At 40.0% G+C, this 144,179-nt stretch overlaps 1 protein-coding gene and 1 pseudogene across 1 annotated transcript; both read right to left on the bottom strand.

Annotated features, from left to right (window-relative positions):
* Positions 1-58: 58 nt before the first annotated feature.
* LOC127195165 (40S ribosomal protein S10-like) lies at positions 59-539 on the bottom strand (annotated as a pseudogene).
* A 55,864-nt stretch (positions 540-56,403) lies between these two features.
* Lmbrd1 (LMBR1 domain containing 1) lies at positions 56,404-143,975 on the bottom strand. Its single transcript, XM_051153000.1, has 16 exons — positions 143,869-143,975; positions 139,050-139,226; positions 129,951-130,011; positions 111,154-111,251; positions 110,071-110,138; positions 104,968-105,056; positions 101,593-101,666; positions 94,626-94,751; positions 91,371-91,523; positions 78,519-78,583; positions 78,095-78,197; positions 77,486-77,590; positions 75,669-75,818; positions 73,506-73,584; positions 57,625-57,716; positions 56,404-57,270 (listed from the first exon to the last, which is right to left on the bottom strand). Exons 1-16 carry the CDS (start codon positions 143,926-143,928, stop codon positions 57,157-57,159), a joined length of 1,614 nt encoding a protein of 537 aa, XP_051008957.1. The 5' UTR covers positions 143,929-143,975; the 3' UTR covers positions 56,404-57,156.
* Between the last annotated feature and the right edge of the window lie 204 nt (positions 143,976-144,179).

Genomic DNA, 144,179 nt, shown 5'->3' with positions numbered 1-144,179 from the left:
ATGATTATCGCTTTTTTTTTTTCTTTAAAGTTTATTCAACACAACGCAGTCGCCAACCTCACTGAGGTGGCTGACCACGTCCACAACCGAAGCAGCCTTTAAACTGGAATTCCATTGCTGAGCCAGCCCCAGCCTCAGCTCTCTTGTCAGCACCAGGTACACAGGTGCTCCTTCTGTAGGTGTCTCTGTCTGCCTCCCCTCTTGCGAATCTTGCAGGAAGATCATCCTCTGGACCTTTGGGCAGAAGCCTGCCAGTCTCAGGATGGCTGTGGCGCCCTGAGGTAGGTGGAGGTAATCTCAGAGTTACTGGATGCATTCATTCTTAAGGTACCAATAAAATGTCTCCAGGCAAACAGCCCCTTCACCGTGTAGCTTAGAGATTTGAGAGACTGCATGGCCTTCATTGTGTGAAGATTGGACACATTTTTGTCTGCAAGCTTGAGGTGTTAGGTCTTGTGGACATCTTTCTTGACAACCATCACTCTTTCCTTAAAAAGGAGTTTATAGATGGCAATCCGATTCTTCTTAGCCATCAACATGCAGTGGCCACAGGGTCCAGATTACAGCTTTAAAAACTTAACAGTACTAAATCTTGGTGCAAAGTGATAACATTGGTCTTGGGGATGTGTATTGGTAAAACTACTCTGTAAAACTATTTATTAAAATATGCTACTTATATTCTGAATGTGACAGCATTATTTCTAAGAGTCCCAAATCTAAATAACAATAATATAAATCCCACCAACAAAGAAAACAGATAATATGTTGTACTTGCACATAATGAAATATTAAACCTAATGAAGAGATAGTCAATTACCACATATAAACAATATAGGTGACTCTCAAAGAAATGAACAAGTGAGCCAGGCGTACAAGGGTCCTCCCACACAGGCAGAAAGCAGACCTGAGCTATGCAGCTGAGAGAAGGGAGTCCTGTAGACAGCTCGCAGCCCATTCCTTGTTTTTTTGTAGACTGCCAGTCTATTGTAAAACCTCAGCCCCAGCCCCAGCCCCAGCCCCAGCCTAGCCCCAGCCCCAGCCCCAGCCCCAGCCCCAGCCTAGCCCCAGCCCCAGCCTCAGCCCCAGCCCCAGCCTTCAGTGTAAGAATTTCCATTTTAAAAGTAAGCACATGTCTTAACTCCAAGACAATATTTCTTTAACTGATAACCACAGACTTTGGGCAGTCTTTAAAAGGAATGAGGTATTTATTAGATGTGAAGCAGCCAAGAAACATACAGCTATGTCTTGGTATCTGTGTCTCCAGATGGGCAAAATGCCCCTCTGCTGTTTAGCATCCTTCAGGCTGTAGATCGGCTGTTCTCATTACATTTTTTAAGCGAAGGCACCAGGGAATGTTCTCTCATGTGTGTACTAATGCATGGTCTATATCCTCAAAGAACCTCAGCTTCATTATAATATCATTTGCATTGTGGTTTGGAGTTCCCCTCCCACTCTCTGGGCTTTCCTAGAGGATCTTAGGAAGAAATGCTCTAAAACGGAGACCCTGACAGCCATAACTTAGGAGGGGAAAAAGAATCACTTTCCCTCATAAACATGCCCTTTACCTCATAAATATTTATAAAAGTATACCAATTCAAATCACCAAACTTTCAAAACACCATGAGGGAAATATGAGGCTTAGATATTTGATATTAAGAGCTATTGTTTATTTTTAATGCTAATTGTAGTGGCTACATTTTAACTGGCCAGCCTTTGTGTTTTATTTAACATAAAATGTTATTATCTAACTCGAATATTACACATATAATTCAATAGTCAAACTGAGGATGGTGGCAAATGCCCTGTAAACTTAGCAGAGGCAGGTGGCTCTCTGAGTTCAAGGCTAACCTGGTGGTCTACAGAGCGAGTTCGAGGACAGCCAGGACTATACAGAGAAACTCTGTCTCCCCCAAAAACAAACAAAACAGTCAGCCACCAAACTGATAGTAGGATCTATTTTATGTCCACCAAGTGGTGGGTGCAACCCTACTCATTACGTGTGCCATTAGTCATTCTTTTCCCTACTCTAGTCCTTTCTCTAGAACCTCTCTTCCTGCTTCCCTTAATTTCCAAGTAACCCCACCCACTGCTTTCATTGATGAAAACAGGAGAAAGAACCTGTGAGGCATTAGAACAGGGATCTCTAAGAAGCAGCTCTGCTTCTTGCCCTTGACAACTGGTTCTGTCTTCACCAGAACCAAGAAATTCCCTTGCTTCTATCAGCTGATGCAGAGCCATGGAGGGGTGCTGCTTACTGGCTTGCTCTGCCTGCTTTCTTCTAGCACCTGGAAACACCAGCCCAGGGATGGTAGCACCAACAATGGGCTGGGACTTCCCCATGAATTACCAATTAAGAAAATGCCCTATAACCAGGTCTTATGAAGGTATTTTTTTTTTCCAATGGAGGCTCCATTCTCTTTGATGACTCTAAGTTATGTCCAATTGGCAAACAAAACAAACAAAACAAAACAAAAAACAAACAGAAAACTAGCTAGTACACCTGGGAAGAAGGAACCTCTGTAATGAGAATTTTGTTTAAAAAATATAGAGAGAAATATTATATTACTATGTGTTTGTTTTAATCCCATATGTGGGCTATCGACTGATTCAGATTTTCCACATCAGCTAACTGATTTGTCGTGTGCTCTAAGGGGGGTGTGATTTTGCTAGCTGATGGTAATTTACATTTGGCATTCTGGGAACTCTTCAGAGAGTGTATAATGGCACAGCCCCAAGCGACACCACAGCTACTACTCCTCTTGCTATTGCTGCTCCTCCTGCTCCTGCTCCTGTTGCTGGTTGCTGTTTGTTGCTGGCTGCTGTATTGCTGGTTGCTAGTTGGAGACACCCTGATGAGGAAAATCAAACTCACCCGAAGGAACTCAATGCCCCTAATCAGCATGAAGCAATCTAGTGATATCGATGTTCCCTTTTGCCTCTAACCTTCTTACTCTCCTACCTAGTGTTGGGGGTTTGGAAGGGATAAGGGTGGTGTAGGTAGGTAGGAAAAAGAACCCAATAAAGTATCCAAAAGTCAGGCTACAAACCTCAACTGAGGTTGACTCTTCCTCATGGTCTCATGGTTCTCCCCACCACACACACACACACACACACACACACACACACACACGCACGCACGCATGCACACACACACACACAAATCTAGATTCTGCATGTTAGAAACAATAGGAGGCAATTATCATTCTGAATCTGGCTTATTTAACAATCTCCCAATCAGTCCATCTTTGTGAAAATGTCATATTTCATATTTCTTTACAGATGAAAAAATGTCCATGTCATATGTTCTTTATCCATTCATCTGTTATGTCACCTAGGGATGGTTTCACTTCTTGCCTGTGATGAGCACTGTAACAATAAACAATAAAAGTATGCATGTACCTCTGTGGCAAGTCAATTTAAAGCGCTTTGAGTACACTCCAGAGTGGAGTAGCTGAATCATGTAGTAGTTCTACTTCTAAGTTTTTGCAGATGGCTTCATTGGCTCCACCATCTTAAATTCTTACTACACTTATTGCTACTTATTTTCTTGATGATAGGCATTCTGACTTGGGCAAGTTGGACATAACGAAGTTCTAGTTTGCATTACTCTGAAGGCTAAGACTGTTAAACATTTTTTCAAATGTTCAGTGGCCATCTGGAAGTTCATTTGAAAATCTCACTTATTGATATTATATGATTGGAGAGTACATTTTGGTTTGTGTTTTTAATTTTATTTTTACAATTATTTATTTTATGTCTGGGTGGTTTTTTTTTTTTTTTTTTTTTTTCTGCCTGTATGTCTGTGCATCATGTTTGTGACTAGTTTCCAAAAAAAGCCGAAGGCCAGAATTAGATCCCCTAAACCTGAAGTTACAATTGGCTGTGACCACTTATGGGTCCTGGGAATCAAACCTGGCTCCTCTGTAAGACCAGACAGTACTCTTAACCACTGAGGCATCCCTGCAGCCCTGAGCATATAATGTTTCTGTTTCTTATATATTGTAGATTTTACACTCTATTTGTTGTATCTATGTCAATATTTTTTCCTTACTCTGTAAGCTACTATTTCATTTTGATGGTTGTGTCTTTTGCTTTGCAAATACTAATTCACTTGTCAGTTCTTGGGATATTACTGTTCTTTACAATCTTTTTCAGTCAGCTCTTGTTTATATATATATATATATATCTTTAAGTATTTTGACTATGGTTTCTTCTAAGAATTTCACAGTTTGACCTCTTATATTAAGGTGTTTGGTCCATTTGGAATTGATTTTTGAGCAGAGTAAAAAATATTGATCTAGTTTGTTTTACATATGAATTTCTATTTGTTGAGGCTTTTCTCCCAGGTATATTTTTAATGCTTTTGTCAAGAATTGGGTGGCTGTAACTTGGTGGGTTTATTTCCAAACTCACTAATTTATTCCATTGGTCTCTATATTTATTTTGTGTTAGCACCAATACCTTATACTTTGTGTTATTATAGCTCTGTAGTATAATTAAAGAACAGGTATTGCTCTTTCTGCTTAGGATTTCTTTGGCTATTCAAGGTATTTTGCATTTCTATACATATTTTGAGATTGTTTACATCTGTGAAGAATGTAATTGGAATTTTGATCAGAATTGTGTTGAATCTGTAATTTGCTTTCAGCAGGGCAACCAGTTTTACAGTGCTACTCAAAAGTAGCGTTTGTCTTTTAAGGTACATTCTGAGATAGAGGCAAATACCATGCTCAAGGTCTTAACAAAGTAATTCCACTCAAGTGTAGGATGTTAAGACAGAAAACAGACACGGACTACGGCTACAAGTAAATTTCTTACATGTTCTTCAATTTGTAATTTCTTGATGTTTATTAAACCAAATGGACTTTTAAAGTAGAAGCATAAACTCTTTCAATGAAAGGAGTGATGATGAAATAGAGAACAGGGAATAACTCTTGGGGAATTGCAGGCAGAAGTATACATTCCTGTCCAATATTCAACTCTATCATCTTCTACAGACAAAACTTCCCCACTTCTAGATGCTGCAAATTTCAAACAGTGAAATAAACCATTCTCTCTAACAATTTGCTTACAGCATTTAATTTTGCATATATCTTTAAAAAGCCTGCCAATGCAAGACACTACTGTGGTATAATTCACTTTACACTTGCCAAGGACCAGTGCATAGCCCAAGCCAGTCTAAATTCAGAGAAATAGTTCACCCAAGGAGTTAATTACCATCCAGTTTATTGCTTTTCATATCATCTTAGCTGCTGAAGCAACTAGTTACCTGAAAAATTATGTATTTTTGGAATACTTGTCAAATTTAATTTGGTTGAGTTCTAAGGCAGAATTAGCAAGCACTTTCCTGTTTCTTGTGCCTGGAGATCCACATGTAAATCTGCTGCAGCTGACTGTAATGCGCTAGAGTAACCCTTCTCTAGGCAGCTGTGCAGTCAAAGCCCTAAGAATTTAACATCTCAAAGGACATTCCTGTAGGAACTGCTGTTGAGTACAACAGCTGTCAACAGCTAATTGCCTGGTAGCATACCTAGTTTTCTTACATCACAGCAATCGATTTGAGATTCGGGCTGGTTTGATGTGTTATATCAAGGGCATATTCATTTTTAAGAAGTACACTTTTTTAATGCAAAAATCAATGACTCTTCCTTTTGCTTTCTTCACCAATTTGATAGGAATAAATTTGGCTGTCCTAACATTGAGAAAGTAATGTTAGAGGTCTCAGAAATTATACTTGTGTATTATGTCAAAATATGAATATGAAGGCTGGGAATCTATACAGTAGTAGATCAGTGGCCCGGCATCGGGGAAGATCTGGATTGGAGCCTCAACAAGGTAAAAAAAAAAAATTTCAACTCAAGTACTGTCTTCTGACTTCTCATTCATATCCATAATTTAAGCAAATAGCAAATAAACATATGATGGGCAGTACATTTGAATTTCAGATAAATAAGAATAATATTTTCAGTCTAAGTATGTCCTGTGGACATTTAGTATAGCTTATGCATATAAAGTATATATGCAACATTCATATATAAATGCTGAAGCATTTGTTTTTTACGATATTCAAATTTAATCGTGTAACCTGTATTTTGTTTGACAATCTTAACCCTTTATTACATCAATACTAGAAACAAAGTAATCTTACATAGGAATAAGAAGTTAAGACAGAAAACAAACAGGGTCTGTAGCTACAAGTTAATTTCTCACGTGGTTCTCCAGTTTTTAATTCCTTGATGTTTATTAAATGACAGGACTTCAAAATAGGAGTAAACTTTTTCAATGAAAGGAGTACCGCTGAGAAGGAGAGCAGGAAAGAGCTCTTGATGAATTCCAGGCAGAAGTGTACATTTCTGGCACTTACAAGTAGATGAGCCATTTTCCATCATCTTAGTTATTCCTGGCTTGCAGGGATAGTGTCTCAAGGGTACCAGGTTTAACAGCCAGCCAGCTATACACATTGTTTCAAAATGAATTGCTGGAACAAATCTTCACCTGAAAAGCACAATCATCAGAAGGGGCACCTCAGTCAGTTTGACAAATAGATTCACTTAGAGAGAGCTGTACTCATAGTTGGCGAACTTGACATTCTGCACAAAGTGTGTCAGTAACTTTCCTCTGTGACTTGGGGGCAACCACAACCTTGCTGAAGAAATCAAAGTAATCTTTACCAAAGAATTGCTTCTCAAACTTTAAACGCATGCAAATTACTTGGGATCTTGTTAAAATGCAGATTCTGCTTAGGGGGAATGAAGTCTGCATTTCAAACAAGGTTTCAGGTTACTGCTGGTCTGTACAGCACCCTAAGACACAAGAGACTAGAGTAAAGCAAATGTAAGTGATCCTGCACAAACTACCACACCAAGAAAGGCTGCTAGGTGGAGATGACTTGAGTCTCAAGGGTGCTCAGACTTACCTATGTTCAAAGGCAGGAAAATAGAATTCCATTAACTAATGTTTGGGAATTAATGGGAGCCACCCCTAACTGTATATGTCTGCTCCAGAAAATGGCTTAAAAACAGACCAACCCATAACTTTCTCTGATTCTGAACTGGGCTGCTGCCTTGAGACCCATATGCCTAACTGGCCCTCGGATAGATTTAGGGACAACACAAGAACCTTTTGACATCATACAAAATTGAATGCTAATGATGTAGTGCTGATAATTAAAGCAATTAATAAGCATATGGCTCAGGTACAATTCCAACTGGATCGTATGTCTGACCAGTCCAGAGATTGTCCAGCCTTTATCCCATTGTGGTGTGTCCCAGCTGAGCATCAGAGCCTACTATTTCCTAAGATGCTTTAACCTTCATTCAACTCTTGAAGAAATTGGTGATCCAGACAAAGGCCTGAACAGCAGCTGTCACTGGATTGTAGCACACTTCAGAAACCAAGCACACTGTGTGACTGATGAACAGTCTTATTACGTGGTTATCACCATGTATTTTTCAAAATTGCTTTCACAGAGTTAAATTGGAGTTAAATTGTCAGGTTTCACTGGGGATTAACAAGAAAGGGTCTCATGAAATTAGCTATTAAGAGTTTCTTAAAGCCCACACATGGTTTATTTCATTGTGTGGGCTACCCAACACAGTTCTAGATCAACTGACTGTAAGTCAATTCAACGGATGTCTAATTTGAAAGTTGGTTTTCAAAAAAGTCTATTGTTACCATTTGCTGGCTTGAAATTTGCTTTTATGATATGATTAAAAGAAATATTTTGGTCCCCTCCTCCAACTTTCAACTTTTCTACCTTTGAAAAGAACTCAGCTATGAGAGAGAGAGAGACAGACAGACAGACAGACAGACAGAGACAGAGAGAGAGAGAGAGAGACAGACAGACAGACAGACAGACAGACAGAGACAGAGACAGAGAGAGAGAGAGAGATGCTCAAGAGTGGAAGACTGAGTGACAAGGAGAGGGGATATGACAGTTCCTTTCCACAACTGTGAAAAGAGACAAATAAAAAACCTTACCCATCTTTTGAGAAGGAACCTAAGAGCCACCATAATGGTATATATACCTATAATTAATTGTGACTCTCCCTTGAGGGACCTGAACCACATACTAACTTTCTATGACTATGTGTTGGGAAAGCCCACACCTGTGCTCTCTGGTGTGTCTTACTTCCTTTGTCCAATGACTCTCTTTCTCTTGACCTTTATGCCTAAGCCTGTGTCATCTTCAATTCAATCAAAGTCAGGAATCCTGGTTAAGCCCGAATTGAGTCCCTAAAAGTTTGGAGAAATTCTTTTGGCTGCTGTGTGAGCATTCAGAGCTATGCCTCTGTCCCCTCACAATTGACAAACTGAATCTTGGCAGACGGTTCAGTCCAGGCTGAACTCTCCAAAAGAAGAAGTAGAGTACATACAACCATAAGAGCACAGCAAAGCGGGTCCCATCACTCCCAAGGCTCAGGTCCAGTCTACTCAAGGTGGTGCTTTCATTGTCCTCTATGGCCAAGGTTTGTCAATGCTATAATTCCCTTGTTTTTCTTTCCAGAAACTTCCAGGCCTCCTCCTCCTCCTCCTCCTCCTCCTCCTTCTTCTTCTTCTTCTTCTTTTTTTTTTTTAAATAAACCAATAAAAAGAACAAAACCAATGAAATAGACAAACAAAACACTCACCTCAGTGCTGCAGGGTAACCTAGTCAACCTTTAAATTAAAAAGCCTGCAGTTTCCAATAGTCTGCCTCTGAGTGTTCTGCATGCAGCCTGTCTCCCTGCTGATAGGAGCAATTCAGGAACTTTATCTTAAGAAAGAAGGGTCTGGAACAAAAAGCAGCAAGGGATACAGGCAAAACACAGCAGACCATGAAAAGAAACTGAGAGGAAGGGAGGAAGGCAGCTGCATCACCTAGGGGGGCGGGGGCAGCAGAAAAGCCAGCCTTGAGAAGAAGTGGCAGGTTTGGGGTGTTTGTCCATAAATAACAGACGGCAGCTTGACTGCGATTTTTCCCTAACAAGTTTTAGATGAGAGATGTTGTGTGTTTGATTAAAAAAGGACTGAAAATACATGGTAGGTGTTCAATGAATTATAAATGAAAGGCTATATAAAAACAAACTAGGGCAATTTTTTATAAACAAAAAAAATGGAAGATGATCACATTCAAAAATAGTCTTTAAATTCTGAGAAGAATGAGACTAATAATAGCCAATAATATCTTTTTATATAAAGAAATCTCATTAAGCCATAGTTGATACAGTCAAATTTATTTTAATACAATTTAGCACATAAATCAAAGATTGAACTGGTCTAGAAGGTGATTCGAAATTCATAATTAAAGCAAGCTGGTCAGTTACTATGTAGACAGAATAATCTTTCTTTCACTGTGTAGCTATAATAAAAATCCTTGGCCTGTTTCTCCAAGGAGCTTTGGAGCTATCACTGAGTCCTATTGTATCTTTTATTCTTTAGTCTTGCTATGCTTTTTAAAAAAAGATTTATCTTAATATTCTCATTTATGTGTATGTGTGCATGTGTGTGTGTGTATACACGTGAATGGCTGCCCCAGAATAGTAGAAGAGGATATCGGATGCCATAGAGCTAGAGTTCCTGGCAGTTGTAAGTCCCCTGAAGTGGAGATTAGGAGCCAAATCAGATCATCACAAACCACTGAACCATCTTCCAGCTCCTTGTTACAGGTTTTTGTTTGGGTTTACTTTGTTTGTTTGTCTGATTGTCATTTCTTGGAATGTAAAAGAAGTTAAATTCGAGAAGAAAATGAATGCATCTTAACCCAGACAGAGGATTCAAGATACAGAGCACAAAGTTCCTTTCAGTTCATACCAGTTCCATACAGTCCTAAAGCGACACTGCTAACAAAGGCATGCCTGAGTCAATCCAAAGAGACGGCTATAGAGGATATTTGTGATGGAAAGAAGGCAACACAAAACAACCCCTCAACCCTCCCCCCTCCTCAAATTACCCGATCACACACAGTGACCAGCATTTTCGTTATCTCTGCATTGTCAGCATCAGAAAAGACATGTGACAATTTTGTTGTTTTGTTAATGCTTTTTGTTTGGTTTTTGAGATGAGAGAGCTTTACTTCGAGATTTTATTTTTTCCCCCAAAATTCATTTTTATTGTATGTACATACTGTGCCCATGTGAATGCACATCATGGGTGTGCAAGTGCCCATAAGTCCAGAAGATGTGGCATCCCCTAGAGCCGGAGTTCCAGACTACTGTAGGCCAAACGATATGGAGAGTAGGAGTTGAACTGGGGTCTTCTAGATGAGGAAAAAAAACACTTTTAACTGCCAAGCCAATATATGAACCTCCCCCAAGAAATTGTCATTCTTGATCATTTTAAACTTCTTTTTAAATTTATTTGTTTCCATGAAACAACTTTTATTGTGATCTATATTCATGCCATTGTATATAAAACAGTATTTTGAGGAATTATTAAGGTCTTTCCATAAAACACAGTTTGGAGAAGCAAGGATAAAGATTTTTTAAAAAAGTGTGACCAAACATATAGGGGCAAATACTGGGCCCTGGTGGCCTTAACACAGTAACTTTAGTCACCCATCTTCAATACACCAATTAAAGAGACAAATTAATAGTGAAAGAAGAGAAAGGAGATTATTTTGATATGACCATGCTTAGGCACGTTGACCTCCAAGACCATCTTTGCTATAGAAACATAAGGCTTAGGCTTAAACAGAAGAAGCATGCCTCCCTGGTAAAGGAGGGCTCCCATCCATCACTGACTGTATCTGTTATGCAAATTATCAGAACTGTAGGAAATTTTTCCTAGGAGGCAAGTTACTCCTGTGGCTGGCATCTCAACTTTAGCCTTTTCCTTCTCCCAACATGTGATTCGGGGGAAATTTTTAATTCTCTGGACTCTACAGTTTCAACTGTCTGGTGACAAAACTGTACTATTTCAAAATATAGTACCATCTGCCAGGACAGTTGCAATGCCACTGAGAAATAGCACAAATGATACAGTGTCCTATTGACAGTTCATAGTTCCAATGATTAGAATACAAAAGATCCTGAAGATTCCATTATTCATGCAATTTGCAGTATGTGAGGCCCCTGCTAAACTCGTTTAATTATTTTACCTGATTCTCCAGAATACTTCAATGGTAGGACTATGTCCATTTTTTAGATCAGGAAATGAAGATTTAGGAAAGTCAAGCAAACGATTCATATGCTATAGTCATTAAATTAATGTGAAATTGCTTCTTCTTTTTTTAGCTGTTGTTTTTTCTTTTCTTGTTTTTGTTTTTTGAGGCAGGATTTCTCTTTGTCACCTTGCCAGAGCAGCTTTGTAGACTAGGCTGGCTTCTAACTCAGAGAGATCTATCTGCCTGCCTCTGCCTCTGCAAATGCTGAGATTCTTAAAGGTGTGTGCTATCATGGCCAGCTATTTTTTTCTTTGTGAATACAAATTGTGATGGCTAATATTGGTTGTCAAATTGACTACATCTGAAATTGACTAACACCAAGCTCCTGGGTGCTCCTCAGAAGGATTTCTTTAATCATCTTGTTCAAAGCAAGAAGAACCACTCTAAATCTGGGTCATACTTTCCAGATAAAAGGACCTGAGAGAAGAAAGTTTTGCTTTCTGCCTGCTTGTCCTCACTGACAGTGAGGCAAGTTCATCAGCCCTGAAAGAATGCTGAAACATCCATCACCGATATCAAAGCAAACATCTTTAGGATTCCAATACAGACTGAGTACCAGCAGTATTCAGGATTCCAGTGTTAGACTGGGACTGCCTCATGGACTGAGCCAGATTCTCAGTATGAGATAACTCTTGTTGAACTACTTAGACCAAGCCTCAACCTGTAAGCACACACTCGTGCCACACACGCACACAGAAATATGTAGTGCAAGAATATATATCAACAACACACACATTATTTGTGTTTCTATAGAGAACCCTGACTCACACACCAGTTAAAGGAAGGATCAAGTTGATTTTGATCCTGCCTAAGAAGGTTGTCTTAAAAAAAAATATATCCAAATCCACTCAAACCTGTTTCTGTGCTAACTCTTCATTCCAAGCAGGAGGTAGCAATATTAGTCAGATCTCGTCATGCGAAGAAAGCAACCTCCTCAAATCTTCAAATCTCTATTTAGAAAGGTCATAGAGATGTCGATTGGAAAGTTCTCCTCCGGTATCACTGTGTAGGTTTGACTACTTCCTACTAATTTTAGCAAGGCGCATCACTTGGATGCACCCTAGTTTAGCAATCAGAACAACAGGATGCATTAAATGGACCCATGCTTGCATTTTCCTAGGAAACAGAACACATAAAAATAAACACCCCCCACGACAAATGGCCAGGTTCTATGTGCAAAGAGGAAGAGTAGCGAATTCTTCTTTGATAGACAAAGGATAGAAAGTCCAAACAAGACGACCAAAATCCATTCTTTAATTTGCAGCCAAGTAATTAGGTGGCAGTGAAACGCATCCTTGTACAAAACCAAACAAACAGCCAGCAAGGGAATGAGCCTTCAATTATTTCAAGACAGTGGAAGTTTGGATAAATGCTAATGACACGATAGAAAATAAATCCCATATCAGAAGAATATCTAACAACGGAGAAAAGCGCAGAGCATTCCTGTTCTGTGATGAAAGAGATAGAAAAATGTAGTTTTTCTTAAAATTGTTGTTCTCTAAGTGCTCCTGCTCAGCAGGCAGGAAAGCCGAGGGATGGGGACTTTTCAGCTTTTAATCCCCACGTCCTTTCTTGTTCAGATCTGATCATAATACTTTGGTATTGTACAAATGTAGTTATTTGAGGCTTGAAAAATATTAAAACATGGGTGTCAAACATCTCATTAAACTGGACAGTTTTACTTGCTTCCAGACAAAAGAATAACTTAAAATTGGAACCTAATATTCTTATTATAAAACCATAGTCCTATATTTTAAATCTAAAGTAATAAATATGTGTGGTTTATGTTTTATGTATAAAAAATTTCTCTGAAAGTATTTTACACACTGTAATTATATAGAATTGCATGTACTTAATGTTTGTGTAATTGTAATTTTTTTTAAAAAAGTAAGAGTCAAATTGTAGGCTGACATTTTAAAATATGTATTATATACAAATTTCAAGTCAAGTAACATGCACTTTTGTATTTACCGAGCTGTGGTCTTTTTTACTGGAGAATGGAAATGTATTCCTCTGTCATTAAAGAAAGTCCCAAGCATGCTGTCAGTTCTTACTATAATGAATATGACACATATTTATACTAGCATTTCCTTTCTCTTTCTAGTTCTTGTTAAAAGTTCCTCTTCTATTCATCTGAAGATATGTTTAATTCCTTGAGTAAATTAACACTCAATTCTATTCTTTCAGAAACAAGGCACTTTGCCTTCTGGTGATTGCATTCATGGGTCACTAATTATCTCTGGGTTTTGTTCTAACTCTGCCTGCACAACTATGCTGGTCTTTTTCTTCCATCTGACCTTCTGCTTTAATTTCAGCCATCCCCATCAGATTAATAAGCACAAGATTGTTGGCTTCTGTTGTGTGGTCCTTTGTATGGCCCAGGGCAGACTCATGTATCTGCATGCTTAGTCTCCAGTTGATAAACTGTAGGGAAAGATTAGGAGGTGTGGCCTTGTAGAAGTAGGTGAGCCCTTGTGGGAGGAGGTGTGTTACTGCAGGTGGACTCTGACAAAAGCCCATGTCAGGCCCAATGTCTCTGTCTCTGTCTCTGTCTCTCTGTCTCTCTGTCTGTCTCTGTCTCTCTCTCTGTCTGTCTCTCTGTCTCTCTCTCTGTGTCTCTCTCTCTCTCTCTCTCTCTCTCTCTCTCTCTCTCTCTCTCTCTCTCTCTCTCTCTGCATACTGCCTGAAAATCAGGATGAAAAGCTCCCAGCTACAACTCTAGAGCCATGCCTGTCTGCTTCCTATCATGACTATCATGGACAAACCGTCTGAAACTATATTCAAGCCCCCAGTTAAATGCTTTCTTGTATAAGAGTTGCCTTGCTCATTTTGTCTCTTTCAGAGCAATAGAACAGTCTGTAAGACATGTTGTTTTAAACTGAAAGGAAAAAAAACATATGATCATCTCCTTAGATGCAGAAAAAGCATTTGACAAAATCCAACATCCATTCATGTTTAAAGTTTTGGAGAGATCAGGAATACAAGGCTCATACCTAAACATAATAAAGGCTATATAAAGCAAGCCAATAGCCAAACATGAAATTAAATGGTGAGATACTCAAGGAAATTCCTCTAAAATCGGGGACCAGACAAGGCTGCCCACTTTCTCCATATCTCTTCAATATAGTTCTTGAAGTTCTAGCCAGAGCAATAAGAAAACAAAAGGAGATCAAGGGGACCCAAATGGGAAAGGAGGAAATAAAATTATCCCTATTTGCAGAAGATATAATAGTATACGTAAGTGACCCCCAAAATTCCACCAGAGAACTCCTACAGCTGATAACCACCTTCAGCAAATTGGCTGGATACAAAACTAACTCAAAAAAGTCAGTAGCCTTCCTATATACAAATGACAATAATGCAGAGGAAGAAATAAGATAGCCACAAGCAATATAAAATATCCAGGAGTAACTCTAACCAAGCAAGTGAAGGACTTTTTTGAAAAAAAATTCAAAACTCTGAAGAAGGAGATTGAAGATGACATCAGAAGATGGAATGATCTTCCTTGCTCATGGATTGGGAGAATTAACATAGTAAAAATGGCCATCTTACCAAAAGCAATTTACAGATTCAATGCAATCCCTATCAAAATACCTACACAATTTTAAAAAGACATTGAAAGTTCAATTCTGAACTTCATATGGAAAAACAAAAAACTTAGAATAGCTAAAACAATCTTGTAACAATAAAAGATCCCCCAGAGGAATCTCCATACCTGATCTCAAGCTGTTCTATAAAGCAACAGTAATTAAAACAGCATGGTACTGGCACAACAATAGGCTGGTTGATCAGTGGAATCGAATCGAAGACCCAGATATGAATCCACACATATATGGTCACTTGATTTTTGACAAAGAAGCCAAATCTATTCAATGGAAAAAAAGATAGCATCTTCAACAAATGGTGCTGGTCTAACTGGATGTCTAAGTGTAAAAAAATGCAATTGGGCCCATATTTATCACCATGCACAAAACTCAAATCCAAGTGGATCAAAGACCTCAACATAAAACCAGAGACACTAAGTCACTTAGAAGAACAAGTGTGGAAGAGCCTGGAACACATTGGCACAAGAGACAACTTCCTGAACAGAATACCAACAGCCCAGGCCTTAAAGTCAGCAATTAATAAATGGGACCTCATGAGGCTGAGAAGCTTCTGTAAGGCAGGAGACACTTTCAACAGAACAAAGAGACAGCCTACAGACTGGGAAAAGATCTTCACCAACCCTACATCTGACAAAGGTCTAATATCCAAAATATATAAAGAACTCAAGAAGCTAAACACCACCAAACCAAATAACCCAATTGAGAAATGGGGCTTGGAACTAAACAGAGAATTCTCAACAGAGGAATATTGAATGGCTGAGAAACACTTAAAGAAATGCTCAAAGTCTTTAGTCATCAGAGAAATGCAAATCAAAACGACTCTGAGATTCCATTTTACACCCATCAGAATGGCTAAGGTCAAAAATTCAAGTGACACCACATGCTGGCGAGGATGTGGGGAGAGAGGAACACTCCTTCATTGCTGGTGGGAATGCAATCTTGTTTAACCACTTTGAAAATCTATCTGGTGCTATTTCAGAAAAGTGAGAATAGGGCTTCCTCAAGACCCAACTATTCTACTCCTTGGAATATACCCAGAAAATCCTCCACCACACAACAGGGACATATGCTCAACCATGTTCATAGCGACTTTATTCATAATCACCAGGACATCGAAACAGCCGAACTGTCCCTCAGTAAAAGAATGGGTAAAGAAACTGTAGTACATTTACACTATGGAATACTACTCAGCTATTAAAAACAAGGAATTCCCAAAATTTGTGGACAAATGGATGGAACTAGAAATGATCATAAATAGTGAGTTAACCCACAAGCAGAAAGACTCATATGATATACACTCACTTATAAGTGGACTCTAGCCCCAAAGGCATGTCCCATGAAAGTCTTTACTTACCAGGAGATTGGGACAGATGTGAGGACATCCAACTGGGACTCTAGGTAAGACAAATATAGGAGATGGGAAATAGAAGGACCCAGATTGTCCTAGAAACCTACAAGAAGAACATCGTGATGGGTGGATTGGGGCCCAAGGAGGTCTGCTCAAACTATTACACTAACCAAGGACAATACAAATAATAAACATCAAACCCCTACTCTGATCTAGCCAAAGGTCAAGATATTATCCACAGTTATGTGGAAAGTGGGGACTCACTCTGCCATGAACTCTGGTGCCCCATATTTGACCATCTCCTCTTGGTGGGGGAGGCCTGGTGGCACTCAAAGAAAGACTAAGCAGGCTACCAAGATGAAACTTGATAGCCTATGACCATATAGAGGGGGAGGAGGTCCCCCTCATTCATAGACCTAGGGGAGGGGAATAGGGTGAAAGCAGAAGGGAGGGAGGAACAGGAGGATACAAGTGATGGGATAACATTTTAGTTGTAATCTGAATAAATTAATAAAAAAAATTTAAATACATGTTGTTTTGTCAGTGGTGAAGGACAAAGACTCAGCTCTATACTGTTGTCTTCAGCAGCCTGAAGTTGTCTTTTAGTGACCTTGGCTCTAACTCAACTAGGATTCACGACTTTGATGCAGAAAAAGATTTTAGACACAGCCAGCTGGATGCAAAATTGGGGGTTTTTACTGAAGATAATTTCATGTAGGGTTTAAGTGACAGTTCGAGGTTGGAGAGTCATTCAGGAAGAAGCTAAGGCATACCCAAGTGAGCTTCCCAAAGGATAGAAAGGAGAAGTAAAGGATACCTATGTAGAAGAATTGTAATCTAGCAACGTGGCTGCTCTGGCAAGGGATCTGGCTGGCATACAGACACGCCCTTAGCACACACTTTTAATCCCAAACGATGAAGGTAAGGTTAGTGTATAGAAGGAAGCAGCTGTGTTTGAAAGCAACTTCTATTTGTGGGGCAGACAGATTTGACAGAACGAGTCAGAGATAAAATGTGTCCAACTCTCTGGAGAGCAGGACAGGTGTTGGAATGATCTTTCTGTGCACTGTGTAAAGGTCGTCATTGTGTTATTAAAATGCTGATTTCTGTACCAGCAGAGAGTTAAGTATAGGCCAGACTTTGGTATTGTTATTTTTATGAGGCTTCATCTGTGTCAGGATATTGTAAACATTCTTCTTCATCATCTTCTGGATGGTTTAATAAAGAGCTGACGCATTATAGTAGGGCCAGAGAGGAAAAGGCAGACTTCTGGGCAGAGATAGGAACTCTGGGGAAAAAACATCAGGTGCAGGGATTCTCCAGCCAGTCATGGAGGAAGCCGGATGTACGGGGACTGAGGAGAAATGACTGGCCACATGACAAATATGGACTAGAATAGATGGAGTTAATTAAGTTATAAGAGCTAGGTAGGAGATAGCCTAAACTAAGGCCTGAGCCTTAATAAATGATAATACTCTCTGTGTCATTACGGGGAGCTGACAGGTTGAGACAGTCAGGGCATAGACAGGAAAGAGAAGTTACATAAGAGCAGTGCAGAGAGAGAGAGAGTTTCACAGAGAGTTGGTTTCCGGGACAGTTTTACAGGAACAGGTTGCAGAGAGAACAAGGTAGACACAGAGGAAGACAGAATGAGATGGAGAAGGAGAAGAAGCCAGATTAAAACATATTGCCAGAATTAGTTTGAGGTGAGGCAGAGCAATGGAGTCAGAAGTCAAGAGAAGCCAGTTTGAATCAGTCAGCTTGGAGAGGCATTTAAGCCCGAGCAGCTGTGTTGATCCAGCCAGCAAGAGTTCAGAAAGAGATAGAAGGGCTCAGAAAAAGCCCTAATCTCATTCCCTGATCTGAGGAAATAACAACTCTTACATATCTCAGTGTAGTATGGGCTCCTCAAAGGAGAGTCACTATTAGTCATCTTAGTATTAGCCATATACTGTTGGTAGATCATAAGTTATATTTTTTTTTCTCCATAATAGTTCATTTCTTTAAAATTATGTATTTTTTTCACTTTATATCCCAAGCATAGCCCCCTCCCTCCTCTCCTTCCAGTCTGACCCTCCCTTCTTCTTCCCCATATCTCCCCTTCCCTACCGCTCAGAAAAGGGGAGCCCCATCCACCTACCCATCCCAGCACACCAAGTTGCATCAGGACTGAATGTATTCTCTACCATGGTGGCCTAGCAGGGCAGCCCAGCCAGGGGGAATTGATTGAAAAATCATGCAAGAAGGTCCTTGTCAGAGACAGTCCTTAAGAGGAGACACTCCCTTTACTGAGAGACCTACATGAAGACCAAGCTGCCCACAGGATTCATCTGTGTAGGGGGCATAGGTCCGGTCCATACATGGTCCCTGGTTGGTGTTTCAGACTCTGCTGGTGCCCCTGTTCCCAGGTTAGTTGGCTATAATGATCTTCTTGTAGAGATCTTCTCCCTCTGGTCCTTCCATTCTTCCTCCCACTCTTCCACAAGGCACTCTGTGCTCCGCACAGTGTTTGGCTATGAGACTCGGCATCTGTTTCCAAGCATTGCTGGGTGAGGCCTCTCAGAGGAGAGCTATGTTAGGCTCCTGTCTGTGAGTATAGCAGAGTGTCGTTAATGATGAAATGGGTTGGCTCTCTTGTATGGGCTGGCCAGGCATTAGTTGGACATTTCCTTAATCTCTGCTCCTTTATAAGTTATATTTCTAAAGGTTACTGTGACGGATATTCTTAGTTGTCAATCTGCCTCTTTGTGGAGTTAACTAAAATACATAAATGGAGGGGCACACAAGTGGAGGACTTTTGTTTAATTTTAAATAAGAAGATCTCTTCTAATCTGGATCTTTGAGGTAGGAAGAGACACCTTTAACCCAGATGTTTGGAAGTGGGAAAACCCACCTCTGATCTGGGCCACACCTTCTGCTACAAGCCTATACAGGGCCATGGGAGGAGGAAGCTTTTGCCTGCTTGCTCTTGACTTGCTAGTAAGTCTACTCCTTCACTGGCATTAGAGCCCACTTGTATGGGATTCCAGCATCTACTGAAGACCATCTGAACCATGCAACCTCTTGGACAGAGTGAATCCTGGATTTTTGGATTTTCCATTTTCATGAAGCCATTGGTGAATTAGCCCGCGAGCCAGTCTAATCCCTTTCTATATAGAGAGGAATATTCACTCATTATACAAGTTCTGTTACTCTAGAGAACATGGACTAAAGCAGTTGGTACAAAAATTTGCTTTTTAAAACTTTTTTCTCTCTTTAGATGGAATTATATGGTGGTTCTACAGATGCTTTGGATAAAATTATAATCTGATAGAATAAAACCAGAAGCCAGAAAGAGTATGTGGGGGAGAGGGGATAGTACATAACCCTTCTCTGTAAATGGGATTTCTGGTAAGATTCCTAGAAATGTTCAGGTTGATAGCTGGAAGGAGTGTGAGGCTTTAAGTGGGTGTTAGTTCTGGGATTCTTGCTTCTTTCCTGATCAAAAGCTTCTGTTGGGTTCCTGGATGAGAAGATCCTCTTCCTTCCCTATCTTTTCATTGTGCCTTCTGTTTCACATATATAGTCATCAATTATGAAAGGGAGCTTCTTAAACTTGGCTAGTGAAAACATGGTGGCCCTAATCCCTAAATATATACACCATTAGATTAGAAGACACAGGGGTTATCACAATTCAGGTGTAGATATTTTTATTACCTAAAAAAATCAAAAGAGATCCTTTATGCAAATTGATAATAGCTCTATGTAACTGGTATCAACATATAATCCATCATTGGACTTTAATCATCTGTTCTTTGAATTTGTCAGTTGATTCATCAAGGCGCACCCATTCTATATTTTATCAGAAGCAATCATTTGTAGTCACCTTTAATTTATATGCACAGGGGATTTTTTATAATTATATTATTGATCTCTGGAACATTCTACAATGTTCCTAGATTAAGAGAAAGCTAATGAGTTTAACATTAGACTTGAGTAGAAGGCAATAGCAAGCCAGAGGTAAAGAGAAAAAAGCCACCTCCATCCGCCTGCGGATCATGTGAAAGCATGTTTGGAATCATCTTAGACATCCCAGCAATGTTCTAATTGTTGACGCAATGTTCTAATTGTTGACGTAAAAAGATTTTGAAGATGAATTCCATGAGACTACCTATTTTTGATAGAAATGCTACCATTGTTCCATTTAAGTTACTGTGGATACAATTGACTCCATCAACCTACATCCCTCACACATAATAATTCTCATAGGTTTCGGGGTTGGACTAGAAAGTCATCCAACTCAAGAAGAGGCTTATCACGAGAACTAATACTTGATGAGGACTTAGTATCTGCCAGGTATGCTTCTTAATATTTTACACATGTAAATCTATTTTAAAAATTTAAATCCCCACAACAAACTTTCCAATACCATTTCACCTGTGAATCAATTGATTCAGTCAGTTACATAGCTAAATATCTAAAGGAACCAACATTGAACAGCTTCAGTGGATAAGCTCTTAACCAGCAACTGACTTCTATAGATTTGGGAAGAAAAAATACACACACACACACACACATTTATGTGTACGTACACACATACATACACACACATATACACATTCACACACACAAACTCACATCCACGAACACACACATACAGGCATGCTCACACATGTATGCACAAACACACATATACATGCACATACATATTACATACACACATGCACATGTAACCAAACATTTACATATAGACATGCACACATACATACACCACATACATATGCACATGCATCCACACCCACACATATTCACACATGCACGTGTACATACACACACGTACATGCACACACCTGATGCCAGGTTCCCAGTTAACACATTAGAGTCCCTGCTTTCAATTGACAGTATGAGTGAGGGATGCTGTACTAGGTTTTTCATTAGCTCCTCTCTAGCTACTTCATCCTGCTCTATGTTTCAGCAATCTCCAGGGTTACCCTGAGAAAGGAGGCAGGAAGAAGAAAGTTGTAAGTAATTTTCCCACCTGCCTTGTCCCACCAAAGGCCTTGGGTGCAGGCAGATTCCAGTGAACTTTTCCTTTGTGATTTCCTGCCACATTGCAATTTCTCATGTGTTGGTTAGTCTCCAGGGCACTGTCACTGTTGTTTCTCTTACATGCTGCTCCTACCCTTTGATGTGTCTTTTGATGACTGACATGTTTCACCAACTTGGCAGGATCTACAGTCACCTAGGAGACAAACCTCTAGTTACAACTGTGAGCTGGTTTCTAGACTGAGTCAACTGAGGTGGCCTCCTAGACTTGGGTGCGTCTATTCAGTGAGCTGGAGTTCAATACTGAATAAAGAAAAAAAGTGACATGAGCACCAGCTTTCATCTCTTTCTGGTTCCTCACTGCAGATGCAACGTAGGCAGCCACTTTTCATACCTGCTCCTGTCTTCCCTGCTCTCATTGGATGTATCTTCGAAACTGTAAGCTGGAATGTTCCCACCCATTCTTAAATTGCTTCTGGCTGAGTATTTAATTTTGGCAATGAGACAAGTAAGTAATAATAAAAGTCCCTTGACTAAGCACCCCCACCAGTTATACAGACAGACACGGGCAACCTTTGATAAATGGACTGCTGGATGACCTCCCCTGCTTCCCCTACCCTCTCCAGTATCTCCAGGATATAACGGTTACTAAGATATGTCAGTATATATAGTGTAGTGTGGAGCATAACAGGAAGGTCTGCATTAGTTTTACTTGCTTATTCAAATCCATTTTCTTAGCATTTATGACGAATTAGGCATTGTGCCATGCACTGAAGGGGCAGCCACACCATGACAGAACAGAGCCTTACCAGCATGCAGTAGGTACAGAGAAAAACAAGTCAACAAACTTCAAAACTGCTGTGAAGAATACAGAAAGCTGCTGGAGGCCAGTGGAATGCTATTTTCAGGAGGATAGTCAGCAGAGGTTTCTTTGAAGAGCTGTCTTTTGAGTCTAAGATAAAGGAAATCAACTGGTGACACAGAGAGCTGGAAATGTAGATTACTCCATGCAAATGCTGTGAGTACCAAGGCCACAAAGAACAGTAGCACTTTTGATGGAAGGAGAGAAGATGAATGTGACCCAAGCATGACTAGGGATGAGGAGAGGTAGGTAGGAGGAAAAGCAGAGGACTTTTTAATTCTTTCAACTCTGTTAATCCTTTGGCTCCAAGTAAAATTTGAAATTCTGTACAATACCTATTTTGGGCAGGCTGAATGTGAGGAAATCTGGTTGATCAGATTCCAGCTAAGGGGCACAATTTTAGAAAAATCAGGAGGCCAAGAAGCAGAAAGAATCGATGGTTTTTCTAAACACAGCCTAAGGGTTCCTGATGTGCTTTACTCCAGAGCCAATAATGAGCATTTATGAAAGTAAGATCAATGTTGTTTTTTGTTTTGTTTTGTTTTTTCTTAAAACAGCACCTCATGGTTCTTGGAGTTTCATATGTGGCTCTGGCATCTAAAAGACAGAGACAGTCCTTCAATTAATGTTTCCCAAACATTTATCTCTTCACATTTTGAATCTCGTAGGAGTGGGGAATCTAAACTTCAAATAGAATCTAATTTTAGGGACTAGGGAGATGAATCAGTTGATAAAGTACATCCTACAAGCATAATAACCTTAGTTCAAGCCCCAGAACCCACATTTAAAAGATAGATAGATAGATAGATAGATAGATAGATAGATAGATAGATAGATAGATAGGCAGGCCAGATGAAGCAGGCCATGCTTGTGATCCCAGGGCTGCAGAAGTTGAAACATGTGCATCCCTAGGGCTCACTGTCCAGCAAATCTAGCTGAACCAGTGACCTCCAGTTCATTGAGATCTGGTCTCAAAACAAAGAGGAAGTTACCTGACATTGCCAACTAGCCTCCAGACTCACAGGTACCGATGTATGCCTTCTTGCATACACTTGATACACACAAATCCATCCTGACAATATTTTTCTGTGTCTGTTCCTACATACAAATTTGCAATCCTGTTCTAATTTAACATTTCAATTGTGAACTCACTCCTCCTTACTCAAATTTAACAATAAAGGTGGTGCAGATATGGAGAGTAATTGACATATTGACCAGAAACAGGATGGATTTCTCTCTCAAACTCTAGTGTAGGAAACAAGGTGGTTGAACCTAAATATTGGATCAAAGTCTGATAAGCTGGAAAGGAAAATATAAAAGCAAAGGGCCTGTGAAGATTTACTTCCATTTCTTATTTGTGCATTTTAATTGTTCTATTTTTATTTATTCCTAAAGAGATATGAACAACATCCAGTAGTGGATATGTAATACATAACTTTTACAAACATACGTGTACACACACACACACACACACACACACACACACACACACACATGGTCTGGAGCATAAGTTTACAAAGTTGCCAATACTGGAATTCTACATAGGGAAACTTGACTTCTATGGACAATATGGGTTTTAGCTTCACATCAAAGTTACATTCAAATCTCCTGAGACAACTCTTTTTTTTCCAGTTAACTGCAAATCTAAGAATTCCCCAGTTCCATGTGTAGTCCTATCCCAACTCTGCTGTTCTGATTGGTGGAGAGTTTCTGAAACCTCTCTGATGCTCTCCTTTGCTGTGACACTCATCAGTCTCTATGTGCTTGGGCCTGTGCTGTGATGCACATGCTGAGCTCTACTGAGGTTGAGATAGGAGCAGCCTCGGGCAGACACCATTATGAATGAGCAATCCATCACTCACTTGACCCCCATTCTGAGACGTGCCTCTCTTTATCTCTCAGCTCCCCTGCCCCATCAGCTTCTTTTCTCCTTTGCCTTTGCCCTTTCTCATCACATCTTTAATTGATCTACTCAAGATTCCTTTCATGCTTCCCACATGCATGACATTTCTAGGTGACCTGCTTCGCACATTTAGCAGTTCATGTTGCCTAACAGATTCAGTGAACCTATATTACAATGTGGAAATACAACTCTGGAAGAAGGAGGAAGGAATGGAAACTGGACCTTAGTTTTTACATTACATAAATGAAGTGTTTGAAGGCACAAAGGTCTTGATGAAATTAGAATTACTTTGTTTTAAAATTGTGTCTAAACTTACATCCTTTCTTTATCAACAAAGTAAACCTAGCATAAATATCAACAATCAAGTTAAGGAGGCTAAGCAGATGGCCCCATGGGTACAACGGTTACTGTGCAAGCACGAAGACCTGAGTCTGTATCCACATCATGTAAAAGGTAGGCACAGAGGCATGTCCCGGCAACCCTGGTTCTGGCACTGTGGCATCCTGCTGGTTCACTGTAGACACAGTCTAGTCAACATAGGAAGTTCCAAGGTCAATGAGAGGCACTGTCTCAAAATAATAATAATAATAAAATGAAGCAGGCGATAAGTCAGTGGGGGAAAAATGCTCACAAAGCAACCATGAGACCTGAGTTGATATTCCTGAAAGTCATGTAAAAAGCCAGATATGGGAGTATGCACTGTAATCCCAGCGCTCCTAGATCCAAGATTAGAGACAAAGACAGGAGACTCTTCTAGAAACCAGATGGTCAGCCTGGAGTGCCAGGCAAGGTGGCAGAAACAAGAGCAGCTCTGTAGTGAGAATTTTAGATTCTTTTTAAAAAGACAGAAGTGTTATGGTTAATACGTTTTCATTTTAATCCCAGGTGTGGAATACGGGGCTGCTTCACAGTTGGTGACTGATCTCCCTTGTGCTCCAGCAGAGCCATGGCTTTGCCAGCTGCAGAGAGTTTCTGCGTTTGTGTGACATATGGAATTCCAGAAACTTTTCAGAGGCTATATGAAAGCTAGAACCCCAGTAGGTGGGTTGCTGGTTCATGGTTGGTTGCTATCAGTCATAGTTTGTTAAGTAATTGTGCATAAAGAAACATGAAGAAGAAACTAAACATCCTACCAGCAAAAAACATATTTGCCCCGGCAGAACCTGATGCCTCTAATCAGCAGGATGTAGTCTAATGATACCACCTCCTTCTCCCTCTATCCTTTTTTCTCTTCTATCGTGTATTGGGGATTTGAAGGGGAATAAGAAAAGGGGTAGTGAAGGGTGAAAGAAAAAGACCTGTTGGGTATATTCCAAGGAGTGGAATAGCTGGGTCTTGAGGTAGCCCTATTCCCAGTTTTCGGAGAAAGCACCAGATAGATTTCCAAAGTGGTTGTACAGGTTTGCACTCTGACCAGCAATGAAGAAGTGTTCCCCTTTCTCCGCGTCCTCGCCAGCATATGCTGTCACTTGAGTTTATGATCTTAGCCATTCTGATGGGTGTAAGATGGAATCTCAGAGTCATTTGATTTGCATTTCTCTGACGACTAAGGACGTTGAACATTTCTTTAGGTGTTTTTCAGCCATTTGATATTCCTTTGTTGAGAATTTTCTGTTTAGTTCTGAGCCCCATTTCTTAATTGGGTTATTTGGTTTTGTGGTGTTTAATTCCTTGAGCTCTTTATATATTTTAGAACCCCTATCCAGATCTAGCCAATGGATACCACTTTCTTCACAATTGTGTGGAAAGCAGGGACTGACTCAGACACAAACTCTGTTGCCCCCTATTTGACCACTTCCCCTTGGTGGGGAGACCTGGTGACACTAAGAGGAAGAGTAAACAGGATACCAAAAAGAGACCTGATAGTCTGTGATCTTATAGTGGGGGACAAGGTCCCCTTCTGTCATAGACCTAGGGGAGGGGAATAGGATGAAAGAGGGAGGGAGGGGGAAAGGGAAGATACAAGTGAGGGGATAACAAATGAGATGTAATCTGAATAAATTACTTAAATAAAAATTTTAAAAAAGAAATTATAAAAAAAATCCCACAAAGTAGCAAAAGCCGGCTACATGGCTCTACTTAAATCAAGTATAAAGCAGAAACTGACTTCCCTGACTACAGGCACTCACACTATGGAATGCAATAAAACGCACGCACGCGCGCGCGCAGACACACACACACACACACACACACACACACACACACACACACACACACACACAGTTGTTTTAATTATTTAAATTATTTTTAGGCAATACAGTGTGTCAACAGAATAAACAGGGACCAAAGAAAGCGTAAAAACCAAACTGAGTTTCAGAAGAAGAGGCATGATTTTCTTTTCTAATTTCTTTGGCTAAACTGAAAGTTTGTAAATAGTATTTATTTCTATGGGAAGCACCGCCTGTGCAACACCAGAGAGGGCAGCAATATAATTTAATGAAGTTAATGGGGTTAAGAATAAGAAAATACAACCCTGGGTGTGGTGGTTTGATAGGCATGGTCCCCATACACTCATGTGTTTAAGTGCTTGGTCCATATGGAGAGGATGTGCTCTGTGGTCTCTTCTGCTCAAGCTATGCTAAGTGTGATACATTGTCCCCTTCTGCTGCCTGTGGATCAAGATGTAGAACTCTCAGCTCCTTCTCCAGCACCATGTCTGCCTGTTTGCTCTCATGTTTCCCACCATGACCATAATGGGCTAAACCTCTGAAACTCTATGCCAGCCCCAATTAGATGTTTTTCTTTATAAGAGTTTTCATGGACATGATGCCTCTTCACAGCAATGGAAACCCTAGCCAAGACACTGGGTAACTTCACTGTTTTCTCCCCTTCTCTAAGTGAAACACTTCAAAAGCATAGTTGTTTAAATGAGCAGTGGAATATTTTTCTGGTGTTACCAGACACAGCTAATAAAATAAGACCATATTCATTTTGAAGAGATGTCAACCATTGGGTATTTTGCAGGGATAGCAGTGTTTTACTCATGGGTACTTGAGAGTATCTATTGAAAAGAAGATTTTTCAAAGCAAGTCAACTTCCACCATTTGAAGAGGATCAATTAGAGTGTAAAACTCAAAACACACACACACACACACACACACACACACACACACACACACACACACACACGTCTCTTTGGGAATCACAGGGTATGTGTTGTTCTGTAGGAGAGTGTCTCTAACTCTCTGGAGTTTGGTGATCTGAAAAATGAAGAACAAAAAAGTTGTTGCTGTCATGTTCAGTCTTCTTTTCCAAAACACATATATTAGTAGGATCTAGATATCAGTCGTAGCAGCAACATGTAGACTTCTCAAATGCATATTAGTAAGCAAGATACAAAAACTTTAGAGTTACATTTTATTACTGTCTTAAATTAACTTCCATGACCTTGAATAGCTGACACAAATACCATTTTCAACAGAAACACAAAAATCCCATGGGTTAAATTCAAGGGAAGGTGAATAAACAGAAAACAGTAATCTGGGTCATTTAAACTCCTTTCTCCCACTAGCATTTTGTCTACACTAAAGTAGAACAGAACTGTGGGAGCTCAGAGATAAACATCATCCCAAAGTACATTTGCTGCAAAAACGATTTTCGGAACACGATAAAATCTATTCTCAAGGAGGTAAAAAGTGGATAGGATATCTATTAAATAAGATAAATAAAGCAAGTTCACGGCAAAGTAAAAACAAAATGAAATCCATAGTAGACCAAATGAAGTCACTGTTGGAAGCAGCTAAGAACTGGTTATATGGAGGAGATGCCAAAGAGTGCAGTGGGAAGAACAGGAGAGCAGAAATCTGAGTTATCTGGGTTGACATTGGTCCAGTTTGTATAATAGAAGAACCCCACAGCCACTCGGTTTCCTCATATGTACAGGGAATTGGTGAGAGCATGCCACTGCACTGCCCTGAAATGTCTGAAGCACAGGGTGTCATAGAGTGTGGTAACATGACCAGGGGAAGTCCTACTTTGAAAAGGGAATCTGCCACCATACCTATTGTAAGCACACAGAAGAGACACTTTCACATGTGTTAATTATAGTTGAAACCATAAAAATGCAGACATGGGGCAAAATGCTGAATCCTTAAAGAAGAGGAAAGTAGCTGCCATATGTTGGCTACTGAAGAATAGACGTTAAGTATTTGGAATGTTTTGGAAACATGATGATCAAGAAGAGGAAGTCTGGAAATGTATAAATGACAACCTTTCCCAAAGCACGTGATCAAAACAGGTGTTAGCATCACCAAGATGGCTGGTCTTCATTGTCAATTATATATATGTGTGTGTGTGTGTGTGTGTGTGTGTGTGTGTGTGTGTGTGTGTGTGTGTGTGTAAAGATTAAGAAAATTAACTATTCAAAAGAATTTTTAGAAATCCCCAACCTTTGAATTCCAGGATGCTAAGACCATGAAAGTAACTTCTTGTCAGCAAGTTTTAAAATGAAACATTCTAATATAATATAGCCTCAAATAATTTAATCTGATATTTAAATGTTGAGTAGGAGTCGTAATGGTACAGGTTGAGATTAGGATTAGGGTTAGGGCTACCATTTTTTTTTTTTTATTTCTAAAAGAGCAGAAACTTGGTTTGTACAGTAAAAACACTGCAACTGATGGCACACATTAGTCCTGACAGTGAACTGAGGTATTTCAGGAAATGTTTTCAGGGTGGGATGAGGACAGCATGTACCATTCAAAGTACACATGTCAAGTACTCAGAACCATGGCTGCCCTGAAGTCAGGTAATGCAGTGCCAGTGACGATGGCCAGAAAGTGTCTCTGATTCATATGCTATTGATATTGAATTAATCGTTGGTCCCTGGGTGTTCAAGACATGTTTTATGGGGGCTGGAGAGATGGCTCAGAGGTTAAGAGCACTGATTGGTCTTCCAGAGGTCCTGAGTTCTCAATTCCCAGCAACCATATGGTGGCTCACAACCATCAATAATGTAATCTGATGCCTTGTTCTGGTGTGCAGGTGTACATGCTGGCAGAGCACTGTATACACAAAATAAATAAATCTTTTTTAAAAAGAAATGTTTTATGTTGTCCCAGGTTTTTAATGACCCCCACATTCAGTTATGCAGCTCACAGTCCTAGAACACACTTTTTAAGTCACCTTTACAGCCTGGCTGTAAGGACTCCTGGGTCTTTTTTTTTTTTTTTTTTTTTTTTTTCTGCCTAAAACAGGCAACTGAGAGCCTATTTATTCCACTCCACTCAAGTATGAAAGAAGTCAGGATTTTTATAAACAAGTTAAAAGCAAATATTCTTTATAGTATAAAATGATTTATGTAAACGCCATCAAAAGATTAGAAAATATTAACACTGGGTTTTGACTTATGATGTTAGGATTCTGAAAACAAATATTTACAAGCAATAAGTAAGTTGATTTGTAGCAAGAAGCACACTTGAAGTGAGTCACATATTTCTTAAACCCCTAAGGCAATCTGAATACATGTAGTTTTTAGTTTATAAATGATGTTTTTAAAAGTAACCAAATCCACTTTTCAGAAGCACCCCTCTATCTAGACATTCAACTCCATATTTCTATTTTTAGTAAGATCTGGAGTCAACAGGTTTAAAAGGAAAGTAACTCTGGTTAAAAAATTCAAAGAGGCAGTGAAAAAAAAATATGCCCCTTTCCCCAGAAAGGTTCTATGGAAAAATCTCCTTAAAAGTTCATTTTAAGCTGTTCAGAGAGATAGATCGGAGAGGCACATTAACATGGAGCTTAGAGCACTGGCTTTATGAAGCCATGGGCCTGCCATTGTGCACAGTCCTTTCATGTCAAACTTCTTACAGCTGTACTCAGTTTGGTTGATACGGTGAAGTTTGATATTTCCATGGCATTTCTCACTTTAAATGTCTTCAACCTTTTTAAACTTTCATACACGGAGATCTAGGGGAAAGTTTTGTTATTAAAAGCTAAAGGAAAAGACAAGATTTTTAGATAGTCTGGCTTCTGTAGCCTTGTGGTTCCCAGAGTTTGGGACCCAGACCCGAAATATAAGATGAAGGAAAAGATTTGATATCCAGTAAGTTCTCAGCAAGGCTGCTATTTCCAGGCTTTCAGACCTGCCTTCCTTCATTAGCTCTTAGTTCACCTCTGAGCTTTTGGCCTGTTTTCATTTTCCAGACTAGAAAAAATATTCACTTTTGTAACTGTTTCTCTTTTAATTTGCCTATTAATTTTTGTTTGTTTGTTTGTTTGCTTTTCGAGACGTGGTTTCTCTGTGCAATTCTGGCTGTCCTGGAACTCACTATGGAGACCAGGCTGGCCTTGAACTCGAAAGATCTGCCTGCCTCTACCTCTTGAGTTCTGGGATTAAAGGTGTGTACCACCACTACCCAGATACTTATTGAATTTAAAATAGATGATAGATAGATAGATAGATAGATAGATAGATAGATAGATAGATAGATAGATAAAAAATTTTTGACAGTGTCTCTTGTAGCCCAAGCTGATGATTCTGAGAATGAGTTTCTTCTCTTTTCTTTTGTTACCTCCCTGCCTGGGATCACAGGCACCCACCACTGCGCCTGTTTCTTGTGGTATTGACTATTGGTCCCAGGACCTAGCCCATGTTAGGCAAGCATTCTACCAACTGAGATACAAATCCAGTTCCTATTTAAATCTTAAAGTACTTTATACACACATATAATTATTGGTCCAGTTTAATTATTATATTAGAAATTGGCTTAATTAAATGATTGTATGATAAATAAATTACAGTCACTTAAGTTTATACACATGTTTATTAGAAAGCCTACTTTGTACCTTAATTCATCTCTGAGGTCTATTTTAATGTATTTGTGTTCTCAATTTTTACCAAAGAGAATTCATTATTCTAGATGACCAGTTTGGCCATCCTTACTTTTTTGAATTGAGATTTTTTTTTTTTTTTTTGAAGTCCAGAGAGTAGGAGAGAATCTTTGCCAACTCTACATTTGATAGAAGATTACTAGCCAGAATATTTAAAGAACTCAAAAACACAGAGTTGAGAAAGCAAGGACCCAATTAAACACTGGGCTATAAGCAGGAGTTCTCGAAAGAAGAAATAAACTGGATGAGAAACATCTCAGACTGTGTTCAACAGCCTTAGCAGTTAGAAAAATGCAATTAAAACTACCTTAATATTCATCTTGCAGTTGTCAGAATGCCTCAGATCAAAAAATGATTGACCAAAAATACTGGTAATGCTGTGGCGAAAAGGAGCCCTTATTCAGCAATGGTGAGATTATAAACTGGTACATCTGCTGTAGAAATTAGTATGGGAAACGCTCGAAAGATTTTTGTTTTTTCAGATGTTCTTTAAACTGTCTTCTTCGGGGGCTGGAGAGATGGCTCAGAGGTTAAGAACACTGTCTGCTCTTCCAGAGGTTCTGAGTTCAATTCCCAGCAACCACATGGTGGCTCACAACCATCTATAATGTGATCTGATGCCCTCTTCTGGCCTTCAGGGATACAAGCAGGCAGAGCAATGTATACATAATAAAATAAATAAATATTTTAAAATAAATAAATAAACTGTCTTTTAATTTTGCTGTACTTCCTCATGCAGTTGTGTACTTTCAGCTTTCGGATCTCTGAGTCTCTATCACCATCACAGACTATCCATCCCTAAGTGGATGAACTGGCTGACACCTCTGTGCAAGGAAGATTCATAAACACCAAACCATGCAAAGAACTTTTCATGATTGCCTTTCGATGGTTTTTCACGTGTTCTAAATACAAGTCTTTCCATGATTTTCAATTATTTCCGCTCAGATCATTTTATGCACAACTTTTAAATGGTAAAGCTCAAATTTGTTAAAATGTAATTTATAAAGCTACTCCTTTATGTTTTGTGTTGTATCTATTAAAAAGTTACCCACATAGTTTCCCTAAATATTCTTCTAAATTTATTAGAAGTTTGAGTTGCTGTTTTACTTTGTGTTCTCTCTCTCTCTCTCTCTCTCTCTCTCTCTCTCTCTCTCTCTCTCTCTCTCTCTCGCTCCCTCTCTCTCCTCCCTCCTCTCTCTCTCTCTCTCTCTCCCTCCCTCCCTCCCTCCCCTCCTTGTTTGTTGTGGTGAGACAGTTTCTCTTCTTGTACTCCACGTTGGCCTCAAACTCCTTATGTATCTGAATCTGGTTTTGAACTCCTGATCTTTTGTCTTTCAAAGTACTAGTATTGCAGGCATGCACCACATCCTGCTCAAAGTTTAGGTCAAGTTCATCTACGACCCACCTCATATTGAACACTGTATATGCTGCTTTTTGAGGAAAAGACTATCCTTTAGCCCACATATGTTTGTAATCGCAAAAACTAACTATCTACAGATGTTTGGATATATCTGTGTTCATTTCCTTTCTTTGGAACTAGCATTTTGTCCCTATGCAATATGATGTGCTTTGGATTTATTTTATCATGTCTTGAGTGGTAAAGATTTTATCTCCTATTGTTTGGTGGAGGGCAGAGGATATCCAAGGTTTTAATACTGTTGACCCAAAGGTCTTGAACTTAACAGCTCAAACTCAAGTGATTCCTCCAGCTCAGCCTTTGGAGCACTGGGACTATAGTTGAGCATCTTTGTGCCCATTTCTATGACCATTTAAAAATATTTTAGAAGTAGGCACACCTTTAATCCCAGAACTTGGGAGGCTAAGACAGGCAGATCTCTTAGTTTGAGACCAGCCTGGTCTACATGGCAAGTTTAGGCTACCAGGTGCTAAATTGTAGAAAAATGTTAATTCAGAACATGGTTGCTCTGCCAAGAGATCATATCCAAAGATCTTTTAGGTCTGTGTGATCTGGCTGGAATACAAACATACCTCTAATCCAGGAGATGGGGGCAAACAGATCCAACTTCAATGGCAGCCTGATATAGAGCAAGTATCAGGTAAAGAAAAGCGTAGAGCCAGGCATGGAGATATATGCCTTTAATCCCATACAAAGATAAGGTTAGTTTGTAGAAGAAAGCACTTGTGTTTGAAAGTGATGTGCAGAGAAGACGATCAGCCAGAGATCCGATAGAATAGGATATGCACGACTCGCATGAGAAGAGAGGGCAAAGGGAAGCTACCGAAGAGAGCGTTTTACAGAGAGAGGAGGCAGTTTTTACCAAGACAGTAATAGAGAGATGGGTAGCAGAGAGAAAACTCAAGTGAAGACAGAACAAGCCAGAAAATGAGAAGAAGCTAGAAGATTAAAGCAGATTTCTGAGTTAGTTTGAGGCCAAGCAGAGCAATTCTGGGCCGAGAAGTCAGCCAGGAGAAGAATTTGAACCAGAACAGCTGAGTTGAACCAGTCAGCTCAGAGCTGAGAAAGAACAAGTAAGGGAGAGCTTATTGAGCAGTAAATCTCAGAGGCTGAAACATTCTAGGCCTAGATTAGAATATATAGAGGCTAGACACTTCCAGGACTAGGCCTAGGTTAGCAGAAGGAGGCAGTTAGCCTCCGAGATAACAATTGAGCCAGGATAATAAAATTACTTTTACACTGAACAGTAAGACCTTGTTTAAAAAAAATGAGACGTACTGATAGTTTGTTGAAGTTTTACTGAATTTATTCATTAATTTGGGGAATAATTTACATCTTAAAATATGGAGCCTTTTAGCCTATCAATTTCTTTCCATTTATTCATGAGGGTTTTTTCAGCAATGCTGTACAGTTTTCTAAGTCTTGTATATATTGGTCACCTTAAATCTTATGTTTTAATAATATGTTTTAAATCTGTTTTAATAATAAAAATGATATTATTTGAATTCTGACAGTATGCTACTTGTACATAAAAAATATAACTAGTGTTTTACACTGCCCTCAAACTTCAACTTTATTTAATCCACTTTTTCAAGAATTTTTTTCATAGAGCTTGCTGTAGAGCTAGTTTTTTTTTATTTCAATATGCATGCCTTTAATTTCTTTTTATTGCTTTTGAAGCCTTCCCTTTGAAGTATGTTGTGGAGATCACAAATGTTTGAAAAGGAGGAAATTTTCCTCCACAAGTTTGAGCACTTTCCTTAGCAAGTGCCACCTCCAGTGAAAATTTTTCCTCTCTATTTCTAGATACTCTGGCAGTCCTAAATTCTGTCCTTTGATACCTCAGTAAGATATTCCGTGCTTGAGATTTAATGGTCCTGATCCCTGCAGGCTGAAGGGGGCCCTTTGAGAAATACTTGTCTAAAAGTGGGTTTTACTCAATGTACATCTTTACTTTCAAAGCTAAAATTCCTTCAGATTTTCTCTTGCTTTTGATCATTCTCCAATGCTGTCCTTGTTCTTTTCTTTAAAAAAAAACAAAAAACTTTATTTAGAATTTCTCATTGTTGTACTCAGGAGGTGTAAGGAGGCAATTCTCTATAAGTTACTAAACATTTAATGACATATTTTGTCTCAAAAATCTTCAGAAGAGCATTTGAAAAGAGTCTTGAAATATACAGCTTCCTGCTCCAATGCATCATGAACAATAAGCTCTTTTATTTTGACCTCAGAGTCTCTATTTTGGTAGTATGTATGGGACTATGGCAGGCTAACTTGTCATCTTGAAAGTCCAGTAAAGCTAAGACCCTCCATGCTATCCTGACTAGTGCCTTGTGCCTTTACGCTTTTATGACCAAACTCTGAGCTAGTTTCATATTTTGGTACTGAATATAATATTCTATGGTTTGAAGATATGTTAACATATTTAACCCAATATGCCCATATTAATGGACATTCTGTTTATCTTAGATTTCCTTGATAGCTCACTTAGCCACTTTGAATAATGTAGCAATACATATATCCTTTGTCAAAATTCCATTTTGCTTTTGGCATCTGTATTTTTGCAGTTGCTTAGATTGCCAGGAACACGATTACTCTTTTTTTGCTGTAATTCTGGTGTGTGTGTCTGGACTGTGTTCATTATCTTTTCACCACAGGAATATCTTAATATTTGTATAGTCAATTAAATAATTGTGCAGGTTAAAAAGTGAGTCTTTTTAGCCATAACAAGCAAAGTAACTCTAAGCGCCACAGTTGATACTACGGTTAGCCACCTTTGTCCTTCAGCTTCTTATTGGTCAGAAAGTGGAGGCCTGCAGGTTCTCCAAGCACTGAGCTTCTGAGAACTGCAGAGTCTTCTCCCAGACCCGGTGATGAGGTGATATTGATAAGTTCCCCAATGTTCTCCCTCTGCTGCCCGTAGGATAATTAGGTACTGTGTTCTGGTTCATATGTGAGGACCACATGGTCCAATGCAAATAAAGCACTCCCGGCACTTCCAGCCCCAGACAATAGTGTACATCTATACCCTGGGAACCCTCCAACCACTCCCCAGGAACTTTATAACCTTTGTTCACCCCAATCAAAGGTGAGCAGTCTCGCTGAAGCTTTTCCTGGACTCTGCTCATGCTCGCGGGCCATCTGACTCCCTTGCTCTTCATTTCTGCTCCCTTTGTCTCTGGAGTCTGGTGGCCAAGGATTTCCAGGGGGCGGTGGAGGGAGGGAAGACTACAAGGGTGGGACAGTGGTAGAAAATCTGCCTTATGCAACTACAGTCTTTGGGTATGTTCGTGTTTCCGTGCTCTTCGAACCTCCAAGACTTTGTACATTAAATGTTCTGTGTAAAGACGATTAGTGTCTATCTTGCTTTCCTAAGTGGAGCCTACTATACAGTTTATTTACCCTCCTAGAGTTTGGTGGTTGAAAAAGAATGGCCCTCATAGGCTCATATATTTGAATGCTGGCCAGCAGAGGGAGATTAGAGCTCAAAGCTGCTCAGGAAGCCGCAGCTAATGTGCCGGCACAGGTTTCTGCTCTGTGACCTAGATGGATTAGGCCAATAGGCTGTAGGTGGGCTGAGTGAGATCAGAGCCAGAAGTTCCTAGCAGGATAGCAGCTAATGAGGATTGTGGCCCAAGCAGGGCTCTGCTCAGCTTGTTTGCTTTATCTGAGCAGTACATTTCAGGCAGATGGGCAGAGGCCCTAAGTTGCTCGTAGGATAGTGGTTAATGGTGCCTGGATTCAGCTCTGCCCTCCACAGGCCCTCATGTGATGGCAGGGCTATGCTTATCTGCCTTGTGACCCAGCTGGGTCTAGGCTGGCAAGCAGCTGCGGGGCTGAGAGGGATCAGAGTTCAAAGGTGTTTGCATGCCCTGCACTCTTCCTCGGGAGGTAGCTAATGTGGATTGTGACCTGTGCCGGGATTTGATTCTGCCTGTTCGCTGCTCCCTGACCTGGATCAAGCAGGCGGTAGACGGGTTGTGAGAGCCCTAAACTGCACCGACAACCCACAGTCCTTCCCAAGATGGCAGCTAATGTGGCCTGTTCCCCGGGATTTTTCTGTGGGTGAGTTGGGTGGCTAGGGGTTGGAGGACCCACCCGTGGCCCACACAATGTGGATCCCTCTCACCTGGGGATCAGCAGCACTGGTGTTTTATAGTTCTCAGTTTGGTTTTTAGATCGCTGTGCAGGTCTTGATTTTCCTGCTAATCAGATGCAGTGTGCGATTGGTGCCACCATCTTGGATCCTCCACTATTTATTTTTTTAAAAAAAGAAATAATTTAATTTGGGGGCTTGCTTACAATTTAAGAGAATGAGTCCATGAACATTATGGTAAGGAGCATGGCAGCAGGCGGGAGACACGGTACTGGGGAAGTAGCTAAGAGCTTACATTGTTGCCATGTGGGCTAATGTGTGAGAAGAATAGATTCAAAAAGATTAGTTAAACCTGTGGGGTTATCAACATCTGATCCGCAAACAGGATGCAGAGAGAGAGTGAGAGCTATCTGAAAATGACATGTTGTTTTTAATTGACAATATATATATTTTTAGAATACCATGTTATATTTTTTATGTCTATGTTATACAATGTACAGCGCAACATTAATATCTTTCTAACATAACTTTTACTGAAAGCTTTCAAAACCCTTTCTTCTGACTTTTTTTTTTTTTAAACATTAGGCACATTATCACTATCTATAGTCACCCACTGTTATAGTAGAACACAGAAACTTTCTCTCTTGAATCAGTATGGTTTGTCTCCCTTTACCAGAATATCTTTTTGTTTTTGTTTTGTTTTGTTTTTTTCCCAAGACAGGGTTTCTCTGTGTAGCCCTGGTTATCCTAGAACTCACTCTGTAACCAGGCTAAACTCGAACTCAGAGAATAGCCCACCACTGTCTCCTGAATGCTCAAATTAAAGGTGTGCACCACCACTGGCCAGCGTTTACCAGCATGTCTACATATCTACCTTTCTCACCCCCTATAGGCTCCAAAAACCACTATCTTAACTCTCAGTTACTATATGATCAATATTTCTATATTTCACATATGTATGAGGTCATGTGGTGGCTGTCTTTTTGTGGCATCCATGTTGCTGTAAATAATAAGCTTCCATGGTTGTTTTCCCTTTTGTGGAAAACCGGAATTATATTCTACTATATGCATGTATGATGACTTTTGTATCCACTTGTCTCTTGATAGACAGTTATTTCCATAACTTGGTTATCATAAATAGCGCGTCAAATAAAAATAGGACTGTGATAGATGTTCCTTTGAAGTGGTGTTTCAGATCTTCTAGGTAAGTACTCAAGAGTGGGATTGCTAGCTCAGTGGACAATTGTATCTTTAATTTTTGTGAAAGCTTTACACTGTTTTCCATAGGTGGTGTGTGTGCTGATTTTTATTCTCCAGCAGTGGACGAGGCTTCCCATGTCTCTACATCTTCACCAGTATGTGTTTCTTCTTACCTTGTTTCTTTCTGCAAATACCTAATAAAACAGATATCCCAAGAAAGTTTTGGGTTGCTTCATCCTGACAAAAAAATTGGAGTAAAATCACATTAAAATTCTTTGCCAATATATGGTTTTCATTTTCTTTTGCTATGCCTACTTAGTCAGAATTTTTGTAGTTTTTTTTCCCTTCTGGGTATGTAACTTTTTTTTTAACAATTGAAGAGTAGAAGGTACAATGTAAACAAAACACGAGTTCCTTCTTAATTGAAATTTTTATAGTATGTGGTGAATAAAACATATCTATCTCATTGAGCATGCATAAGTTTGGCTCATGCTTAGCCACAGCCTTCATAGCTACTGGTTAGGTTAACTGTTCTCTACCCACTAACAGAGGAGACAGGCAACCACCAACACAGCTACAAAACCTTCAATAAGCAACAGTTATCTGCCTGTGTGATATGCTAGCGCAACAGTGGCACAAACAAGCTGGGAGTAACCAACCACATTTTGATTGGTTTTTAAGACTGGCTTGGTAGCCAAGAACATGAATCTAAGATTGGGTAGGTCATGGGTCTAAGGGAAAAACAAACACTATGGATCTGCTAAAAGAACACTGCAACAAAATGATTCCTAATGACACTGTCACACCTGCAAAACAGTGACTCACTCAGCTGTTATCAGAGAAAACTCCTCTTGTAATAAATGGGGACCAACACTGACATCCATAACTGGACAATGTGCGAAGGGAGACAATGAGAAAACCTAGGACACTCAGTCCTAAATGAGATGTTTTTATCAAACTTCTCAGGGCAGGAAACAATGTAAAAGAGGAGGTGGAAAAATGTTAAGAGATAGAAGTGATGGATAACTCCAAGGAAACAGTGTCTTCAAGATACAATAGGATTGATACACACAAAAATCCACATAGACTGTGCCAGCATGGACAGACTCAAGTCAAACAGGTTTCCAGTACCGACAGAAGGAACTGGACATGGGTTCCCATCCTTATCTCCAGTTGATAATCCCTTGCAAAGGAAAAGATGGTTCTGTCCAATGGGGTCTCAGTGGGTGCCATAATCGTACCCAAGGGCAGGTCCCATCTCCAGTAGTAGATGGTTGTCACAAAACAAATTCAATGACATTTGTATAGACTTTTAATCTCATAGTGCTTTTCTTGGGCATTTTTTTTTTGTCTTATTGGCCTTTTGCACACACACACACACACACACACACACACACACACACACACTTCTTTATTATAGTTTGCTTGATTATTTTGATTACCTGTTTGTTTATTGTCAAGAGAGAGAGACAGACAGAGAGAGAGACAAAGAGACAGAGAGAGACAGAGAGAGAGAGAGACAGAGAGATCTGGAGTTGGGTGAGTGGGTAGGTAGGGAGGAACTGGAGGACAGGAAACTGTGGTAAAAATATATTGGATGAAAATTTTTTTCTTTATCAACAACAAAAAAAGGCAAGGCAATGGATCTTCAAATAAATTGCTTGAAAATGGAAACAGATGACTTAAACTAAAAGACAAACAAAATATATCTATGTATATGAAATCTGAGGACTTCCTTTACATTGACTTACTTAAGTTGGCATTCATAGGACATGACTACTTCCCTTAGAGAAAAGAACTAAGGGTTCAGATGCTCAGTCATAGCTATGGGTGTCCCATTGCTCTTCTCTGCCTACAGACCAATCTTCTGGAGATATTTTCTAAATTAAGAGTCCTTCTTTCCAGATATGTCTAGGTTTGTGTCAAGTTGACAAAAAACCAACAAGTACACAAGGTAAAGCTGTTTAGAAAACTTATTTTCTTAAATACTTCAACAAGAACTGAGGCAATTCTTCTTTAAATATTTGGCAGAAGTCAGCAGTGAGAATATCTGGCTGAGGACTTCTCTTTGGTTGGAGACTCCATGTGTAAGTGTAGCTCCTCATCATTTCTCGCTCCACGCTTGCTTTCTGGTCATAATGTTGGTGTGGCATGTGCTCCTAGAAATCTATCTTTTATTCTAGATGATCAACTTTTCTGGCATGGAGCTGTAGTAAAGAAGTTCCAAAGAGCCTTTGTATCTTTGCGATATGTATCTCTCTCTTTGCAAACATGTCTTCTTTGAGTCTTGTCTTATTTTCTTAGTCTATGAGCTTGCCTATTTTATATTTTTATAGAAGCAGCTCTTTGCTTTACTGACGCTCGTGTTTTGTGGCATGTGACCGGTTGTTTCTTTTTATCTTTTTTTTAAATTTTTTTTCCATCCTCGTTCTTTAAGCTACAGAGACAAGTCATTTATTGAAGATCATCACGTCTTTTTTGATGTGGACACTGATTGCCATAAACTTACCTCTAAGTATTGCTTATACTGTGCCTTACAGGATTTGGTATGCTACCATCACCACTTTGATTTATTTTAAGAAAAAAAAATTTAATTTACTTCTTCAAAGCCAGGCACAGGAGTACATGTTTATAAGCCTTGCTCTAGGGCATCTGAGGCAAGAATGTTGCTTGAGGCTAGCATGGGATACAAAGTAAGTTCAAGGCTACCTTGTCCTATATAGTGAGACTGTTTCAAAGAACAAAAAAATGCAAAACAAAATATCTTACTTCTTGATTTTTTTTCCCCTCTTGAACCATTATTGTAAAGTAGGTTATATAGGGATGGAGCTCAGTGAATAAAATGCTTGCTGTGGGTAAAGACTGATGCTTGATTCCTTATCTGGGCATAGCATCTTGGTTCTTTAATGCTAAGCATCCTATAATAAAGTGGAGGCAGGAGAATCCCAGGTATCTTGGGCTAACCTGACTGACCTGGACAGTGGTGAACAAACAAAGAGGCACCATCTCAAACAACATGAAAGGTGAGGGCCACCAACTGAGCTTGTCCTCTGACCTCTATCAGTGTGCTCCATGGCACACACATACCCACCCTCACCTAAATGCTTGCATGCATGCATGCTCACCATAAACACACATCTTACAGGATATAGATTATGTAATTTGTATGTATTTTTATGTGTCTCAGTCAGTGTTCTGTTGCTGTGAAGAGACACCATGACTGTGGTGATTCATTTTTAAAAAGCATTTAACTGGGGCTTGCTTATAGTTAGAGGTTTAATCCATTGCCGTCATAGCAGGGAGCATGGCAGCAGGCAGACTGAAGTAGCTGAGAGTTCTACATCCAGATCTGCAAACATCAGGGAGAGAGAGACACTTGGACTGGCTTAGGATTCTGAAACTTCAAAGTCCACCCCCCAGTGGCATACTTCCTCCAATGAGGCCATGCCTACCCTCTTCTTCTAAGTAGTGCCACTCCCTGATGACTAAGCATTCAGAGCCAAGGTTATTCAAACCACCACAGTATGCTTTAAATTTTTTTCTTGTAACTGATTTCTAGCTTTATTGCATTAAAGCCAGAAAAAACAAAAAAAACAAAAAAAAAAAAACTTCATGTGATTTCAATTTCCTTCCTTTCTTTCTTTCTATCTGTTCTTCTTGCACACGCTACATCCCAGCGTCAGCTTGCCCTTCCTCCTCTCCTCCCAGTGCCCCACCTCTCTTCTCCTCCAGATCTGCTGCTTCCCTATTTCCCTCTCAGAAAAGAGAAGGCCTCTCAGAGATATCAACTGGACTCAGCACGACAAGATGTGCTAAGACTAGGCACAAATCCTGATACTAAGGCGAAATGAGGCAACTCAGCAGGAAGAGAATGGCCCCAAGAGCAGGCAGAAGAGACACCTCCACTCCCACATTTGGGAGTCCCACAAAAACACCAAGCTAAACAACCACAACCTATATGCAGAGGACCAAGCTCAGACCCATGTAGGCCCCAGGCTTGTTGCTTCAGCCTCCGTGAATCCCTATGAGGCCTGCTTCGTTGATTCTGTGGGCTGAGTTCTTTTGGCATCCTAAACCTTTCTGGTTCCTACAGTCCTTATTCCCTCTCTTTTGAGGGGTTCCTCCAAGTTCTACCTAATGTCTAGGTGTGAGTCTCTGCATCTACTCCTGACAGCTGATGGATGAAGCATCTCTGATAATGACTGGGCTAGAAACCAGAAAGCCCAGGTTCTTAAACTGTGAATTATATGTCCATATGGCGTTGTATAGCTGAATGTGGGGTTGGAAAATTTTGCCACAGTAAAATATTTCTGAACACATGAAACCCACAAATGAATTTGAAAATGAAATGTATAATAAATGTGAGGCGTTTCTGGCAGTGGACACCAATGACACACCATGCTACTCAACTGTAGTTTTATGTACTTAATGCTGCATCCCACTACACCAGTCAAGGTGAACAAACATATCTCAAATACCTTGGCTCAACTTCAAGTCTATTGTACCTTATGAATTTCAGTGGGTTTTTGTTATCGTTGTTTGTTTTTGTTTTTGTTTTGTTTTTAATCTACATATAATGTTTTCTTAAAGTAGCATAACCGTTTAAAAATTTTTAATATTTTCATATCTCATTCCTTAGCATATATAACCAAATTAGCATGACTTTGGATTGTGTTGTGTTAGAATGCTTGATCTTAAAAATGGATATTTTAGCTGCTGACTTGTTTCATTAAAAACCAATTAATTTTGAGTTGATAACAGGACAGAGTTTCTAGATGTCCCTAATCATATTTTTACCATATATGTGAAATGGTGTTCTTGGCACTGATGATTATAGAATTGATACAGAGCAACTCTGAAAAATGTTGATGATGCCCTACATTCTGCATTTTCAAATACTCAGCAATGATCTATTTCATTCCATAAAAATGTAGAAGCATATCCAGATAATCAAGCTAGCACTTTTTGTCTTCAGAAAACAATAATATCATATGTATAGCAAAAAAAAACAAAAAACAAAAAAAAAACCAAAAACTGTTTTAAGTCTACGATTTACTACCAGTAAATGTTTGATTTGTATACCTATTTTATATACACATATACCTGGAATCCCACGATAGGGGGTAGGCAGAGAGGAAAAAGATGAGGAAGCCTATTTTAGAATACCCGTAGACAATTGGAAGACATCATCAGGATTCAAATGAGTGACTGTCAATCAGATCCAGAATTGCTTTAGAGCAAAGCTTGTAAGGTATATGCAACCATTATGATAAGTTTTTTGTTTGTTTGTTTTTTGTTTGTCGAGACAGAGTTCCTCTGTATAGCCTTGGCTGTCCTAGATTTGCTTTGTAGACCAGGCTGGCCTTGTACTCACGGTGATCCACCTGCCTCTGCCTGTGCTGGGATTAAAGGCGTGTATCACCACACCCAGCTATGATAAGGGATTTTGAAGATAATGTCTAACTAAACTACCAACTACAGATAGGGGGAAGCTTGGCAAAGAGGACTGTGGTATTGTTGAATGGCTGTGCCATTCATTTATCAAGTCCATGCTTTTCCAAGACCTCATGAGTAAGCCTCTGTATGAAATGTACTTCCTCCGAGATGTGGTTTTATCTTTCACCTCTTTTGGTCTTGGAATGTCAGCGTCATCCAGATCCTGTAACACAGAAAAGCTTATGCCATGCTTCAGTTAGGAGAACTTTGGGAATACAACTGTCACCTTTTATAGGGATTGCTATTGGTAAGCAAGTATCATAAGAGTTCTGCTGTAATTAAAGATATATCTAGATTCACTACTGTCACGATCTGTCCATTGTTAGTTCTGCTCTGGATAAGAGCTCTTCTAGTGAAGAGCTCCAAAAATTGCACTTGCAGGCACAGCACTTGTGTGTGGAGTCAGTAGGATCCTCGAGTTCTGGGCCAGCCTAGGAAGTAGAAACAGTCCTTACCCCAAAAACAAATAAACAAACAAACAAAAAATCATCACTTGCATAACAATTGCTGAAGTTTCTCTTCACAGAAAGTATCTGCTGTACCTTTGATGACAAAATATTCCCCGTAAAGGTAGTTTATTTTTATCAAGGTATAAGTATAGTGCTGTGTGTGTTGGAGGAGTGGGGTGAAACTGAAAGAACAAGCCATTGCTTCTATTATTACCAGTAGGATCATTGGGTAAAATTCATTTTGTGAGCAGGAACACCAATGAGTAAAATAATAGCAGTACCAGGTGCCTATTAAACCGAAAGCATCACACTAGGTGTTTTACGTGGCTCGTTCTCAAGAGTCGATCTGCCAGATCCAGGCACACAGGGAGAAATACAGCATCAAGTTCTGCCAGACCCTGCAGTTACCTGGGTCAGCTGACGTCTCCAGGGTGGAATTGTGGACCAAGATTGTTGAGCTGCAGCCTACACAAAGGAGTTGGTCATTACAGGGAGAGTGTGAAGAAAATTAGAGACTGAGGTGGAGATGTAGGCTCAGTATGACAACAGTGAGTTTGTTTATCACAAGTATTAGGAATCTAGTACATGCGTGGGACTCTTGTTTTGTTTTGTTTTCTTGTTTCATTTTGTTGTATTTTTCCTCTGATGGTTGAGAAAACACTCAATGTTTAAATACTGTATATGCTTATTAATCAATTCCAAAAAAAAAATGGTCTGTATAGAAGGAAAAACTTTAAGTTGCTGTGATTTTTATGTAGTGAAAGAAAAATGGTGCTTCTTTGGATTTTGGTTGCTTCATTAGACAATTATGGTAGATAAATATTAATTTAAAATGCTGAGTAAGACCTACTTCTCAACATTCTTTTGATGTATATCGGAGAGGACATAGACCCTTTTATACTGAGTGAGATGGATCAAGGAAAAACCCCCACAGCAGTCACAAAGATGTCTGCAAGCTGACTAGGGGCATAGTCAATGTGAAAAACTGAAAAGGAGTCATGCCGGCTATTGTTGGCTTCCCACGTTAAAATTTTCCTTTTTCTGTTAAACCAAAGGGAAGTGATAGTTTTGAAAGAGGTGAAATTCCCTTGGAGAAATTACTTTAACTAAATGTGGAAAAAATTGAGATAGCAGACTGATAGCATGTTGGGAAAGCTACTGGAGGCCATCCAACTTTGAAATGGATGAAATCGTATCTTTTTCACAGGACACGGATACTCAAAGCAGTAGAGAGGAAAACATCAGAGGTTCAGCTTTTCAAAGTGTCAGGGGGAAGAATGAAAGGCGTGTGACTGAGGAGAGTAAAAGATAGAAATAAAGCTGGGCAGGATGGGTTCTGTGATCTCAGATACACAGGAGGCTGAGGCAGTAGGATGGCCCCAACTCAGTAATTTAGGGCCTATTTGGGAAATATAGTAAGGCCTGTGCCCCAAGCAAATCAAACAGAAAAGAAGAAACCCCAAGACCCAAAAGACAAAAACTCAATTTATCATATCTTGGTATTCTTATGCCTTTAAATTTCCTTGTATGTCTGTTCTGGACATAAAATGTAATTTTAAAAATGAACTTGTTTACAGCTTTATTGGGGCTCAATTAGCCAAAATTTATATATCTTAAAAGTGTACAATGTAATGTTTTAATATACACAAACACTGAGAAATGATTTCCAAAGTCAAAATAATTAGCATATTTCTCACTTCAATTAGTGTTCTATTGTGAAAATGGTTATACTCTACTCTTTGAAAATCTGAGCAAACATTATTAATTTTAACTAAGTCTATAGAAATTATTCATATTATAGCTGACTATTTCTTTACTTTATCAGTAGCTACACCAGGGTTACCGGTCCCCAGTAACCATTTCTCTAAACCATCTTTCTACATTATTTTTAAAAACCTTATAATTTTAATTCCAAGTTTCAGAAAAAAAAATCTCTGAATGATAAGTATTTTTCAGTCAGGGCCATGCTTCACTTTAGATATCTTTGTAGCTCCTCTCTTCTGCTCACTTAGTTGACAGGAAATAGTGAGCAAATGGTGTGATGGATGTACATTTGTTTATGTTTGTATGTCACCATGCACTTTGGGTTTTCGTTTTCTATTTGAACTCTAGTGATGGAATCTAAGGTCCAGGGCTCAAATCAATACCCTTCTTGGAGCAAATCAGTCAATGTGTGTTGTTATAAGTAGGAAGTAAAAAGTTGTATATATCTTATCCCATGGCACATAAATCCCTCTTTGGTCAAAAACATGTGTTTTCCTAGCTGGGTGGTGGTAGCACATGCCTGTAATCCCAGCACTTAGGGAGGCAGAGGAAGGTGGATCTCTGTGAGTTCGAGGTTGGCCTGGTCTGCAAAACGAGTCCAGGACAGCCAAGACTGTACAAAGAAACCCTGTCTCAAAAACCTAACAAAATAAAACAAAAACAACAACCCCCCCCCCGACACACACACACACAAACCCCGTGTGTGTTCCTAAGTCTATACAGATGCAGTGATTATTGGTAATGTCAGCTGAGAGCCTAAAATGTTCTGAATCCTGTGAATTCTTTTGATAATTTGTGCTTTACAAAACAAAGAAGATTATAGAAATAAAAAATGTTCCCTTAAGATCACCCAGTTACTAATCATCTCAGGTTAGATTTTGACCCAAGGTATGGCTTTTTCTTTCTACTTCTGCCATGTTGTTAGTAGCATCAAGCTTATGAGATGTGAGAAAATCAAAGTCTATGTACCAGGTATGAATTGTAGCCTGCAAGGTGACCCCAAATGTTTCATTCGAATTTGCTTTTTCTTGTTGTTGTTTTGTTTTTATTAATTTATTCAGATTACAACTCAATTGTTCTCCCATCACTCGTATCCTTCCGTTCCTCCTACCCTCCCACCCCCACCCTATTACCCTCCCTTAGGTCCATGTCCGAGGGGGATCTCATCCCCCACTTTGTCTTTACACTCTGTAGCAATGTAATATGCAAAATTTTTATTTATTCTGAAATGGGAGAAGCTTTACAAATGTTCGTTTTCTGAGCTTACAATGTTCTGCGACGAGCTGAAGAGAAATCCATCACTCTGTATTTTAAAGTAAGCAGAAAAACAGCTTGAGAGGCAGAGATGGTACTGCTGTCATTGCTAATCAACCTGAGAGAAATGTGAGGAAGGTGGGGTACAGTGGTTCCTGTTTCCTAATTAAGTGCTCTGACATCCCCTGTGCTTGAGTAACTGTCATGTTTTATTCTTGCATCTTATTATGCGGAAGTTTGGCAGCCAGCTTGAAGAAAAATCAAATCACTGAACAATGGGGAAAAAAATGAAGGTATTTGCTGGGCAGTGGTGGCACACACTTTTAATTCCAGCACTCAGTAGACAGAAGCAAGTGGATCTCTGAGTTTGAGGTCAGCCTGGTCTACAGAGAGAGTCCCAGGACAGTCAGAGCTGCAGAGAAACCTTGTCTAGGAAAAAAAAAAAAAAAATGGAGATACTAATCTGAAGGCTTATGTTACTAAGTTCTGTGGGTTTTTGTTTTGTATTTAATCTAATAATGACTAAGGTTATTAGGAATTGGTTTAATACTATGCCAGTTTAGCAGGATGATAATAGTAAATTCTTGCTGGAAAATAGGATCATTTTAAACACAGCTTCCTAACCCCAATAACATTACCAAGTATGGGTTTCATTGTGTGAAGCAGGGCTTAAATCATATTCTTAAAAAAAAAAAAAGTAGTTGGCTACTCCCACACCATTTGCCATTTGTACCACTACTGCACCAGTAAGAATGTCTTGGCAACCCGACCATTATCACAAGTTTCAGAATTACACAGCTGGGTAAGACCGACAAGTATTTTTTTTCTCCACTGGTAGGATTCATAGAGCTTTCAAACAGTATAAAAGGTAGCCAGTAGAAATGAAGCTTTCAGCTCAGTATCAACTTGATTTCTCCAAGTCCTATGACTCAAGCATATGGTTTCTGCAGCAACAGGTTCTCACCATGAAGTTCTGGGGACTGTAACCAAGAGCATTGGTATTAGCCTGTGCTGTTTGGGGGTCTACAGTAACTCACTGCTCAACAAAGCCAAAGGAGGTAAGCCGTTCTTGGCACTGGGATTTCTGTTATTCTGTGATGTCGTGGGGCATTGTTGGCCCATAGCAGCATAACTTGATAGCATAACTTGATTTGAACTCTCTTTCTCATATATGTATCACACACATAACATATAATATATGTGATATTAATATATAATATATTATACGCATATATGTTTAATGAGACCTCTACCGTGGTAGTTTCCATGTGACTTATTCAAAAGGTCTCTGGTATTACTTAGCTCTTTCCTTATTCCCTCCTCATACATTAGTACACATCTCAACCCTCATCACAGAAACTTTTGTAGTAGCAATTATTAACACAGAGACCCACAGCTGGTCAACATGGAGACAATACGAGACCATGGAATGCTCAGCCTTAGGAGGTACATCTGTATTACACTTCTTCCTCCTAAGGCTCAAAGATCATTGTAGAAGAGGTAGCAGAAAGACTGTAAGAGGCAGAGACAGAAAACAGTGTTTTCTGGACAAAACAAGGCAGTTGCACATATGAATTCCCATGACGGCATGCACAAGATCAGAACAAGCTGAAGCCAGACAATATCCTACCACGAAGAGGGACGGTAGGCATAAGGTCTCAGCCCCAACCAAGGAACTGCTGGAAATTAATGAAAAAAGAGGGAAACTCGGTTAAGTTTAGCTTTTAAAAACTATGAAAGGACACATCAGCTTTCTTTATGTGTCTTTTATGCTGGGCATGGTGATGCACGCCTTTAATTCCAGAACTCAGGAGGCAGAGGCAGGTGGATCTCTGTGAGTTCAAGGCCAGCCTGGTCTACAAAGCGAGTCCAGGATAGCCAGAGATGTTACACTGAGAAACTCTCCCTCTCTCAAAGAACAAAAAACAAAATCAAACCAAACCAAACAAACAAAAAAACCAAAACCAAAACAAAACAAATAAACAAGGAAGGCTTCCTGTTGTGATTTTGGCTCTTATCACACTAAAGCTGAAGACCAATGTTCATCACGTTCTGGTCCCCATTTCCGCAGACCTGACTGATTATGAGGTTGAAATATGGTTAATGAGCACCAAGTGTTAGTGCTGCTTAGACAGGCCCTTCTGCTATGGTGTTACCCATCTGTCTCACTCTTAAGAAACACCCCCACTTCCCAAGCACACAGCCCCATCAGGACTTTCCCCACTATTATGCTTCTGCCTCTCTCATGGACTCTGTATCAGAAACTACTTTCCTCCCACTTGGGCAAATGATTGCCTGTAAGTGGGTTAGCATTTGTTATCCCAAGACTCTTAGCCCTTCATAAGCAGAAGTAGTCACCACTCTCAGCCTTGTCACATGATCCCTTTGATGGCATTTATGAGATCAAACTATCTAGTTTTAAGTGTGTCTCATGATTTCTAACACCTTGAAGGTAGGCTCTGTGTCTCTAGTATATAGCTGTTTCTGATACACACTTGGCATTCAAATATCAGTTTGAGCAAATGCATCAGTAAATCCATTTCCAAAGGCTTTCAGGCTTGATTATACTGATGAGCTCTTGTATACAAGAGGATCGAATTTCTGTTTCCCATAAGTTACTTTTATTAGGAATGCTGTTCTTTCCTTACATAGATTGAGATCTTATGTATATAAATATTTTCTCACACATCTGAGGTTTTCAAATAGCTTCCTGTAAACATGGTGAAACTGTTATCAAGACTAATTGTATTTGCAACTTTTCTCATATCTGTGGCAATATCGCTGACAAAAGCAATGCAATGTAAAGAAGTAAGGCTTCATTTTGGTTCACCGTTTGAGGACACACTCCATCATGGCAGGCAAGATATGGTGCCAGGGGCTTGAGACAGCTAATCAGATTGCATCTGTAGTTGGGTAGCAGGGAAAAGTGGTTCGCAGTGGTCAGCTCTCTTTCCCCCTTTAATTCGGCTTGGGATACTAGTGTAGGGCATGATGGCACTCACATTCAAAGTAGGCCTTTTCTGCTCTGTCAAACCTGTCTAATTGCACCCACACAGAGATACTCAGAGGCATGTTTCCATGGTGATGCAAAATTCCATTTAGTTGACAATGAAGATTAACTATCACATGCCCACCACTAGCAGACCCAACAGTGCCGGCTCACATTCAGAATGGGTGTTCTTTGCTCGAAATCTTTCTGAAAGCACTCTCATAGACATACCTAGAAGTCTTCATGTTGATCCCAAGTCCCATCTCGTTGATAGTGAAGATTCACCACTATGTTATTCTTGCCATTAAACATTAGAATAAATGACACAGCAGAATGCATAGTCACCAAATGAGCTTTGCTTGCAATAAAGAATAAATACAATTTTTAGACATAAAATTAGTCCGGATCCATGGGTCACCCTGTGGCTTTGTGTATGTTAGACACACACTGTATGTCTGAGCTACACTGTCATGTATTAGCTTTGTGCTGAATGTAATCTGCTCTCTGTGCCTCCTAATCTCCAAGTGGTATCCTGGTCACCTCCATACAAGAAACATCTGTCTTTTGTGGACAACAGGTGCTGATACTATATATATGTATTGTAGTACTCAACCTTGACCTCATTCCTGTTTGGCGGCTTTAGTGTTGATCTGAGGTGGAAGTCAAGGCATAGTGTACCATATACAAAACTTTAAGCCATCTTTGCTTGGCTTAAATGCTAAGCCAAATGCTATCCTTAAGTAATAGCTTAATAGTTTCTTATTGCCTTTGTTATAAGTTTCACATTCCTTGTCAAATCATCATTGAAAATTATAAGTGGTTGTAGGGTAGAGATGCATCAATGAGAATGTGCCAATGAGCAGAATAAGTTGGCTCTCAATAAAAATGTGTGTGAGAAAGGTGAGGAGAGAAAATGTCCTAAAAGAATAGCTTAACTTCTATGTATAAAATATTGAAAGTGAATTGTCTGGGATTTACTTAGTCACTGCTCATTTGTCTGGGGCAACACAGCTAAGTTTAGTAAATGAGAAATTTGTTCACCTTGAAAGTAGATGCTCCCAAAGAAGAGAAAATGTGATGGCCAATCCCGACTGCCAACTTGGCCAAGAGATATATGGGGGAATAACTAAAGCATACGTCTAGGTGTCTGTGAAGGCCTTTCAGAGAGGATTAACATGGACAGACAACAACTGAGGGAGGAAACCCCCACACTGAATGATGGCAGCAATGCAAAAACAAGCTGAGGATAGGACAAAAGTGGAAGGAAAGAAAAGACAGGAAACATGGACATGCTTCATTCTCCCTGACCGCATAAGTCTATTGTTGCAGCCATGGCTTGCAGACATCATATCAGTGACTCTCAGGGAGTTTTCAGCCTCAGACCACAGTCATTGGTCTCCCTTATGCTGAAGTTTAAAGCTTCTCAGACTGAGCAGCTACCCAGCTCTACCTCACCATCTTGCCTGCTCAGTGTTGGCTGAACTATTATCTGGTTGTGTAAATCAGCTTAGTAAATCATCGCTTATATATATATGTATAGAAATACACTCTTTTTCCCTAGAAAATTCTGAATAATGTAGTAGGTACTTAGTTAAGACCAAATTGGTCCTCCCAACACATATCTCACATATCTTTTATCCCACACTCATCAAAAACTTGATTATGGTATCTGAAGAGGAGATGGTGGGCTTTAAAGATATAAGCATTTCTGATCCTGTAATGTTTTTTATTATAATTCAACCTTGATGAAGTGACTTTCCTATATTAATTCAAGATATGGGACACATACAATCACATATGTCAGTGAGCCCATTTACTGCCAAATGTTATGCACTCTTAGACCATGTTCTAAGTAGATGAGGCCATCATCTGGATCCTAGAACTTCTTGGCAGCTACTGTCCTATGGAATATGTAGGGGCTTCAATGTCTGCTGAGTGAAAGAAAGTATCATAAACCTAATGTGAGTTGAGAATTCTTGACAGCACCCAGATTTTCCTCAGAGAGCCAATATCCTGTATTTTCATATATGCTTCCTGTTCAGGCCTTAGTAATTTGCTCATTATTCATTCAATTTTTATGTAAGAATTCTTATTATAGATTCCTTTTAAGTTTCAGTGCCACTGAGAAAATTGAAAGAAACAAGAAAGTAACTGCTGTAAACCGAGCACTGCTACTTGTCAACTGTAAAAACTTCATCTATCATCTTTTAGTCTTGGCTGCCAGGAAATTCCAAGACTGGCTTACATATAATTGCAATGGACGTTGTATCTTCTAATGAAAATTTCCCATGAATAGTATGATTTTTACCTTTAGTATATTTGTTATAAACTTTAAAGCTTTATTATTCACAAGCTTATGCATTTTAAGTGTCATGTATTAAGTTGCTATAAAAGCATTTTGCTTGCTTGAGACAGTTTGCCCCACCCCTGCCTCCTCCTTAAGATATTTTTTTCTCCCTCCCCCTGCCACCCCTGATCTCCTAGCATTGCTGTATCATCAGTCAGATGCTCATCTGGTTACATTTACCTTCACAATTCTAATAAACTGCAGCGAGAGAATGTAATCTTTTCTCTATCCATTTTAGGATTCCAGCTGGGGCTCAGTAACAGAAGACAAGATTAATAGGAGAAAAATCATACACGTCCATTTATGTTTTATGCAACAGAGAAGCCATAATATGGAAACTCAAAGGACATGTGTACTTGAATGCTTTCGTGCTGGACAAAGACCGTGAACCATGAAAATGGAACTAGACCTTAGAAGACTAGACGCTAGAAGATGGCCTCAGGTGGATATTCAGGAAGCTAAGGGTTGGTGGAAAAATTGATACAAAATATATTTGGGGGCTAGTGACAGGAATGTTAGGTTCCTTCTAGTATGGGGCAGACAGCTTCTATACAGGGGCTCACCTCATGCTTTTAGAAAAAAAAAAAAAGACAATTGGACAAGAATGGGATGTTCAGGATGATATAGCCATAGCCAAGAGTGTACAATTCACAGACCCAGAAAGGCTAAGTGAGTGACAAGGGTGGCTCTAAGGGGGACACATGCATCTCCCTGGGAAAACAGGGTTTCTCTGTGTAGCCTTGGCTGTCCTGAACTCGCTTTGTGGGCCAGGCTGGCCTCGAACTCAATGATCTGCCTGCCTCTGCCTCCCAAGTGCTGGGATTAAAGGCATGTGCCACAGCGATGGGCAGCTTGCTTTTTCTTATACAACCCAGGAACACTTGCCCAGGGATGGCACTACCTATTGTGGGCCAGACCCTCCCACATTTATCATTAATCAAGAAATTGTTCCACAGATATGCTTACAGGACAATTAGATGGAGATATTTTCTGTTTCCAATTGATCCTAGTTAGTGTCAAGTTGACAAAAATTAATGAGCATATTCTGTGATAGGAAGATTTCGCGTCATTTCCTGTAAAGTCTCTCTCTCTCTCTCTCTCTCTCTCTCTCTCTCTCTGTCTCATCAGCTGTCATATTACCTGGTTGTTATGGTTCAAATCTTAAGTATTCCCCCGAGTTCTGGTTGCTAGGCTGTGGCACCATTAGGTGATGGTGAAACCCTCAGGAGAGGAGACCTAGGGGAACGACTTCAGTTCACTTGGTGTGGTTTGAAACAGAACATTGGGATTCCAGCCCTTCACTCTCACTACCACCTGCACACCACGAGGTACTTTACCCACTGTGTGCTCCCCATCATGCCATTTGGTCCTACCAAAATGTCGTGGAGCAAGTGGAACATGGACTGAAACCTTTGGAATTGGGAACCAAAATAAATATCTCCTTAAAAGTTTTTTTTTTTTTTATTAATTTATTCTTGTTACATCTCAATGTTTATCCCATCCCTTGTATCCTCCCATTCCTCTCCCCCCCCCCCATTTTCCATTATTCCCCTCCCCTATGACTGTTCCTGAGGGGGATTACGTCCCCCTATATATTCTCATAGGGTATCAAGTCTCTTCTTGGCTACTTGCTGTCCTTCCTCTGAGTGCCACCAGGTCTCCCCCTCCAGGGGACATGGTCAAATGTGAGGCACCAGAGTTTTTAAAATTTAAATAATCTATTCAGATTCCATCTCAATTGTTATTCCCTCTTGCCATTCCCCCCCTCTCTCCCTCTTTCACCCTGTTCCCCTCCCCTAGGCCTGTGACAGAAGACCTCCTCCCCCACCATATGACGACAGCCTATCAGGTCTCATCCTGGTAGCCTGCTTCCCTTCCTCTGAGTGCCACCAGGCCTCCCCACCAAGGGGAAGTGGTCATACAGGGGGCAACAGAGTTCATGTTAGAGTCAGTCCCCGCTCTCCAATGTTTTTCCTCCAGGATTTTTGTCATAGCAATGGAAAGATGACAAAGTGACAAGACTGGCACAAACTTGCAGGGCTATAGACAACACTGGGCTATATTTATAGATTGCTTCTAAGTCAGTACATTACTCTAAATACGTAACAATCAGAGGACCGCACTAGCACATTAGAGAATACTATATTAGTTTAAGCTATGTGTGTGCAGGCATGTGGCAGTCAGGGGACAAGTCTTGGGAGCCTGTTTTTCCAGGCCACTTTGGGAGCCTGGGATTAAACTCCGGTGCAAAGGCCTGTGTGCAATCTACCTGCTGTGCCATCTTGCAGGCTCCTGAAAACACTGTTATATTACTTTTTTTCCCCTGGAGCTCCCAACTGGTTTTCTTTTTCTATACAAAGTTTTACTTCTTTCGGTACAACAGCATTGAGCTGGCTAGACGCTGGCTGCAGGTTTCTCATTTCTCTGCTACATGGCTAAATAAGTTAATCACTTGGAAGTTTGCGTGGAGCATGAGGGCCCTTGGTCTTTTGGAACGAACGTCACTGCTCTAGAGGATCTCTAATTTAGGCAGTCCCTTGAGGACTTCAAAGGAAATATGTTGTTCATTAGTGAAAGTTATAACACTTAGAAATCAGCTTTACAAAAATAGAAAGTCCAGTGCATTCCATTGCACCAGGAAAAGGACAAAGTAGCATTAGAATAAAGTAGACTTCTAAACATACAGGATGGGAGAGTAGCAAAATAAAAAAATTTTGTTGTTTAAATAATAAAATGAGTAACAGGTAAAGCTAGGAAGTTGGTCTAACAAAAAAAAATCCTATGATAAATATATAGTGTAATTAGGATATTTCTAAACTTACTAAATAGCAAAAACAAAACAAAAAGCAAAAACAAAAACCTCAAAGGAGATGTATGTGCCTTCTGACATTTTGATAAAAGAATAGTTTATGTAGGCTTAACCAATTAAACATGTTTACAGCTTCAAATTAGCAAATTCACCTATCAAACATGTACTCTCCATATATAAGGAGTTGATCTGGGCCCCCCAGAACAAATTTAGAAAAGCTTTGCAGTGTGAAGGTGGACATGGAATCTGTTAGTCACAATATGTGGCCCTGTACAGGTCCACAGGGACATGGAAGAGACAGCCTCTCATCTTCTTGGGCTGTAGAGGAGGGATATAACACTAAGCCCAAGGAACATAAGAATTTTCCTAGGAGGCAAAGGAAAAACTGCCTTGTCATCACATGCAGAAGAAACAGTTAACAGGGTATGGCTCTGAGCAATCACTCATATAAATGATGTGGGAATGGCAAAGAGGTCTGGAAGCAAATACAAACACCAGGAAGGCCTTAAATATCATGCAGGGCTTTATACGTCTCATTGTAAAATAAGTGAAAGCTTTTCATAGCAAAGCAATGAATTAATTCCATTTTTATTTGAAATGTCAAGAAAAGGCTGAGAGGAGTCAGGACTCCCAGAGAGGAAGTTGAGGAACCAGGTTATGTTAGTGTGCCTCAGCTGAGTGATGAACACCACAGACTCAGTGGCTTGTGAAATGAAAATGTATTTTCTGACAGATATGGAAGCCAGAAGTGAAAGAGCAAGGTGCTAGCAGAGCTGGCTTCTCTTGGGGTCGCTTTCCTCAGCTTGTAGATTGCTGCCTTCTTCCGTGTCCTTTCATGGCAGCCTCCCCATGGTGCCTGCACATGCCAGATGTCTCTAGGAGGGGTCCAGTCTTCTGCCTAATTTTACCTAAATAGTCATATCCTAAGGAACTGGGGTGATAGAAGACTTCAACTCATGAATTTTGGAAGGACACTATTCAACCGTAACACAATAAATGGCCCTGAGAAGAGAGAAGAGCAGACAGAGTAAAGGAAAGATGGCGGTAAAAGCCAACACACCTTAATGGTGAGCCTGTTATATAATGCTTTCCTGGGTTTTGGTTGGGGTAATCAAGGATGACGATATTGACAGATCAGGCCCTTTGCCAGAACAAACAAAGAAAATAAAAACCAACAAAGCGGGGCTTGGTGTGTCAATAATGACATTCAATCCAACCTGATTCAGTTCCAACTGAAACACTAATGGAACTTAACAGGCAAGTGAGAGTTCAGACTCATGGGAAGAATAATACAGATGAGGCCAAGGGACTTTCCACCCAAAAACATACACCAGGAGCAGGAGACTTTGGCATCCTAGTGAGTAATAGAAGGGTGGGAACAGAGGTGGCCCCAACACAGAGGCTCTGGATGCTTATCAGGTGAGGTAGAGAGGCAATTAGAATGGAAAGTGTTGTCAGAAACAGGGCAGAAGACTCAGGGGCAGATGGGCTACCTCTTCAGTGTTCACCAGCAAGGCCCACCACAGTGGCTCAAGCCTTTAGTCCCAGCACTTGGGAGGCAAAGGCAAGTAGATTTCTATGAATTTGAGGCCAGCCTGGTCTACAAAGTGAGTTCCAGGACAGCAGGAGCTGTTACACAGAGGAACCCTGTCGCTTACTACCCTCCCTCCCCTGCCCTGCAAAAGTCTTCCCCAGAAGGAAAAAGATACATTACTTCAAGCATAATGGTAAATACTTTTTAATGAGCTCTTGTTGACATTAGCAAATTAGATTTTCTTTTTCACCACTGAGAACATATTGAGAGCATTCTGTTACGTCACATCTTTAATTTTCTTTTACAGGTTTCCAGACTTTAAATGAAAAAAATAGCTAAGTATGATGTCATATAGGTTACAATGGTTCGCAAATTCAATTTTCAGCATTCATTCTTCTTGATATTTCCATTTATGATAATACAAATTTCAAAGTCTTCTATGAAACAAATAACATCTACATCAATAGATGTGCCTTAAATATTCTTGCAGAGGTAGCAACACGCTCAATGGGTTAATATTTGAACAGTGAAATCTGGAACACATCTTAGAATACCATGGGTTTCAGCAGTTTAATAATTTTTCATGAACTTTACTTGAGTTAGACTAATAATTCTATGGACAAACCTGAAAACAAGCTGCCCATGACAGCTGCGCTTATCGATACGAGCACTACTGCAACACTGCTTAGCCAATCAGAGGACGGTAGTTAAAAGTTTCACATTATTCCAGAGTCCCTAAGGCACAAGACAAGTGACTTATATTTTTAAAAAGCAACAAAGGGAATGTAAATTTTGCAAGATTTTAATAAATTTAACACTATTATACAACAAAGAAAATTTCCACAAACATTCCCTCACAAATCTGGAAATTCCATATTTACACAGTATTATTATAGCAATTTTAAGTGTTAATCTATGATATAATAATGTTACTTCAGAAAACATAAAAAATAGAATTCTTTTTAATGGACATGCTCTCATTTTTGATGAAAGCTTAGACAGTTCATCCTAATGTTACTTTAAGACTTTGAAAATGCACACATATATCCAGGCAGTTTCATAAGCTCTTAGCACTGAGGGCCATTCACACAGAGTAGGCACATGGCTCATCATCACTTATGTCTGAATCTTCGTCCACTCCTTCAATGACTGATTTTTTCCCTTTACAGCAAGATACAATTAATCCAATCAAGAACACCTGTAAATTCAAATATGTGGCGTTATTAAAATCTAAACATTAAGCAATGCACTGTAAACTAAGTTGTTGGAGTTAGAGTGATGGTTCGGTGGCTAAGAGTTGTTCTTGCAGGGGCCTTAGTTTCCTTTCCAGAATCCATACCTCCCATAATGCCAGCGCCTGGAGTCCTGACCGACTTCTGGGCTCCATGGTACCTGCACACACGTGGCATTCACTCACATACATATAAATTACACCTTTAAAAACCTCCCAATGGCAGAGATGAGATTCAACCAGACTCTTGAGACACACACACACAGTTATATGCTAAACGGGATGAAGGAAGGCCGAGTCGTGCTTGGCTACTATACTCACCACAAGAAAGGCCCAGTTACCGAAATAATACGCAGCACTGAAGAACCAGAACTTGTGGAGGAATAAGTAAGTTCGGGTAACAGTACATTGATCTGGAAAAGCAAATACATGATTATGTTCAAGTCGTCACTTTCATAAACCAATGTCTCATTTTGAATCCAAAGGGCTGCTAATCAAAACTACAGGTTAAAACCAAACAGTGAATGGCAGAGCTAGGTCTGTGTCCTCCCCCATGCCTGCTCGCAATCACAGCCAATGTTAAACTGTCAGCTATTACAACATATAAAAAAAAAAAATGAATGTCAATATTATAATTTTGATCCTAAAAGTAAAAGTTTTATTGGCCAGCTCAATTTGAAATAGAAAAATAAGAACAACATGGAGTACCATCAAGAAAATGGAAGAAAGAGTGATCAGGTACGTCAGTAGATACTGCACTTTGTAAGGAGACCAACTCTCAGACAACCACACTTGATAGGATTTTATTGCGTTCCCATCCCCCTGGGAGAGTGTTCCACTGAGAAAACAGTGGTTGTTCTGAAGAAATGCCAGCATCATTGTCTAAAGAGATGGCTCCTGTTGGAAATTCAGACAGCATTATAACTTCAATGAAAACCAATTTATTTATATTTCTCCTTCAAATAAAATGTAAGTCAAAGAGAAAGGAGTCTGGTTACTTGATAGCTGTGGTGGACTTTACACTCACACTATACAAGTACATTACAGTCATCACTCCCATGGAGTTACAAGACCCAAATGCATATGTCCTAAGTGAAGTCTGAGAAAATATTTCAAGCTATTCAGAAAGGCTGCTGCAGCACGGCAGGACACAACTGTGTGAAACACTGGGTTTGCTGCTGCTCACAGGGTTTAACAGCCTTCGGCACTTCAGGGGGCCTTTATTCTCCACAACAAAACTGACTTACAAAGTAACTTCTTTTCTATCTATTAAGAAAGACAGTATGACTTCTGCATACTTCTATCTGAAATGGACAAGGGCCACATATCCTATGTACAACGAGGAGATATCATATCCTACTGCTAATTAAGAAAATACACCTTTAATTTTTACTTTATGAGCTGCCTACTCAGCTCTAATAATGGTTAAGAGGCACTCTTTTCTTCAAACAAAATTAAGCAGGGAGTTTCACTGTCTAGTTTATTATTATATAAGGGGTCTAAAATATTCTTTTTTAATTTTATGGCTGACACACAGTCTCTGAAAAAGTAGAAATTAGATTATATTTTATGAGAACACAAAACCTGCTTAGATATGTTATGCAAATATTTACCCAAATCTCATTTACTTTGACCCTTTCTACTATATTCTAACTTGTGTTTATGAGCTGCTCAATACCAATCTTTGGCGTAGAAATATGCACTTAGCATGGACACAACCTCTTGCTTCCTCCCCCGACCCGTGACGGTTACCAGTGAAATGGCCATCAACTAACTGCCCAGGCTCCCTCATATTATTCCTACTTTTATGGGAATTGTTCCTATTGTTTACTTTTGAGACAAGGTCTTCCTATGTAGTCCAGGCTGGTCTCATGACCCTTCTACCTCAGACTTGTGAGTGCTGAGATTACAGATGTGCACCACATCTGGCTCTAAGTGCTTCGTTGCTCTCCTACCTGTAGCACTCAAGAGCAGGATTTTAACCAGGTGCTATGAGTCAGTGCACCAGTGGAGACACCTAGATTGGAAATTACTTTATCCTTTGCCCTTACCACATTTTACTCTCACTTCAATTACAGAATTATTCCATAGAAATTCACAGTAATATGGCCAATCAGTTTGCTAGTTTCATCAAGTCTGACTATTGGAAAGCATCCACAGAGTATCACCTGTCATCTTATTCAGTATGATGAAGTAAAATAGAACTTAGGATGGGGTTGGCTGGCCTTACAAGGTTTCAGACTGCTAAACAGAACATTTTCTAATTTTCTTAAATTAATATTTGGCTGGGCATGGTGGCTCATGTTTTTAATTTCAGCACTCACAGAGACAGGTGGATCTCTATGAGTTCAAGGCCAGTCTGGTCTACAAGGTGAGTCTAGGACAGCCAGGGTACACAGAAAAACTGTTTCGGGGGAAAATAAGAGACCTCACAAGAGTCTAAGGGTGGCAAAATGACATCCTTGAGTACATCTTCAAAATAAAGCATAAATAAAATGCCCGGTGCATTGAATAAGAGGCTAGGTCACACAGCCTCGGAGTTACACAAGGATCTACCATTTGCCCTCTTTGTTATGTGAACCATGGAGCCTGTGTATGGTTTAAAATGGTTTCCATCCTTTCTTCCCAGATCACTATGCAGACAAAGTGAAGTATATCTAAAACCCTAGGCTGAGTGACAGCTGATACAATAAAATTCATGGTAAAACAATTCACAAGAGCTACAAAATGGCTGCAAATTAAACAACCATTCTGAACGTGCTCTGCAGACGTCCCACAGTGAAAAAGGATCCCTCTGGCATTAGTGTCATCACCAGTTTGCACATGCTCATTATTTTTCTGTACGTTGAGTTGAGACAAAATAGGCTAGGCAAAATTCAAACGTGAACACTTCAGCAACAAGACACACTGCTAAGAAGTAAAAAGCCTTTGAAAATGTTCAGGTTGAATGCTGAGGGGAGCAATAGGCTGGAACTTAGGAAAAATTGTCTCAAATTGCAATGGTTAATCCTCAAGGACAACTGGCTTGGCTATGGGGTCTCTCAGGAGAGGAGTTGGCAGGGAGAAGGAGGAGGGACTAACCGCATGGGACACCACCAAGCCCTGGGCTGCGCCTGAATAAGAAGGGAAACAGGAGAGAGCATTATCTGCTTACTGAGTGTGGACACAATGTGACCACCCGCCACATTTCTCCACTAAGAGGGAAGGCATCCTTTCTTAACCCTAAGCCCAAAGAAGCCCCTCTGCCCTATACTGCCCAGGACACAGAAACAAAAAGCACAACTAATATAAACTTCTTTAAAAACAAAGACAGCATCTTCTCTGGCTGTCACATGAACCTTATGCACAAGTATGAAACTATCTGAAAACGTCACTCACAAGTCTCAAGGCGAAGGGCAACTAAACAAAGAAGCAGAAGCTCTATTCATTTCCACACTAGAGGACACTTTGGGAGCTAAGCCCTGGCTGAATTGGAAATCTCAGGCCAGAAGAGGGATTACAGGACAGCAGCTGAGCTGGCAAGAGCAAGTGCAAGTGAAATCAAATCACTGCCCCAGAGGCCTAATAATCCACTCAGTGACATTTGAAACTGGCTTAGACTGGATTACTTGGCCCACCACCCAAACTGTTATCTTAAATATTTTTCGCCAAACACAATTTACGTGTTCTCCATTTTTAAAGGTGTGCCTTTGATGCAAGCTTTCTAAAAGTAAGATAAAAATATTGTTAGTGTTTGGCTTTGTCAATAAAAACGAAGCTAACTCTAAAAATCCATGCACAACCATGCAATAGCATTTGACATCTTTATGCGCCTGCTAGATTTAGTTTATTTACATAGAGTGGCACATACTCAGAGAATAATGCTTTTAAATTAGCTCCTTGCTAATATTTCGTGCCCAAGGGATGATTCCCCAGTGAACAAAGGGAGAGGTCCTTGTTTACCATCTGCCAGTGTCCAGCTGCTCACCTGAATCACAGACATCTAGCATATCTTAGCTTTCTAAGTTACTTGAGAAAATGACAGCAAAACAATTTAACTTTCTTTAACCTTCAAAATCAATTTAAGGATGGAGAGATGGAGAGATGGCTTAGTGGGCAAAGTGCATGCTGTGCAGGAGTGAAGACCTGTGTTTGGAGCCCCATAATCTGTGCAAAGCAGGGCACAGTAGTATGCATCTGTAACTTCAGCACTCTTGGGATGAGATGGGCGGTAACAATATGAGAATCCTGTGACACTCATAGGCCAGCTAGCCTGAGCCACGCAGCACTGAATGAGAGACCCTGTGTGGGATTTCACACAAGGTGGAAGGTGAAGGCCAACACCTGAGGTATATGCACGTGTGTGAGCATGCGCGTGCGCACGCACACACACACACACACACACACACACACACACACACATACACACACACACACAAGAGAGATGGGGGAGGGAGGGAAGGAAGGGAGACACCGAGTTAGTCAGTGACCACTGAGGGGTTGTATTTTAAAATCAGAAGCACTCAGGAGTCTGTTACTGTTGTCATGAAAAGTCTCAATTACACCAAAGACCATATTTATCTTGAAAACTTCAAATTTGTCTTTCTTTCTGAAGACAGAGTATACAAGAACTGAGAAAGGGCAACATGAGCACATGAGTAAAATGGATAGATTTTTTTTTAAGTCCCATGTTTGCTACCCTTCCTCCATTGCTTCTCACACGCCATCAGAGGAGAAGTAACAGAAATGAAACTAAACCAGTTTGTGTCACACAGAGCAGGCTTTATTTTACCTGATAATTTGAATATTAGACATTTGTTTCTTTTTAGACCACTAGCTCAGTCATTTTTAAGGTATGTTAACATCCACTAAAATAGCTGATCAATAACAATGCCTTTTATTTTAAATGCATTTTTAACAAGCAGTGTCAATGAACTGCACAGCTAAGAGCACCTCCAGGGTTTCTGGGTAAGGGCAGGTGTAATCACAATTGAGCCGTCATGTTGAACCATCACCAAAAGCTAACAAAGATATTTAGACTCTGTAATTATTTATCAAGTGATTTAACTATCAAAACTACAATCAGTTATTAAATGGTTGTCCCACAAGTGAAGTCTATCCTGGAATTGGGGAGAGGATAAAGGGTCCCCAAGGTAGGTGATGAGCACATGGGTAACACATAGCTATGGGGATACAAAGTAGGATTCAGTGGTGGGGTCTTCAGGAATCCCTTTAAACCGCCCCCATTCTATCTTCAGGTATTTTTACAGTACAAAGGAAATACATACATCTAAAATTATTTGAAGAATTATATAAAGCCTCATAAGTGAGAAGGCAGAAAAAAAAAAAAAAGAAAGAAAACAGTAATAAAAAGCAAAGTTGTACTAATTAACTTAAAGTTGAGCAAACACATATAGCTGAATTAACATTTTGTTAATCTCACTGGAAGATCTAGGTTGGCTAACATTAAAGATGGTGTTAAGTCTGAAGGAAAAAATTTTATTACATTTTAAGACTATATGAATCATACCAGGCTAATAAAGACAGAATTTGTCAGGTGTTCTATGCTGATGAGTAAGTTTCCTAGTGACTATTTTAAAGGATATAATATTAAGAATATAACTTGAGTTGATTTCAATTAAGAGGGTCTAAGCTAAGCAAGTGGTCACAGCTGCATCCTAGCATTGCAGAGTGCAGGCAGGAGAGTCTGTTACACCAAGTGTGAGGACAGCCCATGCTACTTGGGACCATCTCAAAAAAGGGACTGGCACTGGAGAAGTTGTGTTTTTACATTTACAAGGTGCCAAAATATATGTATTGTTCTTTTAAGAAAGAATGTTCCCAATTTCATTATATCATCAGTTGGCCATAGAAAACTTTTATTACATTACACATATCATATTATAATGTGAAGACTGTATTCACGTCAACACAGGGTCTCATTAGACTGCTCACGGGGAGCAGACAGGCTGATATCTTTCTTTTGCTTCCTTTCTCATCTATAAGGTAATGCCCTACATATACATCATATTACAACCATGAAAATACTTCTGGTCATGAGGAAAATAATGTACTAGTGCACAGTACCAGACTGTGGCTCCACACAGCTCTTATGTCATACAACTGGTTATAACTATAAGATTACACTATATTATTAAGCATAAGTATGTCACACTGTTCATTCTCCATTTACAAAGGAAAACCCTTAAATCACAGAGTGGATCAGGCTCAGTAATAACTTCAGTAAGTGTAAACAGATTAGATTGTTAAGGAGAATATTTTACATTATCGAAAACAGTGCAAACTTTCAGTGAATACGCTGTAAGTAAGACTCAGGGTAACACAGTCACTCTTACAACCTCATTGTTCTAGAGGCTGAAGCAGGCTGAGTGTGACTCTGAGGCCAGCCTGGGCCACACAGGCAGGGAATCTAAGGCCAGCCTGGGCTATGCAGTAAAACCTGTCTCAAAACAAAATAAAAATTTAAAGCCACCTTCCCTAGCCCCACCAACAACAGCAAAACCAAATGTAAATATGTGTGTACTGTCTCTGGTTGATTTTTTTTTTTTTTTTTTGTGTCATCATTTGGCTCCTCGGCTACGACTATTCTTCTACCTTTGGAATATATCCAGATCGTAGGTACTTGCTGACACTGTCACTAGGACCATGGCTGCTTCCTTGGATTACTGCAAATTACCTGGCAGCTTGCCTCTGTCCCCAGCTCATCACAGTTTATACAGGGGTAGGTAGATCATGGTACACAAGGCAATGCAGGGTCTCCACCTTTTCTGTGTTTAGGGAACAAGCTACAGACATTGCTGTGCCCAGGGTTGCCCTCATGTTAGGAAGGCAAAGCTGAATGGTGAGACCAGTTTGTTGCAGAAAACTTGCAAGCTCACTATTACCCAACCCTTCACAGCACGTCTGCCAGGTTCTGGTCTATGTGAAACAGCTGTTCCAGTGGCCCCGTGTGGATTTAAGTCACATTATACCATTCTCCCATTCACAGTCTCCGACCAAATAGTTTCCTCTGAATACAAAAGCCTTAAAACTATGTGCTGTTCCTATCCCTAGAATGCTCTACCCTAGTTATCTTTGCTATTAATCATCTCAGGTGTTTTCAAATGTCATTGGATCAGTACCAATTCCTTCTCATCATACCTAATGCCCCACTCCATCCCTCCTGAGGACCAGCACTGGTCTCTACGGTTCTCAAACTCTATTGCCTTACATACTTGTGCCATCCCCTTTACTTAAAGGAAGCTGGGCAGGGATAAGACTAATGACTGTTCTGTTCACCATGAGGCACTGGCCTGTGATATCAACACATATATGCTAAACGAAAATGCACAGGGATGCTAAATAACCAGAACTAAGTGATCATATGGGATACTCAAAAGTAAAACATTTAGGACTGTGGTTCTCCACATTATTGAAGATGTATATTATGTCCCAAACATACTTAAGTTGTAACACATATACTATTTAGTGTTGTTTCTTCAAGTAAATTATCACAATTCTGTTGGAGTTGCCTGGTTTCTATCTTATAGACTAAATCTGACTATATTTTACAATTCCAATCCACATCTCTACATGTGTAAATTATTGGACAAAAGAACCATATGTTCTTTCAAAAACCAACAATGCCTCACATCTTTGCATCCAAGGCTCTGGGTCACTTCTAATGTTCTGAAGAGGGTCAAGAAGCTAAACTGAGTTATCTTCACTTAATATGGGACAAGAGGGGTTAAGCTGACCTTTGAATCAGGACAGTAGGCATTGCCTACCATTTTCATCTCACATTATATTGATAGGCTACCCTGGGCACAAGGCATGCAGAGACATTAGAGTCCTGCCACCACAAAGCAGCACAATGGAAGTTCTGCCAAAGATTTTAGGTTCTAGATATATCTACTGACCATGTCAAGTTCTGTAAAAAGGACATTGCTTAAAGCAACCATTCACCTAAACATCAAGTGCCAAGTATCAAACGGTGTTGCAACTCTTCTAATTCCATTTGCTTTGAAAAGACATAAATGTGTGAAAATACACTTAATGTCTGAGCAGGCTTTTTTTTTCTTTTTTGGTTTTTCAAGACAAGTTTCTCTGTGTAGCCTTGGCTGTCCTGGACTCATTTTGTAGACCAGGTTGGTTTTGAACTCACAGTGATCCACCTGCCTCTGCCTCCCTGAACTCTGGGATTATAGGCATGCGCCACCACACCTCTGGCAAAAAACAAAACAAACAAACAAAAACGTTTTTAAATTACTAAATCACACGAATCCACAAAGACAATGAATGTTCTCAAGCAGTATTGTTTAGGTGCCAAGACTTAAAAAATAAACTCTCTGAAACTTCAGATATTCAAGAATACCTAAGTACTTACTGTTTTAGGAAAAGATGGTAAAAGGAATTTAATAACAAAACTTTTAGTGAATATCTCTCCTAGCTGTCTACCTTTCAATAAATCCAAGAGCCATCTACCCCCAAATCACTTTCTACTTGGCAGATGTTTGATTTCATCCTCAAAAAATGTTTGCTGGTGTTTCTTTTCCCTTTAGTTCTAAAGAACAGGAGGTGTTGATCTAAGAGGCACAAAGAAAGTATTCAACTCTTGCCAGAGGGAAAACTAGAATTCTATACTTTGCTTTTGTGAAAAATATTGACAAGTAAGATTATTTAAATATGTCTGTACTCTTCTGCCTACCATTGTACGGAGTTTGCTTTCTACATGGAACCATGTGCAGACAGAGCACTGCATTTCCTGTGCTGCTAATTTAAGTGCTCTCGATGAAGGATAAAGCTGCAGTTGTTTTTGCTTTGTTGTTGTTGTGATGCTTCTACCTAAGGTTGGGGGACTTGAAAACTGATTATTAGAAATTAGAGTAAGTAGCTTAGTGGGAATTAAAGGAACAAGAGCACTCTGCCCAACCCATGGCCAGCAATAGCACAGAGTGGGTAAGAGGAAGAGGAGGAAAGGGCTTGGTACTAGCCTTGAGGATGAAGCTCTCTGGGGCTGGCAAGATGAACATGTTCATAAGCTAGTAGCCAATTAGAAAATAAGAATAGAAACTTGAGGCTATAAATTCTTGATTTTGTTCATTAAATTATGTAGTGTGTTTACATTTTTAACTGTCAAATTCCAAGCACCACTAAAAAGCCTTACTAGTCTAGCTAAGTTCCATTTATTAAATTGAATGCAATGGAAGGGAACAAGAAGATGAAAACAGAAAAAGACAAAGCTCTAGAGGTTGGACTTGGCTGAATCATTTCACGTAAAGTCTTTCAAGGTGGAGAACTAGTAGACTCACTGTAAGATTATGATTAAAAAGTACTAGACTGGGGGTACAAATAAAGTAAAATTCTTGAACCAAGTTCTACTGTACAATTATTACTGATACATAAACTGTTTCAATTATTTCAGATAGGAATGCACACCTCCTAGAACAAGTATTTCTGTTTTAATCCCAGGTCTGGGACATAGGGCTGCTTCAGATTCTCCACAGCAGCTATGATTTGCCTCATGCTCTAGCAGGGGCATGTTTCCGCCAGCTCCAGACAGTTTCTCCAAGTGTATGACATTTGCAATTCTGAGGTCTCTTCAGAGGGTATAAAAATGCTAGAGCCCTGAGAGTGGCTGCTGCTGCTCCTGATGCTGCTATTTGCTGGTCGGAGCTACCCTGACATTGAAGATCAAATGTGCTCCAAGGACCCTTGATGCCCCTTATCAGCAGGAAGTAGCCTAGGGATATCCATGTTCCCTCTAACCTTCCTTTTCTCCTAGCTAGTGTTGGAGGAATGGAAGGGATAGGTGTGGTGTAAGAAGGTAGGAAAAAGAACCCAATAAAGTAGCCAAAATCCAACTACACAGGGCTGTTCTTGCATAAGATCAGGGCTCAATTTCCACCACTTATGTACTTGCTCAAAATGCCTGTAACACCAGTTCTAAGTGATCCAATGTCCTCTTCTGACCTCTGCTGATACCAGGCACACAGACATACATGCAGGCAAACTACATATACACATAAGAAAAATAAAAAAAGAACAAAAATAAAAAGCAAGCAGCCAAACAAACTAAAAAGCTAAACGGCTGTTACTAGCTATAATTTCCAAAACAAAAGTTTCACATTAGAAATATAAAGTTTTTATCATAAAAATATGTAAGAAATTTATGAAGTATTAAAATTATTCATTAAAGTTGAATTGTTATTTCCAAATATGAAACAGCATGTCTGTACTTAAATTTGTGAGTTATTGAAAGTATAAAAAAGTCTTCAGAGGAAAGTGGGACAGAGGAGAGGACATCCTATTGGGACTCTGGGTGGGAGAAGCAAGGGAGAATGGAGAAATAGAAGGATCCAGAGGGTCCTAGAAACCTACAAGAAGAACATTATGATGGGCAGATCTGGGCCCGGAAGTCCTGCTCAAACTATGGCACCAGCCAAGGACAATACATGCAGTAAACTTCAAACCCCTACTCAGATCTAGCCAATAGACAAAACATTCTCCACAGTTGAGTGGAGAGTGGGGTCTGACTTTCATATGAACTCTGGTGCCCCTTATTTGACCACGTCCCCTGGATGGGGAGGCCGGGAGACACTCAGAGGAAGAATAGCAGGCTACCAAGAAGAGACTTGATACCCTATAAGCATATACAGGGGGAGGAGGTCCCCCTCAGTCACAGTCATAGCGGAGGGGAGTAGGGGAAAATGGGAGGGAGGAGGAATGGGAGGATACAAGGGAGGGGATAACAACTGAGATGTAATATGAATAATTAATAAAAAATAAAAAGTCTTCAGTGTTTTAAAGTACTTTGCAGAAAAGAGGATTAACTTGTGAAGTTTTAAATATATTTTATGTAGATTTAAACTTCTGAATACATCCTCAAAGGCTGCAATTCCTGAAATATGAATCTAAGGAGGACTCATTTTATATCACTGAATTTGTCTATAAATAAGTCAAAGTTTATTTCACCGTAAGCAGGGAGATGGAGGAAGGAGAGAGATAAGTAACAGCAAGGGTGTTTGAAACAGCCATAGGGAAGACTATTATTTTACAGGCTTACATAAACATATATGTGTTGGGTGTGATTTTGTGTGTTTGTGTGTGTGTATGTGTCTACACATCAGATAGGCAGACAGAGATATAGTTTAAATGAGTAATGCCACATGGGGCATAATCTTACCAAGAATCACAGTCTACTAAAAGTCCCAGAGCAAGGCAAGGGAAATCTCTCTGAACTTGAAGGTAAGGCCCTACTGCTGAAAACATCACACACTTTAGACAGGACTTGGAGAGTTAAGCTGGAACTGACCGGAAGCCTCTTCCTGGAGAACTAGTTCTCATGGTATCAGAAGGGCAAAAGCGGGCAATAGTCCTGTAAACAATGACTGGCCTGGCAATATATCCTTAAGATGCAGTAGTGGAATGTTTATCTTAGGTGTAACCGACAGCAGTCTAATTGAACTTAGGCCTGCTCAACAGGAGGAAATTAACCCCTGGTACCATTACATTAACAACTGCCTATGGCTGGAGAAGTCAGAGACAGCAGAGAAAAATGTATTACTTTTTCTAAACCAGTATAATTCCAACTGCATTCTAAAAGTATATCCTTATGCTAACAGGTAATTGCTTTCCCCCCTAAACTAGTGAAACTTCAGAGACTGTAACCATGGGGTAGCTAGACCCACCTGAAATATCTACAGTGCAACCCTTACACACAAGGGAAACCTGCTGAGGAGGAGGCGCAAAGACTCAAATGCCAGACAGCTAGGATGCCTGCTGCTAGGTCTTGTCTTCCAGACAGGACAGAGAAGCCGCATGTATGAGGTCTCAACAATATGGCTGTCTAAACAAGGCCTGTATAATGACAAGTTGGACTGATATGACAGCATGCTTGGGAGAAGTTTTACCCCTAGATGAAGAGCTATGGGTAATCAGCAGCTGCTGAGAAAGGGAGAGTAAGTCTTCTCCAGGGATGAGCACCACGATAGGTCATCCAATTCCAAGTAGTCAATACTAAAGGCATTTACACACAAGTTACAGTAACTCAGTAGATTATATATATTCATGTGTTTGTATGTGTGTGTATGCACATCTGGTGTATATATAAAAATATATGTAACAATATTTAAAGAAGAAATTATGGATTTGAGAGGCAGTATGGCGGACACAAAAGGATTAGACAAAATATAGATTATTCTGTATAAAATTCTCAAAAAATTGAAAATGTATATAAGAAATGATAGAGATCTCTAAGATATTATTTTGCTGAAGATTCAGTATTAAAAGCAAATGGAAAAGGTCTTAACTTATTTTTACAAGGAGTTGATCCCTTTAACTGCAATTGCTCAGGGTATCTTCAGTTAGTAATGCACTCACTACATGAATGCTCGTAGTAAGTCCTGCTGCTTACTATGTAGGACAAACCACATTGGCTTATACCAACGGGCAAACCACTTAAACATACATAATTTAAGAAAGATATTACATACTCTTTAACATTAAGTCAAGTAATATGAAATTACATAAAAAACAAAACAAAATAGTGTGCTTTTAAACCCAGAAATGTCATGTTTCACAGTCCTCCATCTTGGTCTACACTTGGTATGCTCTTTAAGGCATCAGGTCTTAAGGAATACAGACTGGCTCTTTCTGTTTCCCTCAAGTATGTACCAGGCAGCATGCCTGCCTAACAATTCAGAATTTTCTTCTTGTTCTTTGTTTTTTGTTTTTCCAAGACAGGATCTCAATACGTAGCTCTGGCTGTCCTGGAACTCACTCTGTAGACCAGGCTGGTCTCAAACTCACAGAGACCACTTGCCTCTGCCTCCAGAGTGCTGAGATTAAAGGTGTGTGCCAGTATACACGGCTGCATTTCAGCATTCTTTAAAGGAGGATATTCTCTATGAAATTATAGTACAGGAACAAATCCTAGAAATTTAACATTTATAGGGCATGCTTTATCTTGTGTATTTTCTACTCGTCCCTTATCTCATTAATGTCCTTTAGGACTTTCATCTCCACTATAGGGTCCGATTCAGGACTACGAACCACATCTGAGCATCTCTCTTTTATGTTCTTACTTCTGTAAAAATTTCTCCCCTTGCCTTTTAAGACACTGACGTTTTGAAGTGCCAAGGCTAATTACTGTAGCATCTTTTCAGTCTGGCTTTGTCTGATATTAATTCACTGATTCACTGCCAGCACAGGGTGCTGTGGGCACACCCCCACAATTCATGTTATCCACCCCTGTCAGGCTGTCACTTCATGAGGTGCACAAAGTCCATTTGCTCCTCCAGCTGTACTGATTCTGATCTTCTTGTGCAGACTTCATTGGGTTCCTCTGAGGTTCAGCTACTATTTTCTTCTTCGTTACAACTTACTCAATGTTGCTTCAATCTGAATCACTTTCAATCATTCCTGTCACATTTATCTCAAACTAGAGTCATTTATAAATCTGCTAGGAATTTACTTATTCATTTTTAGGTTGTTGTTACCTCCTGGTCTTTTGAACTTCTTTTATACTTTCTTTCCAGTTAGCCACTCAGTTCTGTGTTGATAATTCCAACATTAAGTCTGTGCAAGTCTTTATCTCTGCTCACGTTCCTAGCAATTTCCTATGAAAATTCTCTTTTTTGGTGATGCGAGATTGTGTCAAGTTGACAGTTAAAACTAACTAGCACACATAAAGAATTAAGAATACATTCATTTTTGCAAAAAGACTGCACAAGAACTGGTTAAACAGCAAACTCCTAAGTGTCTTTTAGTGTGATTCTGGATTAAAAGTTAATTTACATGCAATTATTAAGACTACTTCAAAGCTACATTAAGATATGGAGTTTCCATTTTACAATCCCTTTCCTTAATTTTCTAGGACTATACTTTATTATATTCTATTAAAACTGTATTCTCAAAAGGCTAAGACTTCCCAATTACTAAGTACTACTGTTTCAATCATCTACACTAGTGACCAGTGCACAGGACATTTTCTTGTCATTAAAATGCTAGGCTTCTGTTACCTCCCTCATTTTCCAACCTGTGTTTTCTCTAATGACCTATGGTTTAGTCTTTCTGTTTCTGGTCAGTCTTAATATCATCTGCTACTTCCACTGCCATGCTGTGTGGAACGAGCACTCTCTTATATTTAGAAAGCAGTAACAACTTTGCAGTAGCAACTTTATTCGAAAATTTAAAGGACAACTGATGTAATACTGTTAGATTTCCTCTCTCTTAAAGGAAACATAAAAGCATGAAATGTAGAGGAAAGAAAATGGGAGACATGGAATCTGGGCCCTTGGACTAAAGCTGAAGGCTCACCCTATCTGCGGAGTCCTCATGCTCTTCTCCCTCAGACCCAGTCTGTCTGCCACAAGGAGGAGGTGACTGTTCAGGTGTCGTTTCTAGAGGTTTTCTTTGTAATATTGTGGTTTATATTTTTAGAACAGTGTATAGTTTGTGTGGCTCTTTATGGTTTTCCTCCCATTTTCAGCTTCTATGTGTGAGTGGGATAAGTTCTTCAACCCTAACCTGTACAGAGCTTAGATAAATGGTTTCAGGGCCACAGACCACCTGTACCTGCTGGCAGAGAAGATATCTTGGCAAACATTGTGCCTATGCAGGCTGCTTTTTCAGTCATCCCTAGATGACAGGCTTACTTACTGCAAAACTTAGTGACCAAGTCTTTGTACAGGTAGACACTGATGCACAGCTACTCTAGCCTTAGTCATGCAAACACCTCTCACATGTCCTTTTCTATCTCCTACACACACACACGTGTATGTATACACATATACATGCATATATACATTCTCATGTCTTCTTTAGCTTTTAATTTTGTCTAATTGGCTATTTAATAACTCATATAGTTGGGATGGCATATCAACTTACATTTTAGTATTTGAGTGTATAACCCTACAGATTATTTGATTTCTTTTAAGGTTCTACGCTACTATGTGAGCAAATACACTTAAACAGAAGGAATACAGAAAAATGAGGTCTGCATTATAGGGAGGTTTCAGCTACTCTAATGTCCAAATAAGACAAAAAATTTATACCCAGAAAGTTTAAAATAAGTAGATGTGATAGCAGAGTAATCTGGGTCTAACGGACTGCTACCGTTGACATCCAGGAGCACACTATGCCCCAACCGTGAACCTGCACCTCGCTTTCTATCTTCAGTTCAGGCCCCACGGTCACATGCTCCCCGAACAACCTAACTACTCCTGAATTCAGCCATATTAGTTCTGATACTCAAGACACACTCAGGTTGATAATTCCACCTCATTCCCTATACGTGTTTATTTCTATCATTAGCATATTTTCAGACAAGCTCTTCCGGTCCCTGCTATGAACTACCAGAAACTTCTACCATTTTCTTTCACTGCTAACTTCATGGTCCAATAAGTCCCGGTGGTCAGTTTGAACATACAGTCCATGGAGAACTGAGGCAATCAGTGGTACTTCTTGCCAACCTCCAAGCACCATAGTTTTCTGTATAGCCATCAGATTCAACTTTTGGAAAAACAAATTATGAAATACACAATGTCTTTACTGAAGACTTTTCTTGGTTCTTTTTGTCACTTTCAAAGACCTGTTATGATCTCATTCCAGTGGCTCTTGATGTGTGCGTTGTGACCCCCTTGGGATGAAACAACTCTATCATAGAGATCACGTATCAGACATCAAGTGTATCAGATGTTTACATTACAATTCATAACACTAGCAAATTCACAGTTATGAAGTAGCATTGAAAATAATTTTATAGTTGGATGGCCCCACAACGTGAAGAACTGTAATAAAGAGTCTCGGCATTGGGAAGGTTGAGAACCACTGCTCACTCCTAATTCTACAATTTCCTTCAATCGTTGTTCTAACCCTTATGCCCTTAAGAAATGTCGGCGCAGTCATAATGTAGATGTATACGTTTCCCAATGGTCTTAGGCAGACCCCATCATGACCCACAAGAGAACCACTGTGTTAGCGTAACAATGTTTAAAACTTGCTAGAGCATACAGCTGTGTGCTTTGCTTTCAGGCAGAGACAGCTTGAAATTGATGCACATACTAAATGCATTCTTCTTCAAATGCTGATTCAGTATCTCTGATTGGAAAGTTCTTGTTGGCTATTATTCTACCAGTCTCCACTAGGTAGAGAACCACGGCTTCCTGCGGGCTACCTTACAAAGTATATATGCTAACACAATTTAACAACAGCTGCTTTACCTTCAGGGGCATCTGCATCACATCTTTTTGGCACTGAAAGTGTTGAATTGCCTTTATGGGCATCAGAAGTAATATTGCTCTGAAAGATGAAAATAAGATTACAACTTAAATATTGCAGTTCTGAGTGTATTTGGATTACCTACCTCATATTCTACTTTCTACTGATGACATCAAACATTTTAGAAGGTTAATTTAATAAAAAGTATACGATAAGAAGCCATGGCATCTTTAATAACAAGGTGCTTGTGCAACAATGATTTAGGTCTTTTACCAAGCAGCAGAAGTTGTCTTCAGAAGGAACATAGCATCAAAAAGGCAAAGGCGAAGGCTGGTCTGGCGTACTGGCCTCGGAGCCTGGGCTCCATTGGAAATCCCAGAGGCTGGGAGTCAGAAGCACAGAGACTGTGGGAAGCAACCCTACTCAAAACCTGCCCTCTCTGCAGCACTACACAAACCAGAGGAGGGGGTGGGGGCGGAGGATAGGGATGGTGGGGAGGACAGTGGAAAGGAAGGAAGGGAAAAGTAATCAGGGAAACTATCTTTTCTCAATAAAAAAGAAGAATCTTATTCCCAGAAGAACACTTACAAGGTATGAGCTAGCAGAGCAGGATGGGATGAGGCAGGAGCTCTCAAACACTGCACAATTAGACTTAGTTCATGGGATCTAATGGTCTAGCCTGGTGTTCCCAGACTCCTGGACCACATGATCTGACTTAAGTGTTCCATCTACACTATTAATCAGCTAATACTCTCTTTAAAGCACCTTTGTACTACTTTGCAAAATTGTAATTGAGCAAGTTCTGATGTGCTTTCGTTTTTTATTTCAGGTAAAAATGGAGGAAATATAGGAGAAAAGAGATCTGCGAGGGCAGGTGAGCAGTGAGGAGCCCATCAAAGCACCTAGTAAAACACAGGCATGATGTAAGCTGCTAAGAAGCACTCCAAGATGCATTTTAGGAAAAGGAAGTAAACTAAATGTGGTGTTTTGAATAAGAAAGCCTCCCTGTCCCCATCTGTAGGTGAATTTGAATACTGCGTCCTCAGTTGATATGGAAATTTGGGAGAGGTTTAAGAGGGTGGCCTTGCTGGAGTGTGGGTTGAGAGGAAAAAGGCTTCTGGTGACTCTAGTAGTTTAGAACGTGACCCCCACTCCCTCTCACATCCTGATCTATGCTGTTTCTCATGAGAAAACCAACACCCATGCTGCCTGCTGCCTGCTCCTCACCACTGTGTGCTAGCCCTCTGGAACCATAAGCTCTTCTTTTCAACGCTGCAGGCAGAACACTGTGCATGTAATAAAAACACCTTTTAAGAAAACCCATTGGCTAGATCTGGGAGTGGAGAGTGTGATACGACTTTCTCACGTACTCTGGTGCCTCACATTTGACCATGTCCCCTGGAGGGGGAGACCTGGTGGCACTCAGAGGAAGGACAGCAAGTAGCCAAGAAGAGACTTGATACCCTATGAGAATATATAGGGTGACGTAATCCCCCTCAGGAACAGTCATAGGGGAGGGGAATAATGGGAAAATGGGGGGGGGGGGAGGAATGGAAGGATACAAGGGATGGGATAAACATTGAGATGTAACAAGAATAAATTAATAAAAAAAATTAAAATAAATAAAAAAAAATAAAAAAATTTAAAAAAAAAAAAGAAAAAAGAAAACCCAGTTGGTTTTTATTAGTCAACACTATCAAGAAAAAAAGATAAATATATCAAGAAACCCTCATGTTTAAAAGAATTCCAATTATTCACAGACAAAATATTGAGGAAGCCTCTCTCATGGCGTGGCAGCGGCAGTGCAAAACTGTGATGCACTTTGCAGAACTTTAGGAACACGTTACTAAAATTACTTAAAGCGCTGTTTTCATACAAGCATTGGAGTGTTAGCTAATACAATAGTAAGGAACAACACGGTAGTTTAGTGTCACAGGATCTGTTTCATGAATATTTATAATGAAATTATGTCATTTTAATAAGGATAAAACAAACATAAATATGTTCACAAATATCGAAAACCTAGATTTGTCAACAATAAATTCAATAATTAATAAAATCTGTTTAAAATATTTCAAAATTTGTTTTCTTTTTAAGTTTATTTTTAGTTTTTAATCATTATTTGTAAAATATAGAAATAATGGAGCTTTAAATACCGCACTTACCTCTATTAAGTAGTTCTGGCTCCCATACATAACGTACTGAGGAGCAAGACTGTAGATCATGTAGCTAGTATGAAGGACGATTAGCAGAAGTATCATGCAGAGAAAGAGGAGTGCCTGAGGCCGGGTTCGTCCTCTTCTGATTTTATATAACTTGGGAAACAAACAAACAAACAAACAAAAATGAGCTGCAAATTTTCACCAGCATTATTTTGAAGCTCTATATCAGGCCTGTTGTGAGGTGGGACGTACTGATACAGTTCCACTGCTCCAAAATAAGCACCAGTGACGTGAGAACAAAAGGATGAAAAAGACCATTTTTTCCACGTAAAGATTTTCGTGTTGATCTTATATGGTTTGAAAATAACTTCAGGGCACCTATGTCCAAAGGATCTTATTGAACTATTTCAGAAAAAAATTACACATGATTCACTACTGATCACTAGCTTATACATCACTGGCTTCCAGGTAAGGTTTCTGGGCTTCCCTGTGGCCCTTTCAGATGTTTATAGAACTAAACATATGAACTATCTCAGGTTGTATCTACAGGTTCAGAGCATGAATTCAAACCACAAGTATTCAGAGTATGTTTACAGTTCTACAGTTCTGTTTTTATACCATTACCACACAAGCACACATGCGGCATGTTTATAAGTACTAATAGCTATGAAATAGTCATCACACCCTATATTCTGCTTTAAAAATTAGCTTTTGAAAATGTACAATAATCTGATTACAGATGTGATATTTTTATCTGTGCTACAGGGGAATTCAAGTGTTAACTGTAACTTAAGGAACTGTGCGATGTGTTCCATTTGAACGGTGACCCCCTCTCACTCTAGTAACTGAAGTTCCATCTTCCTGCTACTTTACGAGATGACAGCATAGTACAAGCTAACAGAATTTCTGTTGTGGACGAGATGCCAACTTAGCATGACATGTCCCAGATTCCTTATGCCCAGCAGTGATCACATAATAAAATATTCCCAGTGAGAGAACCAGAAAAGATGACAGCACTGATGGACCTTGTACTTTACTCCTAACCCCGCTCCCCACAGCAGAAAGCTTTAGTTTAAGTGCATATTTACTAGGTTTTCTTACATTCCTATCTAGAAGCAATGTCCATCTGACTCAGCTTTGACTTACAACTCATAATTATCTCAGGATGAATGTAAAAAATAAGCGATATTCACAGTTGTCTTTGGTATGGGGATGGAGGTTTCAGAGTTCACAGTAATACCAATATCTGCATACCCTTGACTCCACAGTGTGAAAGGTGCAGAATTCACATGCAGCCTGTGCAGACTCTCTTGGATACTCTAACCCATGCGTGGCCACTTATAACTAGCATAAGTGTGGTGTCAAGTGTTATGTTATATAGCTCAAGGAATAATGAAAAAGGCTGTCCTATTTAGCCTAGATGAGGAAGTCATGAGGACAGAGGACTAACAGTATCAATATCTCACTCCTAACAGGGAAGGGAATCTCTGAACTTCAGTGAACCCATTGTGCTCGTTGTATGTCCAATGCAATCAAATAACATACTTCCTTGACCAGTGTTTCTCAGCTTCAGTAGTGTTGACATTTTCATTTTGATCAGTCTTTGCTCTGTAGGCTACTACATCATGCTTAATTAGCAGTATTAATGATTCTTATCCATAAACTTCCACAGCAGCCCCTAGTAATTATAACTAAAAATGTTTCGAAACATTGCTAAATATGTGTGCACATGCACACAAAATAACACAGAGGATAAACTGCCACAATGGAAATATGTACAAAGTATCAAGAACAAAACCCAGAAAATACCATATACTTACTCTAATCCAAAAGAACCATATGCCAATATTTCGAATTCCTGCCATCGAAGTAAAAATAAAGTACATAATAATAATTGTTATAAGAATATAATCAAGAGGGAACACCTGAAAAAGATGAAGATCAAGTTTAATAGCCAAGCTATGAAAGAAAGCTCTAGAAATAAACAAAATAGTTGGAAACAATTATTTAACTTGATAATTAAAATATCAATTCCCTTTCAAATTAGGCTAATATTAAAATGCTATAAACATTTTCAAAAAACCCCAAGTCCTACCATGTTTTCAGTATCACCTTCATAATAAAAAAAATCCTAAAATAAATTATATTATTTTTATCTATAAAATAAACAACTTAATTAAAAATTAAAAACCAAATACTGTGTGGAAAAGTTCACATTTGGTAGTATGAATCCCATATCAGCTGTCTGTCAGTACAAAGATATAGTCATCTATAAGCCAATGTCAATGTAGAAAGCATCTGCAAATAAAAAATTAGTGCAGAGCTCCAACGCATGTCTGACATTTTGTAAGTTTGTGTAATAATGACTTTAATGGGATAGAATGACACAGTGTTTTGCTGGAGTATAAAATGACTGACATGTTACTTACTGTTTGTAACAAGGGCAACAGCATGTTTAATGGATTGCTCAGGTTAGTTCCAAAGATGATGAAACCCGAGTCTATTCCCGCTGAATGAAGAGCTTTATCTAAACTAAAACAAAGAGTTGTAAAGAATGAGTTTACACTACACCATCACATTTCCAGCCCAGCTAGAAAGAACATCACCATAACTTAAGCATGCAACTTGTGTTGAGCCACAGTAAATGAACTAAACTTTGCTTAAATATCTCACGGAGATTGTCAATAAGTACAAAAGAAAACACTGTCTATTACGAGACCTTTTAGTGGTTCTTGGGTTAATGCTGCACAGCACTTCAGGTAGAATGGGCTACACTAATGGAATTCAGGACCAAAATGTATGCTATCAAAGAATTTGTGTAAGTGCTTTAGAAAACATGTCTGCTGTACTTACTTTGACAGGAAGAGCGAAATCACAAACAGCAATGCAACTAAGATGAAGAATATTCCCCAAATGATCTACAATGAAAAATACATTATAATACAGTTCTAACCATTGATATTGAAAGCATAAAATCTTTAAGCTGACATAATGGTCACCACATAGCAATGATCTAACACAACATACAATTTAATTTATTATACAGCTCCTAGCATTTGTACCAAAATTTTTATCATGAGAGTATTTGGTCAATAATGTGTATGTAAATAAGCAAAATATTTAAGTCTTGACTAACAAGTAAACAAAGAAAACTGTGGTTTAATCAAAATCCTTTTGTTCTATTACTGAAAAGTACATTAAAGAGAAAAATAACTCTACTTACACACCAATACAAGTAGTTGCGTGCATGTGAGGGGAGAGGCGGACCTGTGCATGCACACACACACACACACACACACACACACACACTCATGAACATGCACACACACATGCCTGTACACACAAACCCTTCTGAACACATACCCTTATGCGCACACACACACACACACACACACACACACACACACAGAGTCATGAACACGGACACACACTTGCACACACAAACCCTCATGTACACACACTCACACATGCCTGCACACACAAACACAGTGCTAAAACACAGTGCTAACGAGATCTCAAGTCAGAGAAGTCTATGTAAGTGAAATTCCTTCCTGCTAGAGGAACTGTCACAGAAGACAGCTGTGGTAAATACAACAAGTGTTTTAATTCTCATCCCCTACAATAAGAACTTTGCTTTAGGAATGGACATTTTAAAAAAGGAAACTGAGTTTCTAAATAACTGTTCAGGATTTAAAAAAAAAAAAAAAAGATGGATTCTATGGCAGAAAAATCTTGCACTTTTTGTTGCTGTTTTGGCTTTTTGCTGTGTGTTGAAGGTCAAGGTACACCTGAGTCAAGGTAAAGGGCTGGCAAGGCCACAGGAAAAGGGCTCTGTCCTAAGTACAGGCCAGTTCTGGTTAGCTTTTCCTTTGGAATTGATAGGGACAGATGAACGTGAAATTTCATTTCAGAGGATACTGAAGTGTGTTTCATTGCTGGGAGTGTGGGGACAAAAGAAGCAAATACTAACATATTACTCTACTTGCTCTAACAGGATGAGCTTATGAAGCACTAATTTGAAAAAGCGGCTTAGGCATGCCTTCTGTGAATTCTCCAGGTCACACAGAGGGCCCTTGGGACTGGATGAGTAGGAAGGACAGCAAAAGAGAAGGTCAAGAGGATCTTGTGGAAGTGAGTAACACTACATGGACCTAGCTCATACTGGCAGGGCTCCACTGAGAATTCATATTTAAAAAGGGTTTAGCTGGTAAGGCACCCTGAGACAGTTCCTTTGTGGTACCAAATGTTTGCTGTTAAGGACATGAAGGGGTTATAGCTTCCTTTACTACCAGGTCCAGACATCACCTTTTGCTGCCTATGGAGTGTGGAGGGCCAAAGCCTTGTTCTGAGGATCAGCTGGTGAGGTATATCGCTCCCTAACTCTACGTCAGTAAGAAACGGCTTGCAATACTGCCCGCTTCCAGTTAGTCATATAGGAACATAACATGGGAATTGCAGACCTTGAAGATACAAAGATTCCCTTTGTCATATTTTAAAAAAAAAACAAAAAAAAAAAAAAACAAAGAAAACAAACAAACAAAAAACCATGAAGTACAAAACTCCTTAGCTGTCTTACCAGTCTAACTATGAGTTAGACTAGTTAGCTACTTAAGATCACTGAACAAACATAGAGTCTAAATACTTTATGATGCATATGGGAACTTAAGTTAGACATGAAGAATCACACCAGTGGTGAGAAAGTGGGCTGACCTAGAAGCCATAGATTACATTTTAGCCAAGATGCTAATTTCTACATGAAAATGAAGCTGCAGACGTGGCATCACTAGAAGTCAGAAGACAAGTGAAGCATTGATTCTCCATAAAAACATAAAGGAGCTAGCACAAATGGCTGGAACCAACATTTTTCACACTGTGGAGATTAATGGAAACAGACAGCAATCTGGGGCCATTAATTCAAGAAAATGAGGCTGAACCTAGGTAAGGCACAGCGAACCTCAAGTTGCCCTCACTCCAAACTTCCCACTCTAACGCTATGGCCATCCTGAAAACAGCCGCAGAGGCCAGCCATCTGGAGGTAACACAGCACACAAAAGTGGGCTGGAGCTGTTTTAAAGCATCATTCCCAGAAAAATGCCATCACTTGACCTGCCTGGTGGTTCTTGAGAAAACTACTTATAAAGTGGCCTGTACTTGACCTGGATTGGTGTTCCCACAGTGCTAAAAGCCTTTGTGCAGGAGTGATGGCTGCAAACAGTGACAAGAAATCTATGAACTGCATGGCCTCAAGGGTCAGTGAACAGTGTATAAAAATATACTAACCAAAAATCTTTAAAAGAAGGTCTAGGAAATGAAGCATCTGTTGGAGTCTCAGATTCTGATACTTGCCTAGCAATCTTGAAGGAACTCTATGCCCAGGGAAGCTCTGAGAAGGCCTATACACCTGCTTGAGACTGCACAGGAAGGAAGTACAGCTGAGGTTAGGCTGAGATGTGCCTGCTTGGTGTTGCTCTCCTGAAGGAGAGATAAACCTGTTTTTGTTAACATCTCAAGTGTGGGATCAGAATGGTCTTATGAGAACAGGTGAGGTTAATCCACTAAAAGGCAAACCATCTCATGTGGGAGCTTGATTGGATCTTTTCAGCTGGTAACACACTGCACCCGCACACACAGCGAGATGCTCAGACAAAGGCTGAGGCTCATGGGTTGCAACAGTTTAAGAAAATCTCTTTCTTAATCAACACGCTAATTGATAGGAGCTGGCATGAACAGCAAAAAATGAAGACCTTGCGAAATTAATTCATAAAAACCCAAGGATATGACAAAGAAGGGAAGGAGGGAGGGGGGAGGGAGGGAGGGAGAATCATGAATAAAATGAAACCAAGAAAATATGGTAAACACAAAGGAGTTAAAAGAGTTATTAAGCATTTTAGAAAACCCAAACTTTGAAATTAATCTACAATTTTTTTGTTTAAAAATTTAAAATCACTACATTAAAAGGTTTCAGGAAATAAATAACAATGAAGAGAGAAAAGCTTTTTAAAAGGGGGCTGAAGAATAGAATAACTGAAGGTGAAGACTAGAATAACTGAAGTGAAGGCCTCAGCAGCAGCCTTGAATAGGCAGAAGAGCTAAAGAGACAGCATGTCAGCTGACGTGAGGCAAACCGAGGAACACCAAGAAGCAACACATTAGAGGAGTGAACAGCTCTAGTAAAAAATGAAGAATCCTGAACTTTATCTTGTATTTCCCTAAGGATGTAGACTATTTAGATGCCTTTCTACTGTAAATGCATGCACACTCCCATCTTCTGGGTTTGTGTACTGAAGTCCTCACTTCAACTGACTGAGAGAGCTTGAGCCACTGGGACAGTGGTTCTCAACCTTCCTAATGCTGTGATGCTTTAATATAGTTTCTCATGTTGCAGTGATCCCCAGTCAACCATAAAGTCCCCTCCTGGCTTCTGCTGGCACTGCACGCATATGGTCACAATTTTAGGAAAAGTTTGTGCTGTCTGGGCATTATGGGGGCAGAAACAGGTGGCGTTGCTGGCCTCCCTAATGCACACATCTCCTCTTGTTAAGCAGATGACCAGAGGTCAGACATGTGCGTGGAGGCTGAGGAGCTCTACTCTAAATAAGGCTGTGTTGGTGCAGAAAAAGGGAATGAGTATGCTACCATTACTTCCAATATAAACTCTTTATTATTCTTTTAACATCACAGGTGTTTAAAGGTATTTATTAAGCCACATAATGCGAAGTTAATTCACTGAAGAGTTTGAAAAGAATGGTCACTCAAACTAAACTTTCTCTCTAGGAAGCACCAGGCTTTCCATGTGCAATGAGCAGTAGGCATTCTGCATAGCAATTGTCCTAGTCCTCTAATTGATTATGTATATATATATATCAGCCATCAGGACTTTCCACACAGACAAAAGGAAACTACATGGTTTCCATTGTCCAGTCCTGACAGGATGTATCAATACGAACTATCATATGTGAACAGAATTATGTTTCTTTACATGTTCCAAGTGGCCCCATTAAAACAATTTTTAATGCTGAAAGATAAAATGCTATCAGCTCCACCACAAGTATTATTTCAAAGACGCAAAGTCTCATGGTTACATATCAATGCAGCATCGCTCAGCTCTTATATGCAGTTATTTTTCCTTGTTATCTACGAGAAGCAATTGATTTAGTAGAGTATCACTTTAATGAAAGAGATCTTTGAAAAGAGGACTGGTAAAGATAGGGCTGCAGAGCGAGGAGAGAGAAGAAGAAGAGACATAATTTTTTTTTCATCTCGGTCATGTTGCATCCTTCAGCCAGATCCTCCGAGGTTTGCATGTTCGCTTGCTTTCCTATTTTTGCTACATATACATACTGGACAGCTTGAGGATTAGTGATAGATCAACTGTTTTTTTAGTACCTCTGTCTAAACAGCAATTCAATCATAAAAATCAGGAAATTAATGTCAATAGCACCTTAGCCAAATTTGAACTGAGCTGTCCATGTCATTTATGGAAAAGCAATCTTTTCTAGCTGAAAATGCAAACCAACATCACATGTTTTAGTAACCTTCAGTTTGGATCAAGTCCTCATTACTTTTCCCCCATAACCTTGACATTTTGAGACCAGGGCAATTATTTTATAGTTAAATGGTCTATTTCTCATGAGTTTTTTTTTTTTTTTTTTTTTTGACAGAAATGGCAGGGAGAACCCTATGAACGTATCATATCAGGAGGCACAAATTATTTGTCCCACATCTAATGAGGTTTCTCCATTGCAAAAGGGCCATTTCTCCTTCTATAACTAATAAGTTTTGTGGCATCATACTTGAGAATAGGTAAAAGGTTATTCTCAGCAAACTCTTGCCTTTAATGTCAATATCTATTAATGTCTCTTCTCAGAAAAAGTACCTGTCCCCTGCTGAATGCTCCTTTCTAATGGCTCTGGGTTTTCTAAATTTCTTTGTTCAATGAGCGTTATTGTACTTGACTTATTCGCTGACATTGACACAGACTCACAGATTTGTGCTGTACTCATTGAGCTTTCATCATCATGACACTATGCGTGCTAACGGACCGTTATTCTACACCCACATGGTCCTACACTTAGCCATGGCAGACTCGCAAAAGCTGGCTCCTCCCAGTCTGCCTTGGCTCTTCTCTGAGCATTTCTCTGCACTGTCTGTTTTCATCTATTGTTTGCTCTCCTAGGCAGTCCTAGAAGCGGGCACTTGCCTGGGCAGTTAGTTTTAGTTCCTTTTTCCAGAATCAGCCATGGACTGTCTATTTATTACAAACAATCTAGACAGGAATGACTAATTGCTCTGTCTCCTCCCCTGGATCATCATCACCTTTGTTCTTATCTTTATTTTCTTAAGTGTCTGATTTTTGTTAGCTTTTTCGTAGCTTGACATTTTGTGCTGGAGTTAAATACTCTTCACTTGCTTCCATTTTTGCGGATAGGCACGCTCTGGGCTATGGGTTTCTCTGAGCACTGATTTAGTGCATCATCTAGTGCAAAGACAGGAAGCAGCATCAGGCCTACAACTCAGGAAACAGCCTCAGCTCAACAGTCAGAACAGATGGAAGTGCTGCCCTCCTGTTGTCACCAGAAAGGGTCCAGTGCTATGGGCATTTCTCCTCCAGACTGGAGTATTCCTTATCAAATGTGTAGGACCAGAAGTGTTTCCAATTTTAAAAGTTCTCCAGGCCTTGGCATAATTGTATAAAATTTACCACTGAACATCATTAAGTCGCAAAGTAGAAAAATGGAAATCCTAGGAATTCTGAAACTTGTTGAGTACCACAGAGTGCTTGAGAGCTCCAGACCTGCAAGATTTTGACAGGGGATGCTCAGCCTGCATCATTAAGTTTTAGAAAATTTTGTAGTTGGTTTCATTTCTACTGTATGCTCACTCAAGAGTTGCTGATTATAAGGTTACTTTTCAAGTGAAAAGGGCCTCGGGTTATTGATTGTTTAAATTACTAGTTACAATAAATTTTATTTAGAATAATGAGTATAATATATCTACTTTATAGTATTTACTGATACTTTTCCTTACTACTTATTATATTTGGGTCCTCTATATGTATTTTTTTAGCATTTTAAAATTATTTTTTTTTCACATAAACATTTATATTATGACACATATATACAATAAACTACCTACAGCAAGAAGAACCACGAAACAGTCAGGAATTATATAAATGTTACAGTCATAGTGTTTTGACTATTTGAATTTGGCAATCTTCAAGAAAACATCTTCTTAATCTTGGTACATCTAAAATTCTGAATGTAACTCCTTATCAACTTAAAACATCTATCTAGACCTAAAAACATCTTACCCCTAAACAACTAAGCTTAATTATAAAATTAAACTACTTGGTCTTCAACCCCATCAGAGACTTGAGAAGGAATAAAATTAATCACTTAAGTATACAGGGAGTACAGGTTAGTAGTTTCCAAAATGAGAAGATAACAGAGACAGTTGTTCCCTGAACAATCACCCAAAACTTTCTATATTGTTGGAGCATCATCTTCAGCCTTCCGGCCCAGTATATCTGACAGACATTTTTGTGAGGCAGGAACCATTGAGGACTTGCTAACCCTGTCTTGGCAGAGTCTGGCAGGGTGTTTTGCTTGCAGGTGTGACTGTGCACCATGTGCATGCAGTACCTGAGGGGCCAGAAGGGAGTGTCAGATTTCCTGGGATTTTCCAGTCTCAGTTACAAATGATTGTCAACTATCATGTGGCTGCTAGAAACAAATCAGAATCTTCTGGAAGAGTTGCCAGTACTTTTAACCTTGAACAATCTCTTCAGTCCCTCCCCCATATATTTATTCAATGTTGATTCCATGAAATATCTTACCTTGTACATGACAGATCTTTTTAAACCAGCTACTACTGTATTTCAGTATGTCTCTTAGAATCTTTCATGGTTTTTGCTTTTTAAAATGCACTGGTTTGGGTTCTACAACAAAAACTCATAGCTGCTACATTTTAATTATAAACTGGAGCTTTTCAGATTAAAAATGTGTTCATTTTCCATTTCAGCCATAGTAATTTTTTCTAATCTCTGGTCACAAAACCAATACTCACCTAAACTTTTTTTTAACCTGTTAGTTGCTGTGGGTGGTACATCTAGACATAATGGCTCTTATCTAGCTCTTGCCTTAAAATCTTACAATGCCCAAACCAAGCTGCCAACAGAGCCACAGCCCTTTCTGGAGACTATGGGAGGGAAAGGATTCGCATTCACTCTCTGAGGAGCAGGGCTGGTTCTTTTGTCTCTTTGCTGCCTCACTTCTCTAACTAATGATACCAGAGGAGGTCATTCTCACATGTTGATGATCTCTATGTTACTTGTTTATTTCTTTCTTTCTCTTGCCAAAAATGTTCTGCTTTTAAGTTTCAGGTTGTTATATTGATACCACCCTGAGAATCACAGGTCTATAATCTCAATCATACCTATAAAGTCCCTTTCGCTATTTAAGGTAAGATATTCACAGTCCTAAAGAAGAGGTTATCAAAAGCATTATCCTGCTTACTGAAAGACATTTTTGTTTCCTTGCATTTAGTATTTCTTACTGAATCTGACTTTGTCAAACATCAGCATCACTGTGTTTGCCCATGGTTTCCGCTTGTCTGTCTCTCTTTGAATACCTCCTTATTTTTAGTCTTGTTCAGCTGCTGTTTTAAGCATGTCTCTTTTAACAGCAAATAGTTAGATCTTGCTTTGTGGTACCAATTATTATTATTCTAATAGTAGGAAGGTCCAGCTATTTTATAGTACATTTTTTATACTCTTCTCTTTATGTGCCTAGAATAGGTAAGCTCTAAGAGAAAGAAACAGAATAGCAGTCATTAGGAAATGGAATTATTTTTAATGGGCAGGATGCTTCTGTTCGGGAATATGGGAAGGAGCAGTGGTAACGCTGTACAAAACAATGAATGTGCTTCATTGCTGGAAATCTACTTAAAATGGCCAACTCTAAAGCTCAGGAAGAAATCAGAAGGGAAGATTAAATGTGTGATATCACTAGCAACAGCACTTTGTAACTCAATAGAAGTAACAAGAAACTCAAATTATATTTAAATAAATGGATCTAGATTAATCAGGCCAGTGATTTGGCCAGAGCTTTAAGATTGGCACCCTGTCCCCCAGAAAAGACTTTATCCAAGTATTGGATATATGGTTAGGAAAATGTATAGATTCTCACTAAAGGAGCCTCTAGCTTTCCTGAATTAAATGCTTACGTTTATAATTCATCTCAATACCAGAACAATCATCTTTAGTTCCACTGTTGTATTTTAACTATTGAAAAGCATGTATATACAAACTGTAGCAAGAGCCTCAGAAACAAAGAGTATACGGAATAAATTACTTCATTTAATTTTCATATAAAAGTAAGTATATGGCTCCATTCTAAAGAGTAGAAGACAGGTTCAGAAAGATGAAGGAACAAGCAGGAGCAAGGATGGAAGCCTGAACTCACCAACTGCAAAGCCTGTGCTAGGAGTCATTGCACTTTGAGAGGAGGCTCACATACCCTGCAGAGAGGGTGGATACGCTGAATCACAAGAGCAACAGGCATCCTCACAGGAGAAAACACAATATTGGGGTGAGGGGACAGAAAGTATCTCTGGATTTCTGTATATATCCTTTATAATTGAAACAAACAGGGGTTACAGAAGGCAATACTGGCGTCAAATTCTGAGATGGAATATAACTTGAGCATGAGGGCTCATGCACAAAATCCAGAAACTCAGGAGGGAGTGCCAGGCAGATTCCTATGCATTCAATAGTCAGGACTATATGGTGAGTACTTATCTCAAAACAAACAAAAAACAAACAAACAATCAGAGACTTGTAAGTCAATTTCAGCATATAGTGAGCAGTACAGAGAGCAAATCAACCTATCTACACCTTCATCAACAACATATCTCATTTAAAGAAAAAGGGAAGTGTTTACCTTCTTGCATATACTCTAAATTATTTAAAAATCAGTCTATTCCTAAGGATTTCCTTCAGGTGTGCCTGCCTTATTTCTAGGTAACCAGCAATATTGCTAAGAATTCACAACACTACTCAGATCTGACACATTTATATAACAAATAGGAATAAATGTCAAGTTGTCTGTATTAAAGATCTCAGTCAGGAAAATTGTAAAGGGGGAAAATACACACCTGGAAATCTCTTGGTCAGCATCATTTTAGTCTACACTGATCATTGTGAAAAAAACTTGACATGACAAACTTTTAGGAAGAATGGCTTGTTCTGGCTCACAGTCAGCTGGCCTTGTGCTTTTTGGAGTATGGTGAGGAAATGCATCACAGATATTCAAGGGAGCATGGTACTTATCTCACAGCAGTTAGGAAGTGGACAGTGCTGGGTCCTAACGTCCTTCACAAGGCACACTACTGATGACAAGGCTGCTTCTAACTTTGAAAGGTCTTATAATCTCCTGGAAGTACCTGAGTAGGACACTAAGCCTCTTATAGTTATCTGCTGGGGAAGCTCATCAACACCATAGTCCTCACATTATAAGGGAACAAGTAAAGCTGTCTTTTAGTAGCTACGACAACCAAGAACAAACATTTTCTAAGGAATCTACAATAATGCTACTAGAACTGACAGTCCAGCGAGGTTGCAAGTTCTTAACTTTTACAAATGAGTAATGAATATTGAAAGTTGAAAATCAATAATACGATTTTCAACAGAATATAAAAAAGAAGTGGAAGCAATTTTTCAAGTTATTTTTAAGCAAGTATAGTAAATATAAGAAATACTGACAGTGAAATATAAGGTATAAGTAAACAGGCCATAAACTAGAAAATTCAGTAATGTTAAAACATCAGTTCTCCCCAAATTACTTATGGATCTTATAAATCCAGAATAACCCTAGTAGACATTTTAACAGGTGTCTTATAGAATTATGAATTGATTCTAAAATCTAGATGGAAATGACCTATCACAATCCAGAGAGCTCTGAAAAGGGAGTATAAAATTGGAAGGATTTCTGCCCGCCTTCACGCCTGACTAGGGTGTCAGAAGGGAAGCTGCAGCTCAAACACACACATCAGTGGGGCAGAGGCTCCAAGAGAGGCTCAGAGCCGCCCCAGGCCAAGGAGGGAAGGGCAGCCTTGCACAAACTGCGCTGGAAAGATGGGCATCTATATAAAATAAAACTTAAGTTACAAATTAAACTCAGCGCAGACCCCAAACCTGAACATGGGGTTGAACTATAACATTTCTACAAGAGAATATAGGAGAAAACTACCTTAGGAGAGACAGAGATTTCTAGGAACATAGCATAAATGGGAAATAAATAAATTGGATTTTACAAAGATATAAGAAGGATTTGCTTGAGCAATAATGTGAAGATAAAAAAGCATTAATTGGGAAATATCAGCAATGAATGTATTTGGCAAAGTCCTTGACATAGCACACTTAACAAATCTATAATAGCCATAGTTGAAAAATTCAATCTGATGATTGTACACTGTAATATGTACCGACACATCTCCATAAGTAAATGCAATAAATTAATTAGGATATCTATTTAAGGAGAAAACTCTGATTTAGAAAATGGTCAAAAGATTCACACACAGGTTTTTTAGAAGATCTACAAAGAGCAACCACATAAAACAGTATCATTACCTAGCACATAAATGGAAAACAAAACAAAACAAAACATGAGCTGCTACCATTCCTTAGCAGGGCAGTTCTCAAATGCATTATGTAAGAGAGACAGGGATGTGCAGCAGCTAAGTCTCACTATTAATTGAAGGAAACCAGTGTAAGGATTGTCAAAACAAAACAAAATAACCCCCCCCCCCAAAAAAAAACCCAAAAACCCTAGAGCAGTTTCTCACAAAGTTAGGTATTAAACATTAGACTCAACATCTCTATTGCAAGGCATTTGTCTAAGAAAAATGAAGGAAAGCCTATATTTGTACAAAGATTTAGTCTCAAAAGGGAAATAATCAAGATAAGCAATTGCGATATGGATACATCAGAATACTACTTAGCAGTAAAGCGCAACGAAGTAACATGGATGACTATAAAAACACTGCTGGGGCGGGAGGGAGAGGGAGCTGAGTGGTTAGGAAGTCTTTGGCAATTTCAGAGGTTGGTCCCCAGCACCTATAGGGTGGCTCACAGCACCTATAATCCCCACTCTAAAAGATCCAAGAATGCTTATATGTCCCTGGCATTAGCATATGTTCACATGAAATCAGATAAACATATATAAAATATATTTTTTTAACATATAACATTGTGCTGTGGCAAAGCAAGCATTTCTGAATTTTTGTATTCTTGAACGCATAAACTAAAGTATGAAAGGCCACTACTGCTCTGGGCTGCGGAGAACAAGATCAAAGTACATTTAGAGATATATGTGGGTGTTCTATGCATTGACAAAGTTATATTTGGTGAAATCAATCTGTACACTTAATAAAATTAATTTAAAAATCTTCTAAACATATGTTCAGTGAAATAACGCATGCTTTAATGAAGGCAGCTGATGACAAAGATTGCATTTTAAGTATTCATTAGGCACTACAAAGAATTTAGTATTAAAGTTAAGGTTTTTGGTACAATAAGATAAATCACCTTGGGAAAAAGGAGCGGGGTGAGGTCCTTTAAGTATTTCCTTGTGGGCCTAGTGCATGGCTTAATGGTAGAGCTCTTGTTTACCTTGACCGAGGCCCTGAGACAGCCCCAGCACCATAAAGATTAGAAACAAGCATTCAAGAGACACTTATAAAGCTGGCCACCTAGGAGAATTAACTGACTTAATGGATGATATACTCATTTTTAAATGTCAAAAGAGGAGCCTTTGAGGTAGTAGATAAAGCAGTAACAAAATTCACCCTGTCTGGCCCATCTTTTATGGTAATCTCTGAAACATTATTCTCTTCTGTGTTTTTCAGACAGTCTCACTGTTTGGCTCAGGCTGGCCTGAATCCACAAGCCTACAGTTCCAGCCTACCAAATACAGGGATTGAAGGCATATGTCACCTGACACAGATCTGAAACATTTCTCTTAAAGTTTAGGCCAACCTGTTTCTACTTTCCCACCTAACTTGACTTCAAGTCAATCTATGCAATGTACAGCATAAATTATAACTTGTAAATCGCCGTCTATAAAACTCTGATGTCTGAAAGTACCCCAGAGGTAGAACGCATAAACCTTGGTTTCTCAGCTAACAGTGTCAGTTACTTTTCAGTCTGAGTCACCATCACGGCCCTAGGTACCAAAATTCAGATGCCAAGTGGCAAGAACGGAAGGCTGGGAAACAACCGATTCCGAAAGGGAGAAAGTAATGGTTTCCAGTTCATTAACAGAGCCTTACATGCTTCCAGATGCTCAATTATCAAGGCAAGCGGCCACTTTGAGGCAGGGTTTCTGAATCCTAATAAGCATCCCTGTCTCCCATTACAGCGCAGAACAGACATACAGACTAAGCTCTGAGCTTATTGTGTTACTTACCTTTCCCTTCATTCGGATCTCCTAATGACACATGACACAGGAGTAAGTGGGCCTCTCATGGCTGAATGCCTTGTTCAAACCACCAATCACAGAGCTCTGACTCAAACTTGGTTACTTCAGCCTCACAGTCCATGCTCTTTAGCATAGTGCTGCAATACTGCCAAGGGAGAGCCCCACCTCTCCGCAGGGACTTCAGAAGCTTGCAAAAGAGTGACAGATGACTTTTTAAAACTCCATTTACCTTCAGGGGGCGCAGGGCACCACAAAATTTTGTCCACCAGCTGTTTTCAATGAATTCTAAGTGCCGCTCTCTTTTCCTAAGTGTTCTTAATCTTTCTTCACATTGCTTTAAGGCACGTCTATCCCTTGCTGACAAAGGTCGACCATCTTTGCTCTACAAATAATAAAACAAAAATCAAGGTTGGTTTTTTTTTTCCTTTCAAATCATTAAAGTCTTAACAAAATACTCAGCAGATTTAGCAGATCAAACTAAGGCTCTTCTAAATTGGACTCTCCACAGGCGAATGCACAACTCAAACAACAGACACTACAGTATAACAGACATAGTCTGGCCAATGCTGAAATGGAGCTGCCTGATGTGCATCTGCAGTATTCCTAATGCATGGTAAAGACATGTATGTGGGCATAATGACTCATAAGAGGGCTCCTGCCGAGGTTCCGGGTTCTGGATACTCCAGGTTCCAGCAGAAGTAATTCTGCTGATTATGTCAGGAGAATCATTCCTCAGAACTGATATCCTTACAGTTTTGTTATTCTTTAATCATTTTTTCCTATTGTTTCGGTTAGTTGTGTTATAAAGGGACATATGCTCGGTTAATAAGTTCGTAATAAAATATATTGGTTAAGAAAATTGAGCCAACAGTATCTATGTGTAATAACAAAAATACATATGTAAAAAATAAAAATATGTTTAATTAAAAAAAAAAGAGCACCCCATAAAAATAAGCCCAGAAAAGATGGAGAACACACCTACGTTTATCAGATGAACAAATATCTACTTGGAGTTCTATTTTAAAAATGCAAAAACGCTAAGAACCAAAGGTCAAAACACACACTTTCCAGCAATGAATGCTACTGTAATGAATATAATTCCTCCAAAAAAACCTTTCAGGAGAGCCTCCCATAGTTATAAATGTGTCTTCATGGCTGCCCCAGGCCCTCCTGAAACCAACTGCCCTCTTTCATAGCTTATCTTGACGGACCACTCCTGTTGGGAGTTCAGAAGGCCAGCATGTTGGACAGTGGAAGGACGGAGGACTCAAGAAGTATAGGACGGAAACAGTGACTCTAACCAGAACCTAGCAAGGGCTGTTCCTGTTCCACTTTGGCAAAGAATCTGGCTGCATTCTCTCCAGATGCTGAAAACTGATCAAAAGTAAAGGACTACACTGTGTACTAGAGACAGTTTTAAGACAGCATATCCTTCAAGCTATGAGAGGGCTACTGCTCAATCGTCTTAGAATTATGCTGAGCATTATGGGACAAACATATGAAGAGTGAAGAGTTAGTGAGAAGAAGAGCACGAGGAGGTCATAATGGAGCAAGATGGATACAGACAAACAGCCTTAGGTGTTTCTGTGACCAGCACCATTGCAGAGAAATCACCGGCTCACACTGGGTGGTGTGAAGGGGGCTGGAAAGTAACTCTCTGCCCATTGAGATCTGCAAGTAGTAATACTTCAGATCTGCCTGGAAAGACGAGACCTGAAAGAAGGGTTCCTTCAGGACACTCTGCAGGAAATGGCCACCAAAGGAGGTGCTTCCCTAGGATGTCACAAAGGTACACAGAGGCCACTGCACATGTGGCCCAAGGGACTGGGCTAATTCTTGAGCTGGCATCAGAAGGTGTCTTGTACTCAGTGACAGTTCTGAAAGCGTCTGAGATATATCCACGAGTGTGTTGTGAATTTCACAGCAAGATTCTGAAAGTCACGGAGCCCAAGTAGCATGTAGCAGGGTTGGTATTTCTACAGAGAGCTCTGAGCAAGCTAATCATGAAGTGCTGAAGGTAAAGCTTCAATTGCAATGGAAACCCCAGAATACTGGAGACGCCAGAAATATGAGACATCTGCTGGGGAAAGCTGTAGATACTGAGGAAAACCAAACCAAGAGCCCACATGTGACACCAGTAACAAAATTGGAAGAGCAGAGCCATCCAAGCTCACTGTTAACAGGCAGTCCCACAATGAGCCTTAGGTGCCAAACATGAGACTTCAGGTTTGCTGTTTGTCCTCTTTCCCTGCTATCTTCCTGTTCTTCCTATTTTGCAGTAAGAATGTTTGCTCTTTGCCACTGCATGTGCAATTATTAACTTTATTTGCTGTCTTACAGGGTCTCATAATGAAGAGAATACACCCCTTTCCCTCAGGACTTTGGCATTTTAGCAGCACTGGGACTGTTAAAATACCAGGGACTCTTAAAGTTAGAGTAGCTGCATTTTATAGTACAGCATGGGGATAGAATGTTATGGGTTACAGCGATCCTTTGGGGTATCTTCTTTATAAAGGCTGGACTTTTGATGGTTAATTTCATCATGATTTTCTTGCATTAGGAAAACACATATAGCCTTGATGAAGCACACTTTTAGGTATGTCTTTGAGGACTACTCCAGAGAGAATCAACTGAGGAAAAATAGGCTACCTTTGAATACAGGTAGCAGCACCCCATGGCTGGGGTCCTCAGACTTGATAAGACAGGAAGAGGAGAAAGTTAGCTAGGTAGCAGCATGCCCTTTTCTCTGTGTCGTGACCCACCCAGACAAGAGAAGCAGTCTTCCATTCCTTAATCAAGGACTGTTCTAGGCCCTGTCAGATGGTTGGTTCAGCAAGAAAGTGTGCATGGTGTCATATCTGATGACCTGACTCCGGTCTCCAAAACTCACATGGTAAAAGAAGGTAACTCCCATAATTTTGTCCCTGACTTCTACATATGTGCTATAGCATGTGCCCATGTCCCATCACCCCTGCCCAGATAAATGATGAAAATAAAACTAAACAAGAGAGCTTCTTGGCCCACATAGCATGTCCACTTGATACTCTGTACTCTCAAACTGCCTTTCTTGTTGCTAAGAAAAAATGTGTGTGATCTGAAGATGACAGAATTGTTTTCTTCTTAGAAATAGACTTGCCTCACATGTGACTAAATGTAACCTTAAACTGCTCAACAAATACACAAAATTTGACTTGGGTTTTTTTACACATAAAATCAGGATGACTGAGAACTTGCAAAGTCATAAACAAGCAGTAGGTTATTTTTAGTTGTTAAAACACCAGCAAAAATTCTCAAATTGCCTGTATCCTATATGTTGACAGAAAAAATTTTAAATATTAACAATAGAGACGTAATTCTTGGAACATTTGTTGCACAAAATTCAAACAAAGTAAAGGGTTCTGAGTTTGTCAATGGTGAAGTCACATCACGAAGGACCACAAAGATAAGGTAATCTTATGCTTCCAATGGCGAGACACCAACTCACTTTTGACCGAATGGTTTGAATGTGCTGCTCCACTTCTTCTATATCTTCCGTGTTCTCCAGGCGCTCATAAGTAGCATTTCTGGTGCCTTTTATCAGGTTTAAAGGCAATGCTGACATGCCATATGCCTGAAAAGAAAGACATGTAAATGCTTAATAAAGCAATTCAAAACATTTTATACACAACATTGAGGTTCAAAATAGTGTCCTTCAAAGTAATAACTTGAAAGTGAGTAGTAGTGAACTAGTAAAGTAGGCCACCAAGCAACGTTCCCATACAGCCCTGATCACACTCTTAAGCATCTCAGAATTTTTTATTTGCTCCAATTACACATATGCAGGTATGTTTTCAAAACTAATTAGTAAGACTTTTTCAAAGTGATAACTTACAACTACAGACTAATCAGGCTAATATGACTGAATGCCGAGCTAACAAAATTATTTTCATGAGTATAAAAAATAATTTTCACCAATTACATAGAGTAAACCTTTAAATATATTCCTAATATTTGATGACTAATTTGTAGACTAATTATCTATACACAATTTATTTAATATTCTATGTACAAACAACCATTCTTACTAATCTTCAAATACATTTCAACAATTAATTTCCAACATTGAAAATAAACATGCCACTCAGTTGCAAATTCTATTCCCAGATGATATTTTTTTATTATACCCATCAACATGAGACTCAATGGCATTTGCTATGTGGCCATTATTCAAAGACACATAAACCTTAATAGTTAAGAAATGCTGACAACTATTACCTCGTGGTTACAACAACAGACTCTGACTAGATGCAAGCTTGTCATCTAAAATCATTTTCATATTTTTTCTAAGCACACAACCACCTCCTACTCAGTCTCCCCCATAGGGGAAGAGGGTGTGAGTCTGGGTTCCCCATTCTGTGATGGACAGCTATAAATACTTTAAAACTGCTTCCCTGGGAAGTTAGTTTTAGTCAGCATATGTGACATGCTCCTGATTCACAGGTTATTGTCAAAGCCCAGGTGTGTGCACATTTTCCTGACTGTTTTACTGATCTGACCTAGTCCATCGTCAATGCTGCTTCAAAGTGATCTCACTCCAATACCCACACCAGATTATGTTATCTTCTAGTTAATAAGCTTTAAGATTCTCCAGGACTCAGGAGGATAACATTCAAAATCTTCTCACAGGAGAAGATTCTGGGAAAATGCTACTAGGGTCAATGCAGAAAACAGACAGGGAAATAGCATACAATACCTTTGGCTGCTATAGCCAGAGAGGTTCTACTCACCCACCCATTCTTAACATAAACAATTTATAAATATGTGAATATACATATATTCCTATACACATATACATATACACATATATATGCATGTGTGTGTATGTATATCTCCTCAGAATCTCCCTTAAGATTGTGTTACGGGAGTTACTAATTCTTTAATGTGGGCATGACTGACTGTTGAAAATAATCCTGCATTCTCATCATTTTGTTAATCTCATCTCTCCCCCAACTGTCCACCACTCTTAAAACCTTCTAGTGACCCACTTCAAGCTCTGCTGTGTCACTCTTTGATAGGTGTAGCACTCTCCCCAGAATGCCACTTACTGCCCTGCTTCATTAGAAAATTTCAGTGCACTTCAAGCCTCAGCTTAATTACACTGTGTCTGAGAAAATTCCCATGATCTGCAAATGTGCTTTGATTATAATACATAACAATGCGTGGTTAACATCACTGCTCTGCTAAAGTTGGCTACTCAGGCTTCTAAGCTAGAGCAGAGACTATTTGATATGTTCCCATTAGGTTCCAATTCTTTTCCTTCCTGTCTTTATTCTACGGTCATTTACTAAGCTGATAATGTGCCTATAAAAGTAATGCTTGATTAAAACCCTTAAAAAAGAGAAAGAACTCTTGATTAACATGGAATTCTTTTCTTACATACATAGAGGTATTTATTAAACGAGCTGAAGTAAACTGCTCAGCAGCATCATGTAAAGTATGTTAGAAAATAAAGTAGCAAGAGTTAGGAAGATACCAGGATACTTCACCTCTCTGAAATCTCACTGAAAGGAGCAAGAGAAGACAATAACCACCAACTTGGCTACCCAGCTTTGGCTTGCTTTTAAAGTGCATATTTAAGTTGTAATGATTATCAAGAAAATTAATTATAATGCTTGGATTTTAATAAGCTTGAAATAAACATTTTAAAATATTAAGGTTTCTAAATAATGTTGAATTTAACTTCATACTGGGGTGTGTGTGTCCAAGCATATGAAAACACTTTTATTGCTTACTACTGCCCTCCAGTGGACTTCTAGGAGAATGGCAAGCCTAATGAGACAGTTTGAGGTTAAAATGCTTCTAGGTTATCCCTAATTGCCTCCAATTTTGGTTGTTGCTTTGTTTTGTTTTCAATAATAAATTACAAACCAAAATGTTTTAAAACATTATGTATAAAGCTTAAATATTTTTCCGTCATATTTCATTGATCAGGTTAGAATAGATATTTCTCTATATATGTTACTCTCTTAGAATGATGTTTCCACTTCAAAACCTTGGATTTTTGCTAGGGTTCAACAACAATAAGCACTTGTAGAATAAGGGAACATTTCACACGCATTTCTAAAACTTATAATCCATGCTATGCACTAAAACAATCCACTGCACAAGTACTCCAGCCTTCCTCATAAGGACACATGCATTTTCCCCACATTTAACATCAGAGAAGTCTGGCTGTGTCCTGACACTGATGAAAGGGCAGAGGTTGGGACACAGAAACATCACTAGCACAATCACAGTCCTAGGTCCACAACTGTCACCTTCCATCGGGTTACACGTACTGCTAGTCTAAAATACCGAGCTCCAGTGCCACTTGCATATCTAAGACAGTCTTGCAGCACAGCCTCGAAACAACCAGTCCATACAGACCAGAGGAGAACAAGGAAGCACACAGTAAAACAAACATTCACTGGAACAATAAACAAAGCTGGGCAGTTTTTGCAGAGCAACAGTAAAGGGCTGTGTTCTTTGAAGGGGAGAGCTGCATTCAGAAGCTGTGTCACCTTTTTCTACTTAGGTATATGGAGGTATATATTTTTCTCCTTAAGTACTGTCGTTCAAGTGGCAAGACAAAAAGCAACAAAACAATGAGAACTCACAGAATGGCATGTCAGGAGCTTCAAAGCAGATCCCAGACACGGGAGTAGAATGCCCCAAGCAGATACATTGATTTTCAATAGTGTAAAATACTGTACTGCATTTATTATTATACATGGCCACTAATAACTAATCTACAGCAAATATGCATAGAGTAGGACACTATATGCTTGTTTATGAGAACTTTAGAGGACTTTTTGAAGCTTCCTTCATGGCTGCGCAGTTAGCAACCTTGTAGCTAAGCACACAACTGGCCATGTTTTAGATGGAAATACCTTCATTTAACACGGCCCTACTTGGTGGCACCAGGAAATGTAAATAGCTACATAGATATGTATCCCCAGAGGCTTCATTTGTTAAATCTGAAAGGTATCAGACCACTTTTAACTTAAGCTTAAACTAACAGGCAGATTAAAATAGTCTGTCACTCTCCTAACCCTGAGTTGCAGTTATAGGGCTAATCCTTAAGACACAGTAGAGTGCCAAAAGCAAAGTGAGATTTAAATGATCGACTAGTTTCTAAACCAAGTTGTATACACTGTATATACATAAGAAACGCACTTGGTTGGTACAGAATTGACTGCAGTATCAATATAAACAATTAGCTACAAATTCTGGGATAGATATGATTTACATTTAACTGGTTCTTTATATTTGGGGCCAATGTATTCTACATCTTAATTTCCCACTTTGGAACTTCAGTTAAAATCAATCCCTTCTACCTTCATGGTATCTACTACGTTTTCTCTCACACTATACGAGAGATCAAGTCTTAAACCTTTCCATAATGCGGTTGAAAAAACCTTGTAGGTCAACTGTAAACAAATATAATAATTGGTGTTATCAATTTTCCATTTACACTAAAAGTGCCCATCTACAAAAGGTTGCTTTTTGATTCATTTTCAAAGGAAATGGTGAAGTTTTCTGTTAGACTTTAATAAAGGTAAGAAATTACTGGCCCATTTCTAGAGGGAAGCATGTGATGAGATACCTGACGCTGTACATAAAGCCACGCAGCCTAACGCAGGTATACACGCTGTCCTTTCCACCCTCGGGATCAGCAATACAACCGAGCCAAAACCCTGGGTTAGGTAGGAAATATTATCTCACTCTGCTTCGAGCATATTTTCTGAGCTATTTATGTGATATTTATTCTCCTTCCACATCCTCCCCATTCCGACTAACCATCAATTATGAACACATCTCTGACTTGCACAGCTTTGAATAATTCATTTCCTCACTCTTCATGATATAATTGCTCTGTGCGTGTTTTTACTTTCACAGAGACAAGAGAGAAGTAGAAATTGCAGTTTGGTTTATACAAAACTAAATATTTAACCAAGTTAACAACGACTATTTCACAAGTAGTCCACCGATCCTAAGACTTCCTACATTGTTTAGTTAAGCCATCACAGAGAGTTTCTGAAATACTGCTCCACCTGGATCATGAAGACACTGAGATGATAGAGGAGTTTTCGGAGATCCTTGAATTTGAAGTCCTCCATTTTATTGTGTGTTCAGCTTAAAGCAACTCCTAGGCTGTCTGAACCCACGCTACTTACTCTCTTCCTTGGCCTTGGGACTTGAACACTGCTTCCTTTCTAGTCAGCAGCTCACTCCTCTGTGTCCTGTGGCTCGCAATGTTAGCGTAAGTGCCTCTCGTTTCTTTACCACTATCTTTAAGGTCACTCTCCTCTGTATTTGAGAAAACTTGTTTTAAGAATATCTCAGTTCAACATGATCATTTGGCTTAAATAATTAAATGAAAAATTTCAAAGTTGAACAATATAAAATATTAGTGAGAAATAGCTCTCTGTGGGCCGGAGGGACAGCTCAGCAGTAAAGAACACTGGCTACTCTTGCAGAGGGCCCATATCTGATTCCCAGCACCCACATGGCAGCTCACAATCTTCTACAGCTCCAGGCTCAGGGGATCTGGCTCCCTCTTCTGTCCTCTGTAGGCACCAGCACACAAGTGATGCACATCCATGCAAGCAAAACACCCCCACATAAAACAAAAGTAACTAATTAAAAGACCTCTCTCTATTATAACACTCATCCTATGGGAAGCTGACTTTTGAACGGTCTTAATGACTTCATTCACTTTCCTGCTCACTCACAAACTAGAAGCCAGGCCATCATGACCCCTGTCCTTCCTCCCTCTCAGTGGTACCTTCATAAGGACGTCAGCATAGTAAGTAACCTAGGCAGGTACAGGCAGCATGCTCCTTTGGAACAAAGGGCAGCCATGTTTACTGTCCACATGAATGACGCAGCTTCCCTGAGGCAGCATTCCTTCTCTGCATTGCACCTCACGTGTTTCCCTGGATTCTCCTCACAGTTGCTGGTGGACACTGAAACAAGGAACCCGAACAAGACAGCATGAAGGCCATGGAGTGCTGCTGCTGGGAGGAACAGGCTTTCATCTGACTCTGAAGCCTTGCACCTTAAGACTCCACAGAGCTGTAGCAGGCTCCAGGCAGGCTGAGTCCTGGGCTTTCACAGCTCCTGCAGCAGCCCTGCATGTTGGTCTTCCCTCCTGTCCACTCGTTTCTCCTGACTAATCTTCACCTCGTTTCTCTGTAACTACCAAAGCATGTCTATAAACAACACTTCCTGAACTGCACACACACAAACACACCCGTGAAACCTATCATCATCTGGAAGACAGACTCAAGAAGGTTGAGACAAACTCAAAATGAGTAAGACAGATCAGCCAGAGAACAGTGCCTGGAGCCCCAGATCTATCTCCTGGTTGGCTTATAATCTAGGACTTCTTAAGACAAATAATTAATATGCTGTAAACATATTCTGAGACAGACAGATAACCACCCACGACTAGCAGATGGCAAACTCCTTATGTACAATACATTAAAACACAGAAAACTAAGCATGAATAATAAAACTAAGACCTAAATAAATACCTCAAGATATTAAAATGTACGTTTTTAAGCTATTTTTAAAAATGATCTATATACATTGTGTGTGTGTGTGTGTGTGTGTGTGTGTGCAACTTGTGGGAGTTGGTTCTCTCTATCATGTGGGTTCTAGACTTCAAGCTCAGAATGCGGGTGTTGGGGGCAAGCACCTTTACCCAGCGAGCAATCTTGCCAGCCCAAGGCCTGCTAATTGTGTGTATTATAACACATGAATGATCATGGAACATAATTCAATTCTGTTATTATAGTAGCAGACCATTTCTTTTATGCTTAATGAAAGACATGCAAAATTTTTTTCAAAATAACAGTATTTTTCATCTTTACAAGAATCAAGAATGCTCTATGTATAATTTCATTGATCTCTGAAGCCTCTGGCTAGCTTAAATGCTGCTTATACAGCTCAGTGGGGAAGAGGTAAGAAAGAGCACTGATTATGGCTTCTTTCTTTTTAATTTGACCAAACAAGAAGTCCGTATATGGAGTAGTCAGTTATCCATGCCTTGCTACTTCCAGAAAAACTAACAAAATCAGAAAGTTAGAAAATAAAGCATATAGAGCAGTGTCAGGGTCTTCCTGTACAGGTACACTCCCAGAGAGAACAACCTACGAGCTAGTAACATACTGGCCAACACTCTAGGGCTCTGCCATGTACACATTACTAATTCCACTATTATACAGGACATAATTAGTTGCAATTCACAGAGTTATAAGGTTCATCTCTCAGTATTAATTTTGCCAACAGATAAGATAACCAAGTCTTAAATAAGAAAAACAAGAAAGAAATTGAAGAAGGAACAATGAGTAGATGACTGAGGTACAAGGTTGCTTGCTGCATAAGTGACACTTTAGCTTGAGCTCCGATACTCTCAATGCACTTACGGTGTATGTTATGGCTGCCAGCATTCCAATCAAGGTCAGAGAACTAATGGAAAATGACAGAGCGGCTAAACCATCTGTGAAAATGAAAAACACTGTTAATGTATGTTTATACAAGTCTAATGTTTGTATTTATTATAGCATATAAAATACATAAGTCAGGCTCCTTTAGGCATTATGAAGGAATAAAACAAATATATATTACTGTGTCCTTCAAGTGCTAATTCTATTCAAGAGGAATTTTTAAAGAGCTCTTTATAAATTGATCTTCACATAATCCTTTAGCTCAGCTAACATTTCCTTACCTTTACCTTTTAAAATTAAAAAAAAAATAATTATTGGGCCTACAAAGAAATCAAGATACTAGATGCACAAAAAGAAGAAAGACAGCCCGAACCTTGTCTTTTGTGCTGCTTGTGTATGCTGAGGGGTAAGGAGTGTAAGTACATGTGTGTATGAAGGCAGAGAGGTTGCTCTCCATTTTCTTCTTTCTTTTTTCCTTTTCTCCTTCCTTTCTTCTTTTGTTCCTTAAGATAGGGTCTTTCACTGAACAGGAAGTTCACCAATTCATCTAGACCCACTAGCCAGCAAGCCTGGGGGATCCTCCACCTGCCTCCAACCCCTGGTAGTGAGGTCACGGACCTTTTATGTTGAAGGTACGAATCCGTACTCCGTAGTCCTCATGCTAGCACAGAAAGTCCTTTGCCCGCTGAGGTATCATCTCCCTGGCCATGTCTGGACTTGTTTATAACTCTACATAGGAAGATCCTGCCTTGCTCTCTTTTTCTCCTCCTTCTCCTAATCTTGATAATCTTGGGTTGTTTTTCTTAATTTGAAAATATTATTTGTATGTAGCCTAAAATCTTTAGAGTTTTTCATTTTTTTTCAAGATTTTCAAATTTTATTTAAATGTACTGCTTTGAGAATTTCATGAGTACTGTATTTATGTCCCTGTCATGTCTAGAGAAGACTAATCAGTAGCGAGCATCCTGGTCCTCTGGCTCTTATATTCTTTCCATCCCATCTTCCATGATGTTCTGCACCTTAGGTTGCACTCTAGAGAGCAGGGTTGCACTCCAACGGGAAAGGAGGAAAGGAGAGTAACATGGAAGAAGAGGAAGGAAGGCTTCAGAAATAACTCTACACACATGTCATTTTCTAATGAGAGGATCAGTTTGCCTACTTGTCAGGAAAAGCAAAGCAAACATGAGCCAAAAATATTGGGGATAGAATATATTCTCAGTACTGGAGAGAGACATGAAGCTGAAAAGCTGGAGACTACTCTGGCCACACAGTGAGAAGAGGGCAAGTGCCGATTAGATTTTTGTTAGCTTGACTCAAGCTAGAGTTATTGGGAAGAAGGAACCTCAACTGAGGAAATGCCTCTATCAGACTTCCCTGTAAACAAATGTGTAGAGCATTTTCTATATTAAAGATTGATACTGGAGGGTCCATGCTACTGTGGGCAGTGGCAACCTGAGTCCTGGGTATATAGAAAGCAGACTGAATAGCCACGAGCAACAAGCCAGTAAGCAGTGATCCTCCGTGTTTTAGTTCCGGCCCTGACTTCCCTGCATATGGTACTACAAGCTGTAAAATGAAATAAAACCTTTCTACTCTACTTGCTTTTCATCATGGTCTTTATTACAGCAATAGAAATCAAACTAAAACAGAGCCTATAAAAAAAAAAAAAAAAAAGCAGTGACAATAACTAAATACCCCAAATAACAACAGTCACAAAAACATTATTAACCAAATGAAATCAGGAATATTATGTCAACAAGTTAGGAAGGTCAAAAGCGAGAGTCTATAGTAAAACAAAACTGGCTATCACTAAGTGAGAATAATAACTTTCCCGTGGTATTGTTATAGGCCCTGTGTAGTTTGCATTTCTCTGGCTTAAAGGCGGGTCTCGTGAAACCAAATGTAATCTTTTTATTAATTTGATGTTTAAACAGTAATATGTTCATGAAAGTTAACACCATAAAATGATATATCTTTAACTCATCTCAGTTTTATTTAACACATAAAAGGAACATATTAATAAGCCAGACAGGGTCAATCCTTAGTTTTCAGGGACAGAAGAGATGGCATAGTAGGTAAAAGCATCACTGCCCTCTGGAGGACCAAGTTTGGTTTCTACTACCCACATCATGTGGCCCACAAGTGCAGAAAACTCCATCTCCAGAGGATCTGAAATCTTCCATTTGGTACCACAGGTTCCTACACAAGAATGGCACAGCTACAGATGTGGCCGGAGACATAAATTCATACACACACGCACATGCGCACACACACGCACACACACACACACACACACAATTTATATAAGAGGAACTGCATAAATGTGTGTTTGTTTTAAACACATTAATTACATATTTATGTCTTACACATGCAAGAAGATGATGAGGGCAAATGAGACTAGACATTAGGAACACTTGGGGCGGGAGTGAAGAAATGGCTCAGCAGTTAAGAGCACTTTTTGCTCTTCCAGAAGGCCCAGGTTCAACTCCCAGAGCCCACACAACAGCAGGTAGTAGCTGGAATGCCTCCTGCAGAGGGCTGGAGTCCAGTTCCCACCACCCACACTGTGGCTCACACCACCTATAGTACAGCAGCTCAGGGAATCCAATGCCTCTGCTCTGCACAGGCACCGGTATTCATGGGCACCTCCCCACACATATACGCAACTAAAATTTTTTAAAGAAATCTTTAATTACTAACCTAATCAGTATGGCATAGGTTTTGTTTTGTTAAGATTTTCAAGAAAAGCAATGCTGACACATTTTGGTACCATAAATCTACAGTAAAACACTAATTCATATGAAACATATAATTAACTTTCTTGATAAAATATTGCTCCATTGTTAGCACCACAGAGCATTCTCCTCTTAAAAATTTGAAATAAAAATCAATATAGCCAGTGCAATTCTTTAACATATTATTCTACAGACCTTAAGAAATTAAAGGTCACTTTAAAATAATGAGCCAATTAAAATACTTTGCACATTAAAGTTTCTTTTGGGGACAAGGGATAATTCAAGACAGGTTTTCTCTGTGTATCCCTGGCTGTCCTGGATTCATTTTGTAGACCAGGCTGGCCTCAAACTCACAGAGATCAGCCTGCCTCTGCCTCCTGAGTGCTGGGATTAAAGGCGTGTGCCACCGTGCCCGGCTAAAGTTTCTTCATAGCATGGTAACTTTATGTAGAAGTGAAACAGCTACCTACATAATAGATGGAAGGCAGCTTTAACAATATAAACCTTCTCATTTAAGTAAAGAAGAATCAAGTTCTTAGCAAAGTAAAAATGGCTAATCTGCATAAAATTACAAAGAACACAGAATATGAATGACTTGAAAACAATTTTGAATACTTACGACTACTTCCAAGTTCTTCAAACAAGAACTTCACCTTTTCCCACTCTGTAGAATTTTTGTTGCTGGGAAGATTCAGTGGCACGAAAGCACTACAGAGGAAAAAAGAACCGTTTAGAGGCTTTGAAAATAAGTTAAGTGAAAGAAAATGGTCTGATACTTTTCAATAGGCTTTTAAAAGAAAAATCATTTCTTCCTCCAAATACTAAATCTATAACCAGGCATAGGGTTATGAGGAGTTTCTCATCAACATACTTATTTTATTACATATTTGTTTTCACCTATGGTATAAAAAAACCCTATGCTAAATTAGCATGAAACAAATACAATTATTTCAATATATTTACATGTAAAATTGAAACAAAATGCAACACAATAAGCAATAAGTGCAATGCAGTGAAACCAGAGGTGACTTTGTTTTTCTTTTTTTTTTTTTTTTTGGTTTTTCGAGACAGGGTTTCTCTGTGTAGCCTTGGCCATCTTGGACTCACTTTGTAGACCAGGCTGGCCTCGAACTCACAGCAATCCGCCTGCCTCTGCCTCCCGAGTGCTGACTTTGTTTTTCTTTCAGTGTCTTTGAAGATCTTACCCAACACACACAGGGAACACACTTTCCCTTTGTTCTCTAATCTATGAGAAACACATTGAAAGAGAAGCACAGCTACAACAACTTACACTACGAATAAATGGAAAGGCCAGCTCAGTCTACCAAGCGAGTCTAGGACAGTCAAGGTTACAGAGAGAAACCGTGTCTCAAAAAACCAAAACCAAACCAAACCAAACCAAACCAAACCAAACCAAATCAAAACAAAACAAAAAGCAGTCAATTTATTTTCCAGGTCAGAATAATAAACAAAGACATCAAGACATTAAGATAAAAAGTAGGATGTCCTCAAGATAACATATATTGGGAAAACACTCTATAAGAGTAAAAATAACTTTCACATCTCCTTCCTAAACTAACTTAATTGTAAGGACAGCAGTAGGATGTATCTAATTTTTTACAGAAGAAATGATGAATACATTGAATTGAATATATATAAATGAATACATGTTGGCATTTTACTTTAAAATACCAGTTCTTATTTTTAAAAAATGCATGTAATGCCTATGTCGGGTTATTTGTTTCCTAACCAGTGATCTGTAGTGTAGGTCGGTGGTAGTGTTTCTCAAGGTTTGCCTAGCATGCCAGGGTCCTGAGTTCAATCCACAGCCTGTGGAGAGCAACTCTAACTACTTGCATTGGCTCGCATCTTTTTAGTCTTGGAAACTAATTCTTATCACTTTAGAAAGAAAAGTGACTCACCCAAAGCACAAGCATAAGTGTAAAAAGTTCACTCAATGTTCAGCAATTAAATCAAGCAGAAGCAGACAGGTAGAATAAATTTTTAAAAAATAATGCATTAATCTTTATGTACTGTAATTTCATTAACATAAAAATTAGCAAGAAAGAACTACTTATATAACAATCTAGTTTCATTTGAGAATAAATTTTTCCTGATAGCTTACAAAATATGTTTTGAATTCTTTAGTTGGGAATAAAGTAAAATAGTAAATAAATTTGTAAATAAAAAATAGTAAGAAAAATTCACTTTTTGGTAATCAAAATTATTGTGCATTAGCAGAATAAGTGCTCGACTAACCCTAGCTTCATGAAACACCTCATAACCTAACTTGTGAGGCTGGCTGTTCAACAAGTCAGAAGTAACAGAATAGCACCAGGAGGAAGGTCAAGTGACCCCAATTTTTTAACTAAACTTTTAAAAAAATGATACCAACTATAAGTCAAACTGATTTTGAAAAACTCCATCAGAGACTTAGCACTCATTAGTTCAGACGAAACTAGAGCAAAGGCTCAAAGCCCTTCCCCAACCACATCTCCACAGGGAGTTAATTAGTAAACAGGACCAAAATAATCTTCTGTAGAAAGAAATCTCAATAGGCAGAGGGAAAGATAATTACAAACTAAACAGAAAATCCTATCCCAAAGTATGTGACTGTTTACTGAGCACTAGAGTAAAGGTAGTAGTGGTCAGCCAGTGCTGGGCTAAGGTAAGACTCTGGGAGGCAGATGACAAGCAACCACTGCAGAGGACCTCTGGACTCCCGAACTCACTGAAGCTGGGATGGATGCACGAGCCCTGCACGAGGTCAGGCCAGCCAAACTTCTAGCATGGTTAGGAAGCCCACATCTAACTGGGATGCTACGGACACCTGATGGCCTCTAGGAGAGGGAAAGTTAGTTTCTGTGATGTTGAGGCTCCTGGTAGGCTGAGCATCCTCAAGTGCACAGCACCATATGCAGAAGTATATGATAGAGGCAAATTGGAGTCCATAGTTATCCCATTTCTTAAAGGGGGGGGGGAGTATATGAAGCTGGGAGGGTGAGGACAGTGGGGTAGACTTGGGGAGAGTTAAGGGGAAGAGTCAGGTAAATATGATCAAAATATATTGTGTGAAATTCTCAAAATTTAACAAAAACACTTATTTTCAAAAGGCAATTGAAATCAAATAATGATTGTATGTATCAGTTGTGAAGAGACAAAAAAACAATTAGTAAGACTATCGTGCCTCCTTGAGTGCTGGAATTACAGGTGTGTGCCGCTGTGCCCAGCTAAGAGTTGTAGATATGGCCAAATCACACCAATACTTTGCCTTTCTCAAAAACAGTGAATAGAGGGCACCCTAGTTTCCACAGCCACAGTAGCAAACAGAACAGGAACATGCTAAGATTAGAATTCTCCTCCTGCTGGAAAGTTGCTCAGGAAAACTTGCTAAAATCCTTCTGAATGACTGAATTATCTTAATTCAGTGTAGTTTTGGGAAGAGACAATGAGGAGGCTAATTAATGACTTTCAGGAGACATGAGACTGAAAGGATAGATTCAGCACAATCAAACACAAGATTTTCACCTCCTACTCTCAACCACCACATCCCGTCCCATCTCTCTTCCAAGTGGCTCATCTATTTCTTTCTGCTCTCTGAGAAACTACTCTTTCTAACCCTCACCTGAATTAGTAGCGGCTCACCTGGCTGATCTTTCAACCTTTTAATACATCACTTTGCAAACACAATCCCCAGAGCCCCATCCACACGTCCTTTATAGTGCTGTAACTTTTAAAGCAGGGTAATCTATATTAACTTCCCTGGTGTCACAATCAGACATCTTCACTGTGTTCTGACTGTTAAGCAGGATAAAACTCACTATTTCTTAAACATTGCACACTAGACTCACACAGCCTACCTGCCTGCCCGAGATCATGTGTCAACCAACGGTCTATGTGATCATCTGAAACCTCACACTGTGGTTTGTTGGCTCTTTATTTGTTAGTCTGACAGGAAAGTTGGGTTTAAAGTCACATACTTTTTACACCATTCTTCAGCTGATTAAAGCCCTTATCCCATGAGACTGATGGACTTGAAAGAAGTGGAGAGACCAAACAGTTTCCTCCACACAGCACAGAAAGAGGATGCAGTACAAGGGGGCCATCCATGAGTCAGGAAGAACTCTTACCAGAGGCCAAACTTGTCAAGATCTTGACCTCAGACTTCTTGCTTCCAGAACTGTGAAAATTCAGTGTCTCCTGCTTGGGCCTTCTGATGTGTGGCACTTTGTTATAGGAGCACAAGCGAACCTCTACAGCCTACATGCCATTCACCTTTGCTCTTCACCACATCACTATTCCCTCCTCGTCTTCTGGTTCTGCAAGGTGCTCCTTGGTGTCAGCATCACGCATCTCTTACTGGAGGGCTTAAACACTGTAATTCACTTACTTGCATGTGTCCTGGGTATGGGACTTGAGGACAGAGAGCATCAACTTCCATTTTTGGCCCCGAGATCTAGCACTGACACAAAACCTAAGTGCTACAAAGACTGATGGGCCGCCTTTCAAATAACAAAACCCTAAACCTACGCCCTTACAATGCACCCCTTTTATGACACAGCAAGATGGTCAAAAGAAATGGGGATGGAATTCGAATAGCAAATGCTTCATGATCCTTGGGAGCCACACAGGCCACTGGTGGATTCCACTCCTATCACAAATCATGTCTAACGAGTGGCTAAAGTTATTGAAAGTTATTTGCTAAAACTTAAAACACCAAATTATGGGCTGGAACGATGACTGGTAGCTAAGAGCACTTCCAGAGAATCTGGGCTCAGTTTCCAGCACCCATATGACAGCTCACAACTCTATCATTCTAATTCTAGGCATCCAATGTCCTCCTCTGGCCTCTGCAGACACCAGACACACAGGTGATGCACAGACAGTCACACATGCAAAACAATCCTACACATAAAATGAAATTTGAAAATTTGTTTAAAGGCCACCAAATGAATTATAAACAAAAACTGTCAAAAGCACCTTACCACCTAGTGTCCTCAAGGGGAGGTAGACCAAGGGGACTGGAGGACTGAAGGGAATGGAGAAACGATGTGACTGTACTAGAACCGTAAAACAAGGTTCACTGAAAAATGTAAAAGCATGGCAAATAAGGATCACATGATTCATCCTTTCTGCTATAAAAAACATTGAAAAAAATCACATCTATTTTAACAAAGACAAATGTCTCCAACAAACAAGGACAGATGTCAGATGCATGAATCAATGTGAAACTTCACTGACATTTCCATTAAAATACATAAGAACTCTACAGATGTGGATTTGAGCTTTTAACGTATGAACATCATGCGTGTCCATGGCGTAGCCCTAAGAGCTCGCTCACGGGAACTGCTGTCCTCTAAGAAGGCCCTGTCAACATCAACTGAGGAATCCACACTCCCAGTCCAGCCTGGGGAAGACTCCCAGGACACTGCAGCAAGTGTTAACATTGGAACATCACCAAGAACTGGATATAATAAACATACAAAGTACAAACATATTTGTATAAAAACACTGAGGGTACATGCAAGAGGAAGATGTACAAATGGCTAGTCGCAACAACCCGTGTCCATTGTGGCTCCATACAGTGGTGACATAAAAAGCCATTTGTTTGATTTTCTTTGTATATTTTGTTTTCCTTGCCTAGATTTTTCTGATTGAACCTTCTGTTACTATTACTCAAACGACATCCCCACCATTGGCACAATGAAATATCAAGACTTACCCAACAAGAAGAAGAAGTGCACAGATCACAACAAATCCCAAAGTGTACTTGAATGCCGTTTTAATTTGCTGGAGGCGGGGGGAAAAGATATCTCTTAGCAAGCCTTTACATAAAAACGTATTATGACAGTGTAATACTACTCTTTTTTATACCAAATATACATTTCAAGTCAAGAGTGCAAAGTTTCAACTGATGGACAGCAAGTCTTACAATTTAAAGACAATTATAATCAGTATTATGCATCTTGAATGCCTTTCCAATTATCTGGAATGGTTAGACCCTTTGAAAAGCACCACACTAAATGTATAATTAGCCACTGGGTGAAACTGTCAAAACAGAAAACAAGCAAAACTCAATACCTATGATATCCCTAACCCAATCACTAAAAGAGACATTAGAATAAACAATATTCTTTTTGTTTCTTTGTTTTTATATTTTAAGACAGGGTTTTTTTTGTGTGTGTGTAGACCAGCTGGCTGTCTTGGATCTCACTCTGTAGACCAGGCTGGCCTCAAACTCAGAGATCTGTCTGCCTCTGCCTCCCGAGTAGAGTACTGGGATTAAAGGTGTGTGCTACCTGGCTAAGAATAAGCAATATTCTTAGTATGTGCATACATGTTTGTGTGCATAAAATATAAATATGTAACAATTATATAAACATTCACACATTCATATGTTTGTTACATTTATACATATAAATCAATTTATAGCCAGACTGGCTCTCAACTTGGCAATCCTCCTGTGTCCATCTCCCAAGTACTGGGATTACAGGTGTGCCACTCCACCTGGTTTGTGTGCATACTTTTATCTATGTGCAGCCTTTACCATGCCAGGCAGCGCTGTTCTAAACCTTTTCTGCAAGTTAGTTCGCCTCATTCTCACAGGTGTAAGACAGGTACGCTCAACTCTTATTTCAGAGACGGAGTTGAGGCCCCAAGAGATTAAATAGTTTCCCAAAGCCACCTAAGTCACAGGGGTCTAACCAAGAGCTAGATTAAAGTCAAGCGGAGTCATGCCACTCTTTGAAAAAAGAGTTGGTAATCTTTTCAGCTGAGGCGAAGCCTCCATCTTAAGACAACTCACAGTGCATTTGCTGGTGTCATCATCGTCCTTCTCTTCATAATAAAAGTAGACAAAGGGGATCCAGAAGAACACACAGAAGAGTATAACAGAATACAAAGCTGTGGGGAGAAATAACAAATGGAATGATCAAATTTACCAAGCAATCCATGTCCTACAATCCAAGCTCTGTTTGTATATCTGGTAGTCAAACAGGCTTCACTTTTTTCCCATCCCAAGAAATCAACAAGTGTCGAATAATATATCACAACTAAAGTTAAGTTTCAGTCAATGTATAACAAAAGTAATGATGTAACTGAGGAAGCTAACATCCAGGTTATTATGTATACAGTAGACAAACCTGTACATTATCTTATTTCAGCTAACCTTTGCACTCATTCCAGCCCAACACTGACCAGCCACTCTGGTAAATTAAAGAACCATTTAAAAAGGATACTGTAATTTTTATAGAAATAATTTCCCTTTGGTAAATATAACACCCAGAATTAGCACAGTGGTCTTAAATTAAACAAGGTGAAAAAAAAGTACAAATAGCAGTAAATGAGTAAAATTAGATTCAAAGGTATTGGCCAGGAATCATTCTACTGCTTAAAGATAATGTTGTATTTGAGATAGTTTTAGATAGCAGAATATTTAATTCAGTGCAAAGCTTAACCTCTGAGCAAAGATCCAATATGTTTATGAATTAAAGAAAACAGTGTAAGTGACCTTGAGAAACAAGAAAAACCCATGAAACCTGTTCTTAAAATCTGTGTAAAAGCATGTTCTTGCATAATCAGAAAAGATCAGAATATATAATCAGCAAAGACAAGAGCAGTACAGTTTCTTAGGCCAGTCACAAAGTAGCAGCCATCATATTCCTCTGTACAAGGGGGCAATGTGGCCAGCTCATACACGTCACAATGACTACTGTACAGGAGAGAACAACAGGTTGGCCAGGCCACAGAGAACCCTGCGTACTCCTGTCGGAATGTGAAATGGTAATAGGCACCACGGTAAACAGTAGGATGTATTCTCAAACACGTAAACCTACAACTACTATACGACTGGATGATTATACTTCTGCATATGCATCCACAAGAATTAAAATTGGTATCTGAATTATTTCTATATTCCCAATATTCAAAGATGCATTATTTATAAAACTGAAAATACAGATGAAACCAGGGTCAAATGATAGACAAACAGCGAAGTACAACATAGCATATATGTAAAGTGGACTGTTACTCAAACTTAAAAATGAAATTCTGGCATACACTATATTATGGATGAATTCTAAACAATCACTGCATTAACTGAAATACACCAGTCACAAAAATAAAAAAAAATAAAAATAAATACTATACAATTAAACTTATAAAGGAGATACTTAAGGAAAACCCATAAAGACAAAAAGTAGAATGCTGGTTGTCAAAACCCCAATGACTTATTCAGAAAGAAGTGACTACACACTAGTTACAGAATATTTAAACAAATTTAAATATTAAAATACAGAGTATTTAGATAAAATTACAAAATATTTAGATCAAATCCTAATCCTGGCAAGACATGATCTCATTTGTAAAACAATGATCTGTAACTGCTGTAAGCTGCTGTCATTCTTATGAGTATAACAAGGCAGAAGACAGATTCTGTAGCTCAATGAGGAGACAGAACAGCCACAGTGTAGCTGCTGTCCTGACATCTGTTTCTCTGACTTCATGCTATACTGTGAAGCACCTTGTGTATCCATAAATACACATCTTTATCCAAAAATAAGGCATGCCATATTCAAAAGTGAAAATCAGAGCAAGCCTGAGATACTCTGCAGCAGAACACACACAGCAACAAAAAGCACAAGCACATGCAAAGATGCGCACTATCCATCATCAGGAAAATGTAAAGGAAACCAATAATGAGCTCGGCAAACCAGACTAAACAGACTGCATGCACATCATACAAAAGACATACGGTGGCAATACAGGTGTGACACAGATGGAGTCCACAAACCTTATGCTGAATCAAACAAAGGTTGGACTAAAGAGTACATGTTCTGTACTGAATGTAAAAAAATTCGACAAACTAGCTAAACCAGTCTCATGGAAAGCCACAAAACTGTAGTGACTGACTGGCAGGAAAACTCAGCAAGGCCTTCTGATAGAGAACACTGTCCCTGGGCAGCAGGAAGAAGAGAAAGGGCAGAGACCATGCAAAGCACAAGGCACACCTGCCCGAAATGCTAATATCTTGACAGCCCAAGCTAAATGATCTTCATCTGGTCATATTCCTCTGTGCCCTTCATCAAGATTCCCGCCTCAGCCCGTTAGTGCTGAACTATAAAGGCAGCCAGAACTAAATTAATATTTACTAATTCTTCTACCGTCAGGAAACAGAACTGTTTCTTTTACAGATGGGTTTCTGATTCATACCTATCGTCAGAGGAAGTCCTCCTTAACCCGCAGTCATGCCACAATCTACGCTGACACCTTCATAAAGTGTGCCTGCACTTGTGTTTCCATTAAACACTCTCGCTAGCAGGCTATAGTAAGCAGGTTTTAGGTTAACATGTCCACTGACATCAAAAATCACACTAAGAGAATATCTCATATCCATGGAAAGTGATAAATTAAATTCATAATTTCTTTTAAAAATCTAAATAAATTAATCATATATATGTATATGTGTGTGCATGTGTGCATATGTGTATGAGAGAGAACTAGCAAAACAAGTGCACGGAGAGCTCCTGGAAAAGACCACATATTAATTCCTCCTATACTGTTTTCTGTAGATACAGAAAAAGCAAGAAATTCAGTTTTTAAATGCTTTGTGTCACTGAAAGATAATACATGCAAAATGAACTTAAATACACTAGGCTTCTGAAGTATTAAATTTTAAGAGCAATTTCCTCCTGACTACCAGTAAAAATGGTTAACCTTTAACCAAAAGCTCTATGATAAAGGACAACAGATTGGCTTTGTGGCACAGACCTGTAATCCGGCTAATTTGGAGGGTGAAGTAGCAAGAGTCAAGCCGCCTTGGTCTATGAAGCAAGGTCAAAGGCCACTTTAGACAACTTACTGATAGCCTGTCTCAAAATGGAAGTAAAAAGGGGACAGGGACTTAGCTTACTGGGATGGTGCTTGCCTCATCTGCCAAGGTCCAGTCCTCAGCAGTGAGAATAATTAGACATTACAAAACTTTCAGTTTCAGGGAGCCAAAGTATAAAGCCACTACACCGTGGGAATAAGAAAGGTTTTCATATTTCTTTAACATTTATCCAGCTGAAAAAACTTGGGGTCAAGACTGCGACCTGCACACCCCACACCCTTTTGACGCTTCTCCTCCATCTCCTGCTTCCTGTTTGAAACTAATACATGATGGCTTCAAGTAGTCCAGCGCCATTTTGGACTTGTTATGATCACAAGGGACTATGTGCTGAGGATGAAGGCCAGAGAGTAAGTCCAGACCCTTATGATACAGCATGGCAGCCGAGGCAAGCCTCCCATTCCAGCTGCTGCGACAGCTGCTATCTCCTGGCCATTCTGTGCAATGAGACCAAAATGGCTAGAGAGAATCACATGTTCTGAGGCAATAAAAGCACTGCTTCACCCTCTGCTGGAGGCACCCCCTCCCCAAACAGCTTTTAAGACAGCAACCATCACACAGTTCAGCGTCAAAGAGCTGTGAATTGTATGCAAGAGTTAGGGGAATGGAAAGACTGGGGTGGGGTGGGGTGATGGTCAGGAGCCCCACAGGGAGACCAGGGCAGCCTGCACAAACTGCTGCACCAACCAAGGCCATTGCAAGCAGAGAACCTAGACACCCTGATCAGATGTAGCCAATTGACAGCTCATTCTCCACATGGTGGGACAGGAGAGGGGGGAAGCTGGGGATGGCGACTGGAAAGAACTCTGGTGCCCTTGGTTTGATCACTGCCCCTTAGGAGAGAGGTCCTGTCTGAACAGAGGAAGGGGAAGCAGGCTATCCAGATGAAACCCAATAGCCTGTGGTCAGACTGTGGGGGAGGAGGACCCCACCTTTCAGAGGTCAGGAGGGAGGGGAATAGAATAGAAAAGGAAGGGAGAGTGGGAACAGGAAGAGAAGAGTGAGGGGATTACAACCGGGTTGTAATGTGAATTAATAGTAATAATAATAATAATAATAATAATAATTTAAAGATAATATTTCATAAGGAATGACTTAAAGTCACATTGCTGATAACAGACTCACTGAGAGGTCAGGAATGGGCTTGTAGGCTGTCTTATTCCCTTGGTAATTAGTAACCTGCAGGATATGGAAGGGAGAAGCCATGCTGTGCTCTGTGGTCCATGGCAGTCCCTAAAAGAGAGCTTTCTCAATTCATTTTATAAAGCTACCTGAGACTTCACACTTAAACCTCACAAAAATAAAATGAAGGGAAAGTCACAGGCCCATACCACGGCAAGTTGACTGAAGAATTCTAAATGAGAGACGAGAAAGCCAAATCCACCAATGTACTGTTTAAAATGACACTATCTTTACCAATGATTTTCTAAGACGTGTAAGGTTGGTTTAATAATAATTAACCCATGAAGTTTGTATTATTTTCAAGACTTAGAAAACCTCTAAATGGCATGATCCTCCAGACATAAGCACCGTGAATATGCTTCACCCTTCATTCCAGGGAGGGCATGTATACAGTCGAAATTCAGAGCCCTCATCCCATGAGTCAGATGTAATAGAGCAAGGCGCACTATCTCAAGTCTTGGAGCATAATAGTCAACACATAAGGAGAACATAATGGAAGTAATCGCGTTACAGGAAGACTCTGGCTTCTGCCTTGACCACATGACCCCTCTTTCTCCGAGACCCTAGTTGCCATGCCATGCTATGACCTACAGAAGAGCGGTGGCACAAAACCCAGGATGCTGGAAACAAGCAGCTGAGGACAGGGGCAGGAGTGAGTGCTTCCCCAGCAGAGCCTGGGAGGACTACAGAACCAGCAGCTCCCCTGCAACCTTGCAGGGGAAGCAAGCTGACATGCTTCTGCATTCCTGGTGCACAAAAACTGCAACAGAAAGTCTGTTGTTAAATGATGATAGATAACTGAGCCACTGCTGCACATCCAGATTCCCCTGGATACGCACTGGACATACAGAAAGGTAAATAAATTGTTGGTGAGCAGTAGCTTCAAATTTGTATCATGAAAAATAGTGATTTTGTTGTTGTTTCCCGCTTTATAATATTTATCCCACAGTTCACATTACAAGGTCACTTTATAGAAAAAACTGACTAAATAAGCACAAAAAAGATTAGGATATTTCTGGTGCTTCTCCCAACTGTCTAGCAACTGAGGACTAGAACGTTTGCTTCAAAGCTACAGAGGCATTAGCTGAACTAGCAGTAGGCAGAAACAAGGCAATCAGCACTACAATCTGGTCACTGTAGAGGCCATGCTTCCTACAAGTCAAAGAACCACATTCCAATTCATAAGCTTTACTCTTCATAACAGCCTCTTTTTTTTTTTTTTTTTTTTTTTTGTCATCTGTTCACTTAAATTAAAGGTGAGATTCCAATTACAGAAAGTCACATAAAATGATAAAAACAAAAGTTAAGCTTCATGTTAAGATGAGTACCTGAAAAGCAAATTTGGGTCACAGTAGGGAGAAGTCAGTCAAAGAAGGTGGAGCAACCATGTAAGCCAAGGATGGGGCTGCCAGGCGGCCCTGACAGGAGAGTATGGTAAAACAACTGCTCACTGCATGGTCAAAGGCAAAAGAGAGGACCACCGGGAAGAAGTCAAGATGTCATGTCCCTAGGAAGGCACATTGCAGTGACCTAAGCACCTCCTGCTAGATGCCTCTCTCCTAAGCCACGCCACCTGGGGTGAGTGCCCAAGAATCTCAAGCTATATAGCAACTATACTTGACTTTTCACTAATATTTTTCTGTAACTTCAACAAGTAATATACTATGACAAAACTTACACGTTATACATATTGAAGAGAGAGACTTTGGTAAAATTAGCAGGTTGTGTAACTATTACCACTATCCACATTTAGAACATTTCCGTAAGAGGCTGCCTGTGCCAGTCTGCAAGTGATATGCACTCCTTCCAGCCTGAGGCAACCACTGGTCTGCTGTCTCTAGAAATTGGGCTTTCCAGGATATTTCACACACAGGGAATTACTCAAGAAAATGTGTTTCATCTGGCTTATTAACTAAGTTCGGGAGTTGTTTGTTTTGCAAATATTGACATAATGAGGAGTATGCTTTCACAGTCTGCACATTTCTGCTGCAAGTACTCAACTGTGCACTTGCAGCATTAACAGCAGATGCAACAGGAAACTGAACACCTTGGCCAGGTGCAGACTAGACCTGGGGTCTTCCTGACTCTGACATAGGTTTCTGAATATGCAGTCCACTCTATGGGCATGCATTTGCATTTCATTTAAGTATACACTAATTTGGGAGCTTCGAGATTCATAGCTTAAGGCTACTGTAAACAAACATGGCTTTAGGTAGGCACTATTTATTTCTGTTAGGTAGATTTTACAAGTGAAAGCACTGGGTCACATCATACATTAACCTTTTTTTGAGAAAATTACAGACTGTTTTCCAAAGTAATGTACCATTTTACATTCCCAGTGGCAGCATTTGAAGATTTTCTCTATACTCAACAATGTATGTTTTATAACCTGCTATGGTTTTGAACAACTCGTGCCCCCAAATTCAAAACAGCTTTTGCTGAGCAGTTATAAACCATGAACACCTCCGAGCTGAAGTGATGGGGATGGAGGCAGGATGACACTGAGGTAGACTGATGGACTTCTCAGTTCCTATAGGGCTAGATCATTCAGTTGTCTGGTGGGAAAGTGCATGATCCTATGAAGCCAAGAGATTAATGACCCCACAAGCTAGCCAGAGGTCATCAAGTCTGCATCCAAGGGCTCAAAGTGTCGGAGGCAGTGGGGACACTGTGTTAGAGTTCACATGGCAGCTGTCCAAAGTCTTCCCAGCAGGACTGGAGAAATATAACTGTCATTCTAGTGAATCCAGCAGGCAAGACCACTCCCCAGCAGTGCAGACAGCATCAAACCAAGAGCGACAGCTCTGAAGCCCCAAGAGCCCGTGGTGTCTGCTCTGATGTCCTGCGGATGCTCTAACTCCCGCTCCCTTTGGTCTTCTTCCATTCAAAGTGAGAATGTCTATCCTATCCCTGCAGCCAGCATTATAGGTATTTGTAGAAGTAGATCACTTACCTAGTTTTACAGTTCAGAGAATTTTGTCTCAAGATGAATTATACTTAAAAGTTCAATCTTATTGAACTTAAGTGATACTGAAATAAGCCTTTGGATTTCAATCTTTAGAGTCTGTGACAAGTTGAGACATTGTGGAATAATAGGGTGGAATTCACATGTTTTTTGTTGAAAAGGATGACTGGCGAGGGTGGAATGTTAGGAACAGAACTGCCCACAGAAGTTAAAGGCCTACAAGTAGCTCAAGGTGGGGCTTTGGGAAGTAAGCAGGGTTCGATGACGGCGTAAGATGGGGCATATGATGGGACTGGTGACCTGACTTCCCTCCCCCTAAAAAAAAAAAAAATGGGCAAGAAGAAATAGAATACACAAGCTTTGCTGAAAGGGACATGAGAGCTTGCTGTCTGAGAGCCAGGGCAAAGGTCCTCACGAGAACCTGCTTGTGTACGCCAGTAAGTCGGCGGCTGTATTTCAGTAGACAGTCTCAGCTAAGCAGCCATTCTAGTTGGGGGACTGTTTATCTTTCTAGAAATATAATCTATATTTCTCGAATGATTAATAATGCTGGCATTTTTGTATATTTATTAGCTATTCATATATCTCCACTGGTAAGAATGCCTATTCAAATATTTTTTTAAATTTCTAGCTGATTTACAACTATGTACTTCCTGTCTAGCAATGATCTTTTTTCCTTTAATGGAGTTTCTCTAAGCCTTCAGACTAGTGTTTTAAACTCATGGATTCAAGTGGCCTGCCCCCTCCCGCCCGCCCAGTCTCCCAAATAGACAGAACTAAAGGTACACACACACCACTACAACCAGCCAACCACCTTTCGTTTGTCTCTTGTGTTCTGAGGGCAATTAATACACATGGTGTCCAATGTACTGGAGTTTTTCCCCTAGGAAATAGTCCCAAGTACATTTTGTCTAGCCAAAGCTTGTCAAAATTCTATTCTTTCATTTATTTTAAACACTTGATACTTTTATAGGTTATGGCATATTATATAATTCCAGTCCTAATATTAATATTAGTAATGATTATTATTGTATCTTTTAGTGTACTAGCTTTTTAATCACAGCTTTTCTTTGTCCTAGGTAATACTTGTCCTAAACTTCATCTTGTCTAAGGGAGGGGGGATAGGGTAAGAGGGTGAAGGGAGAGACCAGGAAGAGAGGAAGAAGGGAGCTACGACCAGGATGTAAAGTGAATATATAAATTAAAAATATATTTTTAAAGTCCATTTTGTCTGATATTAACATATGCATTCCAACTGTTTTAATTGCTATTTGTATGGCACCTTTCCCCAGTATTTTGGAATCTATTTTCCAATCTATTATTTGGCCACTGACTAGCAGTACTCTATCAGAGGTTGACTAGAATGGAAGTGACTTTTCAAAACTTCTCTATGCCAATCTGTGGCATGTGAATGAAGCAGTTACATCACCTTCATTTAATACAATTTTAATAGACATATTTACATTTTCCATTAGCCTTTATCTCCTGCCCTTATCTCCTACCTCCTACCCACAGCTTATTTCTTTTACTTTCTTATTTTACTGAATAATTGCTTTCTAGTACACATTTTGATTTTTTATTTATTTCACTGTATATTTTGGAATGATTTTCTTAATAGTGGCAATAGGAATTAAGCACATCCTTCAATTTATCACAATTTAATTCCAAGTAATAGTCCCATAATACAGGAAATATATTTTTAGAACTGCTATTCTGGGGACTGCAGAGATGGCTTGGTGGTTAAGAATATGGACAGCTCTTCCAGAGGATCCAAGTATGATTCCCAGCACATCAAGTGCCTCACAACCACCTGTAAATCCAGCCCCATGGGGTGGGAGGGGGGATCGGACATCCTGGCCTCTGCAAGCACCTGCATTTACATGCACACACAAAACTTTAAAATAATTTTTAAAATGTAAAAAATGATATTCTCTTGTACAGCTCCACTTTTTCCTTTTTTTTTTTTTTTTTTTTTTTTGGTACAATTACTATATGTAGTCGGTCAGCCTGCGTGCCAACCTATTTATCTATCTATGAAAGAAACCCAAGACAGCAGTGCTATAATTACTGTTTTCTATTATGTTTTATCTTTTATAAGGATTAAAGGTAAAAATCTTTGTTAACTACTAAACATATACTTTACCAATGCTTTCTGATAATATGAGTGTGCATACGTGTGTAAATCCAACATACAGTCTAGTGTCACTCCTTTTTATCCTGAAGGGCCTTCCTTCCCCATCTTTTGTGAGGGGGGCCTGCTAGCAGTGAATTCTCTCAAGTTTTGCCTTAGCACATCTACTTCATGGGCACTTTCTGAAGGATGCTCTTAGTGCTGCAGGATTCCTAATGAACCTACACATTTGCTTTCAGGGCCTGGACTGCTTAATTCTCGCCTTCCCTCCGCTGTCCATTGTTTCACAGCTGGCTGTGAATCACACGGATGCTCTCAGGACTTAACTTTTTCACCGTCGTGTTAAATTTCCCAGTGCCATTTCAAGGTTGGTTCTCTATCCTTCCTATCTGAACTGCACTAAGCTTCTTAAACATGTGGGCTGGGTTAGGGTTATAATTTCTTCTAACGCCTTTTTCCTCCTCTTTTCCCTTTTGAAAAGAGCCTGGCCACAGCACACAGTACTCTGGAGCTCTATTGATTTTTCTTCAACTTTCCTTCTCCTTGGATCCTCAGAATAGGTCAGCTGTCTTCAAGTTCACTGAGTTTTTTTCTACTGCCATGTCAAACCGACCACTGGGACATTCTAGCAGCTTTCACTTCTCTATTTTAACTCCTCAACCTCAGAATTTCTATGTGGTTCTTTGTGAAACCATTTCTAGGTCCTTATTGAAAGTTTTCCATCTGTCTCACTCCCTTCTAATTCTTTAAACCTCTTCAGCTTTGAACCAGCTCACAGCGGCTGCTTTGAAGTCTGCCACCTAAATTTCTCATTTAGAAATACTGTTTGATGAACTGCTTGAGTCCTTAGCAAGGCCCTATGCGTTCTTCATAACTGCATGGGAACACTGACATTTGACACAATACCACTCAAGGCCTGGACTCCAGACAGCACTACTGTTGCTGCTTTGCCTGAAGGACACCACTCCTGCTCTGTTTCCTGACCATCACCCTCTGCCATAATCTGTCAAGTCTTGTTTCCACTAAATGTCTTTGTTCAACTGTCTATTTCCTGTTTTAACTCCCATTTGTTTTGCTGCTTTCCAAGCCTGCCTTCATGTCTAGAAGGTCCTCCTCTCAGTGACTGCCCACCCGCAGAATGAACCTCTTGTAGAACTGCCTGCCTTGTGGCCTGGCCTGCCCAGCAGATCAGCAGTAATCAACCTGGGGCTTGAGGGCAGGCAAGCAGGGCGGGGTGAGGCTGAAGGACAAAATACAACCACAACACTGTAGCAGTTCTTAAACTCTGCCAAGGTTAGCGTGATTTCCAAAGTACTTCAGTGGTGGGGTTTTGTTCAATTTTGTCCAGTTTTCTGTTTGTTTGTTTGTTTGTTTGTTTGCTTGCTTGCTTGGAGGTGTAGAAAATCTGCCAATCTTCTTACGTAGCCATGGCCAAACCCTACCCTAAACTCACTTATGTGATAACACAAATAATCTCTTCTTGCATTTACAAGTGGAGAACTCAATGAGCTGCCCTAGGTTACACAGCAAAGAAATGTTCATATCACAAATGTCTGCATTGACACCTATTGGGATGTAAAGCACACTCCTGGGTATGTTCGTGATAAATTTCCAAAAACAGATTGTGAGGGCTCTGACCTAAGCAATAGTGCAGTCCAATGACTGATTTAAAATCTGAATGAAAAAATAATCTTGAGTGAGGTAACCCAGACTCAGAAAGACACACATGGTATGTACTTAGTCATAAGCGGATTTTAGTCATACAGTACAGGATAAACGTACTATAATGCACAGAGCCAAAGAAGACAAGCAACAAGGAGGATCCAAGGGAGGATGCTTAGATCTCACTCAGATGGGGGAATTAATAGACAGAGGTAGTGGTTGAAGAGAGAGAACAGGCACGATAGGGAGTGCAGAGAGATTTGAGGGTGGAGATCAGACGTGGCGAGAGCCGGGGTGGGAGGACAGAAGGCCTGGAGAGAAGAAAGAGAAACTGTGGGTGGAGGGGTAAGAGGGTGGGAGTGCATATCTGTGACAAGCTGGGGATCAAAGTCAGGATAGGCTCCTGGGAGGATATGAGGGGGACTCTAGCAGAGACTCCTAGTAGCAGGGGCCATAGAGACTGAAGAGGACACCCTCCAACTAGACAAGTCTCCTGAGGAGAACGCCAACCCACCTACAAAACTTCAGCTCAAAATGCACCCTGCCTCCAAGAGGCACAGGGATAAAGATAGAGCAGATACAGCAGAGATTGAGGGAATGTCCAACCAGTGCCTGGCCCAACCCAAGGCCCACTTCATGGGAGAGAGCTAACCTCTAACACTATTAAGGATACTCTGCTATGCTTGCAGACAGGAACCTAGCAAAGTTGTTCTCTGAGAGGCTCCACCCAGCAGCACTTCAAAACACATGCTGAGACTCACAGCCAAACATTGGGCGATGCACAGTGAGTCTTGTGGAAAAGTAGAGGGAAGGAGAAAAGGCCTTGGAGGTAACAGGTAGCCAATTAACCAGGGCCCAGAGGGGCTTGCTGAGACTGAAGCACCAGTCAAGGACCATGTATGGACTGCACCTAGGCCCCCTACAAAGATGTAGCCCATGGGCAGCTCAGATTTCATATGGGTCCTTAATAAGGGGGAACAGGGGCTGTCTCTGATACGGACTTTGTTGCCAGCATTTTGATCACCTCCCCCTGGTGGGACTGCCTTGCCAGGACACAGTGGAAGACGACAAGTTAAGTCCTGATGTGACTTGACGAGCTAGGATGGATGGGAAGGGGAGCTCCTCTTTTCTGAGGAATGGTGTGTGGGAGAGAGAGGGAGGGTGAGACTGGGAGGAGAGGAGGATGGGGTTACAACCAGGATGTAAAACAAACAAACAAATCTGAATGAACTGTCAGATGACGAAACTTTGAGAGTGGTCACCACTGAAGGGATTGGGGAATGCATGCTTTTGAAGGGGCTATAGTCAGTCCTGGGCCATCCATGCTATTCCTGTTATTTCTCTGCATTCAAGCCAGTATGAGCTGAGTAGGTCTGCATTGCCCTTCCAATACCTTTTAAAGTACTTCATCACAGCAACAGATACTGATGAAAATACTAGGTATTGACAGCAATGTCTAAACTTAGTGGGTTTTTAAAGGTATGTAGAACCCAGCACGATGGTGTCTATAATATAACTACATATTATAATATATATTATTTATAGTATATGTATACTATAATATAATAAATTATAACACCTATAATCCCAACTCTAGTATTCTGAGTTTAAGGCAAGCCTCAACTATACAATGAGACCAAGCAAAAACAGCATCAACCAAAAAGAGTACAAAAACTAAATGAGGAATATGTATATTATTATAGACTCTATGGGCCATGACATGAGCAGAGTTTAACTACATCCTCTTGCTCAGAATTTCTCCATGGCTACAACTGGCCAAGTAGTGACTGCAAGGCTTAGCTGCAGGTGGATCTGCCTCTGAGCGTACTCAAACAGTGCTGCCCAGGATTCTATTCCTTCCTGGCTATGGCTAGAAGCTGCTTCAAACCCTTATTATGTAGCCCACTCGATGCAAGACAGAAGACAGCAAGGCAGCGTGTTTAATTAAAGTGAGCAGGAGAAAAGAGCCAGGGGGCACAAGCAAGGCAAAACTATCTCTCTTAAAACCCCACGTCACAAATGATGCCTCACACTTTTTGCTGCATTTATTTTGTTAAAAGCAATTACCAGGTCCAGTACTTAAGAGGAATGGGCCACACCAGGGTACAGATATGAGAAGACAGAGAGCATTATTCGCCATCTTATGCATTTGCATACAGAAGCAAAGAGTTGTGGGAAATAAAGTCAGAGAGGTTTGGGAGAGAAAAACGAAGATCATGTAAGACTGTGGATTTCAGTAACCACCTGATTTTCCTGTGAGTGGGGAAAAAAGGGCTCTGAGCAATGAAGATAGATCACGTGTTGTTAAAAAAAAAAAAAAAACCCTCTAAGACAACCACATTATGAATACTTTGGGGCAAAGGCTAGTAATATGGTATATTGCCAGCTGCTGTAATTGTCCCAAAAGGGACAATGGTGGCTTGAAGCAGCCTAGTGGCCAGAGGTAGGGAGCAGTAGTTAAGAGTCTAAATTCAATGGGATGCTCATGCGTAAGAAAATCTCCTGCTATATTTGACATGCAAAGTGAAAAAAATAGCCATGTCTCCAAGGGTTTAATCTGAAGAAACTCTATGCCTCTAGTTGCTACCTACTTCTACCAGGGAAATCAGAAGGCAGAGCAAACTGAAGGGCAGTGGCTTCGCCTGTGTTATATTTGAAACGTCTTTGACTTCTTGGTAGAAATTTCTGGAATAGCTGCACACAGGAAAATGAAGTTCAAAAGAGATGTGCACCACACTTGAATCTGGCAGTTTGGCTTGTGGATGACACTGAGTCAAACCAGAGATGAGTCAAATCCCAGAGGCAATCAGCCTGGGGTACGCATACATTAGAAAGGCAAACACTAGCATAGAAGACAAAGAACCAACCAGGAGGACCCAAAGGCGGAAGAAGAAGACCCATGAGCCTGTGCTCCTCTGAAATCTGGAGTGTGGGAAATTCTGTGAAATCCATGGGACAAGCTGAGCAGCTAAAAAAGGGGTGGGGGAGACAAAGGGACAAAGGAGACTTTGGTTGAAGTACGCTTGCTATCAACAGCACAACCCAAACTTTCACAGGGAAAGCCAAGACTTGGTAATACTTGAATCTACTTCCATGGATAACTAAGATTTACACCTTCAAAATATATAAAGACTTTGAAAAACAAAAATAGCGATGATGGTGATATTAGTCAATACACGTTTCAGTCCATAATAACACACACCAATAATTTTAAACAGCCGATTTCAGTGGGCACATATTTGCTACATGAGCATGAAATAATAGCAGAAATCATGCGCTGTAAGAGGGCAGTCCAAGTAGGGCTGGACTGACGGATTTAATCAAATGTTGAATTAAAAGGTAGTGTAGGTATAAATTTCCTTCAGTAATTTGAAGGCAATATAGAAGACAAATACTACTTTAAGAGAGCTTTAAGAATTTAAATCCTTCTATCTGGCGCTATATCAGAAAACTGGGAATAGGGCTTCCTCAAGACCCAGCTATTCCACTCCTTGGAATATACCCAGAATATGCTCCAGCGCACAACAAGGACATATGTTCAACCATGTTCATAGCAGCCTTATTCATAATAGCCAGAACATGGAAACAGCCTCAGTGTCCCTCAGTAGAAGAATGGATAAAGAAACTGGTACATTTACACTATGGAATACTACTCAGCTATTAAAAACAAGGAATTCCCGAAATTGATGGACAAATGGATTGAACTAGAAATGATCATAATGAGTGAGTTAACCCAGAAGCAGAAAGAATCAAATGGTATATACTCACTTATATCTGGACACTAGCCCAAGGGATATGTCCCATGAAAGTCTTCACTTACCAGGAAAGTGGGACACAGGGGAGGACATCTTACTGGGACTCTAGCTGAGAGAAGCATGGGAGAATGGGGAAATAGAAGGATCCAGAGCGTCCTAGAAACCTACAAGAAATTATGACGGGCAGATCTGGGCCCAGGGGTCCCGCTCAAACCATGGCACCAGCCAAGGACAATACGTGCAGTAAACTTCGAATCCCTACCCAGATCTAGCCAATGGACAGGACATTCTCCACAGTTGAGTGGAGAGTGGGGTCTGACTTTTGCACGAACTCTGGTGCCCCATATTTGACCACGTCCCCTGGATGGGGAGGGCTGGCGGTACTCAGAGAAAGGATAGCAGGTTACCAAGAAGAGACTTGATACCCTATGAGCATATACAGGGGGAGGTAATCCCCCCTCAGTCACAATCATAGGGGAGGGGAGTAAGGTGAAAATGGGAGAGAGGGAGGAATGGGAGGATACAAGGGATGGGATAACAATTGAGAGGTAATATGAATAAATTAAGAAAATATATTTAAGAAAAAATTTAAATCCTTTTGCTTGTTTTCTTCTGCAGGAAATAAACTCAGACCTAACCTATCCTCTAAACCAGCATCTTACAAACCCTGAAAAGCTGAGGAGAAACCCCACAACAGCTACTCTTCTAATTAAGCATTTGAGCATATATTCATCTTAATATTCTAGGAAAAAAATGGCTGTCAAATGATTTGCAACTAGATCACTCTTGTGCTGAAAACACCCACTTCAAGACAAAAGCCCTCAGTAATTCAAAATTACTGTCTGTAGCCTCCAAATCTCTCTCCACATGTGCACATGAGGTGTCATATGAAAAGCCAGTCACTTATACCATGGTTCCTCAACCCGAGCACTAAGATCAGAATCAGAATCACTAATAGATTACTAATAGACAAATGTCTATCACACCCACTAACTCAGAATCTCTCTGGAAAAATTCTGAACTACTGAAAGGTCCTGGATGCTCCTGAGTTTGCCCTGTAGTTTTAATACTACTACTGATTGCCTTAGGTCACACTCTCAGAACCACTGAGTAGAAAGCAGCTAGCTCTCTTAACAGCACACAGCCTCAGCGAAGGCTGTACACATCTACTTTGGGTATTGCCGCTCACTAACACAATGATGGCTAACCCCAATTTCTTCATCAGCAAGACAGTGCAAAAACAACAACATGGGAAAAGGTGGTTATGAAAATTCGGTGGGTGTGACAATCCACAACGACTAGCAAAGTTAACAATAAAACCGTTTACACACCAGGGGAGCTGAAACTCTCAATAGCAGACTCTGACAGGGGCTATGAATAAAAACAGTGCCTTGACCGCTGCAGAGGACCCAGCTTCAGGTGTACATGCAGAAAGGCAGAAAAGCACAGACCACACATGACTCACACCACAGCTAGTTACACACTACCACACAGCAAGGCCCTCCCCAACAACCAGGAAAGCCGCTCCATCCCTTGAAGGTAACAGTGCTCTTGGCAGACTTCCACCCAATGCTGCTGTATGTTTTGGAGGACTTTGCAAGATGAGGGTATGGTTGACAGCTGGAGTCCTGTTCTACTTTCCCACCTGTGACACACTGACACTGGTCAATTCCACTGCTGGATGTTCATGAACTTATAGGGATCAGGGTGGCTGCTGACATGCTACCAACAACTAATAGGGTAAAAACAATCTATAGGGCTTACTAACACAAAAACTAAGCACACTGTAAAATAAAATAAAATAAAACAGTGCTTTGGATATTTTGAATCTTAAGATCCAGAAGAAAATCTAACAGGCAACCTGACAAGATCTGACATTCCAGAAGAAACAGCTGAGCTTGGGGATAGTAACTACTTTAGAAGCTGCACGGCCTGTCAGGCTGCTAACCAGAGCCACAGGGAGCCAAGGCTGTCACAGGCACAAAGGAGAAGACAGCCTTGTGACCACTATCTAGATAACATTTCCCATTTAGACTCCCTAGTCATTCTAGTGTCCTTTTGTAAATGACTGGACTGTCCAAACATGTATGTGTGTGCCTGTGCCTAGGGGCATGTTCAACACTAGGGGCTGAACAATCCAGTGTGCAGTCTATGCAGAGCTTCAGTCACCAAGACAACTGATGCTTCAGCACACCCTAACTCCTGCAGAGAGCTTAGCCCTCAGCCCCCAAGGCACCCACCATTACTTAGCTTATCTCCTCCTCAGTTCAAATGAGACCCAGACATTCTACTCTTGAGAAGTCAGAGAATATCCGGGGGAGGATTCAGAAAAAATACTCTGAAATCCTTCTCTGTGGGTTGATGGGACAAAATGAACAAGTCTGTCTGAAGTAATAAGCTGGTTTACAAGTGTCTTCTGAGCTTGGGAGAAAAGGTCATTGCAGGGGCCTCCAAGTTCAACGATAAGACGGGTCCTGGGCTCAGACTTCACTAGCAAGTTTGGTTATCTTGTCACATGATCTACAGGGTGGTGACGACATTGTAACAGTTGACAGACCCAGTCCTTAAAAGCATGTTTAAAGATGTCGTTTGTTTCAAATAATTTGTTGTGAAAGGCACCTTTAACTTAACACAGAACTATTTATATTTTATAATATATTTATAAGAAATAGTAAACCCTATCCTGGGGCTATGGGGTTCTTTCCTCAGCTGACTAGGCCCACTTTATTCTTCAGAGTGCTTTTTAATTTCTTAAAAGGTACTGCTTTTTCTTCTTCTGTCCTAGCAGGCAGTTTCTGGGATTTTTCCCCTAATGTATACTATGTTTTTCTTTTTCTCTTAAACTCTAATAAAATGTTCCTCAAGCTTCAAAAAATAAAATAAATAAAAAACAAATTCTATAACAATACTATAAAAATCTTCTAAGACCTCATTACACCAAAAGAATTTCAGGGTTCTAATGGATCAGGAGAAATGATATAGGTTAGAAGCAAAACTGCTAAGTTAAGATCAAATAAGCCTCTTTTAAAAAAGCATTCCCTCAGGGCCAGCAAGAGTTCAGCGAGTCAAGGTTCTTGGCCCCACTCTGCCAATCAGAGTTCAATACTGTGATGAAGGAGTGAACCAGCTCCCAGAAGTTGCCTCTGACCTGGTCATGCACACTCTGGCACTCACATGCCCCTAAGCACAAACACATATACACAAGTTAAGTGTGTTAAAATGATTAATTATTCCATCATTAAAAAAATGTCTGTGTCTTCTTCAGTTTTTAATATAATGTGCTACTGAAATGTTTGCCAACATCTTGATTCACTGCTTTTAAAACATGACATAATATATATAAATATATATTATGTATATGTTATATATACATATACATATATAATATATAATGTATATATAATGTATATGTATATATATTATATATAAATATATTATATACACATATATTATGTATATATTTATATATACATATATGTGTGTGTAATATATATATAAATACATACATATAGTGTGTGTGTATCTATATCTATATCTATATCTATATCTATATTTTACAAAAGCCTAACTGGGGACTATTCAAATGAAAGGAAGCATTTAGGCGCCCTTTAAGTCTTACTGGAATGGAAGGAGGAAGTGATGGAAAGAAACCAAACCATGACCCCTGGATGAAAGCAGCTCTACAGAGCAGAGGATACCTTGCGGTGAGAACTCCGAGGTGCACTCTACCATTGCCAATGCTTATAAAAGGAATGCTGGAAAACCTGAGTATCAAATACAGAGGGCAAGTGTAGGAAACTGCTGACAACATAGAGATTTAAAGTAGCTTGATTAAATGGCCCCCGAGAAGCGGTACAACTGAAACTAAGGCAAAGAAGGTTTAAGAACAAATGTATATTATGTGTTGCTGGCGTTCAAAACTATATTCTCATACATGATAGCAAAATTAAGAGTGTGCATGTGGTCTTAGTCTAAATTTAACTGGCAACTGGAATAGAAACTGAAGCTGAAGGGTACTTACTATAGTAGCCATACAGAACGGTGTTCTCAATCTGCACGCTGACGTTGGCATTAGCCCAGTCCTAGGATAAAAAGGAAACAAGTGTATCAGCTTTAGCAACAGTCTGCCTAATCTAAGATTCGGTACAACTGAATATCATCTCTCAGGTCTGTTAGTAGCTCAAATAAAGTACAGCCTCTACAAGCAATGAGAGCAGACAAGTAAGCAAATAGCTGTCAATACATAGATGCTGAGACAGCAGCACGGTTCTGGGGAAGCCAGACAATCAGGAGTGATTTCCCAAAACTGTCCTAGTGTGACTCTAGGAAGAAAGTACACTCTTGGAAAGAGAACAGAACATACGGAGCAGGCATGACAAAACCTGCAAGCAGCTCAGGGCAGATTCCCCAGGGCTGTGGGAAGGTAGGACAACATCAATGCAGGGGAAGGCAGGGCGAGTACTGCAGGGACCTGTGCCTCAGGCTAAGTATCTTGCACTTTGTCATAAAAGCAATAGAAAACAGATCTGATTTGTGTTTTCGGAAGTTGGGTATTGTGGCCGTCGGTGTTCATTATCTACCTGGCTGTATTTACAATTAGGTTTTAGAACTGGTAGATTGCTGAGGTGTGTCTATGAAGGTATTTCCAGAGAGAATTAGGAGAGAGACATACCTTGACAGAAGACAGCACCATCCCCATGGCTGGGAGCCCACCCCAGAATAAGAAAGAAAAGGGGGTGCTTGCATTCTCACCTCTGTTGATGAGCCAGGGGTGGACTCTGCTGCAGTCTCCACCAGGATGTTCTAAGAACATCACTCACCCTCTAAAACTTGAGGTAAAATGAGCTTCTTCTCCCTTAAACTGTTTCTGACTGGTATTCTGTCACAGAGACACAAAAGTAACTTGTATTTTGGGTTTTACTATTGTGTGGGAACACTTGATCAAAATCAGAAGAGGAAAGGGTTTATTTCCCTTTGCAAGTTTCGGTCCACCACAAAGTGAATCAGGGCTGCAACTCCAGGCAGGAACTGGAGTTGAGACCACAGAAGGACCCTGGTCGAGGGATGGCCTTGCACACTATGCATTGAGATGCTGATTTCCGTGCACTGAGATCAGGTTACAGTCAGAAGTGAGCATTTCAGGATTACTGAAAAATCTCCTGTATCAGTGTCCTGTAAAGAATGCTCCTAATTATCTCTGATTGGCTACTGAATAGCCAATGACCGCGCAGAGCAGACTGGAACGCTGGACTTCCTATCCCAGTCAGGGGTGGAGAGAAAGAGGAGGAGGAAGAAGAGAAAGAGAGAAGAGGTCACAATGAGGAGACAGGGAGATACAGCAGAAGCAGCCCAGGCGAGACTGAGATGGTAAGTACTGACATATGGATGGGAAATAGCTAGACTGGCATAAATGGGTTGGAACAGATGAGTATCTGTCCAGTTATAGTGCTTAAGGCTTCAAATAAGTGTAACAGGTTCTGGTTTCATCATTTAGGAGACAGGGCGGGTACTAGAAAAGGCCCCTAATCATACCATATTTCAGCAGAACCCTGCTCACTGCCTTGCTCCCCATGACTTGCTCAGCTGGCTTCCTTATATAACCCAGGACTACCTCAGGACTCAGGATGGCACCACAGAATAGGATATGCCCAACTCTCATGAAAGCGGAGAGAAAAGGGAGCTACTTACTGGTGCAACACAGAGAATGTGAGTGACAGGAGACAGTTTAACCAGGACTGTAGTAGAGAGACAGGTTGCAGAGAGAGAACTCAGGTGAAGACTGAAGGAGCCAGAGAATGAGAAGGAGCCAGAAAATTAGAGCAGATTGCTGGGATTAGTTTGAAGCCAAAAGGAGCAGTTCAGGGGCCGAGAGAAAAGCCAGATTAAATAAGTGAGCTGGGAAATGAGTTTAAGCCAGAACAGCTGAGTCGAACCAGCAGCCCAGAGCTCAGTAAGAACAAAAAAAGAGAGAGTTTATTAAGCAGTAAGTCTCAGAGACTAAAAATATTCTAGGCCTACGTTACATTGTAGAGAGGCGAGAAACTTCCAGGACTAGGCCTAGGTTAGCAGACAGAGGCAATAAGTCTCCAACAGAACAAGTAACTCACAAGAATAAAAGTTCCTTTTACAACAACCTATACATTGTGTTAAATATAACATAAAAATAATCTGACAAATCAAGACACTTAACAGTATATAAATTATTTAAAGAGAACTGCCCTGCAAAAGACTGAATGACTTTAGGACTCTTACTGAGTTCTTTGGCAACCAAGAAGCCTAAATTGGGCTTTCTTTTCCCACCCAGAAGGAGCTGAGTAGGAATGCTACTTACTCATGAGACCTAGGAACCCAGGCTTAAGGTGGTTTGCTGTCAAAAGATTCTATCACCGCATGCACAGCACACACCCACTCAGCTCAAACCAGTTGATGTCTGGTTTATCTACTGACAAGACTATTCTGGCTACTCTAGAGCAAGGCAGAAGAAAGTTAGGGTACAGATGATCCTATACCCCAGTGAACTCCAGCTTGCAACTTTGATTTTGATAAAGAGGAGCTCTTTACCAAAAAACAAACAAACAAACAAAAAAAAACAAAGCAAAACAAAACAAAAAACTTCAGTGCAGTATGTTTAAAGTAACAACAACAAAAATCTGGAGACAATCACTGTCCAGAGAAAGATGAGAAAACGTATTATCATAAAATCTAAACATAAAATACCATGTAAATACTAAAACCTAAGGTCTTTTCACGAAAGCAAAAATGACATGGAGTGCTTTAGAGTAAAGGAAACAGAATATGTTACAACCATCACCTTAAATGCATTTATTGACTCTTTAGAAATTCAATAAAAGGACAATATCCAAACAACACAGAGAAGCTGATATTGTAAATATGGCCTGATGCCTACCATGGTGAAGCACCAATAAGTCTGTAGACAACGGGAACGCTTTGCCCCACTGCTGTAAGTACCCACTGCTATAAGTAGCCACTGCTGTAAGTAGCCACTTTTGTAAGTACTCAGTGCTGTAAGTGCCCACTGCTGTAAGTACCCAGTGCTGTAAGTACCCAGCACTGTAAGTACCCACTGCTGTAAGTACCCACTGTTGTAAGTACCCAGCGCTATAAGTACCCAGTGCTGTAAGTACCTAGCGCTGTAAGTAGCCACTGCTGTAAGTACCCAGTGCTGTAAGTACCCAGTGCTGTAAGTACCCACTGCTGTAAATGCCCAGTGCTATAAGTACCCAGTGCTGTAAGTACCCAGTGCTGTAAGTGCCTACTGCTATAAGTGCCCACTGCTCTAAGAACCCAAGTAAAGAACAAACACAGTCATACGTGTTGGCTCTTCAAAGCTGGGCTTTGAAAGTAATTCTTTATACATCAAAGCAGAAGATAAAAAGGAGTTTTAATTAAGATGGTCAAATCAGTGAGCTAGAGGGTGTATTTTTCTCTTTTTCTTTGTTAAACATTATACAAAGTTCCAACACATTTCCCAGACAACCAGGGAGCACTGTTGTCCTCAGTAAAAACAACTTACATGTTAAAACTTGGAAATTCCACAAAAGCCCAATTTCAAAATATAAACTAAGAATAGAAAATATAAAAGTAAATTAAAGCTAAATATTCATTGAAATTTAACATCTTTTAATTTAGAAGGCTCTTATGTCTAACCAATTCTAAGATAATAAACTAGTCAAATTGTTATTAGTTTAAAACTACAAATATGTGTAACATATACAACAGAGCTCAAGGACTATTAGTGTATTTGCCTTTATATAATTCACTGTCTCTGAGTGTCCGATGTACTGTTGGGAAAGCTTACTTTAAAAACCCTTCCTTCTGTGCTCTTGATGTTTTATAAACTGTTGCTTCCCTGAAAAGAAACTAGTAGAAATATCAGTTATTTTAAACTCCAGAGAAATGGGGACCAATTAAGAACTAGGACTAGACCCAGAGACTAATAAATTGCAGTATCTCAGAAAGGTTATGAATTCCACAGATAAAAGACCAAGTTGGTTACACACACATACTTCCTTTGCTACTCCTCAAGATGACTTTGGAAGCTCTCTGTCCAATCTGAACTGCAGAAAAACTCCGCCACTCTCGTGTAATGACCTCGTCTGGGGAAAGGGATTCTAAGTCAGGAGCCATTTCTTTCTCTATGGGCACCTGGCAATGTCCCGAGACACTGGAAGCTGGGGGAGGGGAAGGAGAGTCGCAGTGCTACAGGCATCCAATGCCCGAGAACCTTCCAAAGCAAAGATCATCCAGTGCTAACCAAACCAGCAGTGGAGAGAAGTGATGCAGAGGTACGCCTTAGAGTCTGACTCTAAAATATAGAGATGGACACAACTGATTCATAAATCTACGACTGACCTTCATCTGTATTCAGATTTTGGGCCTTGCTTCCTTCAATGCATGCATACTACTTTACTATTAACCCTTTTATTTAGAGTAAAATTCCTTTTGGTCAAGAGAAGAGGGTCTGGGTGGAGACCTAACATCCTAGTTAGGCAGCAGACCGCCCTGAGATGGTGGCTCACCTTAAGCCATACTAAAAATATGGACAGAATTACTGGTTCTTTTGGAAAACTGTATTTTCCTTGCAGAGCTTACAAGGCCACAGGCATGCATTCTGTAAGCTGGCCTGCTTTTCTCAGTTAGAGTAACTTCGTTCCTTCTTGTCTCTAAGCATGCTTTCTCCTAACCTTTGGGTTCCCCCCCACATTTTGGGCTTCCTTCCTGTTCCTTTAATCCCCTCCCTCGACCACCTCCATGTGCCCGCCCTCCATGCCAGTTAAGATGGCATAGCTTTCCCTTCTCCTCTGAGCAGCAGCTAAAGCTTACAGCTGGCTAGCCTTGGGGGTTTTCTTTTAAAATGATTAAAAAAAAAAAAATTGTCCTGGAGTTTCCATTTAAGTCTATTCTTAAATTCTTCTATTAGTGAGACAAGAGGGGAACCCCAATTTCCTCTTACCACGTTCATATTGAAAGTTCTAGCCCCTTCCCTTCTTCAGGACATTATACTTACAATGCCACCCTTTCTTGTCTCAAAAAACCCTTCCCTCTGTGATTCACAGCATACACAACTCCAGTAACTTTCATTAACACACACAGAGATGAGCACACAACCACAATAAGTGAAAAGTGCCTCCAATGACCCATCTCCACTTCCCCTTAAAGCAGTGGTTCTCCACCTTCTTGATGCTGTGACCTTCCAGTGCAGTTCCTCATGTTGTGGTGACCCCAACCATAAAATTATTCCATCACTACTTCATAGCTGTAATGTTGCTACTGTTTTGAATCATAATGCAAATAGCTGATATGAAGAACATCTAATATGCAACTCCCAAAAGGGTCGCAACCCAGAGGATGAGAACCACTGCTGTGGCACAAACCTCCAGGAACACCATTTGCATTCCCTACCCCAACTTCCTCACCTCACTGGCCACATTGAGCTCACGCCTGAGGTTCCAGGAAGAAAGAAAACAAGCTCCAGCGTGTCTTTATCACCAGTTAAAATAGGACCGAGAATGGTTAAACCAGACATGTAACAGCAATAAGCCATGAGATTAATCATGAGAGAAGGAAAGACCCAGCAAACACCAAAACACCTAATTTTCTGTGACTGCAGCTTGGCTAACTTATAAAACCAGCACGCAGTGCAAAAGAAAACAGTGTTAACATAAGTGTTGAGTTATAATATGTATCAACATGCTTTATGTACATCTCTAGTCAAGGTTCCTGGCCAACTGTATGGGTGTTTAATAGGACATTTACACCTACACCACAAAACTTTTGTCTGCGAAGTTAATTGTTTCATTAAAGCTAGAAACAAATTATTATGCTAGACTCATTCATACTATATTTTTAAAGTGTTACCAGAAACAACTCAGGTATTACAGCACACACCTGCATTAGAATGATGAAAACACCAGGAGGGTTACTACACAAAAACAGGAAAAGAGTGCACTGCCACTCAGGGGGAGGCGACACCCAAAGCACACAGTTAGCAATCACTACAAATAAGCCCTGAAAGCACACCCATAAGTCTGAAGGATTCAAAATATATGAAAGTGGGAATGAATGAAAGTTAGACAGTGCACAAAGTACATAGTCATGAAGGAACAAAAGACACACACACCCGAAGAGACTGTCATCCAGAATGGAAAACAACTAAGGAATTCACCAAGCCAGTGGCTCACCTTATTCAACACCACAACTTACAGCTGCAGCACAAGGTCAACAAAAGTAACTGTTAAATATGTGGACTTGACTTTCACTAAGCATTGAAAAGAACCTCAGCAGGAACTTTGAGACGAGAGTGGGTTAGGAAGTTTCGTCCATCTTTTCAGTTTTTACTTTTGTAAGGCAGCAAATATGAGGCTTTATATGAAAATAAATTTTCAGGAATGAAAAACAAATTGTGTATGGACACAAAACACAAGTGTGGAGTTGGGTGTGGCCATGCTAAGGATGTGTAAGTGCGGTCCTCAGCCTTCCACAGACTGTGACCTTTAATAGAGTTCCTCGTGCTGGGGTGACCTCCAACCATCATTTCCTTGCTACTTCATAACTGTAATTGTGCTACTGTTGTAAATCCTAATGTAAATGTCTGATATGCAGGATATCTGATATTGACCCCTCGGGGGCAGGGGTCATGACCCACAGATTGAGAATCAGTGCTATCACCTCTGTGCTCATCAGAATGGAGATCTTCTGGCTAAGCAGGGTTCCACATGGAGATGCTGATGATGACCACAATGATGATGACGACAATAATAAAATTTAAAAAGTGTACCAAAAACAAAAACAAAAAACAAAAAACAAACCCTACCACATTACTTCCATTATAGGAACTAAAAGTAAACAAAACTAAAAGACAATAAGATAGAGAAACTAGGAGTCGAAGCCAGAGCCCAGGTCTGAGACATGCTTAGCAAGAGCTCTGCTGCTGAGTCACAGCCCCAGGCAGAGGAAAATGCCTAAACTCTACAATAAACTCTCCCAAACTGAATTAACACAGAGGCGAGGGACGTACCTTACTGATACAGCACCTGTCTGCATGTGCTACACCCTGAGTCTGATTCCCAGCAATGAAGAAAAGAATAAGCGAATGAATCCAGACTAAATTTAAAAAAAAAAGAAAATAACTATGATGCATAAAGATAAGTAATGTAGGCCTGGGTACGAAGGAGCAGCAGTGCACAAGAGAGTTCATGGGTTTATGAAGATGCTCACTTTAGAGACTTCAAGAAGAAAACACGTCCCTGGAACATATAAATAGTCTACATTAAAAACCAAACAAGGGATAACTACACTGCTTGTCCTGTATCAGAATACCTGTACGCATTCACATACACATGTATTAATGTCACAGGTTGCAGGGAGAAAAGCATACCTAGAGGTTTATAATTATGTACTACCTGGATTTCATTATACAACTTCTAAATAAAAGCTCTATATTGTTCTTACGTCAGAATCATTTACCTAAGAAACACGGCTGTATATCCAACCCCAATCGCAAGAAATTATGTAATTTACTACTAAAACGACATCAGAGAAAATGCCTCATAATGTCAAGACCAATTACTTAATTACCCATATCCAAAAATGATTAAGGATATTTACTTCTTGGCCAAAAAGAACAAAAACAAACAAACAAACAGAAAGTCTAATAAAACCACTAAGGATAATCATTTCCTCCTAAAATGTCTCAGTGTAAAACACGAAAGTGTAAATTAAATTAAAATAAATGAAGAAAGTAACAGACTGTTTGCTAACCTACTGAAATGTGTATTTCTTAAAAAGTCATCTTCCCCTATAAAAACAAAATAAATGAAAAGGACCCCTGTGGGCAGATAGCATGGCTTCAGATGCTTTCATACTTTCAAGCTGAACCTGGTTTGTCTGAACAGTAAATGCTGGTCCCTAAAGTCATGGGTAACCTATCTCATAGAGCTGCGTGGAAGTCAAGGAAGGCAATGCAGGTAAACACCTGACACACGGATGCAATTCAGCAAATGTCAATAAACTACACTGTGTGGCACACACTAAGACTCCATTAATACTAACTATTAGTCTGTCCTACAGGAAAAAAAGAAACTGTAGTTTCTGCAACAGCCAGAATACATCCAAACACAGCCCCCCCACACACACACAGAAAAAAAGTTATCAATTATGAAGTCATTTATACCAAAATCAGAGTTATTAAAGCACTATGCATTACTGAAATGCAAAGATTACTACTTTATTCAAGTACCATGTGCCAGACACACAGTGCCTACATCACAGAGGCTTAAGTAAGCTAATAAGGAACTAAAGAAATTTGCATATCTGAAAGAGACCATCTTCCAATCTACGCATTTCCTTTTTTAAAATGAGGAAGCCAGAGTACAGAAAAGTTGGCTAACTTGGCCAAAGTTACTCAGCTCAGACTAGCAACACCCTCTCTACACTGCAACGCTATGACATACATTAAATGCTGTTCTGCCATTAGTGAAAGCCCTCCTAAATCATTTATTTGTGGCATGAATGTGAATGAAAACCAAATATACCGCAGAGGACTTATAAGAAGCACAAAAACAAACCCTATTATGATGAAATATTTTCACATGAACAAATGACTCCTGCTACAGGCTGGGTTGTTGAATTAACTATTCCCATATAAAGTAGCTGTCTGCATCTAGTCTCCCACTTTGTGTCTACATCCTCTATGGTTCATTTTATGCTTATTTTCTCCCTGACCCACAAGGAAACCAGACCGGAGGGATTGTTCCGTGGTATGAATACTAGCTAGCTGAGAAAACAGCAGAAGCTGAGTTCAGGTACTCAGCACACACATGCCAGTCAAGCACGGCCACCCACAGCTAGTCCTCAGCCCTGGGCAGTGGAGGCAGAGACAGTGGATGCTGACAGGTCCCTGCCACCCACAGCCTGACCTAAGCAGAGGAAGATGCCTGGTGTCCACCTCTGGACTCTCTGGGCATACGTGCAGGCTCACACACAACACACGAGAAAGAAAGAATAAGGAAAACAAAACACACTGGTCTGCTAAATGAAACAATTGCTAAGCAAACATCCACAGGGGGGAAAAATCATCACACAGCATAATAACACTTACCTTAAATGTACCATTTTGATTTTTCATGTAAGAAACCAAAAATATATCCACTGGCAGAAGTGCTGACGTGATAAGTGCAACTGCCAGTGAAAAAATGGCTGTTACAGTGGAGACAACTTCACTTTCCCGCTGACTCTGGTATTTACGGACATATATCCAGCAAAATGCCAAAATAGCCTGAAACACAGCAAAAAGAAATACCTATTATTACTTTAGACATTCCTGAACACCAACATCAACCTGTATTGGAAATTTACTTGGGTAACGGTTCTTTTACACATGTAAGGAAAATATTGATTAACTTGCACAAGATAGGATGTTAAAGCCTATTTATGAATGCAGTTCAATTTTAGGTCTTATGAGTAAGAGTGCATATATATCCTCAGCAAACATTATTAGTAGTTACACACGTCGCCTCCCCAATATATCTCTCCAACCCAACGGCAATGTGCCTGAAGGTGTTCTTTCCCAGTCTTGTGGTAAAAGCATCATAGGACGGAAGCTGGATGGAAAGTGACTTCTGCAATGACAACTCGCAGATGCCATCCACCGAGAGCTTCACCATACACAAGCTATAATTCAAACTTCAAAGTGCATTAAAGAAAAGTCAATAACGAAAATGGAGTCATGTGTTTAACAACTTTTTCTGGTGAAAACTGTGCCGAGAGGTGATGAAGTTGACATCGTTAGCTGAGTGGTACTCTTAGGACCGCTCGAGTGGCTAACAGAGAACAAAGGTTATGATTCGACACCATTAGGCAGCAGTGGGATCATACAGGGAGCCTGCTAAGGCAGGGGCTATGCCCATCTCCCAGAGGTTCAGGATTAGAGGCCCAGGTGGGCTGTGAAAATCTCTAGAGTGGGCATGACCATGGCAGTACTGGTCAGGTACTGTATTTTGTGCTCCTATGTTCTACTAAATGATAGGAGGTTACAATCACATACTAAGTCAGTGGTTCCCAAGCCTGACTGTGAGGTAGACTTATCTATCTAGTTTTTAAATACCTTCCTGCATCCCCTACTCTATATTAAGTCAATCTGTGAGGCTCTTCCAAGCATCAGGGCTTTAATTTGAGAGAATTCTAATCTACACCAACGTAAGAACCATGGTTCTAAATGAGATCTATAATGAGAAAAGGCCTTATTGTGTGCCTTTTATCCAAACCCTACCACAGTTAAGATACCAAGAAGGGTTCCCTACAGCTGAGCATTTTGATTTGTCCTATTGTAGATAACCCCACTCTATATCCCCAGCCCCTAACCACTACTGCCTGTGCCCTGTTCCTACAGTGTCTGTCACTTCTAGAATGCGATTGTGTACACATGGAACATCTCATCTTTTGAGTCTGGCTCAAGGCATTTGCAATCCATCCAAGTTGTATATCATTCCTACATACTGCTGCCATTTCAACCCTGTCATTTACAGGGAGAAAGAAAACAAGAGAAAAGACGCTAGATGAACATGAGTAAAAATAAATGAGTAAACCAACAAACAAACACAATCACAATAAAACCAGACCTACACTCAAATTCGCAAGTTTGCTTTGAGCTCACTGGAAGCTGAGCCTTCTCTACATACACTTACCAGCACTTAAAGCAGTACTGGGCACATTTTACAGAAACTTCTGGAAAGAGGTATTAGCATGTTTACCAAGCTGAAGGTGATAAGTGTCAGACAGAAAATACATACCAACCACAGAGAGAGAAGTGACAAAAGAGCAGCCAGGCAGAATCATCAAGCAAGGGGGTTTAGATATTTACTATTTTATGAGAACTCCAAATTTTTCCTTTAGGTTATGCTACAGATGACAACAGTAATTGTGTCATCAAGTTAACCAATCGTCCTGACAAGAATAAAAACTTTCCTAATGGGCTTTCAAGACTAAATGAGCTATCCTGTATAAAGAGTAACTGCTTAACAGGCAGCATTGTAGTAAATAGCAATAAAGTAACACCATAGAACATATTGTTTTCTTTTAAAAATAAAGGAAACATTTTAAAATAGCTCTCTAACTCTTCTCAATTTGGACTTAACTGTTCTGAGCATTGGGATTTTAAAAATTCCCTAGCTGGTTTTAATGAATGGCCAAGGCTGGGAACCAACAGCGCATAGGAAACAATGAGAATCCTAAAGAGTTTTGCTAAACTAGGAAGCAGGAGAGCAAGGCAGTAAGCAGCACCCCTCCATGGCCTCTGCATCAGCTCCTGCCTCCAGGTTCCAGGCCTGTGTCGAGGTCCTGCCTTGACTTCCTTCAATGATGAACAGTGCTGTGGAAGTGTAAGCCGAATAAACCCTTTTCTCCCCAAGTTGCCTTTTCATCATGGTGTTTCATCACAGCAACAGAAACCTTAAGCAAGCAATTTAAAAAACCAGTTCTGACATTTGGATGCATGATTTATAGGCCACTGTGGGTAAAACTGTAGTGTATTATCACAAAACAAGAAAAAAGGACCAAACTGTCCTGGAGTCTGTGAAGGGAGAAGAAGACAAGCAACAACTTATTACCATGCTTGATTAAATAGTAAAACTTCATTTTTATTACATTTCAACCCATGAGTTTTAAAACTGTGCAGTAAAATAAAAAGCATGCAAATGCCCTGAGTATACCAGAGCAGAAAGCCAAGCCAGCCATCTTCCTCAAGCAACAGCATTCTGAAAGTAGACTGATTGAAACTTTATCAAATGAACAACAAAATAGCACTTTAGAAAAACCTACAGTATCTGTTGCCAGTGACAAAATTCCTGCTTTTGGGCCAGTGGGGGTGTTTACCAAAGCTGAGTAACAACCAAAGTGTTGTCGCCAAAGCTGAGTTTGCTCTGAGATTCTCACTGCGGAGGGAAGTTCTCCTCTGGCCTCCACGAATACACCATGGTGCACTCAGGCTTGCACGTACACAGGAATCCGCCCTGCACCCCTCCAGACCAGCACACAGACACACCATACAAATAAATAAGTAAACTGCTATTTAAAACCTCACACTTTGCAGTGACAATTAGAATTTTGTTAAACTTGTAAAAGGTGCTGTGAGCCTGACAACTTTTGGACACTTAGCACTTCTCGGGCCATTTCTGACAAGTTCTGCGGTAGTTTAGTAAATGTGCCATCTGTTATTACATAATGCAGTGTTCTCACGTTCAGGGGATGCATTTCCCACAGTCACCACTGCCTCCTGAGTATCAAACAGATCACACATCAAACCCAGGAATGGGTAAAAGATCCACTCAAAGAACAAGCTGGACAAATGGCCTTGCAAGCAAGGGAGAAAATGCCCACTGTTTTAGATTGCACATTGCCGCAGAACGCTGGCCCTTGCTGGCTTGTGGCGCAGTCACAAAAAAAAAAAAAAAAAAAAAAAAAAAAAATTCCCAGCTATCAACATAGGTCTCTACTTCTGAGTACAGAGCACTAAGACTGCATTCAACAAAAATTTAACTTTCTTCAAGACTGAATGAAAAGCAGACATGAATATAGCTCCCTTCTAATAAGCCAAGCCAAGCACTAAATTGACGGACACTAATCTAATTTTTAATAAATCACTATCCTCACGCTGTATCTGATGCAACTCCACTAGCTACCACTTCCACTTGCATTTTCTTTCAATGGTATCCTCCCTCAAGTCCTATTTCATTTACAAAATCACATTTTGTCTTCCAATGCTTAAAATCCATGTGTCCCACATGTCATCATCCCTTTATAAAAGCCATATATTATTTCATCTGTATCCTCCTATGATCTACAGTAAAACAATGGAGCTGTAAATGTATTTTCAGTAATCAAGATAGTCCCGTCTTCATACTGGTTGCATGCATACTTTTCTCTAAATAAATGGGCTGGGAGAGTTAGTGAATTCTGCAAGTACAGGGCTGGATGGCTCGGGAGGGCACCCCACTGACCTCTAGGATTTCCAATTCCCTCCATGAGAGAAGTTAAGTGTGGCCCGGGGCAATGAGATTTCAAAGTGAAGGGAGTCTCCATGTACAGAAGGGTGAATTTAGGATCCCGGAATGTGCTGGGCAAGTTCTCTGTGTGTGGTACCTGATGGAAAGCTTGGCTAGTGGCACAGACTACACAAGTGTCAGTCTGAGAGATCTGAAAAACTACGTCAAAACGAGTTTCAAACTGCAAACACTAAGTAACCAGAGCGCTGACATCCTGGAAGAGTGGGGAAGGGTTTGACAACTGAACGTTCCAAAGAGAAATAAACTAAACAAACCAAGTCAGTTGCATTTGGGTAAGAAAGTAGAAACCAGACCACCCTGGGCCATTACAGTTAGGTTCTGTGCACTCAATGATCAGAGACAGAAGGCTGGGAAAGGCGGCACCTGAGGTCAGACAGGTAGTAGTATATCCTAGCACTGGCTGACAGGAGGGCTGCACCTGCTCTGCACCGTTCTCGGTGGAACGTGGCACCTAGAACGTGACACTCGCGTCACCAAGGCAGAATCGCACAATGGGCGCGAGGAAGCACAAGGCGGAAAAGGAGCATTTAGAAAAACAAACAAGTGGCCAGTCCAGGGCCCTGGAGAGTGGCATAGAGGCGGCGAGGACTCCAAAGCCATCACGTCTTTCTCCACCCCAAGGGAGTGAGCTCATCCCCAAACCCACCCGCGAACCATATTGTCAGACAAGGGATGAAGTCTAAAGTTAGGAAGAAGACCTCGGGGAGTAAGCACCTCCCCACCTTCCTTTGGAGACCCACGCGGACCCAGCAGAGAGCAGGGCAGGCCAGGAGGGTCTCCGGACTCGCGAGGCCGGCGCTGGCCCGCCCTTCTCCTCCCACCTCCGAGCCCTGGGAGAACTCGGAGCGCCTCTCCTACCAGGAGCAAGAGGCCGAAGATGCACCAGCCGATCACCAGGTCGGCCGCCGCCGCCGCCATCTTCGCTTCCGGTCACGACAGGCCCAGAGGGGAGGAGAGGGGAGGGAAGGGACCTGGAACTACAGGGACCCGGAACCGCGCAGCCTAAAGGTTAAAGGGGCGGAGGGGCGGAGCGGAGGGTTGCCAAGGAGACCCAACCCGCGAGCGTCCCCTGGCGACCAGCCGAGCCGGGGCGGGGCGCACCGGACACGTCGTGACGTCACCACGCTGCCTGCCTACGCGCCAGTTACGTTCCACCGTCTTTGGCTGGG

Source organism: Acomys russatus, chromosome 11, assembly GCF_903995435.1.
Source record: "Acomys russatus chromosome 11, mAcoRus1.1, whole genome shotgun sequence".
Taxonomy (NCBI): domain Eukaryota; kingdom Metazoa; phylum Chordata; class Mammalia; order Rodentia; family Muridae; genus Acomys; species Acomys russatus.
This window is presented reverse-complemented; position numbering and strand designations above follow the sequence as displayed.

Excerpts from the sequence above, each read along its gene's own strand:
- Lmbrd1 (XM_051153000.1), bottom strand. The coding sequence starts at position 143,928 with ATGGCGGCGGCGGCGGCCGACCTGGTGATCGGCTGGTGCATCTTCGGC. Across the intron at positions 94,752-101,592 it reads TGGCAGCCATAACATACACC|GCATATGGCATGTCAGCATT; the intron begins GTAAGTGCATTG and ends CTTTCTTTTCAG. Across the intron at positions 78,198-78,518 it reads ATTTCGCTCTTCCTGTCAAA|TTTAGATAAAGCTCTTCATT; the intron begins GTAAGTACAGCA and ends TCTTTGTTTTAG.